At 41.2% G+C, this 144,179-nt stretch overlaps 1 protein-coding gene across 1 annotated transcript; it reads right to left on the bottom strand.

Moving 5' to 3' along the window:
* Positions 1–20,315: 20,315 nt before the first annotated feature.
* GUCY2F (guanylate cyclase 2F, retinal) lies at positions 20,316–112,974 on the bottom strand. Its single transcript, XM_019955606.2, has 18 exons — positions 112,172–112,974; positions 99,273–99,574; positions 85,945–86,299; positions 84,488–84,572; positions 80,520–80,616; positions 73,543–73,674; positions 67,131–67,220; positions 54,776–54,952; positions 52,067–52,223; positions 46,540–46,689; positions 43,261–43,409; positions 40,145–40,308; positions 39,166–39,358; positions 34,732–34,906; positions 30,702–30,800; positions 27,490–27,584; positions 21,178–21,266; positions 20,316–21,085 (listed from the first exon to the last, which is right to left on the bottom strand). The coding sequence occupies exons 1-18, from the start codon at positions 112,899–112,901 to the stop codon at positions 21,013–21,015; spliced, it is 3,312 nt and encodes a 1,103-aa protein (XP_019811165.2). The 5' UTR covers positions 112,902–112,974; the 3' UTR covers positions 20,316–21,012.
* Positions 112,975–144,179: the final 31,205 nt, after the last annotated feature.

Raw genomic sequence — 144,179 nt, forward strand, 5'->3', positions numbered from 1 at the left:
ATTGGATTTAATAATAGTGCCCGCCTCCCAAGACTGATGTGAGGATCGGAAAAGATCATGTATGCACAGTTTCTGCCACGTAGTAGGTACACAATGATAGTGCTTATGATGATGAGATTTTCTGCCAAAAGGAATAGATGAGCAATTTTCTGATCTGAACATGACATGTTATCTGGCTCATCAGAAATCTAATGATGCCTAGAATTAATAGCCACATTTGACGTTTACTCCAAGGATGATGAGCTAAAGCTTTGAAAATTCCTCAGTTATTTGATTTCTTGTAGACAACCCAGATCATTTCATCACCCCTACTGCAAACAAAAATCCACTTTGGGGATCTAGTTTGGCTGTTTCTGCAGACTTGATGAATAGGGAAGTTGCCCAGATCTCTTTGCCATATGTGTCATTCTTGCATTGATTCCTTGGTTCAGAGATGAGATTGGAAAAAGAAGCGGCAAAGAAACCCCATCTATTGCCCATTTGCCAGTACCTCTTTGACACTATGATTTTAAAATGACTGAAGAAACTGCCAAGCATATGCTCAAGATTGCCAGGCTGTATGAATATCCAGTTGATCTCACAGGATGCAGATTAACCAATGAATTAGTTACTTTACTGAGTAATGCCTTGGACAGAAGCTAGACAACAACCTATTCCAAATTGTTCTGTTGCTTTAGGGTAAGTGAATGGTGTATTAGACCTCTGTACTAGCCTATTTACTGGTTCACATTCAATATATTAAATCATCCTTCTGGAAGCTAAGTTTATATTCATAAAGGACAAGAAGGACAGGTCAGAACTACAGTTCCATTGAAGTTGTGTCCCCACTGCCTACAACTGACTTTGAATAAATTCAATTCTCTCTTAAGATAGATAATACCAGAGCCCCTGGCCTGACGCGCAGAGGGGCCGGGACGCATTTGCCATGGGTGACCGGAGCCACCGCCGCCCGGGCCCAAAAAAAAAAAAAAAAAAAAAAAAGATAGATAATACCACTCTGGTGAGTGCCTTAATTAAGTGAATTAGAACTCACTGGCATAAATACAAGATGGAATCTTACTATCAGTTAATGTAATATAATGAAAGCATTATTTTAACTAGTCTGAAGAACTGTTATGTGGGAGATCTGGCAGCTCTTAACATATTCTCGTTCTAGTTGTAATCTTTCACAGTCAGAAGATTTGGGTTAGTGGATTTGGAAACTAATTGGTTGATGTGATCCTAAACTGATCCATAGATTGGTAAATTCAAGCCTCTTTCCCATGGGGGAGGAGAGCACTGACTAAATACATTACTCACATAAGCATGATTTACTTCCTTGTAAGGTCTAAAGACTAAGTCCATTTAGAAAGTATAAGTCAGGAAATTCTTAAGAGTGTAGACTAAATAATCAAAAGTCGAGGTCTTTCCTTTCTACTGATGTGATGTAACTAACTGAGCTCATCCAAAAAAATAATTTGTGTAGCTTTTCCAATTGGTGCCAAAGATGAAGGGAGAAAATGCAAGATCATGGAGCAGGTTAGAAATGATAGTGCCACATGAAGATCTAATTAATTACTAAGGCTTCATCAGCTTCATAATGGAAAGGGGTCAGAATATATTGAAGCACAGGAGTTATGGAGGACAATTGGTGCCTTTTCAATAGTGGATACTCTGCCAATAGCCAGTGTTTGAATTTAACAGTAACCAGGAAAAGACTCTGATGCTGGGAGGGATTGGGGGCAGGAGGAGAAGGGGATGACAGAGGATGAGATGGCTGGATGGCATCACTGACTCGATGGACATGAGTCTCAGTGAACTCCGGGAGTTGGTGATGGACAGGGAGGCCTGGCGTGTTGCGATTCATGGGGTCACAAAGAGTCGGACACGACTGAGCGACTGAACTGAACTGACTGATGCACCTGAAACAAGGAAAAAGGAAGTACTAGTCCCAGTTCTGCCACTAACCAGCTGTGCAAACTTAGAGAGGGTACTTTCTTCTCTAGGAGTAGTTCCCCAGTCTTTCTTCTCTAGGGATAGTTTCCCAGTCTATCAAATAAGAAGTTGAACTAATTGATTTTTGAGGTGCCTTCCAGCTTTGAAATTCTATGAATCTAATTTCTGGCACTATAAAAAAAAAAAAAAAAAACAAGCAACAAAGTATGAAAACTGTATATGGAGGGGTCTGTAGGTGAGATATTTGGGTAGATGATTCAGGATGAATATCCTTTTCATCACCATTAAGCTTGACCTGCTTTTTTATTAATACATGCCAGAGCCTTTGCTAAGTGCTTTAGACATTGTGCCAACACTGGTATGAATCACTGAGTTATTCTCATGTATACATTTATGCAAACTACTATTTCCCATATCTATAATCAGAAGGCATATCTCATCTGCTATTGGCATCCCATGACTTACATGAAATAGTAAGTTTAGAAGGACCACAAAAATGATTTACAATCTTAATCTGGGTGGGATTTTGAAGAAATCTAGTCATACTGTATACTTCCTGGGTCTTTCTAAAATACACAGAAGTTGACATTTCTTTAACTCTGTAGCCAGTGTTTTAGAGCCATAAATGAGAGGATGAAGGTGTTTTCTCCACACCATTAAGGGGCTTTCAACTCAGTTTCTGTCTTTCAACCAGAATCTTTGCCAATAGATAAGAATGAATGGTGTGATCAGTTACCAAAATATTTATGTTTGGCTTTAGAATTTGGGGTTGGGTTTTTATTTGAAGAGGTATTCCTAAAGCTTGGGAATTTCATACCACAAGCCAAATATTGAGAAGCTACATTGCAAAGGGAAGACATAGGAAGCACTGAGAGGTTTAGTCCACTCTTCCTTGTTCCTTCTGCACACAAAAGATCATCTTTTAGAATGACGTGTACAACCAGTCCAGGAGGAACCCCTGCCTTTCCACCAGGCTTATTCCTTTACTCACCACATCCACAAGGAGGTTTTGTGATAATTAGCTATTGTTTCCAAGGGTTTTTGTTTCCAACTCTTGTGGGAAAATCTGTTTCTATAAGTTGGAGTGAAAAACAAGAGAAATTGAGTTAATAACAAAAGAGTGAAAGTGAGTTATTCTGATGATCCATCTGTCTATAATGAAGAATTGACTGAATTTCCACGTTGTGGCATGTAATGGGGTGAAAATTATTCATGTGTATATGTTAACAATCTTCTCCCTCTCCCAGTGCAGCAAGGAGAAGTTGAGTTTTATTTTCTCAGATTCTCAACATTACAATATCTCTCTCATATGTTTGACAAACTAATTTTTGGCCTTTTGTGATACACAACCAAGAAGAGACAGCAAGAATACATGAGAAGCAGAGGGAAAGGATTTAGGCTGCATTCTAAGCCAATACACATAATGAAGTACTTGGAGAGAGGGAAATATTGAGAAAAGAGAACTGTTCTGCCTGAAAGTCTTGGAAAAGTTGGAAGTGTGGGGGACAAATTAAGGAGAGAGACACTGGAGACCTGTAGAATGTGATGCAAAAAAACCACAGGAGACAAAGGGGTATTCAATGAGTTGTTCTGAATCCCCTTCATGGTTTTTGATTAGCGTGAGAATTTGAATTATTTTGAAATTACTTTTGGTTGCTAGCACATGTCTTTGACTAAGACCTACTCTGATACTGGACAATGAGAGTCCTTACTCTATCAAAGCTTCATTAATTTCTCAAAACCATCTTTCCATGAGGTTGGATGCCTTGCCCCTGTAGATGTGCAATGACACTTCATAGCAAACCTGACCAACTGACTTTTCCCAGTTGCTAACCACCAAAGCCCTGCCAGAGGCTTAGGCCCTGGTGAGATGCAGTCTGGTGGCAATAACATTATATCTCTCACCCTTGACATATGGTTCAGATATTGCAACCTTCTCTTACAGTGCTTTGACATGTATTTTCTCTTCTTCCATCCTCAGGGCATCTCTATTTGAGAGGTAGGACCAGGATGCATATCTCTATTGCCCTCTTCAAAGGTTGCTGCTTGGCAAAACTATGAGACGTGAATGACACCAGGATTCTATCTGGGGCCAGTGATGAGGCTTGATTGCTCAGAGCTTTTGTGCAATAAAGTTCTATTAAAGTATAAAAGAGATAGAGAAAGCTTCTGACATAGACATAGAGGGGGCCAAAAGAGTGCCCCCTTGCTAGTATTTAGCAAGAAGTTATATACCTATCAGCAAGCTGCTAATTAGAGAAAGGAAATGTCTCAAAACTCTGAGAGTGGCACCAGGCCACTCACCCACAACAAGCATTTTGAGATAACATTGGCACAAGGTGAGTCATCCCGGGCCATAAAACAATTGATGTGAATCTTGAAGAAAGGCAGATTTCCAAGTAAATACATAGTTTCATAAACATAGATTAAGAGAACATTTCCATGAGTAAAACATACTGGTTTGTTGAGCCATTATCGCTTCTGAGTCTTAGGCTGAACCAACTTGAAGAAAGACAGAGTCTAAGGTAAATACATAGTTCATTAACATAGCCTAAGAAAAACATTTCCATAAGAAAAACACATTGGTTAGCTCAAGGTTTGCAGAAAGTTAAGTTCAGGTGGAAGCAGGTGTTGTCATGGCAACATAGAATTGTAAAAGAAACCTCCTTTTAATTTTGTATAGAGAAAGAAAAAGAATGTCATCTGACACTTGCAGTCTATTTCCTCCTTTTCTGCCTCTTACCCTCTCACTTTGCCAGCAAGTAATTAGCAGGGAATATTTCATAAAAAGATGGGCACAATAAAGGACAGAAATGGTACAGATCTAACAGAAGCAGAAGATATTAAGAAGAGGTGGCAAGAATACACAGAAGAACTATATAAAAAAATCTTCATGACCCAGATAATCACGATGGTGTGATCCCTCACCTAGAGCCAGACATCCTGGAATGTGAAGTCAAGTGGGCCTTAGGAAGCATCACTATGAACAAAGCTAGTGGAGGTGATGGAACTCCAGTTGAGCTATTTCAAATCCTGAAAGATGATGCTGTGAAAGTGCTGCACTCAATATGCCAGCAAATATGGAAAACTCAGCAGTGGCCACAGGACTGGAAAAGGTCAGTTTTCATTCCAATCCCAAAGAAAGGCAATGCCAAAGAATGCTCAAACTACCGCACAATTGCACTCATCTCACACACTAGCAAAGTAATGCTCAAAATTCACCAAGTCAGGCCTCAACAGTACGTGAACCATGAACTTCCAGATATTCAAGCTGGATTTAGAAAAGGCACAGGAACCAGAGATCAAATTGCCAGCATCCATTGGATCATTGAGAAAGCAAGAGAATTCGAGAAAAACATATACTTTTGCTTTATTGACTACGCCAAAGCCTTTGACTGTGTGCATCACAACAAACTGTGGAAATTTCTTAAAGAGATGGGAATACCAGACCACCTGACCTGCCTCCTGAGAAATCTGTAAGCAGGTCAAGAAGCAACAGATAGAACCGGACATGGAACAAAAGACTGGTTCAAAACCTGGAAAGGAGTATGTCAAGGCTGTATATTGTCACCCTGCTTATTTAACTTATATGCAGAGTACATCATGCAAAATGCCAGGCTGGATGAAGCACAAGCTGGAATCAAGATTACTGGGAGAAATATCAATAATGTCAGATACACAGATAATACCACCCTTATGGCAGAAAGTGAAGAAGAACTAAAGAGCCTCTTGATAAAAATGAAAGAGGAGAGTGGAAAAAGTTGGCCTAAAACTCAACATTCAGAAAACAAAGATCATGGCATCTGGTCCCATCATTTCATAGCAAATAGATGGGAACAGTAAATAGATGACAAATAAATGGAAACAGTGACAGACTTTATTTTGGGGGGGCTCCCAAGTCACTGCAGATGGTGACTGCAACCATGAAATTAAAAGACACTTGCTCCTTGGAAGAAAAGCTATGACCAACCTAGACATCACAGTAAAAAGCACAGACATTGCTTTGCCGACAGAGGCAAAGGTATGGTTTTTACAGTAGTCATGTATGGATGTGAGAGTTGGACTATACAGAAAGCTGAGCACCGAAGAATTGATGCTTTTGGACTGTGGTGTTGGAGAAGACCCTTGAGAGTCCCTTGGACTGCAAGAAGATCAAACTAGTCAATCCTAAAGGAAATCAGTCCTGAATGTTCATTGGAAGGACTAATGTTGAAGCTGAAACTCCAATACTTTGGCCACCTGGTGTGAAGAGCTGAATCACTGGAAAAGACCCTGATGCTGGGAAAGATTGAAGGCAGGAGGAGAAGGGGATGACAGAGGATGAGATGGTTGGAAGGCATCACCAATTCAATGGACATGAGTCTGAGCAGGCTCCGAGGGTTGGTGAGGAACAGGGAAGCCTGGCATGCTACAGTCCATAGGGTCACAAAGAGTTGGACACGACTGAGTGACTGAACTGAACTGAATTAACAGAGGGGTCTCCCAGGTGGCCCTAGTGGTCAAGAACCTGCTCGCCAATACAGGAGATGTAAGAGACACAGATTTGAACCCTGGGTCAGGAGGACCATATGTGCACATTTATTTGTGCATGGAGGATGGCATGGCAACCCACTCCAGAGATTCCTGCCTGGAGAATCCCATGGACAGATGAGGCTGGCAGGCTATAGTCCATAGGGTTGCAAAGAGTCGGACACGACTGAAGTAATCTAGCACACACGCAAGATTGGCAGAGACCACACATCCTTAAGCTCCTAATCAATTTTCCTTAAGCAACCCCTCAGAGAATTCAACAATGAATTGTCTGTGATCCAAAGGATCACTTAATACAGGATATACTTGAGAGCAGATAAGGGTCATGTTAACTATTCATTCTGCTAGTTTTTCTGTACTGGGTCTCCATATTGAGGCAGATCAACAGAAAGCAACTTAACCATAATATCTTAGCTTTCTGAGAGGAAAAAGAGCCTTACTGGCTTAAGATTTGACTTTTTACACACACTGTCTTTTTTGAAGGGGAAGAAAAGACATTTCCATTTAAAGATTATATCTGTATCTTTTGTAAAACCACACTGTCCATGATAATAAATACTACAGTTAGAACTGGACATGGAATAACAGACTGGTTCCAAATAGGAAAAGGAGTTCGTCAAGGCTGTATATTGTCACCCTGTTTATTTAACTTATATGCAGAGTACATCATGAGAAACGCTGGGCTGGAAGAAACACAAACTGGAATCAAGATTGCCGGGAGAAATATCAATAACCTCAGATATGCAGATGACACCACCCTTATGGCAGAAAGTGAAGAGGAACTAAAAAGCCTCTTGATGAAAGTGAAAGTGGAGAGTGAAAAAGTTGGCTTAAAGCTCAACATTCAGAAAACGAAGATCATGGCATCTGGTACCATCACTTCATGGGAAATAGATGGGGAAACAGTGTCAGACTTTATTTTTCTGGCTCCAAAATCACTACAAATGGTGACTGCAGCCATGAAATTAAAAGACGCTTACTCCTTGGAAGGAAAGTTATGACCAACCCAGTTAGCATATTCAAAAGCAGAGACATTACTTTGCCAACAAAGGTTCGTCTAGCCAAGGCTATGGTTTTTCCTGTGGTCATGTATGGATTTGAGAGTTGGACTGTGAAGAAGGCTGAGCGCTGAAGAATTGATTCTTTTGAACTGTGGTGCTGGAGAAGACTCTTGAGAGTCCCTTGGACTGCAAGGAGATCCAACCAGTCCATTCTGAAGGAGATCAGCCCTGGGTGTTCTTTGGAAGGAATGATGCTAAAGCTGAAACTCCAGTACTTTGGTCACCTCATGTGAAGAGTTGACTCATTGGAAAAGACTCTGATGGTGGGAGGGATTGGGGGCAGGAGGAGAAGGGGACGACAGAGGATGAGATGGCATCACTGACTCGATGGACGTGAGTCTGAGTGAACTCCGGGAGTTGGTGATGGACAGGGAGGCCTGGCATGCTGCGATTCATGGGGTTGCAAGGAGTCGGACACAACTGAGCGACTGATCTGATCTGATCTGATACAAGGAATTGCATTTTAAATTCCTCCTAGAATTCAGTGACAGGAAAAAATATCTGTTTGGGCAGACGAACTCACAGGCATCTTTTTTTTTTTTTAACTTGATGTGACTCAATTTTGTTGATTTCTTCCATTTTTACTTTAACTACCAAGAAACTCAGAGTAAAATTTAGTGGTCAAAGACAGTAATTTATCATAATGCTGTCTTAACTTTCTAGTTCTGTTTCCTATAAACTTTTATTCTGTTTTCAATTTGAATTAATCTGTTCTTATATGTTCTTAAAACTTGAAAACTGCTTACGTCTATTTTAAGGAGGCATGTTAGTGAATCATAGACCCAAATACTCTCAGAGTGGGAAGAGATCTTAAAGATCATTTATAGCAACCCCCCATACAATCCTAGAAACAGCACCTACTTTCTCCCCACCACACAGTCATTCAGCCTCTATTTGAATACCCCTCATAACAGAGAACTATTTCTGATGCCCAAACATTCATTTTTACACTGCTCTGATTTCTAGAAAATTCTTCCTTATGTTGACCTTATGTCTCTAGCTTTTGTCATTTGATACAGATTCTATCTCCTGAGACCTCATAAAGCAAAGTGAAACTTTGCTCTCCATTGTATCTTTTCACATATATCAAGAGAATGACTGCACTTTGCTGGGGCAGCCGTGAAGAGATACCCCACGTCCAAGGTAAGAGAAACCCAAGTAAGACAGTAGGTGTTGCAAGAGTGCATCAGAGGGCAGACACACTGAAACCATACTCACAGAAAACTAGCCAATCTAATCACACTAAGACCACAGCCTTGTCTAACTCAGTGAAACTAAGCCATGCCCATGGGGCCACCCAAGACAGGTGGGTCATGGTGGAAAGGTCTGACAGAATGTGGTCCACTGGAGAAGGGAGTGGCAAACCACTTCAGTATTCTTGCCTTGAGAACCCCATGAACAGTATGTAAAGGCAAAATGATAGGATACTGGAAGAGGAACTCCCCAGGTCAGTAGGTGCCCAATATGCTACTGGAGATCACTGGAGAAATAACTTCAGAAAGAATGAAGGGATGGAGCCAAAGCAAAAACAATACCCAGTTGTGGATGTGACTGATGATAGAAGCAAGGTCTGATATTGTAAAGAGCAATATTGCATAGGAACCTGGAATGTCAGGTCCATGAATCAAGGCAAATTGGAAGTGGTCAAACAAGAGATGGCAAGAGTGAACATTGACATTCAAGGAATCAGTGAACTAAGATGGACTGGAATGGGTGGATTTAACTCAGATGACCATTATATCTACTACTGAGGGCAGGAATCCCTCAGAAGAAATGGAGTAGCCACCATGGTCAACAAAAGAGTCCGAAATGCAGTACTTGGATGCAATCTCAAAAACGACAGAATGATCTCTGTTCATTTCCAAGGCAAACCATTCAATATCACAGTAATCCAAGTCTATGACCCAATAAGTAATGCTGAAGAAGCTGAAGTTGAATGGTTCTATGAAGACCTACAAGACCTTTTAGAACTAACACCCAAAAAAGATGTCCTTTTCATTACAGGGGAATGGAATGCAAAAGTAGGAAGTCAAGAAACACCTGGAGTAACAGGCAAATCTGGCCTTGGAATATGGAATGAAACAGGGCAAAGACTAATAGAGTTTTGCCAAGTATATGCACTGGTCATAGCAAACATCCTCTTCCAACAACACAAGAGAAGACTCTACACATGGACATCGCCAGATGGTCAACACCGAAATCAGATTGATTATATTCTTTGCAGCCAAAGATGGAGAAGCTCTATACAGTCAACAAAAACAAGACCAGGAGCTGACTGTGGCTCAGATCATGAACTCCTTATTGCCAAATTCAGACTTAAATTGAAGAAAGTAGGGAAAACCACTAGACCATTCAGGTATGACATAAATCAAATCCCTTATGATTATACAGTGGAAGAGAGAAATAGATTTAAGGGCCTGGATCTGATAGATAGAGTGCCTGATGAACTATGGAATGAGGTTCGTGACATTGTATAGGAGACAGGGATCAAGACCATCCCCATGGAAAAGAAATGCAAAAAAGCAAAATGGCTGTCTGGGGAGGCCTTACAAATAGCTGTGAAAAAGAAGAGAAGTGAAAAGCAAAGCAGAAAAGGAAAGATATAAGCATCTGAATGCAGAGTTCCAAAGAATAGCAAGAAGAGATAAGAAAGCCTTCCTCAGCGATCAATGCAAAGAAACAGAGGAAAACAACAGAATGGGAAAGACTAGAGATCTCCTCAAGAAAATTAGAGATACCAAGGGAACATTTCATGCAAAGATGGGCTTGATAAAGGACAGAAATGGTATGGACCTAACAGAAGCAGAAGATATTAAGCAGAGGTGGCAAGAATACACAGAACTGTACAAAAAAGATCTTCACAACCAAGACAATCATGATGGTGTGATCACTGACCTAGAGCCAGACATCCTGGAATGCGAAGTCAAGTGGGCCTTAGAAAGCATCACTACGAACAAAGCTAGTGGAGGTGATGGAACTCCAGTTGAGCTATTTCAAATCCTGAAAGATGATGCTGTGAAAGTGCTGCACTCAATATGCCAGCAAATTTGGAAAACTCAGCAGTGGCCACAGGACTGGAAAAGGTCAGTTTTCATTCCAATCCCAAAGAAAGGCAATGCCAAAGAATGCTCAAACTACTGCACAATTGCACTCATCTCACACGCTAGTAAAGTAATGCTCAAAATTCTCCAAGCCAAGCTTCAGCAATATGTGAACCCTGAACTTCCTGATGTTCAAGCTGGTTTTAGAAAAGGCAGAGGAACCAGAGATCAAATTGCCAAGATCTGCTGGATCATCAAAAAAGCAAGAGAGTTCCAGAAAAACATCTATTTCTGCTTTATTGATTATACCAAAGCCTTTGACTGTGTGGATCACAATAAACTGTGGAAAATTCTGAAAGAGATGGGAACACCAGACCACCTGACCTGCCTCTTGAGAAGCCTGTATGCAGGTCAGGGAGCAACAGTTAGAACTGGACATGGAACAACAGACTGGTTCCAAATAGGAAAAGGAGTACGTCAAGGCTGTATATTGTCACCCTGCTTATTTAACTTCTATGCAGAGTACATCATGAGAAACACTGGGCTGGAAGAAGCCCAAGCTGGAATCAAGATTGCTGGGAGAAATATCAATAACCTCAGATATGCAGATCACACTGCCCTTATGGCAGAAAGTGAAGAGGAACTAAAAAGCCTCTTGAAGAAAGTGAAAGTGGAGAGTGAAAAAGTTGGCTTAAAGCTCAACATTCAGAAAACGAAGATCATGGCATCCGGTCCCATCACTTCATGAGAAATAGATGGGGAAACAGTGGAAACAGTGTCCGACTTTATTTTTCTGGGCTCCAAAATCACGGCAGATGGTGACTGCAGTCATGAAATTAAAAGACGCTTACTCCTTGGAAGGAAAGTTATGACCAACCTAGATAGCGTATTCAAAAGCAGAGACATTACTTTGCCAACACAGGTCCGTCTTGTCAAGGCTATGGTTTTTCCAGTGGTCATGTATGGATGTGAGAGTTGGACTGTAAAGAAGGCTGAGAGCCAAAGAATTGATGCCTTTGAACTGTGGTGTTGGAGAAGACTCTTGAGAGTCCCTTGGACTGCAAGGAGATCCAACCAGTCCATTCTGAAGATCAGCCCTGGGATTTCTTTGGAAGGAATGATGCTAAAGCTGAAACTCCAGTAATGTGGCCACCTCATGTGAAGAGTTGACTCATTGGAAAAGACTCTGATGCTGGGAGGGATTGGGGGCAGGAGGAGAAGGGGACGATAGAGGATGAGATGGCTGGATGGCATCACTGATTCCATGGACATGAGTCTGAGTGAACTCTGGGAGTTGGTGATGGACAGGGAGGCCTGGCGTGCTGTGATTCATGAGGTCATAAAGAGTTGGACACGACCGAGTGACTGAACTGAACTGAGCTGATCATGACCCCCATTTATTCTTTAGTCTTCTTGGCTAAGTATTATAATTCCTAAAACTGGCCCTTCTCAGTGCCTTAAGAGAAAACTGTAGTAAACAATAATTAGATTATTTTCAATGCATGAATGGGAAACAGTTTTGCTATCAAAGGTCAGTGGCCATCAAGAAAAAAAATGTTAACCAACAATGGCATAATGAAAATGTGGCTTAATTTATCTCTTGGAAATTTTATGACGGGAATATGAAAACACTACTACTTTTTAAATGAAAAGCAAGGTATTTAACCTTAACTTAATAAACACAACAAATACAAAATACATCTTGCTTTTTTATAATGGTTAATTAAATTATACATATATATATTTATATAGAGATACAGAGAGAGAAGTGTGGTAGGAGACAGAAAGATGGATAGGAATACCAGAAAAACATTAAATAAAAAAAGAAAAGAGATGAAAATGCATAGAGGGAAGATACACAGAGAGGCATAGAAACATTCATTTATTCATACAACAAATATTTATTGAGTGCCTTTTATATATGTCAAGCAGTGTGCAGAGTACAAAGATGAATTGAACATGGTTCCTGTCATCAAGAAGCTTGTAACATTTATTTTTTTCTCTTGAGATCCAAGTAAAGACAATAAGTATACAAATAGCTATAAAACAAGTTAATATTATATAGCCATTAAAGAAGTACAGGTAAAATTATTACAGGAATTGAGAAATAGGGACATATCACTATTGGGAGCAAGCAAGGCTTTTTGGAGGAAGTGATATTTGACTAGACATTGAAGGATCGGCCTCCTGTGGTGGTAGAAGGCCAGAGGAAATTTCAGGTAGAGGAAAACTTATGAATAAAGTCAAGGAATCAGAAAAGTTCAGGGGAAAGAGCAAGCAATAGGTTTGGGCTAGAGCATAAAATGGTAGAAGGAAGTTAAAGAAAATTATAAGATCTAAACTTTAATCCCAGAAAAGTACACTGAAATTTAGATGGAGATATACACAGAGAGGGAAAAAATTTACTTCTCTAGAGTAACATGACCATCATATGATACCCTTTTGGAATACTGTCACAACAAACCATCAGTTTTGCACTTTACAGACATAAATAAAGATATTTCATGTTAACGTTTGTCCTTTGGGGTCAGTGACCAAGTCAACTCAAATCTGATCAATGAGACAGATTCTGCAGACTCACAACCATCCCAATGAATTTAATCTGACCCTAGATTGCTCCTGGACCAAGGGATACCCAAAAGAACAAGCAGGTCTTGCTTCTTAATCATACCAAATATGTCCCAGTCAAGTTAATATACTGCCATTTATAAAGAACCTACCTCCATCAGCTAGTTCCCTAGAGGATTCTAAGCAATTGCTCAGGGCAATTGCTTTTCCTTTGATCTCTCGTTCCAGAAAAGCATGATCATGAGAAATTTACCTGGGACTACTGCCCATGATGGGGTCAATCTCCCTGAAGCAGCTGGAGCCAGTAAGTGCAGGGTCAAAGTCCCTCCCTGGCCAGTCTATTCTCACTGGGTACAGAATTGTACCCACAACGCAGATTTCACGACTCTGGAGGAGAAAGGTGGTGTCGACAGCAGTAATCAGAATTGAATCTTATCTTGCTTTGAAGTTTGCAGGCTTGGTTCTCCTCTGACTTCCCTCATTATATACTGGAGCTCTTAGTTGGATGATCGGCACAGTGAAAATGTTCCTAAGATGTCCTCTGAAGTCATGCCTCTTCTCAGGTATTTCTGAGACTTTAATTATATAAATAGAACTAAGACCATATGCTATCAACTACAAATAAATCCATGAGGCTGGACAGAATTGGAGGTTTGTCTTCTATCTACTCAGACCAAATCAACTTAGGAACACGTATGGCTCTGGATGAGATCCTATCTGTGTGATACAGGTGATTTAGTGACCAAGGAATCTGCTATTCTCTCTGTCTGAACTTTGATGTCAATACAGTCAACTAGCTCAAAAACACCCCAAACCAAAGTATTACTACCAAGCTTATGCTCATTTATACAGTTAAGGGTCTTACCCCAGGAATTCTAAGAGGTGTTCCTAAGGGTCAGGGGTTGTCCTTGATAACTCAGATCTCTTTTTGATTTTCTAAGAATAGCCCCTCTTTTCCTAACTAGATGGAGAATTTAGGAAGATGGCTTCTCCTCTCTGGACCCTAATACACTCTTCCACATTTCAACAGGGTTGATGGTCTCCAAGGCCCACCAGCTCTATAACTCTATGTGCACATTCATTTGTTTGGAATTAGGTCACCTTTGAAAAATCTTTAGTGGCATCTAATTTGCAGTGATCCAAAGTCAGAATATAGATTAATGGTCACCTCTGCTCTCAGTGCCTCTTTGAAAGAGATTCACTATTGCTTGGCCAGCTGCAAATCCAAACTGGAAAAGAGGTAAAATAGCAGGGTTTTTACAAACCACTCCAAAGAAACCCAAACAACTCACAAATAACAGATCTATGTTGTTAAAAGTTACCTTGTATCTATGTCTGTGATCTACCTATCAATCATCTTGACCTGAGAAGATGACATGGACCAGAGAAAGGGTAGGAGAGAATCATATTGCAGATTTCATTATTTTAATGGGCTAAAAATAACCAGCCAGGTGGGAAATGTGCTTGGTTAGGTCAGCCAGCTTTGGCTTTAGAGGAGGCTAAAATTAAAGGACAAATCCATTGTGGCCTTTTGTATAATTAACGCTTACCGAGTTTTCAAGTTACATTCAATTGCTTGATGTCACATAGATGTGACCGCCCAGTGTACAAAGTATTACCATTTGGCTGTTTGCCACCTCCCACTCCTTGCAAGTAGATTCCACTTGGATTAAGGACAAGAATGTGATGAGATGAGTAGCCGGGTAATAAAATCATTTATACTAAGACAATGTAGGCAGAATGGGAGTCCTTGGGACAACACTTTTTGGTTGAGTAGCTTTGTGTAGTAAACCGAGTTACAGATAAGGTAGATAGCCATCTGCTATCTCCTCCTGCTTAGCTACACCATGTGAAATAAGAAACAAGTGGATCACTGAAAGCTGCCCACAATCTAAACAGATTCACTTCTACTGTCGAAAATAAGAGTAACACTGCTAGCAATAAAAGTAAAATGGACTAATTTGAGAATCAGACTGACTTCAGGTGTTCTTTGGATGGATGAATGTTATGATAACATGCAATAATCTATTAAGTGAGCCCACACAGGAATGATAAAATAGAATAAAGGATCTAAAGGGATTTTAAACAATTTTAATTTCCTTTGTGCCTTTCTGTGTTTTCTAAATTTTCTACAATGAACACATATTGCTGTTGAGATCAGTAAGGAAAAGAAAAAAACCTGAATGGATTTAAATAATCCCCATGGGATGACCATTTTGTTACGTTACATTTGTAGAGTACAGTAAAACCTCAAGTAAGCAGAGCCCAACTTGTAGTTCATCAGCATTTGGCTTTCTTTTTCAAATAATCCATCTTGAGAAGAAGCAAATCATAAGAAAGCAAGCAGATATAGGAGATGTGATAAAAAACTAATTTAAATATCTATTTTAAAACCTTGTCTAAATTGTTTTCCAAGTTGTTTTGTACAAATGAATATAGGTTACTTAGAAAAACATCATTTTGAAAAAAATCATTTTGGTCCCTCTTAACCACCAACTCAACCTTCTGTGTTATTAGGAACAGACGAATAGAGAAATAATTGGTTGTCTACAAGAATCAGGCTATACTCCACTAAATAAATCAAATGGTACCTGAAAGTAGAATGTTTTTCTTCTCCATGAATAATTAAAAACACTAAGGCAAATTGAAGAAAGCTTAGTTTTGGTCAATGCAGAAGGCTTTAATGAAAAAGAATCCAAGAAAGGAGGGAGTGATTTTAGATAGAGGTTCATGATAGAATCAAGCAAAGGAAGATGTGATCACGACCAAGACAGGACTAGCAGGCTAGACAAGGTAGGCTTGGCTGGTATGCTGGACTACAGAAATACCAAGGAGGGAACTAAAGGGTAGATAGGATTAGATCCAGAGCTAGCAACCACACTCTTAATCTTATGGCTCAGTAAACACCATGGCTGGTCAGTCCTCACTTTACATGTTCAGCCCAGGGACTAGACAGTTCCTAGGGTTAAAGCACTAGACTATGTCTAGGAGAATCCTGATCCATAGTGCCTACAGGTGCAGTCTCATTGCCCCTCCCTTGCCCCCCCAATCTTTCCATATTCATAGAAGAGGGCAGTTGCACCTCCTCTAGAAGTCAAGTCATGTTTTGAGTTGATACTTTTCTTTGAAACTTCCCTTAGGCTCTGCCTCTTTCTAGAAGCCTTAAAAGTTCAGTTTTGGACTGACGCTTTTCATAGGTAGAGGATGATATGTCATGTCTCCTCCTCCTCTGCCATGTCTAGAAAAGGGGATTAGAAACTCAGTTCAAGGAGATTGAAAGGCAGCTTGAGCCTCTTCTGCATCCTCTTGAAGACCTTTAGCATAGTAAATAGACCACCCCGAGGCTGGGAGAAGTGAGCTTCTGTGAAGACAGAAATAGTCCAAGGGTGCTTTGACTGAAGACTAAGGGAAATCTGCTGGGAAGAGCTTTTGACTCTAACCTCAGATTTAGGGTGAGTTGATAATGGAAAAATTAAATATTAGTGAGAAAGGTATCAAATTATACCTTAGGCATTTCTTTCTTTAAAAAGGCTTGTTCTAAAAGAATTAACTGCTTTACTAGCTGATATGTTTGGGTTCAGCTGTTTTAATAAAGAGATTATTTTTTATAATAAAAGAGAGGAAAATCTTGCTTAACTATTTTAAACATGCCTGTGACTTAAGCCTTATTGCTTCAATCCATGTGACTGTGGCAAGCCACTGCCAACAACCCCTTGAAAGTAGACTCTGGAAAACTAAAAGCAGAAAGTAAAAACAAATGTTCAGAGGGATTTATTTTAAGGGCAGGGTGGGCTTGAAAGGCAGGGTGGGCAGGAAAAGGGAAGGAAAGTACCACACTTTAAGGGAATTGCTTGAGTCAGTCTATGACTTCTATATCTTTTACCCTGACAGTATCTCTTGCATCTCTCTGCTCTGTCAATGTTCAGAATGTGACCATGAGACCCAGTGAGCTACTTATCTAGCAAGGACAATTCAATTATGTTACCTAAATTCTCCTTACTTAGACAAGAAAAGAGACCATGACAGTTTTGGAAAGATTTTGAGTAATAAAGGATCAGAAAACAAAGGAACTTCTTTTTAGCCTCAGTTATCCAAACAACACAATTAACCAGATCCTTCTCTCCCCTCCTCCTGCCTATGCATTCCAGCCAACTGAGGTCACAGTGCACTGGGATTCAGATGTATGTTTGCTGGAAGATTTTTTTTTCCTGGCACTAATCTCATAGTATCTGAGTTATAAATTATGCTCATTAAATACTTTCTAGAGATTCAAATGAAATGAAAAAGAAAACAAAGTGCCTCCTACTTTTTTCTGTGAAAATAGAGACCTTCTTATCTTAGTCCAAGTAGGGCCTGCTATTCTGGAATAACTAAACTTGGAGGTGGTTCTCTGCCCTTCTTTAAGGTTCACATTCACTGTAGTATACATTCAAATGGCCTTTGGGGAATAGATGTATAGTGAGCAAAGCTTATTAAGGTTATTTCCCAGGGGCCCCCTTTCAGTAGAATTAGGCTTGAATAACCCTAGAGATTGGTCATCCTCAGAGGTAACATTGCTCACTAATTTCTTGCCCAGGCAGATCAGTTTGTTGAACTGGAGCAAGCTTTTCCATTGCCTCACCAAGAGAAGATTCCAATCATGGAGCCCTTCACTCCTGGGTGGGACAGAGAGGAAACAGTAAGTATACCTTCTCCATCCTAGGCCTTTCATAGGATTTCAATATGAATGTTTCCAACCCTGCAATACTATGCTACTCCACCAGCAGCTTGCAAATTGCTGAACTTGCCTGGATCGTTGAACAAATAAACATCATTACATTTGTCAGGACTGCATAATTACAGTTGCATAATGTTGCTATTAACAAGGTTGTTTTGTTTTGTTTTTACCAATTTTAACACAAAAGAGGAGGCATATTAATGTATAGGTAATTCTTAATTAACTAATGAGATGTGTCCTAAACATTTATAAGTCAATGATTTAGAGTTTGGAATGCCTTGCTGCATGGAAGCTGTTACATATGTGGTGGTCAGGTTTCTAGGCCAGTCCACAAAGGCTGATTTAACCCACATGAAGCAGAGTTGTATTAGCTCTCTGGCAGAGGTCCTAGGTCTTGAGAGCAGAAGGAAAAGCATGCTTTCTTTCCATTCTTTGGGTCCAAGGAAAACCCAAAGCATAAGTTTTGAAAGTAGGGGAATCTAAACAGACTTTCCCACCCTCATACTTGTTTTCACCCTTCTTCCATCTCCTAGGGATTCACTGCTTTTGTCTCGTCGCAAGACCTCAACTGTGATCCTTCATTCTTCAAAACTGCCAACTTCTTCATTTCTCCTAGTCCACATGAAAATGAAAGTTCCCAGTCCTCCTGAGCATGAGACTCAGTTCAACTTCACTATAATATTAGATGAATTGCCCCTTCCTCTCCAAAAGGCATGTCTATGGTTTATCTGGGTTTCCCTGGTGGCTCAGATGGTAAAGAATCTGCCAGCAATGCAGGAGACCTGGGTTTGATCCCTGGGTTGGGAAGATCCCCTGGAGGAGAGACTGGCTCCCCACCCTAGTATTTTTGCCTGGAGAATCCCAAGGACAGAGCAGCCTGGCAGGCTGCAGTCCATGGGGTTGCAAAGAGTTGGACAAGAATGAGCAACACTTAACTAATGGTATATCTAAGAGGAGGCTTGTCAATCCCACATGAACCACAGTTGATGAAATTTAAGGGAAAGTAAACAGATAAAGTAATAACCTCAAGGAATTTTTAGGAAATGGTAGATATTGGAGGACAAGAGGAAGGAGCTATAGTACAGAGCAGGGCACAGACTGAAAGGCAAGTCCTGTAGTCAGTTCACCAAAGTTATACCCCCTTTCTCAGGATCTTTCCTCCCACCGTGTCTGACACCACAGTGCTCTCTAAAGGTTTTCAAGTTTCTCCTCAATGGCTCCCATGGTCTTGCAGGTCTTTAATAAGTTGGGTCTATCTCACTAAGGGTCAACCTGAAAAGTCATAAAAAGTTAGAAACATTCTGGAATAAGTGGTGTTACTGGGTGATAGCAACATAGAACATTTAATGAGAGGTAAGTGAAATGTCTGGGAACCCTTGGATTTAGGTCAAGCCTTCTAAAATTTATTGGGGCTGCTCTTTTTGAGGATTTTGTGATTTGCACAACCTGACAAGGCCATTGTGGTCAATTAACATGCTAATTAAAGCCCAAGTGCTAATGAGTGTGTGCCTGCTCAGTCACTAAGTCGTGTCCGACTCTTTGCAACCCTGTGGACTGTATCCCACCAGGCTCCTCTGTTCATGGGATTCTCCAGGCAAGAATACTGGAGTGGGTAGACATACCCTTCTCCAAGGGATCTTCCCAACCCAGGGATCAAACTCGTATCTCCTGTATTGCAGGCAGATTCTTTACCACCGAGCCACCAGGGAAGCCCGTGCTAATGAGGCCAGTAGTCAAATTCACTTTTGAGCCAACTGGCTTCAATCTGTCCCATAGACTCACAGCCCACAGCATCTTCCCCTCTAGCAAGGGGACCCAGATGAGTGAGTGTAAATGACCTCAGTCACACCCAGCTGCAATGCTGGGAAAGCGCTACCCAGCACACAGCCAATGATGGTAAGCCTGCTGCAGTGTTTTCTGCTGCCAACTCCAACACATTCTTAGGAAGGCATAGGTTCTTGTACAGTACCTCCAATGCCCATGCCACCCTACCAAAGGGAAAAAAACCCTTCAAGAGCTTCCAAACCCTTTTCTGCTGTGAGAGAGAGTCAGAGAGACAGAGACCAGTTGCTTATCTGCTTGTACTGGTCATCAGAAAAGAACAGAGCCCAGGTCCACGTAGCAGGGTGGCAGAGGGTGGTGCAGGCTACAGGGCAGCCATGTGCTCAGTATAGAAGATTTCTGAAGCATAAACGTTATAACTCAGAGAGGGTACCTGTGATCATCACAGAAATGAGGATACCTTGGCTTTCTTAGGAGAAAAGCAGTTATCAATGGCGGACAAAGTCAACAGAGGCCACTGGGAATAGAGGAAGTGTATGGCCTTTGGTCGTTGTATAGCAGCTAGAATTGTGATTATTCTGGAACACGTTTAAAAAGATAAGGAAACAGGAGTGTGTGGAGACACTGTAACATTTACTTCAGAATCTTGTGATTTCCAAGGCTATGTGGAGGGAGCGATGGTCTGAGGGTCAGTGTCTCCATGAAAGAAGGAATAAGAAAGCAAGATAAGAGAAGAGACACTGACAGGAGCCCAATAAGGCACTGGAGTCCTCCGAGAGAGATACATGAGGGAGAATCCTTGATAATTGGTCTGTTGTTTTTTGCTTGGGAATGATACCCTTCTTGTCAGGGAGAAGAGATGAAGGAAATTGTCCTGAATTCAAGCCAGGCAGTTAAGAAGTTGCCAGTCTTATTTTGGTTGGCAAGACCAACCTCAGAAGCAATCAGGCAGGGCGCCAGAGGAAAGGACATAAGCGTCTTGCTGTGTGGCTTAGATAGAAGAGTATCTCTAAAGGCCTGAGGTGGCTCACCACGTGGCCCAGGTGCTGGACAATGAGAGAGATGGGTGCACCTGCCTGAGAACTGGATAACAAGGCCAGCCTTGTTAACATTCAAACACTGTATCAGCGCAGGAGGCGAGGATATCTCTCAGGCTGGGGCAGCCAACCTCCCTCTGAGGCAGCTCGCTCTGCAACAGGCCTCCTCACAAGGTTTTTGCACAACTCAGGGGAGCTTGGAATTTCGCCAGCTCCATCACACTCTGCCCACAGAGTGTAGGCTGACACTGGCACCCATGCCAAAGGGAGCCCCAGCTTTGAAAGTCTGGCCAGCTTCTGGGCTCTGTTTCCCTGCTGGCCATTACCTTATGGCTTGTTTCTCACCAGCTGCTTTTCTGCTTTCTTCTTTGGAAGGCTGCAATCTCTACTGATTGAAGGCCATGGCCCACTTGCCTGTGGAGCAGGAGCAACACAAAAATAGTTAGCGAAGAGGATGTGGCAGAGAGGGGCATGGGAAGATGCTAATTAAGGTGATCTCCACTTACCCATCTTTGCCCGCTGGTGGGGGCACAGGAAGGGGCTTCGTGAAGCCCTTTTTCCCAACCAGCCAGAAGGTCTCTTCTGTGCCTTTGCCCTTATTAGAGAAAAGATGGAAAATCTTAAAGGTACTATAACCAAGTTTTCTAAAGAAGTCTTTCTGCTCAATAGGAATGGAATGTCTACAAACATTCCATTTGGCTCAGAAACTGCCTCTGTTTTCCCCTTGTCCCCACTCCCTGGCATCTTCCTTCCAATACGGCTTCTTTGTCATATATACCCAAGGCTCAGACATGGAAATGGCAACCCAGTGTTCTTGCCTGGAGAATCCCATGGACAGGGGGAGGCGGGGGGTTGGAGAGCTGGTGGGCTGTGGTCTATGAGGTTGCAAAGAGTTGGACATGACTGAGCAACTAACACACACACACACACACACACACAGACAAGCTCCATAAGCTGCCACCGCAGCTAGATGAAAAGCGAACAGCATTTCAAGTTGTCATCCAGATGTTTGCCTACCCGCCGCCACACAGCTCCATCTTTGGGAATATGTGGCTGTTTTGCTTCACAGCTACCAAAGAACTGTATGTTCAATCAAAGATTTTGTCTGTCATTTTTGCCCTGATCTTTTGGCATTAGTCAACCCGTTGTCTTTTGTATCCAGAGTACATACATTCAGAGTCCACCTCCCCCCAACCCTCCACCATCCAATGGCTCTCACAAAAACCAAAAAGGGAATAAAAATGGAAAGCACACCATGCAACTTGGTTCTTAAGCCCAGGGCATCCTGGCTGCTTTGAGAAGTCTGCATTCTGCAGTGTTTCTTTTCTTCCTGCCAAGGGAGTCTTACAGTTAGAGAGAGACCCCAGGGAGGCCTCCACTTACAGCCCCACTAGTCGATTGTCAAGAACCACAGGTCTGAGAAGAGAAAGCAAATGTAAACTCAAGTTCATTGCCCCAGAGCCTGAGTGATGACTTCAAAAGAGCCACATTTTCTGCCCCTGCCCTACCATCCCTTCTTCTTCAATCAGTCCTCCTCAACAACATGGTTCTCTCTCCTCCTTTCAATTCTGTTTTGTCTGTCCTCCCAATTCCCCCAATCCATAAGGGGAAAATGTGTTTACTAAGACTGAGAAAAGTATGGGATATGTTTCCAACTCATTAATCTGAAATATGGTCTCACTCTCAGCAGATCTTATTTGGAATAGTTCTAAATTGCTTAACTTAGAAATTCCAATTAGGTTTGCCCCTTTAAATATCAAATCCATTATTCTCTATTTTGTATCACATGTATTCATCCCTTAACAATCATAACAACAACCATAATAATTATTAGCATATTTAATTGGAGAATCTCAAAACTTTTCACAAATATTTGGTTCAAGACTGAGCGAGCCCTCTATGAGGAAGAGAACACCACAACAGCCCAAACTCCCTGAACAGACAGCCAACCCACCCTAAGCTCACATAATTGAACTATTTGGGACCAGAAGAAGTGAGCAACTTGAAAATATGCTCATATCACTCATTCTTAAATTTATTTCACCCTCATAGTGCCTGGGCTGAAAATACAGAGATGGATCTGTCCTCAAGGAGCTCACAGTATAGTTAAATAAAAACAACTATCAGGCCACGTCTTGGGCCCTAAACAGAAGCCCAACTCTTCTGCCTTTTAAGCAGTTTCTTTTCCTCACAGAATCTAGCTCAGCATCTCATATAGAATAGGTGCTCAATAAACAGAGACTATTCCATTCGCTGGCACTCTAATCCCTCGGGTATTTGGAATACTCATGGTGTCATTGGACCTCGCTTTGGTAAAACATACTCTCAAAACTTGACCCCAAGCCCCAGCCATAGTCTACTGTTTTTCTTGAGCTCTAGAAGCTATCAGGACAGCATGCCAATACCCAAGGGAACTTTTGCAGATGCCAGGACTGTGCAGATATTTGGGTGAGTCCTGGGACATGCTGGGATGCCAAAACTAATGGTTGCAAAATAGAATGGGAGTGTTATGGACTCAGGCAAGCTTCCAAATCAAAGAATATGCTGGGGAGTTCCAAGGGTGCTCTGAGGTTTTGGAGGCCATCCAGGAGAATTCTTAGAATCCTAGCTCTCTGTTTACCCACCCTACTCTAAAATCCTGCTGAAAGGAGAGAGAGAGATTGGGGAAACAAGTAAGCAACAACTAAAGCCTAAAGCGAACTCTTTGACTCAGCATCAATCCCTAGGCAGTCCCAGAGATCTCCCAAATAATAGCACCTTCCTTTGGCCCGACACTTTAAAGACATCTCCTGTCTTATTTAATCCTCATAAAAACTCTGGAAAACAGGTTTATTATTAACTTCATTCTGCAAATGGGGCCCTTGTTTATGATTATAAAATGACTTGGCATAGGTGGGACTTTGATCCCAACTCTGCTAGACTATAAACTTTATTTATTTTTTACTATGATTTTCTATATTTTATTGAGGTGGAATTAACACATAACATAGTGAAGAACAGGGAAGCCAAATGTGCTGCAGTCCATGGGGTCACAAAGAGCGACTGAGCGACTGAACAACAAACAATTATGTTAGTTTCAGGATCACAACAATAAGTCTAGTTAACACGTAGACTCCAAAGTTTAAATGTTCTTCCCTCTCCACTGTATAGCTTTTCCCACACACTGGAGTCAAGGGGCAGGTCTAGCGACCAAAAAGCAACTGTTGGTAATTTTAAAGCTTGTGATTAATGAGCTTCCTGATAACCACAGGTCAGAAGAGGCCTCTATGTTGAGAAATGGAAGCACGGGGAAGATGAAGTTACTTGTTCAATGTCACACACTGAGTCATCGATGGGACAAGAATTACAGACCAGACCTTCTGACCATCATGACTCTGTCAGTGCAACTTCATTACTTCTTAGCTCAATTGCTGGTGTGTAAATGTCCACCTCTGGCAAAGACAACAGAAACCACCTGAGAACAACCATTTGGGAAAATCTTTTTAGAATGTAAATCTACCTGAGACACCCTGGCAAAAGCATGTGATAAGCCTAGACATATACAAAGTCTCAGCAAGGAGCTTCAAACTTGTCAGAAAAATGATAAGTGAAGCAGAACTCATTCATGTAAGAGAAGAGGTAATAAGATGATTTATCACCAGGCTACTTGGAGAAAAATACTGCAAAAAAACAGAAATAGCCAGTTAAGCACTGATGATTTTTGTGCCAGTGTGGTAGCTCAGCTGGTAAAGAATCTGCCTGCAAGGCAGGAGACCCTGGTTTGATTCCTGGGTCAGAAATATCCCCTGGAGAAGTGATAGGCTACCCACTCCAGTATTCCTAGGCTTCCCTGGTGGCTCAGACAATTAAGAATCTGCCTGCAATGTGGGAGACCTGGGTTCGATCTCTGAGTTGGGAGGATCCCCTGGAGGAGGGCATGGCAACCCACTCCAGTATTCTTGCCTGGAGAATCCCCATGGACAGAGGATCCTACAGTTCATGGGGTCGCAAAGAGTTGGACACAACTGAGCAACTAAGCACAATACAAGAGGGGGTTGGAGTGGACAGTGGGACAACTTCCTAGACAGCATGAGCTTCTCATCTCTCAATGTGTCTTCTAAGCTTCCTTATTTTGGTGTCTCTCTTTGTACCCCTCACCCACCCAATTACTCAACTGCTCTGTGTTTTCTTCTCTCAGCCAATCCAACCCACATCTTTGATCCCACTAAGAGAAACAACGTAAAGCGTCATCACTCCAATGGAGAGGGGATGGGGTTGGCGGGGGAGAGTGTTGTTGATGATGGATCCAAGCCTTGAGCTTAAGAGAAGAGGCTCTGATGGAGGAATTTTAAGCATCAGCCAGCTGGAAGGAGAGGATGTTTTTGGCCATCAACTTTGAAATCATACCTGGCTCCCCATCAAATGTGGTCCTTCTGAGCCATGTACTAGAGCAATTCATGCTTTCCAGCAGCACAGAGTGGATGAGGGGTGGAAATGTTGAAACAGAGTTTCTGAAGTATGCTGAAATATATTGCATATCCTCAAGGGACAAGGAATCCTCTGTCCCCCAGTCCCTACTAGGTGATAGTCAATATCTTTCCCTGGTGGGGAGGTGGAGGCTCAGAGACAGAAAATATCTCCCCTCTTCTTCCTTCCTTCCTTTGGGTCTTACTTCCCATCCTTATCTTTCTTCTCACTGGCCCTTCCTTTCCCCTGGGGCACTCTCACTTCTTCTCTCTCAGTATCTCCCTCTCAATCTCTCTTCCTCAGGAAGCCCCTGATAACCCAATAACCAAGGCCTGATGTGGCTGGCCTTAGGGGGCAGCCTCTCGCTGCCTCTTCCTCCACATTCCCTGGGATAGGGGAAACTATGAAGTTGCAAAGGGCCCTTTTGAAGTAGTCCTGCTTTTGTCTATGAACCACCCAAAGTTGTGATTACTCCTAACCAGTATGGGGGGAGGCGATAAAAATTGGCGGGGGGGAGGCGGTGAAGGCATATTTTCCTTTTCAGTTGCATAAAGTGGCACCTCTTCAGTCCTTAAGTTCTCTCTTAAATGAGGGAATTTGTGTCTAGTAACATAGGGAGGCAAGCACTTCAGGAAACCAAGCCACCTTTGTCCTCCTCTGCCGAGAAATGACCAAATATATAGAGGGATCACAAAAGCCTTGGGTGACTTGATTAATTTCCCATGTAATATCGCCACCCCATCATATCTTTGTGTTCTCTGCAGAGGTGGGAAAGAAACCTCTGTCCCCTAATAAGTGATCCATTCCCCCTGCTAGAAGACATTAAGGAAGGGACAATCTAGGATTAGCCATAGAAGGAACTAACTGATCAACTATAATCAGGCCTTTCAATCTTTGACTTCTGAAATTCCTTTATATGTAAATTGCAACTATCTAGGGAAGGCATACCACTGACAGAAACAAATTACGCATCACTCAGTGCCCAGATTTTGCTTTGCCGGAGATTTGGGCTTCCTTGATGGCTCAGACAGTAAAGAATCTGCCTGCAATGAGGGAGACCTGGGTTCGATCCCTGGGTTGGGAAGATCCCCTGGGAGGAAGGAATGGCAACCCACTCCAGTATTCTTGCCTGGAGAATCCCCATGGACAGAGGAGCCTGGTAGGCTATAGTCCCTGGGGTCACAAAGAGTCAGACATGACTGAGCAACTAAACACAGAGAATAATCACTGAGAAAACAATTTTCATGCACAATGGTAACATAGAAAGACTACTAGGGCTTCCCTGGTAGCTCAGTGGAAAAGAATTTGCCTGCCAGTGCAGGAGACATGGGTTCGATCTCTGGTCTGGGAAGATCCCACAAGCAGAAGGGCAACTAAGGCCATGTACCACAACTATTGAGCCTGTGTTCTAGAGCTGGGGAGCCTCAACTACTGACCCCACATGCCCTAGACCCCATGCTACACAAGAGGAGCCACTGAAATGAAAAGCCCACATGCTGCAATGAAGAGTAGCCCCAACTCGCCACAACTAGAGAAAGTGACAAAGACCTAGCACAGACAAAAATAAATAAATAAACATTGTTATTAATGAAGGAGAAGTCAGGCTTCCTGGGTTATGGCTTGACTCTGCCTATCAATTGACTATGTAACCCTGATCAAATTATTTTACCATTTTGGGCCTTGGCTCTTCGTCTGAAATTTGAAGGAGTTAAATGATCAAATCTCTAGAGTCTCTTACAGTTGGGACCACCTGGGGCCCTAGGGCCATCCAGAGGAAGATGAAAAGAATCCAGTGGAAATGGTGAAAAAGAAAAAGAGATATTAGTCTAATCCTGAATCCTAGATCAAGTGATAGTCCTCACAAAGAAAAGGTGCTGTTTGTCTTTCATCAGAACTGGCTTCATTCTTCTTGGTCCTTGGGGAAATAGATAAAGCTTCTCTGTACACAGGGGATCAATGTTGTGGATGAAAAATGCAAAAGGAGGGCCACCAAGCCAATGGACAGAAAATCCAAACTCTCCAGTAGTGTAGTTTATTGAACAACACCTGGCACTGCCAGATATTAAATGAGATGGAAGTTAGACAATGTAAATAATACTGCAAAATTCTGGGCAATTTTTTAAGAGAGAAAAATGCAACTCACAGTCTGAAAAATGCAGAGGGAATTTTAACGATACTTCTCACTGCAGCCATATTTTAAAGAGATGAAAACTGAGGCAAAGGGAATGATCTTTGCAGAACCACACATGGAATTGAGAATTCTGCCTGAATTACAGCTCTGACACCCAGATAAACTCTTTCAGCAGACCATGACCTCTCCAGAAGCAGGTGTGTCCAAGTGGTTTGACTCAGAAAACAAAAGGACATTATACCTTGAGCTCTGTTCTTCCTCGAAGCTCCACTTCATAGCCTTCACCCAGGGTTCGAAGAATTGTCACTGTGCTATGACTGACATGAATGCGATAAGCTGTAAAAGCAAGAGAGGCATGACTTTGGGTCCTTTCAGGTAAAATCAGTGAGAGGATATTAATGTCATAAATGCTCCCACTTCTAAATGGACGAGACCCTAAGCAAATTCCCTGAGAGAGAGTACGCTTTAGTTAGGGTTTCACAGGAGGAGGTAAGGGGAAGGAATGGTCTTCCTCACCAGGCCCAAATAAAGCATTAGCTATAGCACCTATCAGCCTCCTAGACACTATCTCAGATTAAAGACCATGCAATAGAAATGATTGAGATGAAGAAAACAGCAACCACTACTTGCCCTCAGCTGAAACGTTACCTCCTCTGAGGGGAGTTACAGTCTCACAGGCTGCTGCTGGGGCTGAACCCTCAAGGTTGGCATATCATACTTAAGAGACAAAAGGGTATCTTTTCCATACACATCCATCCAACTACCTTTCAACACTGCTGTACTTAAAATGAGACATCACTGAGAAATGTCCCAAGACCTCTGCCAACATTGTGTGGTGACTACATCCATAGCTGTCTTTTTGGCAGATGCCTCTAGCTGTGTACACACATGAATGAATGATTTTCCAACTAATACCAACTTAGGATAAGAGACTGGGGAACTATGACTACAACGTCTATTCAGAAATTAAGTGTAATTCTTTGGTGAAGAGCAATCATTTAACTGAGGTAGGATCCTTAACTGTCCTGAAAACTGTCTTCCCATGAAGTAAGATCTTGTTCAGGCTGAGTAGTCAATAAAAGTCCAAGACAGTTCAACACACACCTGAGATAAGTATTGAGGCTGGCCAAAAAGTTCGTTCAGGTCTTTGCATAAGATCTAGTGGAAAACTTTTCGGCTAACGTAATAATTCTTTTTCTTTCATTTATTATTTTTTGTTGGAATATAATTGATTTACAATGTTCCCAATAATTCTTTTATAATCTGAGTACAATCCGAGTAGCATGGCATGAGTGAAAAGAACCGCAAGAAATTTCTGCTGTCTTCTTCAATGACTTTCCTTCTCTTGACAGCTCAGTATTGTCATTTGTGTCTTCATCACTACTTCATGGCCATCCCCAAACCTCCACTCCAAATGGTTCTTAAAAGTCACCCAGTGTGTCCCTAGCTAGCACTATGTGTGACATTCCACTAGCATCTAGTCATGAGGGAATATCTCAATAGAATAATCCTACTGATGGGGAACACACAGTTCAACACAGAAAGATAGCTGATTCCAACCACCATCCAGTCATGTGGCAAGGAAGATCACTCCAGGGCTGGGTCACTACTCACTTCCATTTCAGAATCAGTAGATTCAACTGAGCATAAAAGAGGTGTTGATGAAACTGATTTTTTTTTTTTAAATAGACCTATGATGCGTCCTAATCTCATATCCAACACGAACTTAGAAGCTACCTCTTTACAGGTCTTCAGTCAGGAGTAGCACTTAATGTCATGTTTCAGTCACAGTCATTAGCTTCCAGAAAAGCACTCTAACCAGTTTCTGTAGTACAGGGACTACATATGTATACTTCTCTATATCCCTCACAATGCCTTCCTTACAGAGTCAGTGCTTCATATACATCTGCTGTGCATGATTCATTCCATTTTCTACTTCCCATCTCATCACTGGACAAGGTGCTGACTGAATCTGAAAATCTACTTTCCACTCTCAGCTCTGTATTTCCAACATGAAATGTGTGGAGCTTCCCTAGTGCAGACCAGAGTATGACTTCACTGTTCTACAGGCTTACATCAGTCCAGCGTACTGTGCCAGTTTCACTTCCTCCTGGGTTGCACTTCCAGAGCAAAGTTACATGCATGCAGCAGTTCCTGGATGACTACTCCCATGGCCTCTGCCATGTCTGCGACATTTGAAGACTTTGCCAGATGTCAGAAAATTTATTCTGACAACAGCTTCTAAGTTCCGTGCTGCCTCTTTTATCATGGCTGCACGGGCTAGATTGACTAAGACTGGACCTATTGTACAAGTCTGTTTCGGCACATGAGTGATGAGACGTGGGGTCAGACAGGGCACCACCCACTGTGATATAGGCTACCGTATCATCAGGGACTAGGTTGCATACACTGCTGAAGTTTGAGAAGAGCTTGTCTTGCTTAGTAGCTGTCAGAGCCAGGGCTGCTAAGGGCTTAAGTGATTTTTTCTAATATGTAATCCATGAAAACTGTATATAAAATCTATTGTTGTCTCTGTTTTTTTATACTAGCTTGAATAAATCACTTTGTCTAACTATGATATAGGTAAAGCACATTGTGATTCTGACATTGCCTTAGGAGTGATAGGAAATAAACAAGAAAGTGTTGCCAGCCACAGACAAATGGCATAATGGTTTGTATAGTTTTCTTCTCAAAGCAATGGGGGAGAAATGGCATCTTTGATACCGTACCTGGTTTGATAGAAGCTAAGAGTTTTATATACAGGCAAGTTGAAATTATTTCAGAATTCTAAGCTCCTCAGATTGAAGCATTATTGCTAGCTAAATTGAGGCTGCTTTGATGAAGCCAGAACTCCTGGGGTCCTAACTAGTTCAAAAGAGGACTAAAGCAGGAAACATCAGCTGGTTGGGAGGTAGTTGACTCTGGGTGTGTCTCTACAAACTAGTTGAAAAAACAATGTTGATGTATGGCAAAACCAATACAATATTGTAAAGTAATTAGCCTCCAATTAAAATAAATAAATTTAAATTAAAAATTAAAAAAAAAAAACTCAACATTCAGAAAACTAAAAAAAAAAAAAAATGTCATTGCCTTTCCTGTTTCTTTTTTCAATATGATGCCCACAAACCCACCAGGCTGGCCAATTTTTTCCTTTACCCAAAGGATTTTGTTGTTGTTGTTTTGATCAAATTTCTGGCTGTTTCAGTGTCACCTAGCTACAGCTTAATTTCTAAAACAAGAAAGGTACATGCTCAGTCCAACATCACCCCCTACTGGTTTGCCATTAGAGACAAAAACCTGTGTGTTACATCCCCTTAAGATTCTCAAATTACCTTTTAATAATTCTTTGAAACATTCAAACATCTCTCTGCTTTGTTTCCCCTCTCTTGAGGAAGAATCACTTTCCCAGTAGCAGGAGATTACCATCCCATTCATCCCTCTAGAGGTACTCACGTAACCCTGTTGATTCCATCCGAGAAGCTGTGTTCACAGTATCTCCAAACAAGCAGTATCTGGGCATAGTGAGGCCCACCACTCCAGCAACAACCGGCCCTATAGAGGAACACAGGTAATCAGGATTATAGTCAACAGGTATGACTCCAATGCTAATAGAGGGACACTGCCAAGGGAATGAATGTAGCTACATCAAAGAATAAAGTTGCCAGTAAATAGCTCTGGGACTCTGAAGGAAGTCTTTTGGTGAGTAATGCATTCTTTGCCCTACAAGAAAACAAATTTATGACAATGCAGAAATGATTACCCTTCTGATTGATGCCTTTGTTCCAAGTAACAGTTACACCCAAGATGCTTATATCTGTCAGTAGGGACAACCAAGCATTAAACCCAATCAGGAAAGCCTGGGCAGGGATTCAGGATCCAAGCATGTTTGTTTCAAGGGAAAAATGTGAGTCTTTATTGTGCCTTAGGGTTGGAAGGAGGTATCCAGGGGGCTATCTGTCTCCCAAATTGTGTCTATAAAGAGAATTATTGCTAAGACAGTTGGAAAATCTGAAAAGAAGTATAGTTGACATTCAATCATTTGTGTTAGGAGCATGGAAAGTGAAAAGTGAAGTCACTCAGTCGTGTCCGACTCTGCGACCCCGTGGACTGCAGCCTACCAAGCTCCTCCATCCATGGGATTCTTCAGGCAAGAATACTGGAGTGGGTTGCCATTTCCTTCTCCAGAAGGGTAGTATATACAGATAATCTGAGAATATTTTCTATTTGCCCTAAGAATGGTTTTTGCTTTTACATTTTAATACAACCATGCTAAGTGTTCAGAGAATGAACATTACTTGAAAGAAATTTCAGCAACCATACTGAAAATCTAGTTCAAAAAGATCTAGAAATGTCTCCAACTTCACCTTTCTGGTCTCTGTTCTAAGTGAAAATTGTTCAGCATTATCTTTTTGCTGTTTCCTGAGTTAGAGAAGGCTTCCCTGGTCGCTCAGATGGTAAAGAATCTGCTTGCAATTCGAGAGACCTGGGTTGGGAAGATCCCCTGGAGGAGGGCATGGCAACTCACTCCAGTATTCTTGCCTGGAGAATCCACATGGACAGAGGAGCCTGGTGGGCTAAGTCCATGGGGTCCCATAGAGTCGGACACAACTGAGCAACTAAGCATGCACACACAAAATAATTATTTTTGCTCTAAAAAATTCCTTCTGAACATTCATTTGTAAGAATAAAAGTTAAAAAGAAAACTACAAAAGTTATGTTTCGTATTATAATTCATGTCTCACCCATTAAGAAGCATTCACTGAGCACCGAACTAGGCACCAAGGGGAATAAAAAAGAAATGTATCATATAGCCTCAGTTCTGTAGGAATTTAGAGCTTAATTGAAGAGAGGAGACTACCAAACCAGAAGCAATTAAGCAACAATCCAAGACAATATATGGTTGAGGCAAGATAAATGGTACAGGCAGAAGTGCTCTAATAGTTTAGAATATAGGAGAGGGGTTGCTTATTAAGGCTTGGTTCAGTCCAAAAAGATCCAATGGAGAAGGTAGGATTTGATTTAGATCTTGATGAGTGAGTTGGATTTGAGTAGGAGAAAAGGGACAAAAATCAAAGGTTTGTGGTTGGGCTCGAGTTTGGAATTTTGGGAAGCTCTTATAGAAAGCAGTCTGCTTAGTTCAGGTGCCTGGGGAGAAACTAGAGACAAGATTGGCTATTGGGTTGTACAAGATGGTGGACCTTGAACCACTAGAGAATTTTGAGCAGGGAATTACATAATGAAATTTCTTTTTCTTTTTTTCTCGCATCAGTGTATAGAATGCACTGAAAGGGGAGAAAGTAAAACCAGGGAAAACAGTTAAGTGACTATTACAGTAACTCAAGCACAAAGTTGTAAGTACTGGAAAGGAGGTGATGATAGAGGGCAAAAAGGAGTAATAAAAGAGAGACATTAGGGAAGGAGAACCAACAGACATGTTGACTGGCTGATTGACAACCATGAGAAAATTAGCATGTGGGCCTGGGAACTTATGCTGGTTTGTGGGAAAAGATGACTTGAAGTTTTAGAAATGCAAGATTTGAAGTAATGGTAAATCATCCAAGAAGAGTTGTGCCAAGGGGAGTTGTTGATGTGAAACTGAAGCAGCAATGAGAGACGAAGGCTCCTGTTTAAAAGAAAAGTAATGAAAATCACCTATATGCTAAGCATTTGGGATATAAACATGAGTAAGATCTGGTGCCTGCCATCAAGGAGCTTATAGTATAATAAGCTAGCAAGCAAAGACAGATTGTGATGATAACTATGAAAAGGATGGACAGAAAGAAGCAAGAGTGGAAGCAAGAAGATACTATGGCAGTGATCCAGGCAAGAGATGCTGGTGGCCTAGACTTGAGTAGTGAGAGACAAGAAGAGACAAGACAGAATCAAGAAATATTGAAAAGGTAAAATGGAAATATTGAATGTAAATATTGAAAAGGTAAGACTTAGTAATTGGCTAAATGGTGAAGATCAGGGTGAGGGCAGAGTCAAGGAGGATGACTCTCAAGACGAACTGGAATAACTAGGTGAATGGTAGTGACACCAACTTAAATAGAAAATAAATACAGGAAGAAGAGATCATTTATATGGGTAGAAAGTCACTCTGTTTTGGATGTGTTGGTCTGATGTCTGTGTGGAACATTCAAATGGAAATGTCAGCAGTAAGTCTGATATACAGGGCTGAAGCTTAAGGAAGAAGACAGGTGTTGAAGTTGTAGAGTTGCAAGTCATCAGTACACAAGTGGTAGTTAAACCACAGATATGGATGAGATCACCCAGAAGAGCACAGTAGGGGAGAGAAACAGTGGATGAAGGACAGAACCCTGGAGCATATCAATATAGATAAAGACAGAAGGCTTTCCAGGTGGCACAGTGGTAAAGAATCTGCCTGCCAATGCAGAAGTACAAAGGATGCAGGTTGGATCCCTGGATGCAGAAGATCCCCTGGAGAAGGAAATGGCAACCCAGTCCAGTATTCTTGTCTGGAATATTCCATGGACAGAGGAGCCTGGCGGGCTACAGTCCTGGGGTTGCAAAGAGTCGGACACAACTGAGCATGCACACAGACAAAGACAGATGAGATTATCAGACAATGGTAGAAAATGAAAGCCAGTTTGGAGTGAGTTGAGAAATGAATTTGAGGTTAGGACATACAGAGAGCAAGGAGATCACAGCTCGGAGCTTTGCAGAAAATATGGGAGCAGTTAGAGAGCAGGGATTGCTAAGGGAGCCAGTAAATGAAATGGACAAGAAGCATTCAGAGAGTGAGGAGCAGGTCATAAAAGCTAATTGTGGTGGTGGGGGGGGGTGCTGAATTGTCAAGAATACCAAGTGCTGCAGAGATAGGGGCAGACTAGGACTGGGAAAAGTGATGAGGGCTGAAGCCAGATGGCAAAGGGGCTAAAGAGGGAGTGGACAGTGAAGAAATGGTGTGATAAACGTCAATCATCCTTCTACAAAATTTGGTAGGAAAGGGATGAAAATGATGGGAGAAAAGGGGGCTAGAAGAGCAAAGATAAACAGGAGGTGAGTAGAAGCTAGTAGATGAGAGACCTGAGTAGATACCTGGGAATGTATAAAGACAGATGGAAAGGGTACAATGAGGGGCATCCTGAAGATGTTCAAGCAAGTGAGGAGGAAGGTGGGAGAATAAATACTCCAGGAGTTGAGACTTCAACGAATTAAAGGAACGATCCTTTAAATACTACATATGCAGGCTGGTCTTGTATCATAAACACAGAGATGTTGGCTCTAACAAGAAAGGTGGACTGGAAGGGTTTGGCACTTAGAACAAGAGCTGTTGCCCACTGGGGTAGGGCAGGTGCTGGAAGGAGAGGAAATGGGGAGATGAAAAGGAATGATGCAGCACTAGACACCTAGATAATCCAGCTGCCAATAATCAGGGAAGAGCGACCCTCTTCCTTCTGTTTCCAGCCTTCCCTTGAAGTGCGTAATGTTTTCTCCCACTTTAGCTGCTGGTTGTTACCTGAGTGCAGGCCTATTCGAATCCGGACCGGCACCTCTGGCATGTGCCGCATCTTGAAGGTACCCACAGAGCTGAGGATGTCTAGGGACATGTTTGCAATCTCAGCTGCATGCCTCATACCATTCCTCTTTGGGAGGCCTGAGGCCACCATGTAAGCATCTCCAATAGTCTCTACCTGGAAATCAGGGGAAATAGAATTAGCACGTAAATAATGTGTGTGTCTCTGTGTGTGTGTGTGTGTGTGAGCATGCATATATGAGTGTACGTGTGACCTTTCATACAGTTAAAGGGTATGATGGACGCTAAGTGTTCTTCTTGTAAAGTGAGGAAGTCAGAAAGAGACTCTCAGTGTTTCACAGGCCTGGCTGCACAGTAGAATCACTTAAGAAACTTCATTTTAAAACATATTGATGTTTAAGTCTTACACCCATAGATTCTACAGTTACTTCTCAGGTTCCTGTCTGGCCCTAGTGAACTATCTGGCTCCAAATAATTCCTGGGGCAAGGGAAAGGGGAAATTTATGGGACTGTCCATGGATATTCATTGGGGAGCACCCTTGGAGAAGGTGCTTTCCCAGAAAGCATTTCTCTAGACCATTTGGGATCAAAGAGCTAGGGTAGCTTTAAGGCAAATATAGGGAAAAGGAAAGGAAGGAAGTGAAACAGTCTGTTCCTTCTGCTTTACCTTGCTAATATGACAGTTTTGCAGCTTCCTCGGGTGTGAGAACTGTCTTCTCCCACCAGCTCCCTGTCCTAGCACTACCTCTCTAAGGAACAGCAGTACTAGCCCTCCACTGCTTTGCAGGTGGCAGTTAGAGCTGGACACCCGTGAATAAAGGTGACTCTGTGATCCTCATCTTCCCCACAGAAGTGTATCCACTCTTTCTAGTGACTAGTAAGGTGAAGCTTTGCAAGTAAATCCAAAAGATAAGTAAGCTGAAGGGACGTCTATGAAATGTGCCAGTCAGACTCTGCTAGTACAAGTTTCCATTCAGTTAAAACTTTATATTCTCCTAGATTCCCTTAAAAACTAGGAATAAAACTACCATATGACCCAGCAATCCCACTACTAAGCATATACCCTGAGGAAAACAAAACTGAAAAAGACACATGTACCCCAGTGTTCACTGCAGCACTATTTACAATAGCTAGAACATGGAAGCAACCTAGATGCCCATCGACAGATGAGTGGATAAAGAAGCTATGGTACACATATACAATGGACTATTACTCAGTCATAAAAAGGAACACGTTTAAGTCAGTTCTAGTAAGGCGGATCAACCTAGAGCCTATTGCACAGAGTGAAGTAAGTCAGAAAGAAAAACAAATATCATATCTTGACATATATATCTATGGAATCTAGAAAGAAGGCACTGATGAGCCTATTTGCAGGGCAGCAATGGAGACGCAGGCATAGAGAACAGACTTGTGGACACACGGCGGGCAGGAGAGGGTGGGGCAAATGGAGAGAGCAACATGGAAACATACACACTAACATATGGCAAATAGATAGCCAATGGGAATTTGCTGTATGACTCAGGGAACTTAACCCAGGGTTCTTTAACAACCTAGAGGGGTGGGATGGGGTGGGAGGTGGGAGGGAGGTTCAAGAGGGAGGGGACATAAGTATACTTATGGCTGATTCATGTTGATGTGTGGCAGAAACCAACACAATATTGTAAAGCAATTATCCTGTAATTAAAATGAATAATTTTTCTTAAATGGCCCCAAAAATCTATGTTCTCCTAAATAACTGCACTCACAGGGCGCCATGGTTAAGAGCATGAAACTCTGAAGTCACACAGCCTTGTTTAGAATCCCACATGCACATTTTACAAACTGTGTGGCCGTAGTCACATAACTTTTCCACTCTGTGCTTTAGTATCCTTATCTGTAAAATAGGGATAATGAGAGCACCCACCTCATAGAGTGTTTTAAGGACAAAATAACTTAATAAATGTCAAAGCAATTAAAACCTGCCTGGGGGATGATAAGTGCCAGCCATTACCATCATCATCATCACCATCATCATCATCATAGCCAAACTGACATGTCTTGAAATAAACCATAGGACTGTGCCTATGACTCAGTTCCAGATAAAATTTAGTACTTGGCAATAGGCTCCACATTATGACTTTCTATAGTGATCTTTTGCACCTATGGGGCTTTGTACCTCAGGATACTTCCATTCAGGGCCTCTCTTACCTGATACAATTTGAGAAAAGGATTCCTGCTCTCAGATAAATAAGCATGCCTGTTCACACAGAAGAAGGCAATGGTACAATGCAAATACTATATGTACGGGAGGGAGAAACTCACTGGCTGGCTATTATCATTGACTGGTGGTTGATCCTTCAGCTTTACCGAGTCAGTCACCCAGGAGACCCCACGGATATGGATGAGAAAATTAGAAGGACAGGGAACATGGGTGCTTCTTGGCCTTGGTGTGACACTGATGTGGGGAATATGGGTTGCATAAACCAGAATAAGGACACAGAAAGGGTAGATGAGGCATAGAAAAGGTCTGGTTAAGATGGGGTGGTAGTAGGAACTGAAACTGAGAACAAATCACCAACTTCATGATTCTGCAGCAGCCTTCTCATTCCACTTCAGATTATCAAGTGCCAGGGGAGGTGATTCCAATTTTATAGGTAAAGAAAATGAAAACACAAACGGATTTGGTGATCCGCCACTGGTTCAATTTTTATTTCCTCTGTACTGTGTTGTTTTTATTAAAAAGGACTGAATACTTAGATGTAATTTTTGGATTCATATAGCCCTACCCTGTCCTGAAAACAGCCTGCTACCTTCGTATTGCAGCCATGAAGTATCAAAATACCTAACAGCCTCATTCCCAAGACCCCCAACAGTTGTCTGAACAATATCAGCTGGATTGATTAAACTCGTGGCTGTGTTACTGCCCACACTGAATCATCTTTGATTTTAATTTCAACTGAATTAGCTTTCAGTGATTTGTTTTTCTCTTCAAGCTGCTTGAATTCAACAAGACGGGTAGTCTGATTCCATGGATTTTTCCTGCACCATGGTTTCCATGTGTGCTTCTTGATTAGTTTGCAGCTTCTGCTGATTGACAGGCATGATGCCTGTTTCTGAGCCCTATTTAGGCAGCTTGGCCTAGCCCTGAGGCTCTCTACTTAACCTGAAAGAGCCCTGTCTAATCTGAGATAGACACACTGCCCTGTGTGTGATTTGAGAATTGGAACCTTTCAGGCTACTGTGAAGGATCCAATGAATGGAGCTACTCATTCTCCAGCTTCAGCTGGTTTCCTGGGACAGAGGAGCTGTCTAAAGTGTGGGATGCCTGGGGCATCTTTTTCCATCACTAAAACAAATTTCGATGTTGCAGACAACATGGACATGTTCCTACACTGCTATGAGATTTTTAGTCATTTTTCTGCCTAGAGACAGGGCAACACATACAATCAAGGGGAAAGAAGCATGGCACCGAAATGAGTGAATATAGTCATCTGTTCTCCACTCATCTTCTGCCACCTTTGATAGAAAGAGTGGAAAGTGACATGCTGGAGGGATCAGGGCAAGTGGGAGCAGCAGGTTGCTGCTGCTGATAAATCGCTTCAGTCGTGTCCAACTCTGTGTGACCCCAGAGACGGCAGCCCACCAGGCTCCACCGTCCCTGGGATTCTCCAGGCAAGAACACTGGAGTGGGTTGCCATTTCCTTCTCCAATGCATGAAAGTGAAAAGTGAAAGTGAAGTCGTTCAGTCTTGTCCGACTCTTAGCGACCTCATGGACTGTAGCCCACCAGGCTCCTCCTTCCATGGGATTTTCTAGGCAAGAGTACTGGAATGGGGTGCCATTGCCTTCTCTGGGGAGCAGCAGGTTACAACCTCACAATTAGTCACTTCTTGAGACCTCAGACCACTAGGTGGGCTTTAGGTTACTCTGTAGCAATCCCAGAGAGCCTCAGGTCCAAAGTCGAGTTTCCTCCTGTATAAAAACAGTACCTAAAGGAGGGAACCAAATTTTAACACCATGTATTATATACACACAAATTTTCCCAAGATGAACTTAGTCATCAACTATGGGCCAAACACTATCACTTCTGTATGCCCTTCCGTGCCTGCCCTGTGGGTACTTGGAAACTGAAGAACAATAATACTTTTTGGTCTCAACCTCTTCTTAGTCCCAGTTCTAGAAAACAGCTCAAAAGAAATCTGACCAGCAATCTCTTGCCATGTTGAGCTTGTTATTTTGAAAAATGTGACATTATATGAATTTTATTTGGCCTTCGTTTTCAAAGGGAGACCAATGGAAGTGGTATACTATTTAAATTTTAATTCCTAAATAACAGCATTTGATACAATTGCATCCTTCCTTCAATTTTGGAGTACACACAGGTGGGCCTCATATCAAAATTGCTCTCTGGAACATATTGTCTTGCTAAGTGACGTACCTTGTAGACATCATGACTGCCAATGATGGCATCAAAGAGGGTGTACAGGTCATTGAGAAGATCCACCACCTCAATGGGCTCACTCATGGCTGAGATGGTAGTGAAGCCCACAATGTCGCTGAAGTACAAGGTGACCAAGTCAAAGCCCTCCGGTTCGACTGTGCAGCCCTTTTTGAGAGATTCAGCAACTGATCTGAAAAGCAGACACAGACATTCCTCAGAGGACACAGGCTTCCCTCCAGGCCACATCTGCTAGAACACAATTTCTCCAAAATTCACTGCCATGTAGGTAAGAAGGAAGAAAATGTCACTGGGATGCAAACACTCATTCTTTTGTTTATTTTACAAACAGATATTGAGTGCTTACAATGTGCCAGGCAATGTGCCAGGTGCTGGAATACATCATTGAGCAGAGTCCTGGTTTGTTCCTTTGTGGACTTTTTCCAACTCTCTATCCTTCTTTCTCTGCTTCCCCCGACCCACCCACTCCACCCTACCTGGGGGCACAAAATGTTCCCAGGAGGTTGCCTTTGCAGGAAACTAACTTCCCTGATTATCTCCTAGCAGATCATGATAAGGGGACTTGAAAAATTTGGAAACGGTAGCAACACATAAGGCTCTCACTCTAAGGAAGGAAAAGCCTAGAAAAACAACCCAGCTACTTCCCTCTAGGAGCTCAAAAAAACTGTCTCCTTTTAATTGGTCAACTTCCAGGCAAAGTCATGAAGTGACAAATAGAAAAACCAAGGCATCAAAAATGTAAATGACTAGCATGATCCACAAGAAGTGGAAAATTAGGAAGTGTGCTCTGCTCCCTGGGTTTTCCAATTCTTTGATTTGAAGGTGTGACTCAAACCTACTGGGAGTAGAGAGGGTACAGGACACAGGGAGGGAGCAGTTAGCTGATGAGCACTTTTTTTTTCTATTTTTAATAGAACACAGTTACAAGCATTCACACTCCTCAGGTGTTCACACATACGGTGGGAGCATCTGTGTTAGGAGCTTTTCCGTTTTCTGTTTTTCAATTTCCAGCTCTTCAGTTCGCTCCTGGATCAAATCTTCCAAGTTGCTAGAATATTGCTCTAGCATCCGAAGCATAGAGTCAATAATATTAGTCTTCTTCCCTTTATTGAAAGTTTTAAACTGGAAGTAAAGCAGAAAGAGAGCCAGAGAATCCTTACTCCTTAAGCTTAGAGGTGGTGGAGCAAGACCCTTTATCACCCTTCCTCTAAAACGCCAGGGCAAGAGAGGTAAAGCCAGGTATAAATAGGGAAAGTCACTTCTCACTCTTTTCATCCTGGCCCATTCACAAGGCTCTTTTTCCCTGAGTAGTTCTTCCGCTACCCTTCTGGTTCTTTCAAGTCTAAGCAAAGGTGCTCTCTGGTCAGTATCCTTCAGTTCTGAGATGCTAACACTTTGAAGCAGTAGCCACTTCAAAAGCAAGAGGATTTGGTCTGGAGCTCAGGCTAGTCGTGAAGTGGGATAAGAGAAAGAGGAGGGCTCTTTCACTCTTCTAGATCATCAACCTACAAAACTATACTTGTCTTCTAATGCCACCATGTTACCAGTTCTTGGTCAGCTGGAGGTTCCCTGACCTCTTAAATGTGACCCAAGATATACATTTTTTTTTCTATATTTGTTAGTCGCCCAGTCATGTTTGACTCTTTGTGATCCCATGGATTGTAGCCCTGCAGGCTCCTCTGTCTATGGAATTCTCCAGGCAAGAAGGCTGGAGTGGGTTGCCATTTCCTTCTCGAGGGGATCTTCCCGACCCAGGGATCGATCCCAGGGCTCCTGCATTGCAGGCAGATTCCTTACCATCTGAGCCACCAGGAAAGCCTGGTAAGATCTACATGGTAAGATCTATCCTTATTTCTTACCATGGGGCCCAAGAATAACGGTGTCTCCTAACACTTGGCCTTCATGTCCGGGTCATGTAGAAATTCAACTGGTCTTGCCCCTGATCCTTTAGAGGTGGCTGCATGCCACAGATCTGCAATATGCCCTCCCTGGACCCTGTTCATCTACAGGGACAAGGAGCTTGTCATAACATTGGTTCAGTTCAGTCACTCAATCGTGTCTGACTCTTTGCAATCCCATGGACTGCAGCACATCAGGCTTCCCTGTCCATCACCAACTCCTGGAGCTTGCTCAAATTCACATCCATTGAGTGGGTGAGGCCATCCAACCATCTCATCCTCTGTCATCCCCTTCTCCTCCTGCCTTCAATCTTCATGAAGGGTAGCCCCTTCTTACTGCTATAAAAGCAGGCAAAAGGCTGGGTTGACACCAAGAGAAGACTGGTGGTAATTCTGCTCAACAAATACCTAGGAATCTGTCCCAATGAACCCTTTTATACACATAAGGGTTCACACGTGTTCTACATAGCACTCAATGCCCCAAGGCTAACACTGTGAGCTTCCTTCTGAGCCTGGTCTGCATCTACCTGTCCACCGAGGTCCTGTTGGTAATCACAGGAGCCAACTCAGATGCTTTGGTGCTCAGATGCTCAGTAGTGTCTGACTCCGTGTGACCCCATGGACTGTAGTGCGCCAGGCTCCTCTGTCCATGGGATTCTCCAGGCAGGAAGACTGGAGTGGGTTGCTGTGCCCCCCTACAGGGGATCTTTCCAAGTCCCCTATTGCCTAACCCAGGGAGCCTCCTCCTCTTCCCATTTCAGTTGGTTTAGCTGCAGGGATTGGGGAGGCATTTCAGTGAGGGCAGCCCCAAGCCATCCTGTTTGAAAGTCATATGATGTGCACTCCTTCTATCTATCATCGGCCTTTCTGCTGCCTTCTGAAATAACATCTCTAGCATCAACACCAGGGTGAATGCTTTTCTTCCTGCCTCATGGTAAGTTTTCAGAAATTTGACCTCCATAGTTCTGTGCCTTTTCCCTACTACTATTGAACACCTGTTTGAGTGTCCTCAAGAGACTCAGTCAGGCTAATGGAGGCATTCTGAGACGGGGACATGGATGACTTAATATTCAGAGCCCCCCAGGCTTTCAATCCAAGTCTTTCTGTTTTCCACCTCAGATACCTGCCACTCACTGAGCATCTCAGTGCGGTACACCACCCAGGTTCAAAAGCCTCTCCGCCGCTGCTGACACAGCACTCCCTCAGTTTCGGTATCCTTTCATTTGAACAAAGCCCTCAAGTGCATGCTCTGACATAGGAACCGCACCCTAGCAGGGCTCCCTTAGCAGGGCTCTCTCTCCGCTCCTCATTTTCCCTGTTGAATCCTGAATGCTAGGGAGTCAAGCTCTTTAGAAACTCAGTATCTTAAGGAGGGAACTTATCACTTTTCATGTACTTTATTGCCTCAAGTAGGGCTTCCCAGGTGGCTAAATGGTAAAGAATTCGCCTGCCAATGCAGGAGACACAGGCTTGATCCCTGCATAGGTCCCCTGGAGAAACAAATGGCAACCCACTCCAGTATTCTTGACTGGGAAATTCCATGGACAGAGGAGCCTGGCAGGTGACAGTCCATGGGGTCGCAAAGAGTCAGACATGACTGAGCACACAGGGCTTATTGCCTCAAGTAGTTCCCTAGGAACCAAAGGAATCTCCTGCTTTTGTACTCCATATTTGCACTTCCTTCCATCTTGAAAACCCTTTCAAACTCCTCATATTTTTCCATACCCTCCAAAAACAATCTGGCTTCACTTAAACGAGATACACATCAGAGTTCTCTGGAGTTTCCAAAGCAAACAGGGCTCTATGAGGGTCCCCATTTATTCCAGGATCCACCTACTCCTTCTACTAATGGTCTCAATGACATTGCCTTGCAAATGCTTAGTGGTTCAAGCTCATCTTTGAAAGGTCAGTTAGGTCAGATTGTGGATGGTATGGAGCAGAGGTTCAGATATAGGAGAGACCAAAACGAATCCTAATTCTCTTGGGGGATGTACTGGAGATGATCCAGCACCAAAGGGCCTTCAAATAGCCAGTTCCGTGCTTCATCCCCATGATGAATGCCTTCTTCTCTTGCGAGAGGGTCCTTCCACAGTATAATGAGAACCCAAGAAGTTCGTTTTGGTAGGCTGGCTTCAGGATGGCTTCTGGGCAGTGCTAAGCTTCACAGAGTCCTTACCTGGTTAAATATTTCATCAAATGTTGGTCGTTGTTCTGCAGCCTCAGCCCAGCACTGCTTCATCAGCTGGAGACATTCTGGGGGTGCATGCTCAGGAGGAACCACTGGTCTGTACACTGGAGGAGGCTTCTTAATTCTTTCTATGATTTCTGTTAGGAAGCAAAAAAAAAAATGGTCTACAAATTGGGAAAGTACCGAGATTTGGTAAAGATAATTGAGTTTTAAACAAGAATGACATTGGGCAAGAGAAACCACAAAAAGGCCATCTATTTCACTTTCTCCTTAGGTGGCCTGAATATAAATTATATCTGAGCAAAGGCTATATCAATCAGTTGAGAAAGGGAGTGAGAAACTATTAATAATTAACTGAGGTATTTGGTATCATTTAAGCAGGCTTCCCTGGTGGCTCAGTGATAAAGAATCTGCCTGCCAATGCAGGAGATGCAGGTTTGATCCCTGGGTCGGGAAGATCCCTTGGAGGAGGAAATGGCAACTCATTCCAGTATTTTTGCCTGGGATAGCCCATGGACATAGGGCCCTGGTGGCCTACATTCCATGGGGTCGCAAAGACATGACTTAATGACTAAACAACAACAAAAATCATTTAAGCACAGCTTTGTTCTGCTTCTGCTATATATTATTTATGTTTTTATTGAGATATACTTGATTTACAATGTTGTGTTAATTTCTGGTATATATCATAATTATATATGAAAGTGTTAGTCCCTCAGTTGTCTGACTCTTTGTGACCCCATGGACTGTAGCCCACCAGACTCCTCTGTCCATGGAATTCTTCAGGCAAGATACTGGAGTGGGTTGCCATTCCCTTCTCCAGGGTATCTTCCTGACACATGGATCAAATCCACAGAGATCAAATCTCCTGCACTGGCAGGCAGATTCTTTACCACTGAGCTGCCAGGGAAGCCTGTGCTATACAGTAGGACCTTGTTATTTATCCATTGCTTCAATGATCTGGCTCCTTTCACCCACCCCCAAATATCTAAGCCTTTCAATCCCCACAGTAGACCCAATGAGCCCCCACTGAAGGCCCAGGTTATGGGCCCTGCCTGGTCTCTAGGGGAAGGGAATTAAGATCACCATTAAATCATTCAGGGCCTCATTGGGATCCTCCTGGCTGCTAGCACTTGACTTCCACTCTGAGTGGAACATTTACTATGTATCAGACTTTGCATGGTCTCTCTGCTTCCAGCCTAGCCTTCTCCAAACCATTCTGAAAACATGAATTTGGCCATGTCGTTTTTTTGCTTGAAATCTCTTTATGGATTTTTATTACCCACAGAATAAAATCCAAGCCCTGACTATCTCTTCAGCTCATTTCTTATCCCTAGTCCCCTCTTCACACCCTTGACTCTCACATCCTCATCATGAACCAAACCTTGCTGGCACCACCAGCGTGTCTTTCCTACCTTTGCCTTGGCTAAAACCCTCCAGCAGTATGGCTTTATACTACATAAGAAGTATCACCTAGTCTTCATGAAAGAATTTCAGTTGTTGCCTCTGCTCCTTGTAACATGACACCTTCTGCTCTGCTAACTCAGGCTGGCCCATATGGTGATGGTTTCTCCTTCGTATCTCTCACCCTGGCCCCAGTGCAATAAATTCCACGGAAACTGACCCTATGAAGTGCAACTTCCCCACCCAACTCACTAGTACAGGGAGTCTCTTTCTCAGAATACCATCAAGTTCCCTTGTCCCTGTGTCAGAATACTGACAAGTGAACTAGGTCACCTCTGTCCTTAGGCCCAGATGGTTCATGTCCTTGAGGAGCTCACAGTTCAATTGGAAAGATAAACAAGGACCAGTGATATAAGTGCTCTAGCAGGCATACGTACAGGAGAGCACAGAAGGGACATCCATCCCACACTTAAAAGGTCAGAGAAGGTTTCCCAATGAAGGTGACGTGAGTTGAATGAGACAAGGTGGGGAGAAGGCACAGGCAACACATGTGGAGGCACCAAGGTGGGAGAGATGGTGGTGATTTCAAGGCACTGCCAGTCACATAGCTTAGCTGGAGTATGAAGAATGATAGAAGATAAGCCTAGAGACGCAGCTAGGGACCAGATTGTGCGTCTTATGTGAGGAGACTGGGCTTCATTTAACTTGTGATGAGGAACTGTTGGGGAGGGGGTTTAAGTAGAAATAAAGCTTTGAGTGGGGCAAAACACTACTAAGTATTTTAGGTTTGGTTTGATTTTGCATTTTAAAATCTTGTATTTTGAAATACATTTAGACTTCCAGAAAATTTGTAAAAAACTAAAAGTACAATAATTGCCTATATCTCCTTTACTCAGCCTCCCCCTAATGTTAGCAACTTATAAAATCACAGTACAGAGGAAGTTAATATCAGTACAATGCTTATTACTAATCTAGAGTCTTTATTTGAATTTCATTATTTTCCCCCTAATATCCTTTTTTTGGTTTCACAACCCAATTCAACATCCATATCATATTTCATTGTTCTGTCTCAGTCTCCTCCAGTTTGTGATGGTTCCCCATTCTTTCCTTGTCTTTCATGACTTTGACACTTCTGATGAGTACTGGCCAGTCAGAATGCCTCTCAGTTGGGCTATGTCTGATGTTTTCTCATGGTAAGACTGAGGTTATGCATTTGGGGGCAAGAAGACCACAAGGGTGGTACTGTGCCCTTCTCAGTGCATTATGGCAGGGGAGACATGATGTTGATATTCCTTGATCACTTGGTTAAAGCAGTGTCAGCAGGGTCCTCCACTAATAAACTTACTATTTTTCCATTCCTAATTACTTAATATCTAGTCAGTTCATACTTTTAGAATATGTCAGCATCCTGTTTCCCCTCAAACTTTTGCCTGGTAGCCAAAGATTCTGATGGGAGATAAGGATGAAAGACTATGGCAGGTCACAAGGAAACGGGAGGATTCTGACATCCAGGAGCATCATGGAGGGGGCACTGAAATCTCTGGCAGGGGGTATCTGAAAGGAATGGTAGGGGGCTGTTAAAAAAAAAAAAAAAAGCTAACATAAAAGTCCTGTGGGCTCTTGGCTTATGTCATAGTTCAGAAAAGGACCAGCTTCTCGGGTGGGGGGAATTCCTTCCAAATGCCTAAAGCATTCTGGCTCCAAGTGCCACCTGCGCACAGCACAGGCTGCTTGCAGACCAGCAGGCAGTTAGCACAGACACAGGATCGTGTTCACTCTTTTGGCAAATCACAACAGCCTAGGTTGGCCTGACGACCTGGATCATGGTGGGGTCCTGGTACCTTTTTCACATCTCCTGCTTACCTTTGGCAGGTAGATCCATCATGCAGAATGGGGTGTCCCGGACCATCACTTCCTGCATGATGATGGCAAAGCTATAGACGTCTCCTGCAAAAGAACGTAACCTGCTGCCCCTCGGGGCTCTCAACAGTTCAGGGGCTGTCCACAGCAACTCTGAAAAGAAAGCATTGTGTAATGAATCCAGGGAGAATTAACTGACAGCATTTGCAATGCCCTCAAGGGCTCCAAGGGTGCTGTTTTATTGACTGCTTTATATTTTTATTAAGACAGACTGGCATGCTAGTGCTGCCCTCCCGCCCCCAGGGTCTGAATCTATGAATCTAGGAATTACTCACAGCAAAAGCATACTACTTTCCCCACCCCAGGAGCATACAGGCAGACACAGCAGAGGTGTGGGGAAGGGCACAGAAGCTCGAAATAGAAAAACTATCTGGTGCTGGCTTTCTTGCTCTGTTGAGCCTGCAAGTAGCAGTTGGCCAGCTGCCAGGGAAAGGCGAATACACTGCCAGACTGGTTGCCATGGATTTGCTGTGTGCTGAGATCTACATGTGTCTGGTAATTTGAATGTGCTGGGGCTCGGGGATTCACAAGTTGATTTCTCCAGGTCTTAACTGAAGATTAGAAGATCCCCAAGCCTCCTCTGTTCCTTGCAGAGCAAAAGCGTGCAGCAATTCCTTCAGCTCAGTTCCACAATTCTTTACTGAGGACTTACTATGTATGAGGCACTGTGCTAGGGATGGGGCAGCGGCAGAGATGAATTGGACCTTGGCTTTGCCCTTGCAGAGTTCACAGACCAGTTGGCAAGACACACATGTGTACCCCTAACTACAATACAACAGAGATGGCGATGTGGGCCACTGTACAGTGTGTGCATAGTCACTCAGTCATATCTGACTCTTTGTGACCCCACGGGCTATAGCCCATCAGGCTCAGCTGTCCACAGGATTTCCCAGGCAAGAATACTGGAGTTGGTTGCCATTTCCTTTTCCAAGGGATCTTCCTAACCCAGGGATTGAACCCATGTCTCCTGTGGCTCCTGCATTGGCAGGCAGATTCTTTACCACTGAGCCACCTGGGAAGCTCTATAATGTAAGGAAGGAAATCTATTAAAAGCCAATATTAAGCACCCATTAAAAAAATATAATCTCTGCAGGTGATGCTAGTGGTAAAGAACCTGACTACCAATGCAGGAGTTATGAGACTCAGGTTTGATCCCTGGGTCAGAAAGATCCCTTGGATGGCATGGCAATCCACCTCCTATATTCTTACCTGGAGAATCCCATGGACCGAGGAGCCTGGCAAACTACAGACCATAGGGCTGCACAGAGTCGGACATGACTGAAGAGACCTAGCACATACACACATGCTGCTTTCAAAGAGTTATGGCAATCAGAGACTCAGAAATTTGGGGGCAAGTTTCCTTAAGCAATATATAAAGAAATACTGATTAAAATGGGAATGTTTTACATTGAACAATGTGAAATTGCTACTTCTGTAGCTCAAAAAATGGTTCAATATTGGCAATTCCATGAGATTCGAGCTAATAAAAAAAAAAAAAAAAACTGAGCGGATCAAATTATTCCAGGAAGGCTTCCTGGAAAAGTTAAATCTTAAAGGAGCTTGTTAAGAAGGTCAAGGATGCAGTTTCCTAGAGCTGAGAGGGTAAGGGCTTTGCAGGGAGAAAGAACAGTGCGTGCAAAAGAACAAGAGATAGAAAGGAGCAAATTGTGGATGGGAGTGATGATAAGCAGATTAGCTTGGCTGAAGAGAAGGGCTCTGTTAAGGAATAATGAGAAATGAGAAATGAGGTTGATGAAGTGGGGAGGGAGGGTGGCTGGAAGAATGAGGGCAGGAGGTGAGAGGCCCCGAGAGCCAAATGAAGGCATTTGGAGTGAATACAAAAGGCAGTAGGGGTGCTGGAGCTGGAGAGGGATTTGATGAAAGTTGTGTTCGCGAAGATTAATCTGGCAACCTGCACAAACTGGATTGAAGGAGGAGAGAGGCTGGAATCAGGGAAACCAGCTAGGAAATTATTACAGTAAGAGCCAGAGGTGAGGTGCAAGGGGTGACAGCAGCAGGATGAGGACCGAGCTATATACGAAGGTTAAAATGGACAAGGAAGGGACAGGGCGCTCCTCCGCGGGAGAGAGGTGGAATAAACAACAGGTTGACAACCAGACAGGGAGGCTGGAGAAGACTGTCTGTTGAGGGTGGGGGTGGCGGGGAAAAACACTGGCTAACTTTTCAGCTTGTCAAATTTGGGGTATTGGGAAGAGAGCCCAAAGGACAAGGCCCTAGGAAGCAGGGAGGAGGATAAAAGATCAGATTATTTTGGTTTGTTGCTGAAACCCAGGAAAGAGAAACTCACCCTGGAAATTCTTATTTGGAGCCCATTCTGATCTAAATGGTGGTCCAGGAAATTCTAGCCTTACCCCAAGCACATACTCATCTCATTTTGTCTTCCAGGTGTCCCCAGCCTTTGTCCCCCAATTCCCCTGCCCACTCCTGGAGTGTTTTGCCCATCAGTCACCTTGCCTAGGTGAACTGATGCTTGCAAATAAAACTGAAAAGACCGAATAATACTTTAGTCAAAGGAATACATTACTGACCATGGGATTTCAGGCATGTTTGTTGGGGGGGGGGGGGCAGGGAAAATGGTATGCAGCTGCTTGTTCCTGGCATCCTCTCCCTCTGCACACTTAACAGCACAAGAAGGGAAAAGAGGACACAACTCTCGGTTAAAAAGCTGGGTGATTAAATATAATCATTACCAAACTATTTTCAGAGAGCACTTACATGTATGTTGCTAATGGCTAAAATGCTTTTTCTGCACTATACTTATGTAATTGAGAGTAGGCAGTAATGAATACACTTACAACATGCCCCCATCTCCCCCTTCCCATTCCAGAGCCCAGTAAGAGCCACTGCCTACCATTAGACTTGAACTCTCAGGAAAAAAAAAAAATCATTTTGGCTTGTTTTGTGTTTACTGGAACCAGGGCTAACTCTTAGCCCTGCTATGATGATAAAATCAACCTTGGAGAGCCAGTGATGCGATACAAGAGAACACAGAGCAAAAGTCAAGAATCCTGGGTTCACAATTTCAACTGGGTCACTAATCAGCTCACCTTCCTAAACCTTGGCTTCCCCATCTGTAAAACAGAAATTGAGCCAGACGATCTACAAGACCTTCCAATCGTAAGATTCGATTAGCCCTGTCATCTAAGGTAGAGCGCAGCAAGTTTCTTTATTTCTTTCATTCATTGATTCAACAAACATTTATTCCACCAGGTACGGTGAAAGGCACTGTGGGAGGCAAACTTATTTCTTGCCTTCGCAAGACATAGTTTAGGGAGGGAGAGAAGACAGCTAATTAAACATGTATTACCAACAAAGTGTGGTATTAAAACAAAGTTCAATGCCTTAAAGGATCATAAAGAGGATAATTTCACCAAGCCTAAGGAATCATAAGAAGCCTCTTGAATCAATTGAGCCTTCTGGAAGGAGTAGAATTTAGCCAGACTCAGATGAGTGGGTAACAGTGGGAAGGGAAGAGTGTTCCAAGCAATGAACAAGGTATATGTAAAGTTCTGGAAGTAAGAGAGAACCTAGTGCAAATAAACAACTGGAAGGCAGTCAGCACTGCTGGAATATAGGGACAGTGGTTAAGCATGAGAGGTCCTCATGCCAAACCACGAAGGACTTGTAAGCCATGTAAAGGAGTTTGAACTTTATCCTAAGAGCAATGGGAAGCCATTCAATGAGTTTTGGCACAACTGTAACATGATCAGATTTGCAGTTTAGGAAACTCCCTCTGGCTTCAGTGTGTGGAGAATGGATTGAGCATCCAGATTGCCCTTGCAATTTGGAGAATGGAATGAAAGTGTAAGAGGGAGAAACAGGGAAAGAGACAGACACAGTACACCAAAAAAACAAAAACAAACAAACAAAAAAAACCACTGCAGGTACCCTGTCCTTACTCTAAAACTAGAGTTTCTTAAGTTTGAAAGTTGTCAACCTGTGAGTTGAATGGAATTCTAGGAAGCTGGACATTGTGTTTCATTTTATAGGTGAGTAATTTTGACAGGAAGATAAGTACTTCCCACTCAGCAGCTGTCATCCAAACATCCTAGTCCTAACACCGGGCAACTACTCCAAGATTTCAAATTAGGATTAGCCAGATAATAACCATAGGATTCAGTTGTCAACAAGAACAGGTCCACAGAGAGAAAGAGAGGGAAGAAGAGACAGAGACAGAGAGAGACATAAAGAAAGACAATAGCACATGTTTCTATTGTGATTACCAAGAGCTTCAAGTCCTTTAAAGCACTGATGGTCAGAGAAAGAGGAAATTGTTATTCAATGTTTTCATTTAGCTGGGTATAGGAGCTAGTCTTCAGAAGATCTGAACTGATATTGCTAAGTAGGTGCACGATTTGAGCAAATCTTAAGACTCAGTTATCTCATTTGTAAAATGGGTGAGTTGGACCAGATGACTCCCTAAAGGTTCATATTCCACTGGCTTTATTAAGCACAAAAATGATGTCACTGATGACTGGACTGTGTCTCTATCTGTGCATGTGTCACTGTGTGTCCTTCAGTCTTCATTTCTCCTATAAAGTCAGCAATTTTAAAAGTTTTAACACCAAAGATTCTTTTAAGAATACGAGCATATGTTGTCATTTTGAATCTCTCTCTGTCTCTTTTGGGTTGTCTGCTTTTCCATTTTTGTGTCATTATTTCCCCTCTTCCCCCTTGCAATACTGCTTAAAACATTTAATGTGCTACTTTCCTATATTTATTTAACCCTATTCATTTTCTCTCCTTACGTCTTTCTCTTCCTTCCTTTTTCCTTTCCATCAGTTCATTCCCACCTAGCTCTCACTCACTCACTCCCAAGCCCTGAAGTCTCAGATTTCTCCTGTTTGTTTGATCTGTTATGACCCCTACAGGCATTGTCTGGTGCTGCCAAGGGTGCACCAAATAGAAGACAAAAACACAATATGGGCATTACAGCCATGCCTACTGATTTCCTAGAAGGCCATAGTTCCGTCTGACGCCATCCCACACAACCCATGGAGCATTTACTTGCTGGGGGGCCCCCTCCTTGCTTCTTCTCTCTAAACAGAGACAGCGAGGGTAGGCTTTAGTGACATCCCATTCCAGAACGGGCTTTGTGGGAGTCCAACTACCAAATTACCTTCCATTCAATCTGACAAGTATTTATTGAGCACCTACTGTGTGCCTAGCACTCAGCAAGTTCCTCCAGGGACACCTGGGGTCTCCAGACAATATAACCTAATCCTGCCCCAGCAGGAATTCAACATTATTGCACTGGCTTTGTTCAGAAGGTTGGGCTGTGTGGAGATTACGGCCTGCAGATTTCATTCAACTCCTTTGGCTTGGAAATGAGGCTGATTTTCAACAAAAGTGAGGAGTTGAATCAGCCTGAGGCTTTAATCCAAGGCATGCTCTCATGTGAACTTCGGAGTACCTTGTGCGCGTCACAAGGGTACAATACATTGCTTACCTTCTGCAGAAGGTTCCTCTTGGGAGAGTCTTAGCGTTTCCAAGATGTCATTAAAGCCATAATCTGTCACTTTGAGTACAAAACGCCCATCCACCACACAGTTCCGAGACTTCAGCCTCCCATGAGCAAACTCTCTGTGGTGTAAGTACTTCATGCCCTGCAGATGATACAAACAAGATTTATTTAGCAGCTTATTTAACTGTTTTGTGCTTTTGGAGCCACTTTCTGAGATTGTTCACAGCTACTATGTTCTGGAATTCAGCTTTTTTCTCTTATATGCAGGCAAAGCAAAACTTTTGACAGCAAGAATTGTTTCCAGGTCCCTTTTAGTGCTAAAATTTTACACTTTGATGAAGAATCATATTTTGTGGATGTAAAGAACTGTATGTTATGGCAAGATTTATTGACATTTCAAACACAGGATGGCTCTATACACATATAATTGCCAAGAAATGGAAGATTCTGATTGTCCCCCCAAAGGTCTAGCCCAACTCTCATCCACTACTGGTAGGAATGGAAACTGACACAGCCTTTTGAGTGGGTAATTTGGAAACAGCAATCAAAATTGAAAGTATATGCATACATACCCTGTGACCTGGGAATTTTACTTCGTCAAATGCTTGCACATGTACACAAGGAGACACACACAAGAATGTTCTTTGCATCTCTGCTTTATATTATATAATTGGATATACAATCAACAGCTATCAAGAAGGGATGTCCAAACTGTGGTACATCCAAACTATGAAATATTTTGCAACAGCTAAAAAAATAATAAGACAAACCTGTATGTACTAATAGGGAACCATATCTAAGTCACAAAGTAAGTGAAAAAAGAGGAAGTTGCAGAACTATGTGACAGTATGTATTTTAAAGAGCAAACAAAATCTATAATGTATGTGAATACACACAAAATGAATTGCAAGCCTAATCACCAAACTGTGATCAGCAGTGATGAAGTTGGAGGGAGGATATGAAAGAGGGTTGAGTAATTGTCAATACTTTTCCCATATATATTTATATCATTTGACTTTCAAATTTAATTGAATACATTATTTTTATAAATAGAATTGTTTTATGTTCATAACATATAAAATATATAACTTTCATAAAAAATATAAGTATATAAAATATATGCAATTTATTTTATATGTCTTTATAATTTAAAATAGACAATAAAAAAGAAAGCCGAAAACTACGCAGTTTGTTTGGCAATCTTATATGACATTCAAATGTGATGTACTGGGACTTTTTCAGATGACTTTAATCATTCAAATACAAATTCACCCATATTCTAGAGCAGTAATCTCAGGATTGTTTATGCTGAGTCCTTTTCAATATCTGTCTCTATTTTGCAACTTGACACTCCTTTGCATTTGTACACTTTACATCTTGCACCCTGGAAATTCTGTAGTCCCCAGTACTTCCAAGCAGAGTCTACAGTAGGTGAGATTTCTCCCAAGACGCTTGGGTTTCATTCATCATGGGCCTCAGAGGACTCATTTAGAGGACTCTCCCTTAACTCATGGGACTTTGCTTACGGAGTGAGTGGACAAAGTATTAGAATAGGAATTAGGAGATTTAAATTATATTATCAGCTCTGTCACTTAATAGGTGGTTGATAAATATTTACTGAGAACCTACTATGTGTGGTAGACACTATATTAAAAAAAACCCTCATTTTGCTTCTCAGAGCCTCCATAAAAGGAGGCTAATCACAATTCTTTTATGCAAAACTGAAACAAGATAATGTCTATAAAGCTACCTTAAAAAGGGTTAGGCCACAATACAAGGGTCAAGACTCTGATTAACATACAGAAAGCTCAACCAGTCATTGATTATCCAGATCAGCTCACTACAGGTGCACATAGACACGATTTTCATATCATTCCAGGGATTTCATGGATTCCACTGAATTGCACACATGGACCCATTTGTGAACCCCACTGGCTGTTAACAGTCCTGGCCTCTGAGAATGGAAGTGATGCCTGAGAGAATCAATGGTCTTTTTGGCTCTCTGGTCATGCTGAGTTCCACATCTATAACTATGTCATAGACCAATGTAAAGACCTATCACCTATTTCTAACCTGAACCACCTTTTAGAAGGTGAAAGCCAGGAAATGGGACTAAGTAGAACTAAAGAGCCCGGGAATGAGCCTATCCCCACATCCAGAAAGCAGACAAATGGGATGGAAGAGGAGTGCTTAAGGCAGAAGAGTGCGCAATGGCTACAGGCGTGCATGCTCAGTCGCTTCAGTCATATCTGACTCTTTGCGACCCCATGGACTGTAACCCACCAGGCTCCTCTGTCCGGTTCTCCCAGTAAGAATACTGAAATGGAATGCCATGCCCTTCTCCGGGGATACTCTCCACCCATGGGTCAAACTCACATCTCTTGCGTCTCCTGTACTGGAGGCAGATTCTTTACCCACTGAGCCACCTGAGAAGCCCAATGGCTATAGGAAGTACAGATAAATCTGGCCCTCAAATTGGTAGTGGGGGGAACAAACAAATTTTTTCTTTATCAGGACCTTATAACAGATATATAAAACAAATAACAAAGGTGCTGTGAGAAGAGGTGGGGGCCAACACGGGGAAGGAAGGTGGAGGGTGATCCAAGGAAAATGACCGAAGGAAAATAAAACATCCCCAAATATTGAAGCTTTAATCTATGGGGAAAATCTTGGATTTTCAGTCTTTCCATTAACCTTGATGAGATCCAGCAGGAGTGATGATTTAAACATCCAATCTAGTTTCACATCCTGATTCATCAGTATGTCTTCCAGGCTCCTTCGGGAACAGAATTCTGTCACAATGGCAAATACCCCCGAATCATAGAAGAAGCCCACCAAAGGGTTAATATTCTCATGACGCAGGTCCTTCATCTGGAAACAGAGGGAGAGAAGAGAGTCACAGCTGTTCTGTCTCAGTTGGAGTTGGGGCCTTCTTCCTGTTTCTTTAGGGACTCTGACAGAGTGGAGCTCAGTGACCTAGGAATACTAAAAAGGTTAGTACAGTAAGAAGTGGAATAGATTGTCTTTCTGTGAATATTCATCTAGGCAGCATCTATTAAAATAAATAGCTTCTATAAACATCAAGCCAAAGCTCATAAAATTTGTTTCAGAAGAAATATTTAGAATTTGGACAACATTTTGCCTTCGCATCCGTTCATTTTTTTCACTAACATGAGAAACATTTAGGGTGTCCCAACAATGTCCAAGGCATTGGACTGCATGCTAGTGATGCAAAGATAAACAAACTGAAATCAGTGCCCTGACAGGGCTCACGTTCGAAGAGAGGTGATAGACACACAAACTGACTGACGCATTTCCATGTGAAAGGAGGTCCTATCAAAGGGAGAGCAGGATGCTAGTGGAGCTCAGATGGGAAGTGTTTAATTCAGCCTTGGCGGTCAGAGAAGGCTTGCCTGAGGAGGTAACATCTGAACCATCATGAAACGGAAGTAAGAGCTGACCGCATGAAGGTAACATGGTGGCAGGGGGCAGGGCACCCAAGAGGAAGAGCGTGTTATGCTGAGGAAACTGCAACAGGTTTAGGGTAGCCAGAACACAGTGTAAGGGAAAGAATATGAGGCACAAGGCTGGAAAGATAGACAGGAGCCACATCCTGTGCAGCTTTGAGAACTCTACTATAGAATTTAAAATTAATATTATGGGCACTAAACAATTGTTATCTATTATTATTACTATTTAATGGGGGATGAGAGAGAAAAGCGTTACATGATTACTTCTAGATTTCTTCTTGGATTCCTGGATAGATGGCTGTGATATACCTCAATATAAGGAATTCAGGAGGTTTAGTAGTGAATATGTTAGTACCCCACCCATATTCCCTTTACCGTGCATCTCCCAGCTGCTGTAAATGTTAGCTGATCATTCACAGTTGCTCCATTCTCTTGAAAATTGTCCTAGAGCCCAACTCAAAGGGGAGCTATCTTACTTGAAATGTTAGAGCCCACCCACAGATCCCAGGTAATGACTGACTGACTGGGAGTGGTACAAAAGTTCAACTCCCTAGCCTCAAAGGGGAACTCATGGTATAACTTGTGTGGCAGTATTTCTCCCATAGGATCATAGTGAAGCTAGTCTCAAGCTGAGATCACATACTTGCCGAGCTTTGACTTCTGCCTTATCCTGCATGCCTCTCCCTTTAACTGCCTTATTCTGCATTCCACTCCCTTTCTCTTGAGAGCATTCTTTCAATGAGTAATTTGAACAAGAATTCCCATCTCAGGCTCAGCTTTTAGAGAATCTGACCTAAGAAAGTGGGAAAACAAATTTTGGGTTATGACAAGACTGATTAATTCAGTTTGAGACATGTTAAGAATGAAGGGCCTGTGGAACATCAAGTTGGAAATATTTCAAAGACGGCTGGAGATAATCCGAGTTTGAAGCTCAGAAAAAAAGTGTATTCTGGATAAATAGACCTGGGAATTGTAAACATGTAAATGGTAAATGAAATTAATGGGAGTGAATGAGATAACCCAAGGAAGTATATAGAATAAAAAGAAAAGGAGGGAATTTCAACATTTAAAGGATGGGGAAGGGAAGAACATCCCACATAAACACTTAGAAATGAGACTAAAGAGAAAGGCTTATTTAGAACATTATGAACACCACAAGAAGAGTTTCAGGAAGGTGAGATAAATGCTGGAAGGAATTTCAGGAAAATGCGATAAATACCAGAGAGGTCAAGTAAGATGAGAACAACTACACCTAGACACATCATCGGAGAAGGCAAAGGCACCCCACTCCAGTACTCTTGCCTGGAAAATCCCATGGATGGAGGAGCCTGGTGGGCTACAGTCCATGGGGTCGCTAAGAGATGGACACAACTGAGTGACTTCCCTTTCACGTTTTACTTTCATGCATTGGAGAAGGAAATGGCAACCCACTCCAGTGTTCTTGCCTGGAGAATCCCAGGGACGGGGGAGCCTGGTAGGCTGCCGTCTATGGGGTCGCACAGAGTCAGACACGACTGAGCGACTTCCCTTTCACTTTTCACTTTCACGCATTGGAGAAGGAAATGGCAACCCACTCCAGTGTTCTTGCCTGGAGAATCCGAAGGACGGGGGAGCCTGGTAGGCTGCCGTCTATGGGGTCGCACAGAGTCAGACACGACTGAGCGACTTCCCTTTCACTTTTCACTTTCACGCATTGGAGAAGGAAATGGCAACCCACTCCAGTGTTCTTGCCTGGAGAATCCCAGGGACGGCGGAGCCTGGTGGGCTGCCAACTATGGGGTCACACAAAGTCGGACACAACTGACGCGACTTAGCAGCAGCAGCAGCAGCAGACACATCATAATCAAACTCCTAAAATCTAAACTTTTGCAGGCAGTCAGAGAAAATACAAAAACCTCATCATTAAAAAAAAAAAAGAGTCAAAGGGACATGTGTGAAAAAACCTTCGGGTAATATCAAATCCAATAGTAAAACATTAAATTCTTTCCCTCCAGAGTCAAGAGTAAGACAAGGATGTCTTCCTTCACCATTTCTACTCAATATTGTATAATAGTATCAAAACATTGGTGAGAAAATTTAAAGAAAACTTAAACAAAGATCTGTACCACATTAATGGACTGGAAGACTCAATATTGTTAAGATATCCATTTTCCCTAAATTGATTTATAAATTCATATAACCCCCCATGAAAAATTCCAGAAGGGTTTATTAAAGTAATAGACTAGTAGATTTAAGAACTTATTGAAAATTAAAAGGAACTACCCTAACAAAAACAATCTTGCAAAAGAACAATTTGCAGAGCTTACACAACTTAACTACAGGACTTACTCTAGAGCTATGATAATCAAGACAGTGTGATATTGGCAGTAGGATACACTGATGAGTTAATGAAACAGAGTAGAAAGTCCAAAAACATACCCACACATATATAGTCAGTTAATTTTTCATCAAGTTGAAAAGTTAAGTGGAGACAGGAAAGCCTTTTGTAAACAATTGTTACTGGAACACTGGATATCTCTATGGAAAAAAATTAACTGTGACCACTACTCTCAGTCCATATATAAAAATGAATTCAAAATGGATCATAACTCTATATCTAAAATCTTGGAATAGGCAAAGATTTCTGAGCCACAAAATACAATAAAATAATAAATTGGATTTCCTCAAAATTAAAGTTTGCTCATCAAAAGATACCATTAAATAAACAGGTCACAGATTGATAAAAAATATTGTAAAACATATATCTGACCAAAAGCAGGATATATAAAAGAATATCTACATGTCAACAATTAAAAGACAAAACTCTCAATTTTTTAAAAATGGGCAAAAACATAAAAATACAAATAAAAAAGAAGATATAGAAATGAATTATAAGCACTTAAAAAGGTGCTCAATAACTTTAGTTATCATGAAAATTAAAATCACAATAATAAAACATTTTCTACACACTGGAAAGTTTTGCAGTATCAGAAATCTGTATCAAAAAGACAAATGTTACTGAGAATTTAAAGCAACTGGAACATTTGTACATTTCTAACAGGAGAATAAAATTTTATAACCAATTTGGAGAACTGTTTGTATGTTTCATGTAAGTTATACTTACATCTACTCTATGACTCAAACTATTAAGTACTTACCCAAGAGAAGTGAAAATATATGTTCACAAAAATACTTGTGCAAAAATGTTTACAGTTGCTTATGAAAAGACAACCCAATACACTAATCATCAGAAAAATGCAAATCTCCCACCCACTAGGATGGCTACTATACAATTTTTAAAAAATAGATAATAAGTGTCAGCAAGGATGTGGAGAAATTAGAACTCATGTGCACTGTTGGTAGGATTGTAAAATGGTGCAACTGCTATGGAAAACAGTATGGAGGTTACTCAAAAAATTAAAATTAGAACTACCATATGATCCAGAAATTCCACTCCCCAGTATACACAAAGAATTGAAAGGAGGATTTCAGAGAGATATTTGCATATACATATTCATAGCAACCCAAATGCCCATCAAGAAATGAATGAATAACATAAAATGGAATATTATTCAGCCTTTAAAAGGAAAACTGTTCACACGCTACCACATGGATGAATCTTGAAGACATTATGCTAAGTGAAATACACCAGTCACAAAAAGACAAATACCATATTATTCCACTTATATAAGGTGTCTAAAGTAGTCAAATCCATGGAAACAGAAAGTAGAATAATGGCTATCCAGAAATACAAGGAGGGGAAAAAGGTGAGTTGCTATATAATGGGAACAGAGTTTTATATTTGCAAGATGAAAAAGTTCTAGAGATGTGTTTCACAGCAATTCGAGTATATTTAACACTGCTGAACTGTACATTTAAAAATTGTTAAGATGGTAAAATTTACATAACATGCTTTTCATAATTAAACAAATATGTATAGTTGCCTTAATCATAATGCCAAAAAAACTAGAAACAAGCCCAATTTTCATCAACAAGAAAATTATAAACAAACTGTGATATATTCATAAAATGAAATACTACTCAGCATTTCTTAAAAATGAACTGATACCGATACATGTAAAAACATGCATTTATCTTAAAACGTGCTATATTGAGAGAAAAAAGGAGTGTACACTCTATCATTCCATTTACATGAAATTCAAAAACAGAAATAAAACACTAATTCATGGTGATAGATATCAGAACAATTGTTGCCTCCAGGGTAAAACAAAATTGACTGATAAGGGAAACAGGGGATTTTCTGGGGTGATAAACATATTCTGTATCTTGTTTTGAGGAATGGTTACATAGATAAATGCAATTATCAAAATTCATTGTACAGACCATCTAATTATACCTAAATAAAAAATATGTTGGAAAAGACCCTGATGCTGGGAAAAATTGAAGGCAAAAGGAGAAGGGGGCGGCAGAGGATTAGACTGTTAGTATCACCAACCGACTCAATGGACATGAATTTGAGCAAACTCCAGGAGATAGTGGAGAACAGGAAAGCCTGGCATGCTGCAGGTCATGGAGTCACAAAGAGTCAGACACACTTTAGCAACTGAACAACAACAAAAAAATGTATTTTCAAAACACAATGAGACATTACAGGAAGTGAAATAAGCCAGTGACACAAAGACAAATGCTGTATGATTCTGCTTCTGTATAGTATCTAAAGTAGTCATATTCATAGAGACAGAACATGGACTGGTGGCTACCAGGTATTGAGGGTGAGTGGGGAAAAGAAAAGTTTTGTTTAGTGGGTATAGAGTTTCAGTTTTACAAGATGTAAAGCTGTGATGATCTGTTGTAAAATAATGTGAATATACTTAACACCTAGAGATGGTAATTTTTGTTGTTTCTATCTAATTAAAATAAAAATTTTGAAAAACACAATGGGATACCCATAGAAACCAATTATGCCTAAAACCAGAAAAACTGACAATATGAAACATTGGTGATGAGGTAGAGTAAAAGGGAGCTCTCATAACTTGTGTGCAGGAAATGAAAATAGTAAAGGTTTGGTAGTGCCTTATAAAGTTAAACATGTACTATATTATAACATCCTTAGAGGAGGGCACGGTAACCCACTCCATTATTCTTGCCTGGAGAATCCCATGGACAGAGGAGCCTGGCAGTTTACAGTCCATAGGGTCACACAGAGTCGGACACGACTGAAGCAACTTAGCACACACACACATATTTTAACATAGAAATCCCACTCCTAGGTATTTACCCAAGAGAAATTAAAATATGTGTCCATAAAAAGACTTATCAAAAGCACGTTCATATCAGTTTTATTCACAATAGCCCAAATTGGAACCAGCCTAAATGCCCATCAGTAGGAAAAATACATACATTGTGTTATATCCATACAATTGACTACTACTCAGCAATGATGAGAACAAGCTACTTATATATATCACATGAATGAATCAGTCAGTACACTGTATGATTCCACTTACATAAGGTCATAGGATAAGCAAAATGAATTCAAGATAGGCCCAAAACCCAGAACAGTGGTTTCCTTTGTGGTGTCGCAAGGATGGGAGGGAGCATGAAATACTTTATTGATGAACACAAGGGAACTTACTTGAGAAAAAGAAATGTTTTCTATCAGAGGTCAGTGATCTTCTTCTGTAAACGTAAATACAGTAAATATTTTAGGCTTTGCAGATTATATATGATTTCTGCTGCAATAATCTTTGTTTTCATTTTTTACAACCCTTAAAAATGTAAAACACATTCTTAGCTCCCAGGATGTAAAAAACAGGCCAGGGGCCCTATTCTATATCATAATAGATGTCTAGATTATATGGGCATATCCCTTCATCAAAATTATATATCTATGATATGAGCATTTCAATGTATGTAATTTTACCTCAAAGATACAGAACTAAAAAATAACAACAATAATAATAACCAAGTCAGAGATGTGGGAAGTGAGTGGAGGTATAGATGAAATAATAATTGTAGAGTGTTGATAATTGTTTAAGGTGTGTGATGGGCATATGGAATTTAGTTATATTAATCTGTTTACTTTGTATGTGTTTGTTATTTTCCATAATAAACATCTTTAAAGAGAAACACTTCTAGGATGTAGCTGAAGCAGTACTTAAATGGAAATTTCTAGCTTTAAGTGACTGTATTAGAAATTAAGAATCAATTATAAAAACTTCCAGCTCAAAAAAAACTAGAAGAAAACAACAAATTAAAAACAAAGAAACTAAGGGAAATAAACAATCACAATACAAATCAATGAAATAGAAAGCAGACATACAAAAGAGAAAAATCAACAAAGCCAAGTTTATATCTGGGAAAGATTAATAAAATTGATAATCTTCTCGCAAAACTGATCAAGAAAGAGAAAATACAAATTATCAGTATCAGAAATGAAAATGGGAGTATCACTACAGATCCTAAAGCTATTTAAAAGATTGCATGAACATATTATATACAATTTTATGCCGGTAAATTTGACAAAATATATGAAATGGACAGTTTCCTTATAAGCTGTAACTTACTAAAACAGGTATGGGAAGAAATAGAAAGTTTGAATAGTCCAATATCTATTTAAGAAATTGAACCTGTAATTTAAAATCTCCACACAAAAAGAAGAACAATAGGAATATTGTTCTTATATTTAAAGAGATTTAAACAGAGAACTGACAAAATCAGGTTCTATTTTGATTCAGACTGCAGTGTGGAGAAAAGATATCACCAGTGAGTGGTGAAAATGGATGTGCTTAGCATTAAAAAAAAAGAAAAACTGCCAGTGGTTGCCAGTGGTTAGGGGGAGAAAGATGTGAATAGACAGAACATAGAGGATTTTTAGGGCACTGAAACTATCCTATATGTTACTGTCAATATAATGGTAGATATGTCATGATGCATTTGTCAAAACTCATAGGGTATACTACCTTATATGAACCCTAATGTAAGCTGTGGACTTGGAGTGATAATGATGTGTCAATGCATGCTCATGGGTTATAATAAATGTACCATTCTGGTTCAGGATACTGAACAGTGTGGGAAACTGTGTGTGTGAGTGGGGGCAGGGGGTGATGGAAACTCTCTCTACTCTGCTCAGTTTTGTTGTGAACCTAAAACTGTTCCCCCAAAATTCTCTCTTTAAAAAGAAAGACAGTAGCAGTAGCTCTAGTGGGTGATGAAGGGGGCTTGGACCAGGATGATAACAGTAAAAATAAAGGAAGAGAAGAACATAGGAGGTTTAAGGAAAATGGAGAAGCTTTGAAATATGGGTTGTAGAAACCAATGAAGTACTGTAATGGACTTAAAGGACAATGTTAAGGTGCATTTTAAGATGAGAGACATGAATTTATAGTGGAAACAATATACTTTGCATGACTTTCTGCCATAATGCTTGGTTGTTCAAGTGCAGGCACAAAGAAAGTCAAGAGCTAGGGTCATCCAGAATATGAGTTTTACAAATTTACCTGACCAAAAAGACAGAAATAATGTTTTCAAATGATCAATTATGTAATCTAAGGTGGACCTGGAAGAAGATGAAAGAAGGGCTTATGCGGTGGGTGACAGTAGAGGTCTGGAAGACCCAATGAAAGTATAGGTACAGTTCAAAGAAGAGAAGGCTATAGTCAGAGAGTGTGATGTCTGAATCTATGATTTTGGAAGTAAAGCATTTTCAGTAGCAATTATAGATAATGACAAAGCCCAAGGCATAATGATAGCAGTGGGTGGCTAAAGAGAAATGGAAGAGAAGATGATCAGAGATTACATGGCAAGGAACTAAGTAGCCAAGGTATTAGATGATACAGGGCGTATGCTACTCAGTTCCACATGATGGGAAAGAACATGAGACTGAGAGACAGATAGAGCTTGATTTTCCTACATACACCTTTGCAGAAGTTGGGACCCTAAAAGATGTTGGAAGTCATCAGTCCTTTGGCTCCTGACTCCAGCTGTTTCTCTTTCAGGAACATTGATCTGACTGTACAGGACTCCCTTCTGTAGCTGGCTCACCAAGATGTGTTTTCCAGTCTGGCACCTGGTACCCAGACCTCAACCTTTCAAGGTCATGAAAGCATAGAAGTAGTCAAAGCAGTGTTGGACTCACAGTGATAGCATCGTCAGATCACCTTCCTGTTTCATAGAAGTACTGCTGCTGCTAAGACACTTCAGTCGTGTCTGACTCTGCGCAACCCCATAGATGGCAGCCCACCAGGCTCCTCCATCCCTGGGATTCCCCAGGCAAGAATACTGGAGTGGGTTGCCATTTCCTTCTCCACATAGAAGTACTAGACAGGAATTAAGACTTTTTACAAGGTAAATTCTGAAAAACTGTTCTACACCCTCAGTTCAGTTCAGTCACTCAGTCATGTCCGACTCTTTGAGACCCCATGAATCACAGCATGCCAGGCCTCCCTGTCCATCACCATCTCCCGGAGTTCACTCAAACTCACGTCCATCGAGTCAGTGATGCCATCCAGCCATCTCATCCTCTGTCGTCCTCTTTTCCTCCTGCCCCCAATCCCTCCCAGCATCAGAGTCTTTTCCAATGAGTCGACTCTTCACATGACATGGCCCAAGTATTGGAGTTTCAGCTTTAGCATCATTCCTTCCAAAGAACACCCAGGGCTGATCTCCTTCAAAATGGACTGGTTGGATCTCCTTGCAGTCCAAGGGACTCTCAAGAGTCTTCTCCAACACCACAGTTCAAAAGCATCAATTCTTCAGCGCTCAGCTTTCTTCACAGTCCAACTCTCACATCCATACATGACCACAGGAAAAACCATAGCCTTGACTAGACGGACCTTTGTTGGCAAAGCAATGTCTCTGCTTTTGAATACGCTGTCTAGGTTGGTCATAACTTTTCTTCCAAGGAGTAAGTGTCTTTTAATTTCATGGATGGAGTCACCATCTGCAGTGATTTTGGAGCCCCCCAAAATAAAGTCTGACACTGTTTCCACTGTTTCCCCATCTATTTCCCATGAAGTGATGGGACCAGATGCCATGATCTTCATTTTCTGAATGTTGAGCTTTAAGCCAACTTTTTCACTCTCCACTTTCACTTTCATCAAGAGGCTTTTTAGTTCCTCTTCAGTTTCTGCCATAAGGGTGGTGTCATCTGCATATCTGAGGTTATTGATATTTCTCCCGGCAATCTTGATTCCAGCTTGTGCTTCTTCCAGTCCAGCGTTTCTCATGATGTACTCTGCATAGAAGTTAAATACACCCTCGGACTGAGTTAATACCTGCACCTGACATGGCAACACAAGTTAGTAAGGGGGCACAAAAAGATGTCATAAGGATAATAGGAGCCAGTTTTCTAACTGTTGGAGAAAGGAGTTACAAATATGAAAAGGAAAAGAATAGAATGAACTCTGTGGCATTCATTTATAATGGGAGGTATTAGATATGATAGATACATAGACATATACATAGATAAATAGATCTATAGATAGATTGAATGAAACTAAAACCACTGATATAAACGTATGAATAAATGGTAAAGAAGGTAAGGCTCTTTCTTACTGTACAATCCCAACAAATAAACATAGAAAGAATGCTAGAGTTAGAGGGTCATTAATGGATGATAAAATTAGTAGTAAAAATTTGATGAAAAACAGGATATTTATACAGACCCAAAGTATTAATTACAATGGAGAAAAATAACAGTAGCCTTACAGTGGCAAAACCTGGTAGACACCACCTAAACCAAGTGATCAAAATTAATATCATGCACATCCAAATAAGAATATCTTTGTTTTCAGGAAATAAACACTGACATATTTAGAGGTAAAAGGGTATGATGTCTACACCTCACAGTCAAATGGTTCAGAAAAAATGAGTATATAGTCATCCCTCGGTATCCACTGGGGATTGATTCCAGAACCTGTGAGGATACCAAAACCCATGGATGTTGAAGTCCCTTATATAAAATAGTATAGTGGGACCTCCATATCTTTGGGTTTTACACCTGCATATTCAACCAATTCAAGGTTGGTTAAACTGGGGTTGTGGAACCTGTGGATTCTGAAGGCCAACGGTACATAAATTTATAAACAGACAATGAAAAGCACTAGGCAAAATGTAAACAACCCGGGTGGGGTATACATGAGTTCCTTAAATTATTTTTGTAGCTTCTCTGTAAGTTTGAAATTACATCAGAATTTTAAACTACCCAAAAAAAAGATATCATGGATGCACTCTACCTTGGGCCTTCTTATTTCCATATTTCTAGCTTAGTAGTTCTCCTAGGTCTGGCCGTTTTGGCTCCATACTTCGGATCTAGCTCTTTGTTTGGCATGCCAGATCATCAAACCGGTGTGGAATTACCTATTCTAGCTCTGATCTTGGTCTCCCTTCTGGATTCATCCTCATTATTTTTCCTTCAGCTCCAGGCATCAAAACCACATGCAGGGCTTCCCTGGTGGCTCAGTGGTAAAAAATATGCCTGCCAATGCAGGAGACACAGTTTTGATCCCTGATCCCAGAAGATCCCACATGCTGAGGAGCAACTAAGCCCATACACCACAACTATTGAACCTGTGCTGTAGAGCCCACAAGCCACAACTACTGAAGCCCGCATACCCTAGAGTCCATACTCCATGACAGGAGAAGCCACTGTAATGAGAAGCCTGAGCACTGCAACTAGAGAGTAGCCCCTACCTGTCCCAACTAGAGAAAAGCCCAAGCAGCAACAAAGACCCAGAACAGTGAAAAATGAATAAATAATTAAAAAAAAAAAAAAACTACTACATGTAAGGGAAATACCAAATCATAACATCTCATTGGGATCCATGGGTCACAGCTGGTCTCCCACAGGCCACACCTCTTCCATGTCCCCATTTCCTTTGCTTTCTCACTAGTTCTGAATATAGCATGTGCCTCGTTCAAACCTATTGGATTGATTTGAACTTGCCTGATTCAGAATGTGAAGGAATCCATCATTATCTTCTAGGAATCCCCTTTTCATGAGTCTGAAGGAACCAGACGGTCTCCACAAATCTTTTATGAACTCAAAGTTCAAGGATCTGATCTTAAATGGTTTGAGAGGGAGCATCATCATCTCTGCCTCATCTATAGGCTGCTTCCTTAACCCATCCAAGGACTTTCTGAATATAATTGGTGGGATTGGGAAGTCACCATTTGTCTTATATAAACAGAAATTACCAGATGACTTTTCTAGGTATAGCAGCTAGAGATTATGAAAGATTATGGGATATGTACTTAATAATAATCATAGTAGCTACCATTTTACAAAGAAGCTATATGTCAGGAAATGTGCAAGACGCTATATATGTATCATCTTAACCCTGGGAAGCAGACATTAATATACTCCTTTCACAACTGAGGAAAGTAAAGCTCAGAGTTTAGGTGATTTGCTCAAGTTAATATACCTCTTAAGTGGCGGAGCTGGGATTGAATCCTTCATGTCTTTTTGACTCCGGAGCCCATACTTTTGCCATTTCATCATATAGTCATAACAAGTCAGTCACCTCCCTGTAGTTTCCCTGTACTGATTTGTTAAAAGATCTTCCTAACAGTTGGTATTTGTTACTTTGGAGAAATGATTGGTTTCAGCGGGAATATGTTTAAGACAGAGTTTCTCATACCATTTCAAATATGTCACTTGCACTTGATTCGATGGATTTAATGTCTCCAAAATTTCCTGAGGGGAATTTTTTCAGCCATACCCAATCACCCTAGAAAGAAAAGATAAAGAGTGTTGAGGAGCCTTAGTTGCCAACAGCTTTAGAGCAACTCTTCCCTTCCACACTAAGAGTTTATAGTTAGACCATCAACACACACAAGCTCTGCTCCTCTTTCTCACCCTCTACCCCATGGATATTTCGTATTCCAAGCTAAAAAGGATGTCATACAGAGAAGTTGCAGTTTAAAATTCCAATTAACTAAAGATAGGGAAGCAATTGCAGGAATGCAGACCCCAGAAAAGGAATGATAAAACTACCTGAACTCACTGCAGGAAGTGCTGGGTCATTTCACTCATTCATAGCTAAGTGATGTAGCACCAGGTTTCCTGCGATTAATGGTTATGGTTAGTGGTTGCAATTCTGACTGCCTTGAGGCGTCTGTGGTGAGAGATGTAGGGCAGGAGATGCAGTGCAGCAAATGTTGCCTGCATTCACCTTGATCCATTTTTCTCTCATAGGACAGGCCATTTGGGGGCCTTTTATGCTTTAATCATAAACCAATTGGCTTCAACACCAATTAAACATTTTTCATTTGGATGTACAAGTGTACGACCACAGTAATATGAGTAATCTAGACTTTCAGAAGTCTATTTCTGACTTTTTAAGCACAAAACAGTGATTTTCAAAGGCTGCCTGTCAAGTCAAAAACAACAGTTATTTTATTGTCTTCACTTTAACACAGGTGCCTGCTAGATAATTTTCTCCTACATGCACAGCCTCAAGGATTCATCAGTCACCAAGCCCTATTTAGTTTCTGTCCAACCTAAATTTGAAAAAAAGCAATACATATATAGATACCTTTTTCTCTGTAATAATAATAATGCCTGACATTTGCACAGCGCTCTCTCCTCTTCCAAGTGCTTTCACATCTATTACCTATAGCCTGGAGCTTCCATTTCAGGCTGCACCAATTTGTCATCAAGTAGAGATAATAAAGCAGAGAGCTCTATACAGTCAAATTCCAAGAATAAGAGAGTGTAGCCAGTCTCTTATTAAGGAATATATCCAGCTGTGGCATTACATCTGGAGACCAGCCGGAGGCGAAGGCTAATAACAGGAGCTGCGGGCATCTGAGTTACTTGCCTCTACTGTGTGTCAGAGGGCATCTTCTAACCAAGGAACTCAAAACCCTTTAACTAGGAACTTGCTTTCAGGGGCCTTCAGCAGCTGAACAGAACTAGGCCAATCAGGCTCATGCTCACAAAGTTCAGAAAGGTAGTCTAGGAACAGTGCCTGTCTGCACTAGAATGGTCAAAGTACCAATTCCTGGTCTCTTGCCTAGCAACTCCCTGTATGTGGCCCCATACCAGCTACATCACAGTCACCAAGGAACTGGTTAGACAAAAGACATAGACTGGCTGGGCGGATGAAAACATATTCACGTATGCACTTACCACATCACTGTACTTAACCCTCCGAATTGTATGCAATTATTTTATATTGTTAGGTTAATCATGTTTCATTATGGCTTACAATTATAATGATCTTTTATTTAAAAAAATAAAAGGTACTGGTTACAAAGGCCCATTCTAAGGCCCCACACTTACTCACTTAGTCATGGGAGTCATGAGGGCCTGACACCTCAAAGCTTTAGCCTTCAGAGGACTTTGTATTTTGTGCATTTGTGCTCAGTCGCTCAGTTCTGTTCAAAACTTTGCGGCCCCATGGGCTGTAGCCCTCCAGGCTCCTCTGTCCATGGGATCTTCCAGGAAAGAATACTGGTCTGGGGTGCCATTTCTTCCTCCAGGGGATCTTCCTGGCCCAGGGATCAAACCCATGTCTTCTGTGTCTCCTGCATTGGCAGAAGGATTCTTTACCACTGAGCTACCTGCTCCTTTTCAGAGGACTCTGCCCAGGATCAAAGGCTGAAGTTTAAACTGAAAGAATAAACTCTAACAGGAATTTACAAACTCAGCCCATGTGTGGGTTATACACTGATGGTCATTAATGCCTTCCAGCACCTTTGCGATTCTATTACTTGGATCATGATCACTGCTAGCATCTATGGCACCTTTGTGTTAACTAGCAAAGGGTGCTTTCCTCAAGTTAAAATAATAATTGTGTGAGACTATTTATTATTTTGCAGCCTATGGAAGCCCGGTGATGCTGGGTAGCAGCCCCAGCTGTATGTATCTATGCATATACCACATTCTCATTGACTCATACATCCTCCAGATGCCAGAAAACACACTCCCCCAGCAGCTTCAATACTGTGGATACCAACAAACACTGCCTGCCAGGTAAGGCCTCTTTGCAGGTTTGGAGTCAGGCTGTAGAGGTGCTGGTGAGAAGCTGAAATCGGGTCTATAAAAATATTAGGCAGGAGAAAGAAGTAATCTCAAGAAACTCCAGGGGTATTGTCAAGGTAGCACAAAGTCAGGTGCATATTTGTTTACCAGTGACTATGTATGTGCATAGTCAGGTATGCTGGTATATATGTAGATACGTATGCAAGTTGCCCCCACCACCTCATTCCAGAACTAGGCTGGGAGGCCAGAATGTCTCTGCTCACTCCTGCACCACTCTCACTTAAGTTAGTATATGTCTACAATGTGAACAGTACCCTCTTAGATGTGGCCCCCTTGTGCAGTGTACACCTGAGCATCAGTACTGGCAGCTCTGACTCTGCCTATAGCCAGTGCCTGCTACCTTCTTCCTGGAATCAGCCCTATTACAGACATGGCTTAGCTGTCTCTCTTGCTTATTAACTTTTAATAAGTAGTTAAGCAGAGCTTTTTTCCTGCCAAATCACCAAATTTGAGAGCTTCATAGTTAAAGAAATTAAAGCCTGAAGAGATTAAATGACTGGCCCAAGGTCAGAAGGCTAGGTAGTAACAGAAGCAAGGTCTTCCATCTCCCACTTTGTTGTTCTTTCTTCCCATGGGCTTTCTTTAGTTTGGGGGCTTTGTGTGTTTGTTTTAAGATTTAAAGACTTCTCACGAACTTTATAAGCAAAATTTTATTGAGTCTGTGTGTGTCCTACTTTATTAATAATGAGGAAAAGGGAGGATATGGGCAGGTTTTATTTTTACCACACATGCACCATTTGTTTTGTTTTGTTCTTTTAAGAGAAAGAATGATAAAATATCAATACTTCACTCATCATGCATTTTTTAATTAAGAGGAAGAAACATCAAACTCTATTCACTGAAGTTTTTAAAGTCCATAAATTTTGCATTAAGGCCATGTTGTTTTAACTAAGAGCCAAGAGAACTAGGTTCTACACCTGGCTTTGTCTCAAATTCAAGGGTGGCCTTAGGGTAGCTGGGCTTCCCTGGTGGTGCTAGTGGTAAAGAACCTGCCTACCAAAGCAGGAGACATAAGAGGCACAGTTTCAATCCCTGGGTCAGGAAGGTTCCCCTGGAGGAGGGCATGGCAACCCGCTCCAGTACTCTTGCCTGGAGAATCCCATGGACAAAGGAGCCTGGCAGGCCACAGACCATGGGGTTGCAAAGAGTCGGACACAACTGACGTGACTTAGCATGCAGGCACGCATGCTTAGGGTAATCACCTCATTGGCCTGAGTCTCAGTTTCCACACCAATAGAGCTGGACCACTTAGATGATTTCTAAGCTCCTTTTCAGCTTTGATGATCTGATTCTGTGATGAGAGAGAGAAGATGGCTGTGGAAAGGAAAGGGGTGGAGAGAGAGCTACCTGGGATCTAGAAGGTGGGAAGATAGAAAAAAAGGCTCTGGGAAAGAGAGATGGATGTGGAGGATGTGTGAGGGAGAGACAGAAATGGGACAAAGAGAAAAACACAGGGAGAAGTGGAGAGGCAGAAGGAGTCAGAGAATGAAGAGGAAGAAACAGTTCAGTGGGTTCTCTCTGAGGGTGTCAGGGTGGCACTACTGCTCGCCTCACCCTTCCCTATACAGTGGCTATCAGAACAGATCCTGACATGTTCCCTTTGCATCTGCCATTCACAGCTCTTTCTCCCAAGCAGCCTGCTTAGCTAGCTTTTATTTTACATCTCTGAGTGTATCTCTGAGATAAGGGCTGAGTTTCCTGGACAGTTCCGGAGGATGTGCACCCGTGTGTCCCATCAATCTGTGAATCTGTGTCAGTGTATTACAACGACTAGAAAGGCAGCTCCTAGAGAAGCCTGTCCTTTGTTATTCGGTATCTGCTTCTCCAGGTACATCATCTGGAGCTTCCATATATTCCAATAAAAAATCTTATGAAAATTCTCTTTAAACAGAAACTAGATAATGAATCTTCTTTAAAACACGCCTAATAGAGGGCCCTTTCAGAAGGCATACTGGACCTCTTTGTTTGGTCTGTTGATTTGATTGACTTCTGCTCTTTCCCAAAGTCCTCCTCAACTCTAGCTAGACAGTTTTCTAGCTTCAGCTGTCTTCCTTTGCATGCTGACCTTGTGGTGTGGTATGATTCTCACTAATACCCTCCTTTTGTGCAGATAAACTTCCCCTATGGACTATGCAGTTCAGAAATACCCATGATCTGAATGACCAACAATGGTCATTATGGCAACTAACTCAACTGTCTGCCTCCTTCCAAAATGAGGAAATATCTGACAGATTCTTAAAGGCCAATTATATACAGATGTTTATTTTTTTCTCCTTCTTCATTCTATACTAAAACCTTCCAGCCCCACCAAATAAAACATACCACAATTCAACACATAAACTCTTCTGCAGAATCAGAGAATCATAGAACATTTGAGCCAGAAGAGGCCCCAGAGTTCTCTCAGTTCAGCACTTCCCAACCCTGGCTGCACATATAGGGGAACTTAAAAAAAAAAAATAACACTGCCTGGGCCCACCCCAAACCAACTGAACCAGAGTTACTAGGGGTGGAGCCTCATAGGTAGTTTTTTGTTTCCCACAGGGCTTCCCAGGTGGTACTAGAGGTAAAGAACCTGCCTGCCAATGCAGGAGACATAAGACACACAGGTTCCATCCCTGCGTCCGAAAGATCCCCTGGAGAAAGGGATGGCTACCCACTCCAGTATTCCTGCCTGGAGAATCCCATGGACAGAGGAGCCTGGTGGGCTACAGTCCATGGGGTCGCAAAGAGTCAGACACAACTGAAGTGACTGAGCACATGTACACACAACAGATTCTAACGAGCAGCCAAGATTAAGAATTTAGTTCAACCCCTCAATTTACAGATGAAAAACCAAGAGACTGCCTTAAAGATATACCATACTAACCTTGGTGTTTTAAGTAGCTATAAATTATTTATCAAATGGATGAAAGCATTCAACTTGGATAATCCAATGATGGAGAACCTAAAAATTCATTCTGACCTGTTTTGGACTTTCTTTGTAGTTACTATTAAAGTTGCGAGTGTTTGCTGCTTTGGGGAGTATCTTCAAACAAAACAAGGAAACTACACTGGAAAGGCCTCACTTTGGAGGGACAGAAAGGCAGTCTGGTTTCCCTTTTATCCACTGCTTAACTCTTTCCTGGGTTTCCCTGATAGCTCAGTTGGTAAAGAATCCGCCTGCAATGCAGGACCCTGGTTCGATTCCTGGGTCAGGAAGATCCCCTGGAGAAGGGATAGGCTACCCAGTCTCGTATTCTGACCTAGAGAATTCCATATGGACTGTATAGTCCATGGGGTTGCAAAGAGTTGGACACAACTGAGCAACGTTCACATTAACTCTTTACTGCTGAGAAAAAAAACAGTTCATCTCTCCAACCAATGCGAGATTTGTTCTGGTCACCAAATGCCAGTATTTTAGATCAAGGGGTTGGATATGGTCTTTCAAAGCTTGAAAGACAGAAATGTAAGTGAAATAAAAAGGATTTCTATTTTAGACAGCAGAAGGTAACCTGTTACTCCAAGAGTCAGTACAGACTAAGAAAAGAAATGAATAATTTTTAAAAGATTTCCATAATATCAGAGGATAACAGGTATAGGAAGAAGAACCAGAATATGAAGAGACGAGCTTGTCCCAACCCTTACTCTATATAAAGCATATCTCTAGACATCACATCACAAACAGTTCATTCAGGAAATCATTTCTTCTATTATTATACCTATGTCTTCTGGAATGAGTGACATGGTTAAGTGTTAAGTCTGAGTCTCACAGACTTTTTTCCACATTCCTAGTAAATAAACAGTGTGGAAAGATCAGTGAAGCTGTAAATTAAGTAGATTAGTTGCCAAAGAAAATCTTGGTCAGCTGAATGAGTCTGTAAGGGGATAATGGACAAAAAACTTACCAAAAGGAAAGACTTACCAAAGCCTCAACATTTTTTCACAGAGACTAAGCAAGTTCTAAGTCACTCCCTCATTTTAAAACCCAAGAAAGCAGCAGATTAGATAGCTGTTGGATATCCTACCTCATAAATCGCTATGTTGGAGTTTTCACAGGTAGCTGGAGTTAGACTCCCTGAAGAAAAGGAGAGTCTTGGGGACCTTCCACTCTGGACCTCCGACGTGATCTGGAAACTTACACTGGCATGACTTCCTCTCTGTGAAAGGATTAGGAAAGAAAGTTTATGAACAAAATTAACACGATTAAGGACGGAGCACACAGCTATGATATAGGTACTATGTTTATCTGGTATTTTTTTCTTTTTTTATTCCTAAGAAAGTAACTCTTTGAGTTGAGCTCTATAAACATGACATTTATTAATTTTTCCTATTGCCATCATTTTTTTATGCTAGAATTGGTTCTTGCTTCACCTCCATATGCCATAAAAGAAAGGCAAAGCTTTGCAGATATTTTCATCTCCTAGAGAAGTTAGAGTGATTCAGGGGGATAAGAAAGAACACCAGTCATAATTCAGTGTGGCACCCTCATTTACAGACAAAAATGAGAAAAAGATGAAAATCTAATATTTTGAAAAAATCAGGCACAGAACTAGGACAGAATCCCACCTTCTGGCTGTTAGGCCTAGCTCTTTATGTTACACCATCTTGCATGCATGCTCAGTCACTCAGTCGTGTCCAGCTCTTTGTGACCTCATGGACTGTAGGCTGCCAGGTTCCTCTGTCCATGGAATTTTCCAGGCAAAAATACTGGAGTGGGTTGCCATTTCCTTCTCCAGGGGATCTTACCAACCCAGGGATCAAACCCACATCTCCTGCATTGGCAGGCAGATTCTTTAACACTGAACCACCTGGGAAGCCCATACCATCTTGAATGACATCCTTTTTCTATGCAGGCAAGCTTCATGACACAAGGCATCTCAGAAAGCAATAAGATGGTAGAGAGTAGATCATCTGCCCATGATTTATAAGTCTGATGCTTTGTAAGTCCAGGTGGTGCTAGTGTTAAAGAACCTGCTTGCTAATACAGGAGATGTAAGAGATGCAGGTTCAGTCCCTGGGTTGGGAAGATGCCCTGAAGGAGGGCTTGGCAACCCACTCCAGTATTCTTGCCTGGAGAATCCCACCAGGGAAGTCTGGTGGGCTACAGTCCATAGGGTCACAAAGAGTCAGACACAACTGATGCAACTTAGCACACACATAAGTCTGATAAAAGAGGGCTAGGAAGTGCAGTTAAATGACAAAAGGAAGGATTGTCTGAAATCTTTGTTAACTTTTAAAATTGAACATCTTCAACTGAACTTAATATTTTCACCTGAACCAGCAGACTTATTTTATATGAAGAAATATCTTAAAAAACAAATATCTTCTGACCCAGGGATTGAACCCTTGTCTCTTACATCTCCTGCATTGGTAGGCAGGTTCTTTACCACTAGTGCCACCTGGGAAGCCCAATAAATCAACAGGTTCCTCATATTCTTCTCCATGTCTCCAAATATGCCTTTTTAGAATTATAGCAATGCAGACTTAGTAGTCACATTGGGTATTGTCTAGGCTATTCCCCACCCCCAACTCCAACACTCTCATTTTATAGTGAAGAAACAGAGATCTAGGGACTGGAAGAAGAATGTGGATGTTATATTTCTGGTCCTGTGTGTTCTTTCTACCACATCATGCTTTGTTTCACTCTTGTTTGCCAATAAAAATTAATCTTAAGTACTGTCCCATACTCTGCCCTTAATAGTCTTTGATAAACTAAAAATTACCAGTTGATTTAGCCCCAAGCTCAGTTCATCCTACCAAGACAAGACTATCACAAAGCTCCAAGGCAATGGTAAACTACACCCAGCCCTTAATGTGTTGATATCCCAACAGCTCAAGATTCAGACAGGATGGAAAACTTGACTCTTCACATAACCCTTGCATCAACCTGAACCCTCCTCAAGAGAGCAAGGCCAGAGAAGAATCTACTTCTCTTTCAGTCTTTGTTTGCCTATCTCAGCAGGAGCACTTAGATTAGTATATTGAGTTATAGACCTCTTCACAAAGGCCAAAGGAGAAAGCAAGAGAATCTGCCAAAATCCACATACATTTGGACTTCAGCTTCACTTTCTTCTAAAAATTTCCTTTCCTGACCTGACTTCTCCTGACCTGCAATATTTCTAGACTGAATTGATTTTATATTCACCAAGAGTTTATACTTTCAGACATTCCATTTGGATGGAATTCTTGACTTGGCTTTGACCAATTAGACCCAGCCAGCTGCAAGTTTGTGACTACACAACATTTAAGGAAAATGTATGCTTCCCCATCTTTTCCCATCAGAACCCCTGATTCAAGCCAAGTGCCAAAAAGGATGTGGAGGTTAAGAGCTATGTTCTCCTATGGTAACACCATCCCTTTCTACCTGGACCAATATAGTCAAGAAGAAGAAGAACACTCCCTCTGAGACTATCTATTTCTGTTGCTATTCATTTTTATTAAGCCTATGGTGAAAAGTGATGATTATTGTTTTAACTCTCATTATGTCAAAATTTATGCACAAGTGAAAGAAAAGATCTATTATCATGAACAAGATTTTAAAACCTTAGGTACTTTGTTCATCTGGAGGTAGCACTATTCTGCTATTTATGGTGGTTTTCTGGGGACTAGTATGAAAGCCAAACATGTTTTGTGTCTTAGCAGGAAAGAGAGAATGGGCTTCCAGGGGACTCAATGGTAAAGAATCCACCTGCAATGCAGGAGACCCAGGAGATGAAAGTTTGATCCCTGGATCAGGAAGATCCCCTGGAAGAGGAAATGGCAACCCACTTCAGTACCCTTGCTTGGGAAATCCCATGGACAGAGGAGCCTGTCAGGCTATAGTCCATGGTGTTGCAAAAGGTTGGACATGACTGAGCATAAATGCATGCACAGGAAAGAAAGGAGGCATAGTTGAAGGAGGTTTTATATTTACTGGACCATCGCAAGGCCTATACAAAGGAAAGGATAATTCAGTTCAAAATTGTTTATTGTTTTGATACTTTAGGCCCAAAATGTCTAGGCAATTGACATGAATTGTCATTTTGACATTTCAAATGTCAAATGAACATGGAACAATAGACTGGTTCCAAGTTGGGAAAGGAGTATGTCAAGGCTGTATATTGTCACCCTGCTTACTTAACTTATATGTAGAGTTCATGTGAAAGGCCAGGCTGGATGAAGTACAAGCTGGAATCAAGATTGCCGGGAGAAATATCAACAACCTCAGATATGCAGATGACACACCCTTTTGGCAGAAAGCAAAGAGGAATTAAAGAGTCTCTTGATGAAAATGAAAGAGGAGAGTGGAAAAGCTGGCTTAAAACTCAACATTCTAAAAACAAAGATCATGGGATCCGGTCCCATCACTTCATGGTAAATAGATGGGGAAACAAGGGAAACAGTGACAGACTTTATTTGGGGGGGCTCCAAAATCACTGCAGATAGTGACTGCAGCCATGAAATTAAAAGATGCTTGCTCCTTTGAAGAAAAGCTATGACAAACCTAGACAGCGTATTAAAAAGCAGAGCTATTACTTTACTGACAAAGGTCTATCTAATCTAAGCTGCAGTTTTTCTAATAATTAGAGTTGGACCATAAGAAAGCTGAGAGCCAAAGAATTGATGCTTTTGAACTGTGGTGTTGGAGAAGACTCTTGAGAATTCCTTGGACTGCAAGGAGATCAAACCAGTCAATCCTAAGGGAAATCAGTCCTGAATATTCATTGGAAGGACTGATGCTGAAGCTGAAGCTCCAATACTTTGGCCACCTGATGTGAAGAACTGACTCATTGGAAAAGACTTTGATGCTGGGAAAAATTGAAGGCAGGAAGAGAAGGGGATGACAGAGAATGAGATGCTTGGATAACATCACTGACTCAATGGATGCAAGTTTGAGCAAGCTCATGGGAGTTGGTGAAGGGCAGGGAAGCCTGGAGTACTGCAGTCCATGGGGTCACAAAGAGTCTGACATGACTGAGCAACTGAACTGACTGACCAATAAACAAGTACGGATTTTTAAAATAAGTTTATTTCCTTTGACCAAAACTTTACTATATATTGCTTCATTTGGACAATGACTACTAGCCATCTGCTCTTATTATTGACCACCCGTTTCAGGATAAAATACTTTGTCACAGAATTGAATCCTTGTTCTCTTAGTACTAGGTTATCTAGTTGGCTTGGTTTAGAGCTTGTACTTCAGTATCTACCCTTTGTAATTGAGGTAGGAAATTTCCTACAAGCTATATTGAATATGACAAATCTAGACAAGTTACACCACGTGTGTTCCAGGGTCCTTTAGTGGCTTCAAAATTAGAAACTAACATCAATATGCTTTGATGGCATAAGAATAGAATGTACCTTTCAGCCACTGTGATCACTTTAGCATTCAGCAATACATTTCCAGGAACATGATGTCAACCTTACAAAAGGATCCGGTGATTTACACACGTAATGGTTAGGATTGTAATTGAGACTTAAAGCAAACAGCTGAACATTTCATTTGATTCCAGATGCACAAGGTATTATCCTGTAAATCCATTCTCACCCAGACAACTAGTTAAAGCATGCTTTTTAGTGTCGCATTTAAGCAAATGATCAGTTCTGTCAGAGATAATTATTTCTCAGATCTTGTATGCTGGTGTAGCAAAAATAGCACATGGGGGCAATGTGAGGTGTGTGCATCCTCTCCGGACACCATGCCACCACCATACTAGAATTTGCAAAGACTACTGTCTTTATTTCAACCACACAGACTGGGCACAAAGAGGCACGTGCGTGCTTATGTGCTAAGTCACTTCAGTGACTGACTCTTTGTGACCCCATGGACTGTAGCCTGCCAGGATCCTCTGTCCATCAGATTCTCCAGGCAAGAATACTAGAGTGGGTTGTCATGCCCTCCTTCCCAATCCAGGGATCAAACTTGTGTCTCTTAGGTCTCCTGCTTTGGCAGGTGGGTTCTTTACCACTAGCACCACTTGGGAAGCCCTACAAAGAGGCACACTCTCCCACTACTAGCTAAATTCAACAAAACTCTTTCCTACACATTCTCTTTCACAAACTCTTTTTTATGCTGTTTTCTCTGCCTAGGATGCCTATCGGAGCCAGGCAGGTAATATAAATTAATGAAATAAGCTGAGTGCATGCATGCTTAATGGCTCAGTCATGTCTGACTCTTTGTGACCCTATGGACCGTAGTCTGTGAGGCTCCTCTGTTCATGGGATTCTCCAGGCAAGAATACTGGAGTGGGTTGCCATTTCCTCCTCCAGGGGGTCTTGCTGACCCAGGGATTGAACCCACACCTCCTGTGTCTCCTGCATCACAGATGGACTCTACCCGCTGAGCCATCGGGGAAGCCCCAATAAGCTGAGCAGAAGACAATGGAGAGCGATGCAAACTGTGCCAAACGGCAGACACTGTTTTTATAAATTTTTCCAAAATGGCAAACTACTGCAGAGTTCCAGCCAATTGCCACAATGATACCCAAAGTTGATAGATCTTCCAACTTGTAAGGAATACCCAGAAATCCAAGGTTTTATGTGTAACCTCATGATTCCAAAATTCTGGCTACAATTTTTATAACCATAAAGATCAAACAAAAGTGGTTACCAATTTGTGACCTGGGACCTAGACAAAGCCCATCCTTTCTTAAGACCCAGATTTGGTTCTGGGTCTCTGAGAAGTCTTCCTCCAGTAATCTATCTCCTCTGAAGTTCTACTGTATGTCTGGTGTCCTTTGTGCAACATGGCATGTACTGACTCTTCTGTATGGTATAACTTGTCTCTCTGACTGTAATCTCCATGAAGCCAGGGACTATGTGCCATCTCTTACAAAACCTAGCCCAAGGCCAGGACATAGTAGCAGGCATTAAATGCAAATAGCCAATACAACACAATCACAATCAGAACACCATCCTGTGTTAAATCTCTTTCACTAGTTGATTGATCCACCAAGCTTTTCACCTATTACACTATCAGCACCACATCAGGTGCTATGGCTGACATTAAAAACAAAAGATGTACCTCCGCCCTTGGGGAATAAGCAATCACGTGTTGAGTCCAAATGTACTCAATATACAAATGTATATAAAGTCATTGCTACCCTATTGTTCAAAGTACTTCACTTTCTCAAAACTGTTCTAAGCCAGCACTATCCAACAGAAATGTAATATGAACCACATGTGTACTTTTAAGTTTTCTAGTAGTCACATTTAAAAAACCTAAAAAGAAACAGATGAGATTAATTTCAGTAATGTTGTTGTTGAGTTGGTTGCTCAGTCATATCTGACTCTTTGAGACCCCATGCAGCATTCCACGCTTCCCTGTCCTTCACTATCTCCCAGAGTTTGCTCAAACTCACGTCCATTGAGTTGGTGATGCCATCCAACCATCTCGTCCTCTGTCACCCTCTTCTCCTCCTTCTCTCAATCTTTCCCAGCATCAGGGTCTTTTCCAATGAGTTGGCTCTTTGCATCAGGTGGCCAAAGTATTGCAGCTTAAGCTTTAGCAATAGTCCTTCCAAGGAGTATTCAGGGTTGATTTCCTCTAGATTAACTGTTTTGATCTCTTTACAGCCTAAGGGACTCTCAAGAGTCTTCTCCAGCACCACAATTTGAAAGCATCAGTTCTTTTGTACCCAGCCTTCTTTATGGTCCAACTCTCACATCAGTACATTACTGGAAAAACCATAGCTTTGACTATTTGGACGTTTGTCGGCAAAGTGATTCTCTGCTTTTTAACACTCTGTTCAGGTTTGTTATAGCTTTCCTTCCAAGTAATATAGTAATACACTTTATTTAACCCAATATATCCAAAGTATTATCATTTTGACATGTCATTAATATTTTTAAATATTAGAATTAAATACTTTACATGTTTCTGTACTATCCTCTAAATCCAACATGTATTTTACTCTTACAGCACATTTCAATTCAGCTAGCCACATGCAAAGTGCCTGAAAGTCACCTGTGGCTTATGGATACCACCAGGGGCCACACAGTAAGAGAAAGGGATGTTCCTTACCTTACTGCCAAAGTGGGGATTGATAAATGTCACATCCTCCAAAGTCAGTAGAATTCTGTTGGGTCCTTTAATCAACTGGATTTTATTTATACGATGTCTGAAACAAGCATAAAGTCAGAAGGTCATGGGGGTTGGATATTTTGCAAACCATGGGGTAAATTTGCCCTATGATAGAAGTTAAAAAAATATACAAGATAATTGACAGAGTAAACACACAGGGATGTTTACCACACTATCCACAGCAAAGAGAGAGAGCAAGTCTGGGCCTCATAACTTTCAATATTATGAAGACCGAAAGAGAAAAGTGCAAATGCTATTAAAGAAGTATCAGAAGGGAGGGTGCTGCATAGGGATGGGTATCTCAGACGATTAAAACAGTGATTCCATATCAAGGGCACATTCAAAACAACACCTCTGAATACTTTTAAAGAATACAACACCTTTTCTCATTTGCCATATATTCTATATTTCTCTATTTGCCATATATTCTAATGATACCAGGGCCAAGAATCATTAATCTCAATTTTACAAATACAAAAAAATATTAAAGAAACAAAACAAAATTAAGCAAATTGTGTGAGATACCATTGCCTGAGGCAGAGCTGGAGCCTGAATCCTGGGTGTCTGGCTGTGGGCCCAGATTCCTGCCCACAAGACCACTTGTCTTGCAAAGTTGCCAAAGCAACAGGTTGAAAAGTGGAAAAATTCAATCAGTTGGCTGCTTTGTCTACATGATTCCAAACAAATGGGCTGACTGGTTTTTTTTTTTCCTTTGACTGAATTGGTCTCTTGTCTGAGCATTACATAGACACAGTTTAAACCTGATTCTCTCCAAACATGCCCATTAATTTGTGGAGAATGCAATTATTTCTAACAAATCAATTAGTAGACACAGAAGTTTATGATGTCTACCCACACAGTCAGGTAGGTCCTCAGCTGAGCTAACTGGGCAACCTGAGGATCTCGAGGGAATCTTGGGATTAGTTCGTGTGGTTGTTTTGTTCTGTTTTATCTTGGGGGCTCTGATAGCTAGTTTGGATTCACTTTTCCCATAATCCCTTAACGGTCACCCTGTGGAATGCATTAAAGCAGACAGCCAGAATGGGGGGAATCAAAATGCTTTGTCAGAAAAAAAGAATGCTTTGTCAGGTTTCCCTAAGAAGTCTGAGGTGTCACTGTAGCTTTAAGTACCAACAACCCAGACAGTTTTTCTCAGTGATTCCACTGATTTGTAAACAAACAATTAATGTGTTTCTAATTGTCTGCCAACAAATATGTCCCTTACCATTGTGGAAGCTGCTGCCCTGCAGAGAAAATTAAAAGAGCCCTGTAGTGAATTCTTGGGTAGAGCACATGAATCTTTTGGCAAAGTAAAGCATCACTCCCTAACTTATCTATTTCATATGTGCAATGAATTGTCTTAAGGCAGGCACACCTGTAAAAATAATCATGCTACAGAATACACTCTAGTAGAAAGACAACTGGACCCCCCAATCCAGAGATCTGAGATGCAGTGCAGATTCTGTCATTAATTAACCAGATAACCTTGGATAAATAATTTAACCTCTTCATGCACCAGTGTCCTCATCTCTTCAGCAGGATAATAGTCCTTGCATTACTCGCTTTACAGAGTTGTTTTGAAAACCAAATGAGATAATATATGTGAAAGTGCTCTGAAAAGCATGAAGCACTATGAAAGTATAAGAGCTCATTATTACCATTATCATCATTAGTATTACAAAGCACGGGAGAGCTTTATAGAAAGGCGAGGCAATCTGGTTCGGAGTAAAGAGAAAGGAGGAGTTCAAAGAATCCTTTGTTTTGGGGTGGTTGGGTTCTTTGCACGTCTTTCTTTTTGAAAAGAAAAAAAAAAACTTAAACAATCAAAACACAGAGAAAAGGAAGGAACAGAGAGCCACTCTCCTGCAAGTAATCACCATCTATTACCGAAACTCATCAGCCGCTCAGCTCTTCTGATTGCAGCCGTGGTGGGCAGAGAGAGGGAGGAAGGCAGTGAAGAGAGGGCATCTTTTGTGCTTTGTTAGCTGAAGAACCAAGACCCAAGTGACTCTGGGAAATGATGTGCCTCTCTCCCATCTCTGAGTTTTCTGTGACCACTTGAAGTACCAATTGTCTCAAACTCATTTTCCTCTCCAATCATTTTCCTCTCTAATCATCTCCCTCTCCAATCATCTCCCTCTCCAGTCTTCTTTGCCCTTCAGCCTACAAGCTCCAAACAAATCCCCCCCTCCATGACTTTTTTTTTTCTTTTTTTCTTCCCTCCCTAAGAATTACAGGTCAGGCTCCCTCTGAGCCCAAAGAACAGTCCATTTCATGGGAAAGACCAGTCAGATCAGTCATTTGCTGGGGGTGGGGGGCAGTTGTCAAATAACATAAGCAGCTGAGTGACTCCATTTTCCACCCTGCCATGCCATCTTTTGCCATTGGGGAGCTAGAGCCTACTCCTTTTCAAATCTCTCTAGAGGAGGAAGATTTTGATTGGAGGGTATTTATATTCACTAAAAGTAGCTCATGATGTTAATTAAATACTTTATTCCTTGGCAGCAGCTAAACATTAAATTTCTGTTCTGAGTAGGGGTATGTCACCGTCACAGAAATCAAAAGAAAAACTTTAAACTATCATCTTTATCCAGTGTGCTTTAACAATTCATAAGCTACCTACAACTTTGTTTGGCTTTATCAAGTCTCTAATACTGCGGAGACTGGATAATAGTAGTTTTTCACAGTGATGCTAACATACTAAACACTAGGAATAACACCTGTCAGTTTCAATCCAGGATTTTACATACTTGTTAGAATATCAGCGCTGGAAGGGCTCTTAAAGATCATCTAATCCAATTCCTTCATTATACAAATGAGAAAATTCTGGCCAAGAGAAATAGTGTCTTGTCCAAATTTACACAGATACTTAAGACACTCTATAGACACTTTTTTCCTTGAAATTTATGCAAACAGCTCCACCCCATTCCCCACCAAGTTCTTGTCATATTGTTGTTAGGACCACCCTTACAAAGAGATAACAAAGGTGCGGCTTGCAGAGTAGAAAGGGTAACGTGGGAGAGTTGTGGTTGATTTAATTTTTCCAAAATCATCCTACTGTGGGGAGGAATCAACTGTTGAAGTGTGAAGATTATAAGAAAGGGGTGTCATATTATAAAGCCAGCTTAAGCCATTTATCCCTGATCCTGAATTAGTTCATCAGAGTAGTTGGTCATGAACTTAAGGATCTGAAGAAGAAAGATAAAGACCTGATGGTAATGATGATGGTGATGATTAGCTAGGACAGATTTTGTCCAAGCAAGAATGATAGTAAAAATCTGCAATAGGATACCCTGGGCAAAAGTGATGACTCTCAAAGCAAGGATTCTGGGTTCCTAACAATCAGCAGGAGAGTTCCATGTGCTTGAGAAGGAGTTGAGATTTACCATTTCTTGGGCACCTACTGTGAGGCAGGTATTGTTCTAGGTACTTTATTGGCTTTGGTTTATTTAATCCCCTTTACAGTCCTGTGAATTTATGCCATTATTCCTAAATCTTAGATTCTAGCCAAAGTTTGCCTAATTCTTTGAACTTGTTAAAATATCCCAGTCCATACCATTTGCGGAGGGAAGTGTTTCTAGGAGACTCTGCCAGTGGAAAAGGGAGCACAGATTGGGGTAAGCAGTCCCTAAAGTACTAGCCCTCTTATTTCACGATACCGTTGAGAGCCAGATCAACTCATAGGCAACAACACTGACAATCACAGCTGAGGAAGTTATTCTTGGCATCATGAAAACACTTCACTCTAAATGGAGCCGGTAGGGATGGTAAATCACTATGGAAAAAAGAAAATCAGTGGGTCATGTAATGAGGCAATTGTACTGAAACATGACTTCCCGGAAATCAATATTAACAAGGCTATTATGGGCTTGTAGTTTTATATACAAAAAGAAAAAAAAAAAGAGTACCTTATAAAGTAAGCAAATCCATTAATAGACAGCAGGGCTATAAGCAAAGCAAGGCAGACCATCAAAGCAAAAGTAGGGTTGATGCCTGCAGAGAGGAAAAGGAAGGGAAAGAATGGCATCAGAAAGAGGCTGTAAATAAAGGGCACCACGGAGTGACTCCTCATGCTTTCTGGTGACTCTAAAATCAAGCTACATCTACCTAACTTATTTCTATTCTTTTCCAATACAGTCTGTCTTGTTGACTTTATGAACACAGAAAGCAATTTCACTGTTCTGAAGCAAAACTACTCACCACTCTGACAATAACAAATCACATGAATGAAGGCTGACCCAGGTGTTTCTTTGGAGAAAAAAGTTCATGAATGGAAAACTTTGAGTACCTTAATTTAAGTTGAACAGTGATATAGTTCTTGAGAATAAATATGTTATTTCATCTGTGAAAGGTATTATGTTGCCTTCATAAAATAAAATATCTTTTTAATCCACCCAAGCCCACAGACCTTGTGAGTTATAGATGAAAAATGTAGCACTTGTCCTTCAAGGTTGAGCCTGGTTTTGATAATTATTGTTTTCACTAGGATGTAAATTGTCCTCTGCAAAAGCTAAGTGTTTGGATGGATTACTAAGATTTCAGAGGGAAATGATGCAAGTGAAGAGGTAGCGAGGTGCTAAAGCAAAAGAGAAGTTGAAGTCTAATTCAAATAGATGCATTTGGTTTTAGAAAGGTGTGGGGTATACCTGCATAGGAATAATATAGATCCTTCCAAATTTCTCCTCTGGCTCTTGGAGATTTGATGGAGTGTCCCCACTTCCACAAACCAGAGGGTTTCCATCAGTCAATCAAACTGCCAGTATTATGGGATGCCGACCGTGTTGGGTGGTTGAGGGTGGGGCATAAGAATTATTAGCTCTGGTCCCTGCCCTCCAGGAGCAGTCCATTTGGGAGGAAGAGACACAATCAATACACAAGAAACAATTGGAGAGCAATTTTGTACTAAGCTGTGAGGTACAGACTTTTAGTTAAATGGGAGTTCAGAGAGGAGAGGATGGAGAAATTGTATTTCCGTGGTGGAACCTGATTGACAGGATTTGGATACATCAAGGGAAGGACAGGTAAATTTTCTAGCAAGGGAAACAACTGCAGATCATAGCATACAAAAGACCAAGATAAAGCATCATGCCTTCCTCTTACTAGAAAAATCTCTTTGGGAGTGGAATCCTTTTAAAAATGACTGCGAGCAGCTTTTAAATTGTGGATGGTTATTCAAGGCTGCAAAGTACCTCTCATTGTCCTTATTATTTTAAATTAACTACATAGAGTTCCAAGCTGTTTACGTCACCTGACTGCAAATGATTGATTTTGTAGTGTCCCAACATTAAAACATGCCTTCCCCTAAACAGGTTCCCTGTAACCCAAGCTGAGCCAAATTGACTAACTGTGATTTTCCATTCCTTACCTCCTTGGCAGATCTTCCCATCTGCAAACCAGCATTGTGCATCTGCTCGAGGGGGCCTGCCACCAGGAAAGTGAATAGGGGTCTCTCCGAATCGTAGCAGCTCCGTTTCCATGTCCACAGTGTAGGTACTATGGAGTTCCCATTCTTTCCAGTTGGTGTCCAGGATTACATATTCTGAAATTCCATTTCCATTTGAATCTGTCCTTATCAACTGGTTGAATCCATAGAACTGCATGTTTCTGGAATGCTGAACCAGGCTGGCAGCACTAGCCCATCCATTTTCTTTCATAGCATTATTCATGGCTTGTGCGATAAAGTAAATTGAATTGTAGATGGTTCCAAACAACGGCGAAACCTATTTTTAAAAATTACAATTATCTTGAGCCCTAGTTGCCCTAGAGCAATCTCAGAGTATATTCCAAGCCTGTGTTCATTATTATGGGCTGCACGTCTGAGTGGAGGTGAGCTATGAAGACCCAGAGGGGGAAAAAAAAACAACAATTGTTTCTCAGGACTTGCTTGGTTTCTCCCCTGATTTTTTCTGTTTTTCTCCCCCAGGCCTTCACATCTTTAAATATATTAAATATGACAATTTTATGAGCAAACCAAGTCATACACAATATATTTTTATGCTTCTAAACTAAGAAAGTGATTTAGAGTTATAAAGTGGCTAAAAAAAGTATGAAATAGACAAGAGGCACTCAAAAGAAATTTACCAGGTTAATTACTGGGGCATTATGCATGGTAAAATCATTTGGTTGGGACTACTAGAGTGGCTGGTATATGTGGTAAGACTGTAAATAATGTGTCTCCATAGTCCATGTCTCTGTCCCGACTTTATTCAAAATGGTTATTCTCTTAGATACATGCACTCCAGAGAAAGTTAACACTACAATACAGTTTTAAACACGTACCCCCACACGTACACATGCAGACATACATATTGACACATACACACCCACAAATACAGAGCCGAATGTTGTTGTGTTTGGCGAAGGTAGCTTTTAATCAAAAAACCCCATAATCTATTGCTGTGTAAAGTGGCAAAGCTTTGGTGAGAAGCCCTTGTAAAGCAGTAAGGCTGCTACAGTGAACAACATGATTCTTCCTCCTACATAAATATGATTTTTTAAAAAAGCATTTGTTTATTGTGTCTGATACCTCACTCATTAACCTTGAAAGTTTATTTTTGGAACAAACCTTGTATCCATTTTCCAAAAAGGTGGATAAGAAAAGTGAATGATCCCCCCCACCCGCCTTGCCCCAACACTGGCTTCATGGTTTCTCATAACATTTCACTTCTAGGATGGAGTTCAAGAAAGCTATGGTCATGCCATTTTACTGAGCTTCAGGGAAAGCCAATACTTGCTGCTTCAGTTTCACAAAGTCTAGAAAGCTATCCTCCTGTAACAATCTTCATCTGAATAAAAGGGTTTAAAATTGAGTGAATTAGTTTTTTTTTGTTAGAAATACAAATGAAGATGCAGAGAGGTGTAGCAGCTAGCAAAACACTGTCATGTCTTGAAAATGAAGAGCAGGGGGTTTTCAACCCTGGCTGCACATTAGCATTACCCAAGGAATGTCAAAAATACTGATGCCAAACCCAACCCAGCTAACAAAATGAAACACTTTAGGTTAGGAACCCAGTAATCAGAATTATGAAAAGCTCCCCAGAAATTTTAATATTCACACAGGATTCAAGACCAACAGTATAGAAGAAGACACACTGGCCTGTGGGTCTTTTCCTAATGCCATATGTTGCACAAGTCACTATTCCCCTCTCTGGGCTTCAATTTCTTCCTCTCTAAATTGAGGATACATAATCATGAATGGAGTCATCCAGTCTATCTTACTTCCTAGATATGAAAAGGAGTCCCAAAAATGTTAAGTGATTGGTCAAGGTCGACTAGCAAACATTTGGTTTGCTGTTCAAAACAGTCATATGGGCTTCCCAGGTGGCTCAGTGGTAAAGATTGAACCCAGGGTTCAATCCCTAGGTCAGGTAGATCCCCTGGAGAAAGAAATGGCAACCCACTCCAGTATTCTTGCCTGGGAAATCCCATAGACAGAGGAGCCTGGCTGGCTACAGTCCATGGGGTTGCCAAGAGTCAGACACGACTTAGTAACTAAAACAACAAACAAACAGCAAAACAGCCATAAGATTTTGGTCCACATCAAAAGCTCTTTGATATTTGCAGGACCATTTGTTCCTGTCCAAAATGTCCATGAGCATATTCTGTCCATGTCAAATGGTTCTGGAGAAGACCAAATACCAAGGACGTTTGGCATGGACCAAACATCTTATGGCTGTTTTGAACATGACTATATGGTCCTGCAAATATCAAGGACCATTTGGCAAGGACCAAATGTATTATGAACCAAATGTAGATAGGTGTTTTGGTCATGACCAAATATCAAGGACATTTTGGTGTGGACCAAATTTCTTACGGATATTTGGGACAGGATCAAATGTCCTGCAAGGGTCATGGTCACTCACCTAGGCGTAAAATCAGGACTAGAACCCAAGTCTGTTGATTCTGTTCATTTTAGCATTCTTGATTGAAATACATATTCTCTATGGTCTCTTCTAGTTCTGAACTCCTGTGAAACTTCCCAAATCATGATCTAGTTCAGGGAGCAATTTGGCTTGCAGACTTTTTTGTTTGGCTTGTTTATAGGTTCTTCTTAATTCCTCTGACCTTCTATCATTGATGTGCCTACAGCTCAGTCCTTGGTCCTTGGTCTTCTCTATCTAAACTAACTCCCTTGGTGATCTCTTCTGCTCTCCTGGCTTTAAATACCACTCTATGCCATAAATCCCAGATGTACACTTCCAGTTAAGACCTGTTTCCTAAATTCTAGACTCATACAGTCAACTGCTTACTTGGTATCTCTCCCAAATCAAGCTCCTGATCTTTATCTCAAATCTTTGTGCTCCATTTACAACAAGGCTTTCCTATTTTTGTTAAAAGCCACTCCATTCTTCCAGTTGTTCAAGCCAAAGACCTTGCCCCAGCAACAGAGCTAACTAATAGCAGAGAAGAAACCAACATCTCAATTTTCTGAGCTTTATTCCAATGATCCCCCTTCACCACCCTACCTTAACACACACTATAGAAATAAGCATGGTGAATGGATGACATGTGCTGCCACTAAGGCATCCACACTTAGTTGCCTAGCACACACTGAGGTCCCTTTAGGGGGCTGCACTAACTCTCCCTCCTGACATTCTCAGATGCTCCAGTTAATTGTATTTAGGATTTCTGCAAGAGTCTGCCTGTTCCCTGGGGCTTGGTAGGTTATGACAATAAGTGAAGGCTGGAAGGTAGAGGATAAAATCAATACTAGTAAAACAAATGAGTAAAAACCCACAGGGCAGCAAGTCCCTGAAAGCAGGGAGAATGCTAGTATTCTGTTTCGAAAGGTACAAAGCCTTCTGGGAAAGGGACTGCATCTAACCTACCACCAAAAGCAAAGATTTGAACTCTTAAAAACAATATCCTCACCTCAAGGCTGACCCATCCCATGGGATTTTCAGCTGACCAGCCCTCGCTGCCCTCAGATCTCTCGGATTGACCCCTGTTAAAACTCACTGACAGCAACTTCCCAAGATGAATGAAACCTGAAGCTTATCCTGCAGGATTCTCTAGCTTCCACCACATATCACACACATATACACACACATGCACATACTCACACACAAAGAGCCACAAAAAGTATGGTAGGGGGACTTGAAGCTAAGGGAAAGAACACAGCTGTGGCAATAGCATTCATTTGCAAAAGAGGGGCTGTCACTATGACCCACTCTCGCTGTGAGGGCTTAGATTTGTGTTCTAGCTGGTTTTGCCATTTTACCTGCTGTGCCTTCAACAATGGTAACTGCCCCTTCCCATAAGCCAAAGGCATACTCTGTTAGCATTAGTAGCAAAAGCTCTGTAGTTGCAGCTGTTGCACATAATGAGGAAAAGAAAAAGTAAAGGATGGGACAAGGGAAGTAAGAACATTCTTTACAACCCTCTGTGTTGGCTTCTGACTATAGTTCCAAAGAAGCAAGACAGGATTAGCAGGACCTACTTGTCAGGCAGATGACCTTGTTATATCACAGATCAGAATGGTGAAACCACTCAGCCTATTGGTTTTGACTACTGTATAGACCTGAATCAGAATGAATGAACTGTGAATAAATGAATGATAATTGAGATTTAATCTTTCACTGTTACTCAGATATTTTGGTCTTCCCTTGTGGCTCAGCTGGTAATCCGCCTGCAATGTGGGAGACCTGGGTTCGATCCCCGGGTTGGGAAGATCCCCTGGAGAAGGGAAAGGCTACTCACTCCAGTATTCTGGCCTAGAGAATTCCATGGACTGTATAGTCCATGGGGTCGCAAAGAGTTGGACACAACTGAGTGACTTTCAGTGATTTTAGCTACCCTAGGCCTTCTGGAGCTTGTGTCCAGGAAATCAAGGTCTGGGTCAGGAGCAGTGATATTTGAATTTGTTCAGTGTAATGATTTTTGCTGTCATTAAGTTGACTATTATCAGTTCAGATTTACTGTGCTTAAAAGACACAAAATGCTTCCAAAGAATTTTGACTTTGGAAGTACATTAAAATACACACACACACATATATATATATATATACACCTGGCTTGGAAAGCACCATTTGAAGGACAAAATGGCAACATTACCTTTGAACAAAAAGCCAGGTGCATACAGAGATCAAGAAACCAAAAGGTAACTGAATTCTTGTAATTAAAGGTGGTACCGCCAATAATGAATTTCCTGAACTTAGCCAAGAAATGGCTAATAGCCTAATCTGTTTGGCATGATACTCATGAACATCACACTCTTATTTTATATAGAATAAAGCACAAAGACAATTGTAGCCACTATGAGCGGCAGGCAACCTTTTCGGACAACCTGTCTGGTAGGCCCCCATCCTGGAAAGCTCTAGTCTTAACCACATCCCCATCAGCCTAGCAGCCCCCTGCTAACCACCCATATCTATAGTAATGGAAAACAATACGTGTAGGAGCTTCAGGTCCCCCAGGCTTGCTGAGAAATCCAGAGGACTTCTTTTGCTTAGCCAAATAAGGTCACATTTGGAAAAAATATTCAAAATATGTGTTCTAGAAACATGCATTTGTAGCCAATAGAATTTCATTGAAAACAAGGATTGGGAATACAATGAAAGTGAAGAAGGCAGGAACCAAAACCTTATTTCAGAAGTCTTTTTGTGCCAATATATAAAGGTACAAAGTGTAATCCTTGTCCAGTCATGCTGAGACCAAATTAGAAAGTTTGTCACTGATATCCCACCCCCCAATCTCTCCATTCAGATTTATTTTTCTATTTTTACATGTTTCCATAATGTCCTATCACCTCTTCTATTAGAGGAAAACAATCTAATGTGTGTGTGTCTGTGTGCGTGTGTGTGCTTAGTCGTGTCCAACTCCATCGACCCTATGGACCGCGACCCCACCAGGCTCCGCTGTCCATGGGATTTTCCCAGCAAGAATCAAGAGTGGATTGCCATTTTCTCCTCCAGGGGGGTCTTCCCAACCCATTGATCAAACCCATGTCTCCTGCGTCTCCTGCATTGCAGGCAGATTCTTTACCAGTGAGCCACCAGAGGAGCCCCAAACGATCCAATAAATCCATTCAAATCAAAGTATTAGTCTCTTAGTAATGTTACTTTGAGTAAAGTACTAGACATGGGAAATTATCTAATTTTTTAAAAGGCTATTGTGTGGTTGAATGGTCAGGTTCTGGTACTTCTGGTATTAGACTTGGGTTGGAATCCTAGCTCTGCCACTTGCCAGCTGTATGACGGTGGACAAGTTACCTTGAGCCTCAGTTTCATCACCCATATATGGATTTCAATCAGTTTACTCGCTTAGTCATGACAACTCGTTGCGACCCCATACACTTGATAATACCTCATTTATAGGCTTGGACTGAAGATTCAATGAGACCATTTATGTAAATTACCCGGTACAAAATAAGCGTGGACTACATGATAGCTGCTATTGCTTGTATTTCAGAAGAGGAGCACAGGGCTCTGGTAATATCATCCTAGAAGTTAGTATTCAAGATCCTTGTTCCAGTCTTGATTTCATCACCAATAAATAACAGAGTCCCAGTTTTAGACCCAGTGTCCTTAGCATCCTGAAATGGTAAACCTGTTCACCTTATTGGGGGAAAGATCTTGTTTCTATTTTGCTTTCCATTACATTACCTGCAGAATGCCTAGGCCATCATCATAATAAAAATAACAACATTAATAATAACAATCAACATTTATTGAGGAGTCATTAGGTGCCAGCCAAGCTCTTTTATGTGTATTAACTCATTTAATCTTCACAATAATTGTATGAGGTAGGTACTGTTATTATTCCCAATTTAAAATTAGTGAAGATATGGTGAGCTTAAGTAAATTTGCAGTACTTTTCCCTCAGAGCCCATGCTCTTACTTACCATGTTATAACTGAGCTTAATAAATACATGCTAAATTAATTAATGGATGGTAAACTAACCAATAAAAGAGTATCATGTATACCTTTTGTAACTTCTATTTTCCTTTCATGGCTTCCTTATTAAAGACAGAAAAATCAAATTTTTTTCTTCACTCTCTTCCCCTTCTCAAACATCACTCCCAAACACCAAGGAGAACAAGAAGCAGAAACAGTGAAACTCAACATCTAATGGTATTGCTGCTGCTACTGCTTCAGTTGCTTCAGTCGTGTCCGACTCTGTGTGACCCCATAGATGGCAGCCCACGAGGCTCCCCCATCCCTGGGATTCTCCAGGCAAGAATACTGGAGTGGGTTGCCATTTCCTTCTCCAGTGCATGAAACTGAAAAGTGAAAGTGAAGTCGCTGAGTCTTGTCTGACTCTTAGCGACCCCACAGACTGCGGCCCACCAGGCTCCTCTGTCTATGGGATTTTCCAGGCAAGAGTGCTGGAGTAGGGTGCCATTGCCTTCTCCACTAATGGTATTAGGAGACATCTATAATCTTGAACCACAGAATATGAAGATAGAAACCTGCTTAGCAGACTGGAGGGAGATTAAATTTAAGTACCTGAAGAGGGGAATATTGGTAAGCAACAAGGAGATTTGCCCCTGTGAAACCTGGAAGGGCTTAGGAGTTAGAGGCGCTATGCACAGAAGTGGGGGTTAGGCAGAGCACTAAAAGAGGGGTAGCTTTGAATGTGTGTGTACAGAACAGTTAGATTTCTGCCATCTACCTCTACCAAGGAGAGCCGAATCTCTGCAGGAAACAGGTTAAACTGATTCAGAGCAGCTCCAGAGCTGGAACACTTGACCCAAAGGACAGTGAAAATGAGGTGAGCCATAGAAAAATGAATTATGAAGCTAAAGTGTTCATACTTAATGATGAAAATCCCAGTCTACTTCTCCCAACATGGCTCCTAGAACAGTGACAACCAGGATTACAACTCCCAGAAGGAGATCGAAGCATTCTTCTCTGAAGAAAGTGACTAGCCCAAGAGGCAAGATCTACAGATATTGACATGCACACAAAAAAAACAGCTGGCAAGTCAATTCCCTGATACTTAAACCTACAGGTCAACATGCCCTCCATGGACATAAACCTTCAAATCCTTCTTTTAAAGCTTCATTGTTAAATATAACCAGACAGCCAGGATCATCACTTAAGGAAAGCTTCCAAGATTAAATAGAGAGACCAAAACAAAGAAATATGAAAAATTAGGAACTGAGAGAGACACAAAGAGCAAAGGAAAACCTCAAAGAAACTATAATGAGTATCTTCAGAGAAATAAGAGAAAATTATATATTCTTGAAACAAAAGCAGGATGCTATAACAAAATAGAATGAAACAAGAATTAATTCTTGGAAATTAAAAACATGATGGCAAAAAAACTTAATCAGTAAAAGAGTCAGAACACAAAATTGAGGAACTCTTTCAGGAAAAACCACTAAAAACAAAGATACGAGTGATACAAGGGAACTAATAAGACAATTTAAAAATTCAACCCAGAAAAAAAAATCAACCCAGGCAATCTTATATCAACTAGTGGTATTTCCAGAAAGTACAAAGACAATGTTGTTGAGGAAATTATCAAAAAAAAAGAAAGAAAATTTTCTAGGCAGAAGGAACTTCTAGATTGAAAGGCCCTACCAAATGTACAGCACAATACATGTCAAAAATCCAGGCATAATCATGAAATTTCATTACATAAGGAATAAAGAGATAACCTTAAAAGTTTCCAGGGAAGATAAGGAGGAGTAAAAACACATTACATAAAAGGATCAGGAATAAGAATGACACTGGAGTTCTCAACACCAATGATGGAAATAAGAAAAAGTGCCGTGTCTTCAAAGTGCTAATAGAAAATAATTTTTAATCTATATTTATGCTATGCTGTGCTAAGTCACTGGGAGAAGGCAATGGCACCCCACTCCAGTACTCTTGCCTGGAAAATCCCATGGACAGAGGAGCCTGGTGGGCTGCAGTCCATGGGGTCGCTAAGAGTCGGGCACGACTGAGTAACTTCACTTTCACTTTTCACTTTCATGCATTGGAGGAGGAAATGGCAACCTACTCCAGTGTTCTTGCCTGGAGAATCCCAGGGACGGCGGGGCCTGGTGGGCTGCCGTCTATGGGGTCGCACAGAGTCGGACATGACTGAAGTGCTAAGTCACTTAGCTGTGTCTGACTCTTTGCAACCCTATGGACTGTAGCCCACCAGGCCCCTCTGTTCATGGGGATTCTCCAGGCAAGAATAATGGAGTGGTTTACTTCCAGGGGATCTTCCCATCCCAGTGACTGAACCCGTGTCTCTTAAGTCTCCTGCACTGGCATGTAGATTCTTTACCACTAGCATCACCTGGGAAGCCAACCTATATTTATGACAAGCTTAGTCAAACTATCAATCAATAGTGAAGCTAGAATAAAAGTTCACAGTGTAAAATTTTGAAAGTTTAACTCCCGTTTATCTTTCTCGTAATCTGCTAAAGGATGTGCTCCACCAAAATGAGACCGTAAACAAGAAAATGGGAGTCATGAGAGTCATGAATAGTGAATCCAACACAGAAGAAAGAGAAAAAGGAATTTCCAAAGTGGCAAAAAGGAAGATCCTATCATAATAGTTGTACAGCAACCTTAGGGAGCAACAAGTTTAGATTGGAATAGGAGGACAGAGAGCCTTGGGAAAAACAAATGAAATTGATAAGGGATTTAACAGATTTTGCCATGTATAAAATTGTTTTGAAAGGATTCTATAGTTTTATCAGACAGTGCAGAAAGACTTGGAAATCTAAATTAAGGGAAAAAAATAAAAATAAAACAATTATTAACTCCAGTAAAAATCAAAAGTTATAACTGAAATGAATTCTTACTATAGTATACCACATGGATTATATATGAGTGATATTTAGACAGGTAAAATATTAAAAACATAAAATATGAATTTAACTAAAAGGTGTGACATAATTGTATTGAGAGTCTGAAGGAGGGTAAGAAAGTATATAAGAGCTAACAATCTTTAACTATAATAGGAAATGAGCAAATAATATCCAAAGTAGAGTAATCAAGAAACCAGTAGCAGTGTGATATTTAGAAATATAAATACCACAAGAGAGAACTAAAAGACATGAAAGTAGTTGTTTCTGATGAAGAGTGAGAGGAAGGCCTAGGGACTTCCTTGTTGATACAAAACATTTTAGTATTTCTTGACTTTTAAAACTATGTGCATGCATTGCTTTGATAATTTTGTTTGTTTGTTTTTAATTTTTTGGAGATGCAATTGTATAAACTAAAAGGATGCAAACCATTGCTTTAAGCAATATAGCCTCTATATTTTGAATTTTCAACTCCACTGGGGAAGTTATTGGGCAAGGGAAAAATATAGCCACCTTTCTCATATATTTGTTTACTCATTTACAATTTCTCTTTCATTAGAATTTAAGCCCCATAAGATTGGAAACAATTAATGTGCTAGTAAATATTAGCAATAGCTCTAAGAGAAGGGGAAAAACCTCTTATTTGTAGCATTTACCTCTTACTTGTAGCATTTACCAATTTATGTGGCATAAATATTCTCAACGCCTGATTCAATCTACCAATATGATGCCAGTGAACACAGTGTTGGGAAAAGAGGCACACAATTGGCTTTTATGAACTGGCTCCAATTCTACTGACAAAAATCCTGTCTTGTTTACTCTTATCTGAAGTTCAGCATAGTGCATGGCACATGGTATGTGCGTAATAAATAGCTGTTGATCTGTTGATTGAACAAGAAAAAAAAAAACAGGAGTCCAGGGGTAAGCAAAGGAACTATTGAGCAATTCTTTGCCAATAATCATAAAACTTCAAGAGAGTAGGAAGCTGAAGTCAGACTGTAACTTAGAGGCTAGGTCACCATCAACCAATAAGGTCATTAACCAAAAACAAAAGGTGAAAAGGAAGTAGCTGTAAGTCAAGCACTCTGCTAGTCACTTTACCCATATTGCTTTGTTTAATCTTCCCAACAATCCTAACAGCTGTAGATTACTAACCCACTTTACAGATGGTAAAATTGAGACTCAAAAATCTAAGTAATTTCCCCAAGGGTAGACAGCTAGCAAAAGGAAAAGCTGAGATTTAAACCAAGTTTGTCTAACTCTTTACCATATGCTCTTTCTGCTATACTAGCTGCCTTTAAAAATACCTTTTAGCAAGGTAATTTAGGGGAAAGGGGGTTTTTGTTTATCAGAGATGCGAAAATAATTATCTTACACTTCTATCACTCTTTGGTTATGAAGGCAAAGCCAAGGCACCTGCAAAGTGGGGGCAGAAATGCATCTAAACAAGCTTTCTTTATATATAAGCTTTAGAGTCTTTGTTTTCGCTCTATTTCCTTGTCTAAAGCACAGTACAGGCTGCCTAGCAACCAAACTAATGGTGTCTTTTTTTACCTTAATTACCTTATGTTTTCCACAGCTCAAAGAGATTGGATCAACTATTAAGAGCAAAAGGTCTGAAATTTTTGTATCAAAATATCTGCTCACATACACGTATTACACACACAGATACACACACCCATGTGCCCGTGCACACACACACACACTTCTTTCTATGTCCCTCAATCCTGTGATTAAAGTAAAAAAAAAATGATTTAGTCTTGTATCTATATGATACCATATCATTGGATAAAAAGTACAAAAATTCACCATCTGGTTGCTTGCCTGTGAATACACCAAACAACTGGCTTGAGCAACCATTCTTGGCAGTCTGCAGGATTCTTGCCACTCTTTACCAAATCAATGAATTGTTTTTAATAAATATATGTGTGTCTCCTAAAAGAAAGATTTATTATAAACTTATCAGTGGCAATAAAGTTCAAATCCAAAACTGTTAATATCTGTGCTAGTTACTTTTTTTATTAGAACAAGAATCAGCAAAATCTTTGCTATCAATACTCAGGACAGAAAGAGATAAGAAAACCTAGGGTTGACCTTTCTATCCATTCAGATAGAAAGGCAGTGCACAGAATAAAGGAATAAATAATATACACAAAGGAGAAGATCATGGAGAATGTGTTAGGCACAATCAATTGCCTACACGACAGCCTTCTTCCTTGCTAATGGAATCTCAATTTTAATTGTGCATACTTTTTCAGCAACCATAGGGTCAGTCACAATGGTCTCATTCTTCTTTCTAAATTATTCAATTTAGCATGAGTATGGGACATGACTGATCAGGAAAGTATGGCGAGAAGTCTGCTTGAAGAGATTCTTGGCAAGATTTCCTCACTTTTAAAAAGAGACACAAGAAAGGGACATTTCTCACTTCCGTTTGTAGACAGTTCCACTTGGATGTGCTGTCTGGAACTGTAGCAGTCATCTTGGGACCAGGAGAGTAACCAGCATGAGAGCAAGCCAGCATACGATGGTTGTAAAGTGAAAAAGTGAAAATAACCTGGTTCACTGATAATGTCATTGAACAGCTGAATTAACTGACCCTAAAGTCCCCATATCTTCCAGTTTTGGAAAAAAAAATTACTTGGGTTATCTTGTGTTGAGCTTTCTGTTAGTTACAGCCAGAGCATTATAACTAATACACTATGCTAGCAAATGCTAGAACTTTTCAACTTATTTATGTGCCATTCTAAATACTTCTAAAAATGAGTGCCTTCTATGTCTGGCCTCTAAGCTACAAACAAAAACTCCCTCTATATTTTTTCTGATGTAACTATCTTTGGCCTCCCCATCTTTGTTTCATATTCCTTGTCTTCTTTTTATTTCTCCCTCTTTGTTTTTGTCTTTTGTCCATTTTTTGATCCATTTTGTTTTTGTCCATTCATTTCTCTGCTTTCTTCCTGTCTCCACTATTTTTTCTTCCACTAGTCCCTCTGGCTGTGATTTGAATCTGAAATATGTTTATATATATACTCAACTATACATATATATCTATATATATTATTTCTTATATATTATTAGGGAGGAATTCTTCCCCATTCCCAAAGATTCCTTTCATATACAGACAGCCCTACTAGCAAAACAAACACTGAACTTCTTCACCACCTTACTCATTCCTTCCCACAAAGGAGGAGTGACTTTGACTGATCCATTTGGAAACAGAATTAAACATGTGGATCCCAGGCCATCCTAACTTCTTTCTCTTAAGAGTGAGCTCCCTATAGGGAGTACATACTCCACTATGCTCTTTTAGGTTACACATTTAAATGAAAGGCATGCCCTCATGGGGCAGGAATATAGAGGTCTGGTAATGCTGGTGACTAGATGGAGAAGGCTGATCAATCTTCAGATTCAATAGTGGGAAACTCAAATACACATAGACAGAAGCTGTATTCCCCAATACCAGCTTTATCAATAATGAAGCCAGTATCTTCTTACATACCAGCTGTTATTGTTGAATTGATCAGAACTTGGGTCAGAAATAGGATTCATTTTTACTAGGCTCCTTTGAACAGCACTTATATGTATGTGTGTGTGTATATGTGTATATATATATATGTATATATATATATATATAAAATATGTATTTTAGCACTAGTATATATTAAAGTTTTGTGTCCCTATTCTTAAACACATTTTGTTTCTTTTTCATGGTTGTATGCTGTCATTATGGGTAGCTTGAAGATAAAAAATAAAAATAAAAACTCCAATAATGTGTCTTTGTTTTACAAAAGTTTTTTGCAAACAAAAGGTGTTTTTAACTTGTGTGCAGTTGCCTATTATTGACTGAGTTTCCTCAGGAATAGAGGCACTTGATAGGAAAAATATTTACCTTCCTGATTTTTGAGTTTTTCTGATCATGATTAATTTGTGAATCTGCACTTACTTGATCTGACTCCAGCTTCTCAGGAATTTCACCTCTAGCTGCTGCCTCCTCAAAGGCTTGATAGAAGGTCTTTTCTTGGGACTCTACTGTGATGGTCAACACAGCATCATAGGCTTCCCGGAGTTTTGGGTTGTTCCTTAAAACCTGGTAGGGGGTATGCTTATAAGGTAAACTGTAGAGCAGGGTGTCATAGGGAACAAAGACATAGGTGCCATCAGTCATTTGCAGATCGTGAGCCCATTCCAAGAGATGCGTCTGAGTCTCTCCCCCAATCAAAGTCGAATGCATACACATGATGATTACTGAAACCAACAAAGCAGGGAGGTTATGGCGGCAAAATGTTAGTAAGATACAGAACTAAACACTACAGATTGGGAGAAACAAATAAATGTACTATAACCAATTTGTAAATGATATCTATCTTATGTCTTCAAGATGAGCAAGATATTGAAACCTTGAGCTGAGGCTGAGGTATTTTCAGGGACTCTGATTAGGCAATAGGGAAAAATCAGACGTGTTTACAGGTTGCAGTGTCGAACACTAGACGGGAATAAGAACAAAGTTACCAAGTGGGAGGTAGCATAATGAAAGGCTTTGGAGTTAGAAGACCTAGGTTTATATCCTAATGTCACCACTTACTAGCTGTATGCCCACCCTTAGGTAAGTTACTTAACCTCTCTCTGCCTAAATATTTACTTCAGGGGATGGTAGTGATGACTGAAGGAGGAATCCATATAATGGGCTTAACACACAGTGCTTGATAAATGGTGTATGTGTGTGTTAATTTCTCAGTCATGTCCAACTCTTTGCGATCCCATGGGTTGTAGCCAACCAGGCTCCTCTGTCCACAGGAATTCTCCAGGCAAGAATACTGGAGTGGGTAGCCATTCCCTTCTCCAGGGGATCTTCCCAACCCAAGGATCGAAACGGAGTCTCCTGATTGCAAGCAGATTCTTTAGTGGCTGAGCCACAAGGGAAGCCCTCAATAAATGGTAACTATTATTATACCTAAGAATAAAACACCTAGAAGAAGATGGGAGATTTTCCCATAGCCACTGTTGCTTTTTATTGCCTACCTCCAACAAACATACATTCTAACAGATGTTGACCAAGTGTTCCCACACTTACCAAGGCCATTATAGAACATGAATGGCACTAACTCATACTCTGCTATAATATTACAGGTGATCTGTTCAATTTTTGAAAATCCCACTTCCTTATAATTGGAGTTACTCTGCATTCACTCCAATTCTTCCTAGACTTATGAAACTATGTTGTTTGGCAAGGCTATGCTAGAATAGAGTGGATTGGCCACGGTTGAAGAATGGCAGCTAGATAATGAGACTGAAAGTCTTATATCCAATTTCGCCCTTGGCACGCTAAATGAGTTTAGTTTAAGTCCACTTGTGCTTCAGCGCCCACATCTTTAAAATGTAGATTCCAATGCATTTCACAGGTACATTGAGTGGTTTAATTAGATAATGCCTGGCAAGTACTCTGAGCTCCTTGAAGAAAGGCAAAGACCCTACTGCCATTGGTAAATATTAATTATACATGCTTACATGGAAACTTTAATCTCAGGAACTGAGTATGCTTAAACTACGTTCAATGACTGATGTTGGGCATTTACATATTGCTTCCTATATTTTCAAAAATCTTTGCAGTTGTTAAATACCCCCAGAAAATTTCTTCTTTGAGGTAGAGCTAGTATCCTTCATTTTTTAAGGCATACCTAGTAAGTTATGAAGTTGATTTAAACACCAAACACACACACCCACCCACACATACACCATAACTTGAATTTTCAAATGACCTTTTAGCTCCTTCAGTATTATTATCCTGAGAGGTTCTACATATATTCTGATGCACAAACTTTCCACTGAAGACTCTAGGGATATCTTGGGAGCTAGTTCATGAACCACACAAGGAATTCAACCTCCCTGATTCATAATCACACATTGTATAGTGGGGAAATTGAGTGGCAGGGAGGTCTGACAAGGCAATGATTGGATTTAGAAGAAAAAATAGGACCGAAGGTCCAGAGTTCCCTAAATTTGGCTATACCATTAAATACGAATCACTGTGGTCAAGTTGGTACAGTCACATGTCCATTGAGGGGGAAATTGAGTTTTGTCAGGTGCTTCAGGTAGCTGGCCAGTTCTTCCAACAGTACCTCTGGCAAGTAGGTTAGTATTGGCATCTTTCTTCTACAAAGACAGATTAATTGATGAGACCAAGGTTACCCAAGAGAGATAAAATTCATTTAATTAACTTGTGCATGCATGCTGAGCTAAGTCACTTCAGTCGTGTCTGACTCTTTGTGACACTATGGACAGTAGCCCGCCAGGCTCCTCTGTCCATGGGAATCTCCAGGCAAGAATACTGGAGTGGGTTGCCATTTCCTTCTCCAGGGGATCTTCCCAGTCCAGGGATTGAACTGAGGTCTGTTATGTCTACCTGCATTGGCAGGCGGGTCCTTTACTACTAGCGCCACCTGGGAAAGGAATATTAAAATTACTTCACTGAATGGAAAACATATAAAACTAAGTGCTTTGTGTTGGTTGAAATACAACAAATATTTTAACATACACTATGTGTACCGGGTGCTGCAGTGTGCCAGCCAGATGCAACCTTCAGTAATGAAACATTCTTTCTCCTAGCTTTTGGGATTGTTTGGAGATAATAGCTGATACCTCCCTCGGAACTGGTCTCAGGTGAGGAGAACCACCTTTCCCAAGATTGTATCCCCTCAGTAGTGTACTGGAGCCGGCTCATGCTGGTTCACAAGAGCCAATGGTTATATTTTCAGGGATTTTCTGAGCTAGTTAATGTCATGTTGGTAGCTTGAAATTGGCCATGGTGGGCATTACAAAACCATGGGAATCAGCAAATGCTACAAATCAGGGCTTTTCCCTCCTCCCCCATAAACTGGCTGTTAAACAATTATTATCACACTGTGAAATGAAAATATCTCCTGCCATATTAATCAGCAAGAAATGTCACAGCCATCAGCGATTTCTGGCCTCCAAATGTGAATGAGGGTTCCCAAAACTGCAATCCACCGGATGCTGCCGCCCCCCACCATGATTGCTGAGGAGCTGGGGATGCAAGAAGCAAGGTGAACAAGGACACAGGATTGCCCCCAAAGGCTGAGCTGCATGTGAAGGGAGTGAATCCAGCGAGCCCAGAGGCTTGCATCTGCCCTTACACAGAATGCTAAATTCCTTAACTTGATACCTGATCTTTGATGATCAGACTGCCTGCTCCCCTTGTCACAAACTTGCATATAGCCTGACTTCCCCTCCTGCCTCCTTGGAGCAGTTTTCTCAGAGCTACTGAGATGCTGTCTCCCAGGCTCAGAGTCCTGAACATTCCCACCAAATAAAATAACTCTCTACTTTCAGGTTGTGACTGTATTTTTTAAGTCAACAACACTGCATGCCTTTCTCTGCATCAGCCTATGCCCAGTGACTGGTCAATATGGAGGCATAAAGGCCAACACTCCTTAATTCTGGACAATTCTGAAAGGCCATCCCAGCTGCAGAGTTCCCCCTGGGACTGGCTGGGACCTTTGTTGTGGCTGCATGACAGTTTAATTTCTCTCTTTCCAACCCTACTGCTGTCTCTCCTTCACAGACGTTGTCCTTGAAAGCAATCCCCCAATAAGCTTCCTGCAGACAAATCTCCATCTGCCATACTTTTTTTCCAGGGTACCAACTTATGACACTGGTTTAGATCCCCACTGTACACTGAACTGACATCCATCATGGCACTTACAAGATGTATTGCCCTTATTTATTTATGTCAGCCTCTACTATGAAACCATGAGTTCCCTGAAGCAAAAAAACAAAAAACAAAAAACTGTATTTTATTTATTTCTGTATCCTGGTACATAATTATGCACCAAGTATACAATGAATATTTGAAAATTTCAGAAACAGAAGTTATGAACTGGGTATCTTTTGTGGGTTCCTTGAGATGTGAGACATGGGCATTTCAGATTGTTAGTGTGGAGGAACAATTCAAAGGGATATTTGCTGGGCAGGTAGATACTAACATGCCTGTCTTTAATGCTTGTGCCATTAACTATGCTCAAGACCTTACCCTCAACCTGAACCTCTATTTTTAATTTTCCTTTCATTGGCCCACACGGAGGTCATTTCAGGCAAAGAGTCAGAATTTTTATGACTGGAAAGACTCTTTGAGACCATCTACCTCCTCTTACTCCCTCATCATTTTACAGATGATGAAATGGAAGACTCAAGAGGGAACAATCACAGTATACTCTATTTTTTGCAAGGTAAGACTTTGCTATTGAACATGATTAAAACAGAAAGCATAAATACTGAATTCAAACAACACCAGCTTAATTTAATAGATTGTGTGCTTCGTGAATAAGGATTTATGGATGCACCTGTTCTACATGATTATTTTACTAAATAGCTTTATTATCTCAAAATGACATTCATTAAAATGGGATTTTACCTGTAAGTTGTCAGGAAAGGATTAGTAGACAGAAACCTTAAATCCTTGGCAAGGTCTAGGTCAACAGGTAATCATTGAATAATATTAATCTGTAAGTTTCCGTCCTGATTGTTAACTGTCAGGCCACTCTATGGCCTAAACAAGGACCAGGAAACACATCCTCCTGAGCTCCCATCTCACCAGGATATGATACTAGCACTTTCTCTGAGCCACCTGAGCCCCACTTGAGTTGTCTAACAGCTATGTCTTCATACTGTGGTACACACTATGGCAGGGTGCTCAGAACCCTTCAATGCTAGCAGCAGGAAATGTCATGAAACTCTAGAAGCTAATTCCCAAGTCACTCAACTCCTACTTCTCTTCCTATATTAAAATACTCTATCTAATACTTCCTTGAGATATAGAAACTGTGTTTCTCCAAAAGCAAAGTTTATTTCTCCCAGATTCCTGGCTATAGAGTGCTTAGTGGAGAAATCTGAGCCCAGTCTCACATCTTGTGAGATGAAAATGTTTTCACTAGCTAGTGCTGAAGAAGTTCTTTAGAAGTCCTATTCACACTGTGAATAACCTACAACACTGAGCCTACAACACTGCTCCCAATCCACAGAAACCCTCCATTCTACTGTCCTTGATTTTCATTTTAACCTTTTGTGACATTTCCTACCACTGCTACTGCTAAGTCGCTTCAGTTGTGTCCGACTCTATGCGACCCCATAGACGGCAGCCCACCAGGCTCCCCCGTCCCTGGGATTCTCCAGGCAAGAACACTAGAGTGGGTTGCCATTTCCTTCTCCAATACATGAAAGTGAAAAGTGAAAGTGAAGTCACTCAGTCCTGTCTGACTCTTAGCGACCCCATGGACTGCAGCCCACCAGGCTCCTCCATCCATGGGATTTTCCAGGCAAGAGTACTGGAGTGAGGTGCCATTGCCTTCTCCATTCCTACCACTAGCATTCATCTTAACCTATTTCATGTTAACGGATATTGAGAGAGATGGGAGAGAATAAGCAGTCCAGAGTGGGAAGGGGGTATCCAGTGTGATTTATCCCAGGTCTCACATTCCCCCAGGATTCACACCCATGAGGCCACAGCCTGATAGAAGCAGATTCACACCATTCTCCTCTCAGCTCTCCCCCACCCACTCTATAAAAAGGATACATAACTAGAATCTGCATGTTTCCCAACCACCACCCCAAAGTGTGATTCAGTGCAGGATGCCCCCAAAAACCATACTTTTAGAACACCACAGTACATGATGTGTGGTTATTTCTATCAATTAAGGACACCACACGCATTTTTAGCCTTAAGTCCTGAGACCACCACTTACGTACCTGCCACCAGTGTTGAACTGGTTCAAGTAGCTCAGCATGCTGTCAGACACATATTACATTCAATGGCCATTCTGTCTGTATTAGATCATGCTTTTTCATACCCAGTAAAACTGATATTACAAGTACTTTTACTGCCTTCACATTACTGCGCAGCTTACATTTTTAATATTCCTTTATATCTTGCAACATATGTTTTGTTCAACTTTTCCTAAACCGCTATGCAGATCTGTGTGTGTGTGTGTGTGTATGTTCAAACACACACAAGAGTTGTGTCCGACTCTTTTTAACCCCATGGACTATAGGCCGCCAGGCTCCTCTGTCCATTGGATTTTCCAGGCAAGAATACTGGAGTGGGTTGCCGTTTCCTTCTCCAGGGGATCTTCCTGACCCAGGCATCAAACCCGTGTCTCCTGCATTGGAAGGCAGATTCTTTACCACTGAGCCACCAAGGAAGCCCAGATGAGGGCTTTAAATGCAGGAAGCCTAGATGTTTATAGATTTTCTCTTGGGCTGGGTCTTCAATAATTATATCATCACTGATAGTGGACCCATTCATGAGAGCAAGTTGTCCTTTCACCATTCACATTGATTTACATTAACTATACCAAATTCCCTATCAGCACTAAGGTTCTTGGTCATAGTATTATACTATCACTATTGTTACTACTGTAGGAAAAATGGGATAATGTTTATCACTTGGAGGCACTTAAAAGAATTTCATCAGTGGGCCCAGAGAGAAAAATGGAAGGGCTGCATTATACACCATGGAACACAGGATCTGAAGTGAGTATGCCTTAGGGGCATTCCTCAAGTACATAAGAGGCAGTAGAGCTTAAGTCTTTCATTAAACCAGTGATTCTCAAAGTATGATCCTGGAACCATCAGCATCAGCACTACCTTGAGCTGGTTAGAAATGCAAATTCTAGGGCTCTATTCCAGCACTTCCCCACCCCCACCCCCAACCCCCAACCCCCCCCCCACCCCGCCCAGTCAGAAACTCTGGAGGAGGGATGTAAGCCTTCCAGGGGATTCTGCCCACACTTAGGTTTAAGAGGCACTACTTTAGATCAACCTGAATACGTAGCCTAGCCCTCCTACTCACTAGTTACGTGATATTGGGCAACCATTTAACCTCTCTTAGCCTCCAAATCAGAGAAGGCAATGGCACCCCACTCCAGTACTCTTGCCTGGAAAATTCCACAGAGGGAGGAGCCTGGTAGGCTGCAGTCCATGGGATCGCTGAGGGTCAGACACAACTGAGCGACTTCACTTTCACTTTTAACTTTCATGCACTGGAGAAGGAAATGGCAACCCACTCCAGTATTCTTGCCTGGAGAATCCCAGGGACAGAGGAGCCTGGTGGGCTGCTGTCTATGGGATCGCACAGAGTCGGACACAACTGAAGCGACTTAGCAGCAGCAGCAGCCTCCAAATCTCATCCATGAAAGTGAAAGTGTTAGTCACTAAGTCCTGTCCAACTCTTTGCAACCCCATGAACTGTAGCCCATCAGGCTCCTCTGTCCATGGGATTCTCCAGGCAAGAATATTGGAGTGGGTAGCCATTCCCTTCTTCATGGGATCTTTCCGACCCAGGGTTCAAACCTGAGTCTCCTGCATTGCAGGCAGATTCTTTACCAGCCTTTGTCCACTCACTAGTTATGTGGTATTGGGCAAGTATTTAATCTCTCTTAGACTCCAAAGTCTCACCCATAAAGTGCATTTAATAGTAATTGGCCTTAGTTTACAGGGCTGTTGCAAAAATTGAATGAGATGGCCCATATAAAACCCTTGCAAAATGACTAACATATAGTAAATACTCAATAAATATTAGCTTTTATCATGTTGTCATTATTACTGGTGTTTTTTTTTTTTTTTTTTTTTGGTGTGTGTGTGGTACGGGGAGGGAGGTGGGAGGGGGGTTTGGGATGGGGAACACGTGTATACCTGTGGCGGATTCATGTTGATGTATGGCAAAACCAATACAATATTGTAAAGTAATTAACCTCCAATTAAAATAAATAAATTTATATTAAAAAAAAAAAAGAATCTTCAACAGATGGCAGAGGCTGGCCAGATCCCTGACAATGAGGTAGTAATAAGGTATCTGATTTTGAAGAACAAGAGAAAGACATTCTGACAGTGTCCTAGTTACTGAACATCATATTGTAACTAAGCATTCCCAATTTGGAAGGATTTAAAGGAATCCCCAAATGGTTCAACAGCCTGGTAAACCCAAATTGAAAGGATTTCACAATCAGCCAAGCATTGATAGGCAAAAAGGTGAGGAGAAGGGAGGAGGGATTGAAATAGCCATTTGAAAAGTTCTCTAAAGAGCTTTTCAGTGGGGCCTCCTGCTAGTCTTTGTGAGAATTAGCAAAAGAACTTCTGGGTAATTGCAATTCCACAGGTGCTCAGCCTGTGAGAGATGCTTTTTCCTGCCACTGGATCAAAACCTCCAACAGAACTCATGGTTTAAGAAGTGGAGAGTGAACGAATTTTGGCCCTCATGTCCACTCAGCTAGGTTCCCTTGTGTAGGGCCAACTTCCATAACCACACACAGCAGCCCTGACCATAAGTTGAGGCCTTTGTCTTTGATCAATATCTCTCCTTTATGAGTTTTTCAGAAACAAAGATAATTGGTAATTGCCTCTGAAGCTTAAAGGAAATGAGCTGACAATCTGGGAGAAACGGAATACCGACTTCTCTGGGACTTCATTTACCCCATTCTTTGATTTAGTGATGTCTGTATCTACCTACTTGTTATGTGAGAGCCACAGGTGTTGTAAAACTTAAAAGAGAATACCTTTCTCCTGGATAACCCAGAGGATTAAATGACATTATCTATATGCAAATACCTTGTAAACTGTAGAGTTTTCATTGTCTCAGTGGCAGCCTCTAATAACGCCCCCGCTGTTTCCCCTTCCGAAAGCCCACAACCATTATTATTGTTATGATCATCTTTACAATTAAATTTTATCATTGTCTTGCTGTCGTATAAGCACAATTTAGACCGGTTTCTAAGAAATATATTCCTTCTGACTCCAGTAAGGTGCCAGTGAGCACTCATGCTTATGCTCATATTCAGTCACTCAGTTGTGTCTGACTCTTTGCAACCCTATGGACTGCAGCCCACCAGGCTCCTCTGTCCATGGGATTCTCCAGGCAAGAATACTGGAGTGGGTTGCCATTTCCTTCTCCAGGGGCTCTTCCCGACCCAGGGATTGAACCCATGTCTCCTGCCTTAGCAGGCAGATTCTTTACAACTGAGCCACCCAGAAGCCCAGTGAGCACCAGAAACATAAATTTATGTGAAAGAGAAGTGGCATACCAGCCAGTAATAAGCTAACTTTCTCTACCCTCGCTCCCCACCACTACGTCTCATGCCACCACCACTGCCACTGTCACGTGGGGCTGTGGTCACTGTTATTGTGAGTAGGTCAGACGAAATCAGTCTTCCAACTATTTCCATTACTTCCAAACATTGCCAGTCCTCTCCAAAGGAAGGGATCCCTTTCTACTATATTTTGTACATCCCAAAAGGTCCTACCCTGAAGGTTTGTTTGCGGGTCCATAGTGTTAAGAAGTAGCTTCATATCCAGCAGAATAAGGAAGAGGCCAGGTCCTGCCTTGCTCAGTCCTTCTCAGCTGAGGTCACCACAAAAACCTTAGTGCTTTTTCAGTTATGATAGTTAACAGCTAGGAATACTATTACCATATTATACTATACTGTATAAATACTATATACAGTATTATCATATTTCTAGTCCCAGTCAAAAGGTGCTAGAAAATCAGCTAGAAATGTCAACCACAAATTGGCACTTGTCATGGGTGCTTGCCATCTACCTCTACAAGGATTGAATCATGTGCCGCTCCAGCTGCTGACCTTCAACACCCCTTGAAGGAGTTCAGGGTGGAAAGCAGAGATGAGGCACTCTGTGCTCCAGCAAACTGGCAGGACAGGTCCTCAGACAGTTAGATATTTTCAGGAGCTAACTTTATGACCCCAATTCTTGTATCTCCTTGTATCTAGAAAAGCACTAAAATCATTCATGGTGATGGCTGTTTCTTAAGACTAGCACAGGCTTCCCAAGACCAGCAGAAACTTTCTACAAAAAAATATGTGCTTGATTGCATGTACTCCTCCTTCACCAAAATCACATATATACTGTCCTTTCCCCTTGCCTCTTTGGAGCAGTTTCTCAGAGATATCTGAGGTGCTGTCTCCCGGGCTGCTGTCCTCATATTGCCCCAGATAAAACTTACTCACAACTCTCACATTGTGTGTGTGTGTGTGTGTGTTTTTAGTCAACAGAGATTTGATCTAGTATGTGCTGAATCTGGTGTACTGTAACTGTCCTCACTTGTTCTGTTGGCCCAATCCATACTCATTGGGGCTTCCTTCATAGCTCAGTCAGTAAAGAATCTGCCTGCAATGCAGGAGACCCAGGTTCCACGGAACCTGGCAGGCTACAGTCCATGGGGTTGCAAGAGTCAGACATGACTTAGTGACAAAATCACCACCATACTCCTTAGCTTCCAACTTAGTTTCTCACCAGATCTCCCATTCTCTGATGGGACCAGAGATGTGCCCTGAACCTCAGGCTTCGTGGCTAAAGTCCTGATACTCAATTTACATTCATACTCTGAATCCTGCTTCTCATGCTCCTAATGGCTGGTACACTACTGTCAATGATCAAGTGGACACTAAGTTTACCTTAAGACTCACTCCTCTTCTGCAAATCCTTCTACCATATCCCACGAACCACTTGGGGTGCCCTCAGATACCAACAACTAGCTGTGCCAAGTGTGAGTACCACACACTCTTGGATACTGCACACTGAACTGCCAGAGGTCATACTCAGACCACAGATCAACCAATGGCTCAGTTTCCCTGCATCCACCCCCAACCTACCCACATTCTGATTCATGTTGCTGAGGTCCCAGCATGCCTCATCTGAGTCTGCCTATGTTTTGTCAGAAACCCAGGGTAAAATCCTTGCAAGCACAGCTTTGTCTTCACTCACTTTGTCTTTCTGAGTCCTTATTGCACTTTCTGTTGCTTCTCTCCCTATTCAGGGTCTTCCTTTGTTCCATAACCACATACCGTCCTCTCTAGGTTTCCAGGATCCCACCTCCATTCTGCCCCCATCTACTCTCTCACCCCCATCTTAAAATTTTCATTCCCTTAGTAAGCTGATTCACACTGTTATACAGAAAACAATCTGATTAAACAAAGTCATATTAAGAAAAAATATCTGGTAACTTAAAGTAGGGAAAGTTTATTTGCATTTTCATGAACTTGAAGCAATGGTTCTTGACTCTAGCTTTATTTTGCAAGCACCTGGGAAGCTACTTAAAGTACCTTTGCTGGGCCCTCACCACCAGAACATCAGGATATCCGGAGGTGGCACTCTGGCTCCAATCATTTTGAATAGATGTCCAGGTATTTCCAGTGTGCAGGTGGAGTGAGAACCATTGACCTAAGGGAACGAATCTCTAATAGTAGGGCGATAATAAGTGTATTTGCTACCTCCCTGCCTCAAAAGAGTTGTGGGTGCTGAGCACTCAATCCTAACTTCTCTCAGTCTGAAAACCCAAAGAGCTTTGGGGCCTGGATTTATTTAACATTTCATGGTAGGGAACAAAATGTCATTTTAAAGAGTATACTATTTAGAATGGGTGGGATGTGAAATGCTCATGGAATGTAAACTTGCAGGAGACACTGGGCTTCATGAAGATTTGTAACATATTATAAAGTTATGATATTAAATATGTTAGCTTGTTTCTGGCATGACTCTTCCCTGGAAATGGCTTTATATCTTTGAAAATAATTTTGTGCTCTGCTTTGAAAGTATCAGGGTCTATTATGAAGTAATCAGAGCCATACTGATTGCTTAACATTTATAGGATCTTGTAGACTGCAGCTAGAAGCAGACTACTGTAGTTCCTGGAATTAAATATTCTTGCCCTCATCCTCCCAAAATGATCATAATTAAGGTCCAATACTGGAGACACTCAAAACTTAAACTGAGCTTCTAGGTACAGGCCAGCCCCAAGCTGGACCATTCTCTAACAAGTGCATTGTTATGTTAAGGAAATGACTGGGACCAAGACTAATCCTAGAAGTAATCAGTTTGACAAGTAGTTTCTGAGCTATCTGTCTTAAAGTGATGGAATGACTGCAATAGCGGATGAGCAGTGTTCCCACAAATCACTGCTACTTTCCAGAAAAAGGTAAGGTGGAGATTAAACAATTAGAATAGAAAAAAAAATCAAGACCCAGTGTCACAAGGGCTTGCAGTAAGTATATGTAGAACACATCCATCTGATTTAAGAAGATCAGGAAGAGTCCTCCCCTTCCCCAAAATGCACCCAACTTGCCCTCAGTCAGTGGGTCAGTTGGCTGCTTCACAGTTGCTCCATGGTCTCTGCAAGAATCATCTTTGAACAGAAAACTTCTCTTGGAAGGGGAATGGTTACAATTTGGGTAGGTTTCTCATTTTAATATGCTTTCTTTTATCAGCTATGTCCCTCCATATCAGCCCATTGTATGCTGCAGAGAGAGAAAAACCCTGTTTTCAAGGACTGGAAAGCAAGAAGGGGTGGGTGTGCATTTTGGAGTCCAGAGAAGACACGTTCTAAGTGAGAGGTGATGAACCAGGGGCACCGGGCACCTATGAGGGAAAGTACCCAGAAGGGAATCAAAAGGAAATCTCACTTCAGTGACTAGACTGGACAAAAATAAAGCTCTAAGAACACCCCTTCTCGGCTGATCTGAAACTGCCGAGGTCCTAAGAGCATGGAGGGTGTGTGGCCACAGCTGCTCTTGATGCTAATCTTCCCCACTGAGGTGCTGAAAGCAGGCACTGGCACCCAAGGGCATTTGAACCACAGAGGTCTTTGTACTTGTACTCAGTTCATAAAATAGGCTCTGTTGAAGCAGGACAGTCTTGGGGCCTGAGTGTGATTGAAAGGGGGCAAATGCATGAAGAACTGGGGAGTAATGTGCTATCCTAGGCTGTGAGGGTTAGAAACCTTTCACTGAAGCCACATTGAAAGCTGAGCCCCGAGAAAGCACTCACTGCGAATTCTATCTGCCTGGCGAATCTGCTGGAGAGCTTTCTGGATGCTTTGGCTGTCTTGTCCTGTGGTCAGGACGACCCCTACTGGTAGGCCGCGGCTCCGAAGAGCACTTGCAACTCGATAGGCTGTGTGCACCCAAATGTCTTCATCTGAGGAAATGACTCCAGCGTGAGCCCACTGGAAATATTTCATGACAGTTAGCAGCACCCGGATGGGAGAAGGGAGGGTCCGAGAAAAAGTCGGGTGGCTATTTTTACTGTCTAATTCATAATTCACGCAAGCCCAGGAGAAAATCCCTTTGTCCCAGCTGTTTCCCAGGAGCGAGGCTGCCTCGCAGTAGCCAGGGTTGGCAGGTCCAATAAACCCTGAGGCCATCTGGTGGTGGGAAATGAAACTGGAGAGAGCCCTGGAAGCCTGGCAGTCTTCATTGAAAATCACATATTCAAGAGAGTGACCCAGGTCCAAGGCTGGGTCCTTGTTGATCCGCTCAGTGGCTAACTGAGCAGCAATCTCAGGCAGGGCCTTTGAGAACAATGGATCACAAGTCCAAGGGCCAACCACCCCTATCTTGTAGGGTGGCGCCCACACCTGTAGTGGGAGAGACATAAGGACCAAGAGCCACAAACACCACAGGAGCTTGAAAGATGCAAGGCCATGTTGTCCTCGCTGTCTTCCCAGAGTCACGAACCAGAGCATAAGGTGGGAGAAAGGCCAGGGTGCCAAGAACATAGCCCTCCTGCTTCCAGCAGGCTAATGAAGAAATACTGCAAGGTGATTCTGTTGTTCCGAGACTGACAGTGGGGTGTCCAAGTGCCTGTCAATCAGAAGAAAAGGTATATTACTCCCATTATTCCTGAAGCTTCTGGAAATAAAAATTATGAAAGGAATGTGTGTGTTAGTTGCTCAGTTGTGTCCAACCTTTTGCGACCCATGGACTGGAGCCCGCTAGGCTCCTCTATCCATGGTATTTTTCAGGCAAGAATACTGGAGTGGGTTGCCATTTCCTCCTCCAGGGCATCTTCCCAACCCAGGAATCGATCCCGTGTCTCCTGTGTTGCTTGCATTGCAGGCTGATTCTTTACCCACTGAGCCATGAAAAGAATGGCAGTCCCTAAACTGTAAGTTTCTCTCCCCGACCCTGATCAAACTCTTCCTGTTCCTCTAGTTCTTGTAATCCTTATCTCAGGAGATGACACCTCCATCTATACTTGCTCTGGTCAGAAACCTAGCAATCAGCTGAGATTCTTTCTTCTGCCTCTCACTCAATCCATCCCCAATTACTGTTGATTCAACTTCAGCAATAGCTGCTCATCTCATAGGATTACATAAGGATTACATGGATTAAAACATACAGCAAATGCTTTTAACATTTAATATTTTAACATAATAACATAATTAATGTTATTTTAGTGATATTATTATTATTATAGTTTCAAATATGTCCAATTTTCTTGACCACACTGCCCTCTTGGGGCCAGATGCAGATGTTAATAGATAATGGCAAAGCAGAGTAAAACGTGCTATGATTGAAGTAGCCCAGACAGAGGAAGATAGAGAGGGTCATCCAAGCCCAAATTTCAGGGGAGTAGAAGAGGGACTGCCATTCCTTTCATGGCTCAGTGGGTAAAGAATCCTCCTGCAATGCAAGAGACACAGGAGACATGGGCTCAATCCCTGGGTTGGGAAGATCCCCTGGAAAAGGAAATGGTAACCCACTCCAGTATTCTTGCCTGAAGAATCCCATGGACAGAGGAGCCTGGTTGGCTCCAGTCCATGGGTCGCAAAGGGTTGGACATGACTGAGCAACTAACACACACAGAAGAGGGAAGAGGAGGGAGGTCTCTCTGAGTTCAGCTTCAAAGAAAAGTTAGCCAGGTGAATGGGGTTGCCAGGGGGTGGCCTTCCAGGCAAAAGGAACAATATGAAGTAAAGACCAGAGGTGGAAAAAGGAAAAGGATATATTGATATTAGATTCTCAGAATTCCAAGACATTTGTTCTGCTCAGGTCTGTGGTGTCAACCAAGGCAGGGGCCAGATCACCAAGAGTCTTATATATCATTTATAAGCTTTTAGATTTAATCATGTAGATAATAGATTTAAGCAGAGAAATGGTATTATAAGATTGCTATTTTTTTAAAGATTACTCAAATAACAGGGCAGAGAATGGGTTGAAAGATGGCAGGGAGACCAGTTTTGAGGCTATTGTAGTAATCCATATGAGAAATGGTGGATTTCCCTGGTGGTCCAGTGGTTAAGAATCTGCTTGCCAATGCAGGGGATGCACATTTGATTCCTGGTTGGGGAACTAAGATCGCACATTCCTTAAGGCTATGGAGCCCACATGCCACAACTAGAGACTAGCTGGTATGCCACAATGAAGATCCCACATGCCTCAATTAAGACCCAGTGCAGCCAAATAAATAACTATTTTTTAAGCCTTAAAAAATATCACTCACCTAGAGCCAGACATTCTGGAATGCGAAGTCAAATGGGCCTTAGGAAGCATCACTACAAACAAAGCTAGTGGAGGTGAAGGAATTCCAGTTGAGCTAGTTCAAATCCTAAAAGATGATGCTGTGAAAGTGCTGCACTCAATATGCCAGCAAATTTGGAAAACTCAGCACTGGCCACAGGACTGGAAAAGGTCAGTTTTCATTCCAGTCCCAAAGAAAGGCAATGCCAAAGAATGTTCAAACTACCGTACTATTGCACTCATCTCACACGCTAGCAAAATAATGCTCAAAATTCTCCAAGCCAGACTTCAATAATACTTGAGCCATGAATTTCCAGATGTTCAAGCTGGTTTTAGAAAAGGCAGAGGAACCAGAGATCAAATTGCCAACATCCGCTGGATCATTGAAAGAGCAAGAGAGTTCCAGAAAAATATCTATTTCTGCTTTATTGACTATGCCAAAGCCTTTGACTGTGTGGATCACAATAAACTGTGGAAAATTCTGAAAGAGATGGGAATACCAGACCACCTGACCTGCCTCTTGAGAAATCTGTATGCCAGTTAGGAAGCGACAGTTAGAACTGGACTGGAACAGCAGACTGGTTCCAAATAGGAAAAGGAGTATGTCAAGGCTGTATATTGTCACCCTGCTTATTTAGCTTCTTTGCAGAGTACATCATGAGAAACGCTGGGCTGTATGAAGCACAAGCTGGAATCAAGATTGCAGGGAGAAATATCAATAACCTCAGATATGCAGATGACACCACCCTTATGACAGAAAGTGAAGAAGAACTAAAGAGCCTCTTGATGAAAGTGAAAGAGGAGAGTGAAAAAGTTGGCTTAAGCTCAACATTCAGAAATCTAAGATCATGGCATCTGGTCCCATCACTTCATGGGAAATAGATGGGGAAACAATAGAAACAGTGAAAGACTTTATTTTGGGGGGCTCCAAAATCACTGCAGACGGTGATTGTAGCCATGAAATTAAAAGACGCTTACTCCTTGGAAGTAAAGTTATGACCAACCTAGACAGCATATTAAAAAGCAGAGATGTTACTTTGCCAACAAAGGTCCATCTAGTCAAGGCTATGGTTTTTCCAGTGGTCATGTATGGATGTGAGAGTTAGACTATAAAGAAAGCTAAGCACCAAAGAATTGATGCTTTTGAACTGTGGTGTTGGAGAAAACTCTTAAGAGTCCCTTGGGCTACAAGGAGATCAAATCAGTCCATCCTAAAGGAAATCAGTCCTGAATATTCATTGGAAGGACTGATGCTGAAGCTGAAACTCCAATACTTTGGCCACCTGATGCAAAGAACTGACTCATTAGAAAAGACCCTGATGCTGGGAAAGATTGAAGGCAGGAGGAGAAGGGGACGACAGAAGATGAGATGGTTGGATGGCATCACCAACTCAATGGGCATGAGTTTGAGTAAACTCTGGGAGTTGGTAATGGACAGGGAGGCCTGGTGTGCTGCAATTTATGGGGTTGCAAAAAGAGTCAGACATGACTGAGCGACTGACCTGAACTGAACTAAAAATTAAAAAAGGAAAGGAGGCACACCAAGAGAGTAGTAAGGATTAAAAATATAAATGAGATTAAGAAGGTAAAACCAATAATACCTTAGTGACTGATAAGATGTAGAAGGTAATGGGAGGAAAAAGGAGGACTCCAAGATGATTTTGAGCTATGCAACTGGTTGGAAAATGATACAAATCTCCAAGATAGAGAACACTAAAGGAAGGGGTGGGAAGTATATCGTATTCAATTAGACATGTCGAACTGATATTGTCTGTAGACTAACCAAGTAGCAAGTTCCAAGTAGCAAGTCAACAATTTGATGTACTGGATCTCATAACAGAAAGCTGAGCTAGATATATAAATTTGAGTGCAATCAATTGATAGAGGGCAACTGAAGACATGGCATATTGTCACCCTGCTTATTTAACTTATATGCAGAGTACATCATGAGAAACGCTGGGCTGTATGAAGCACAAGCTGGAATCAAGATTGCCAGGAGAAATATCAATAACTTCAGATATGCAGATGACACCACCCTTATGGCAGAAAGTGAAGAGGAACTAAAAAACCTCTTGATGAAAGTGAAAGAGGAGAGTGAAAAAAGTTGGCTTAAAGCTCAACATTCAGAAAATGAAGATCATGGCATCTGGTCCCATCACTTCATGGCAAATAGATGGGGAAACAGTGGAAACAGTGACAGACTTTATTTTTTGGGCTCCAAAATCACTGCAGATGGTGACTGCAGCCATGAAATTAAAAGACGCTCCTTGAAAAAAAAAAAAAAAAAGACGCTCCTTGGAAGGAAAGTCATGACCAACCTAGATAGCACATTCAAAAGCAGAGACATTACTTTGCCAACAAAGGTCTGTCTAGTCAAGGCCATGGTTTTCCCAGTGGTCATGTATGGATGTGAAAGTTGGACTGTGAAGAAAGCTGAGCACCGAAGAATTGATGCTTTTGAACTGTGGTGTTGGAGAAGACTCTTGAGAGTCTCTTGGACTGCAAGGAGATCCAACCAGTCCATTCTAAAGGAGATCAGCCCTGGGTGTTCTTTGGAGGGACTGATGCTAAAGCTGAAATTCCAGTACTTTGGCCACCTCATGTGAAGAGTTGACTCATTGGAAAAGACTCTGATGCTGGGAGGGGTTGGGGGCAGGAGGAGAAGGGGATGACAGAGGATGAGATGGCTGGATGGCATCACTGACTCGATGGACATGAGTTTGGGTGAACTCCAGGAGTTGGTGATGGACAGGGAGGCCTGGCGTGCTGCAATTCGTGGGGTTGCAAAGAGTAGGAGACATGACTGAGCAACTGAACTGAACTGAAGACATGGCAGTGTATAAGATCAACAAAAGAGAGTTGCAGAGTAAAGTAAGTCAGAAGACAAAGCCCTGAGAACCCACAACACAAAGTTCAGACAGAGAAAAGGGAGGTCATAATCAAAACTTCCATGAACAGTATGGAAAAACAGCAAAGTCCAGGAGCTAGTGGTGTCTTACAATCCAAGGAAGATGACGCTTTCAGGATGAAAAGTGTTTATCACATCTCACATTCTGTTGAGAAGTCAGGTAAGCTAAAGATAGAAAGGTATCTGTCCATCAGATTCGGATTCAGAGAGTAAGGCTGCAAGTGGAAGGACCCACAATGAGTCAAAAATGAATGGGAATTTTTTATAATGTATTTTAAATTATTTATTTACTTTTGTTTATTTGGCTGCTCCAGGCCTTAGCGTTGGCCCCAGGGATCTTTGATCTTCATTATGGCATGTGGAATCTTTTAGTTGCAGCACATAGGATCTTTTTAGTTGTGGCATGTGCAATCCAGTTTCTTGACCAGGGATCAAACCTGGGCACCCTGCATTGGGAGCTTTGGAGTCTTAGCCACTGGACCACCAGGGAAGTCCCACTGAATGGGAATTAATGAAGTGGAGTCAGTATATGTGGAGAACTCTTTCAACACAACGCATGCAAAGCCTTTCTGCATTTGACCCTTGTTTTTCTCTATACTCCATCTCCCTATTCTCATCTGATGCTATAGTAAAATTTTTACAGTTCTACAGACATGTATCACATAGTTTGTCAAGCATAGGATTTGGAAAATGCCATTCCTTCTGCCTGGAATGTCCTCCTCCTTCCTCCCATACTCCACTTTCAGATTCTCCTGATGAACCTTCTACCAGCAAAACCCAAATGAAGTGTTCACCACTCTGTTCAGCCTTAGTTAACACCCCCAGATTGAGTTCATTGTTTTTCCACCTGTGCCTCATACTTACACCCATTAGGTAAGGTGTTCCTTCGATTTATAAACAGTCCCTATTTCTGGTCTATGTTGTGACAAGAATACTGAAATGTTTGATATCTCTGTATTTACAAGACCTCACACTTTCAACTATAAGGGGTGGGCAATGAGGGCAACTTTCTATGGGGAGCAGAGCCCCCTGTAAAGGGATTTCCTAGCGATCTTCTTCATCTCCTTAATGCCTAGCCAACATGTAGTAGATACCAGATAAATGTTTGTGAAATCAATGAATAAAACATTAAATTTGGTCTAAGGTCAAGAATAGCTTCACTAGATATAAAAAGAAAAAGAATTACTTGCTTGGGAGTGATGCTAATGAGGAAAATCCTTAGTGAATTGTTAATTCCAAAGATCAAAATAATGGTATGACACTGTTCATGGCTAATAATCAGCACTGGTATGAACTGGGCAAACACAACTGGTTGCTTATTGCCAGCAACAATTCTGCCTGTGCTAGGTCTGTTGGTTATTATCTTGACTTTCATCCCTCATTTTATGAGAAAATTTGACTCTTCAAGAAACCAGCCAGAGGAACATCTGCTGGATCTTACAGACATATCACAATAGTATGCTCCATCATCTGTGAGCAGGTGAAAGCTCACGGAAAGGACGGTCAAGAATGACAGTTGAGGAGACAGCTCGAAAAACAGCATGAACTGGGGGTATGTAGGTTTGAAGGGGAAACTTCCAACTTTGCTTTGGAGGTGTTGAAAGGTAGTTCTACACTGCTTATATGCATAAAGACATCAAATTTATTCCTAGACTTTCAAAAATGATCTAATGCAACCTTCCTCCCCTGAAATAGATGCATTCTGTGTGCTCTGGTGAAAGCATCTGGGTGAGATTTATAATGGACAAGGTGTTGAGATGGGGACTCAGCCTCCAAAGAGCTCTCAGTCTAGCACTACAAGGTGAGCTCTAGTCAGGAGCCACACACTTCTCTCTCCATCCTCTGGCCCTGATCCCTTATTTTGCATGATAAAACTTGGGAGCCAGGTCAGTCTAGGAGCAGACCCTTCTCTGGAGTAGCATGGGAGAGGTCCCTATTTTTGTACTGGGACAATGACACTGAGCTGTATGATCTGTCTTTTTAGGACCTCACTCTTTCAACCACCAGGATTCGGCAGAATGAAGGCCATTCTATATGGGGAGCAGAGCTCTGTTGACAGCAGCAGAGCCAGGAGGCCAATTAACTGCCTCTTCTTCCCCAAACATACCTAGTTTGATGGGTTATCTCCCAGAAGTTGTACATTTAAATCAGAAATTAGCACTAGGAGATAAAAGGCTAAGACTTACTGAGTTCTTGCTATGTATCAAACACTGGGTAAATTCTGCATGTATTACTTTATTTTTAAAACTCAATATCCATCAACAGATGAATGGATAAAGAAGATGTAGTGTGTGTGTGTGACATATATACACACACATATATGTGTGTATATATATGTATACACACACACACACACACACACACACACACATATATATATATATAATGGAATACTGCTGCTAAGTCGCTTCAGTCGTGTCCAACTCTGTGCGACCCCATAGACAGCAGCCCACCAGGCTCCTTTGTCCCTGGGATTCTCCAGGCAAGAATACTGGAGTGGGTTGCCATTTCCTTCTCCAATGCATGAAAGTGAAAAATGAAAGTGAGGTCGCTCAGTCGTGCCCGACTCTTAGCGACCCCATGGACTGTAGCCTACCAGGCTCCTCCGTCCATGGGATTTTCCAGGCAAGAGTACTGGAGTGGGGTGCCATTGCCTTCTCCAAATACTGCTCAGCCATAAAAAAGAATGAAATAATTTCATTTGCAGCAATATGGGTGCAACTGGCTGGAGGAGGAAATGGCAACACACTCCAGTATTCTTGCCTGGGAAATCCCATAGACAGAGGAGCCTGGTGGGTTATATATAGTTCATGGGGTCACAAAAGAGCCAGATACAATTGAGTGACTAAGCACTCATGCACGGGAACAACTAGAGATTATCGTACTAAGAAAAGAAAGAAAGAAAGACAAACACCATATGGTATCACTTATATGTGGAATCTAAAGTATGGCAAAAATGAACCTATCTACAAAACAGAAACAGACTCACAGACATAGAGAACAGACTTGTAGTTGTCAAGAGGGTGGGTGGGGAGGAAAGGACTGGGAGTTTGGGGTTAGCAGACTTAAAACTATTTTATATAGGATGGACAGGCAACAAGGTCCTAACACATAGCACATGGAACTATATTTAATATTCTGTGATAAACCATAATGGAAAAGAATATAAAAAATAATGTATATATGTATACAACTGAGTCTATACATGTATACAAGTGACTCTATATGAGTCACTTTGCTGTACAACAGGCATTGGTACAGCATTGTAAATAAACTATTCTTCAATGAAAAATAAAATTATGATAGTGATAACTAAGTAAAAACAAACAAAAAATAAAATCAACTCATCACAACCTTTTGAGGTAGGTACTATTATTACCCTCATTTACAGATGATGAAACTAAGGCTCAGAAAGGGTAACTTTCCTAAGAGCACATAGTAGCAGGATGGGGATTTGTACCCCAATTGATCAAGCACTGCCTGCCAACAGCCCCTAATCTATGAAATCACTGAGACCATCCTTATTGTACCTTCTGTGCTACCCAGATGGAACCTGAATGATTCACTGGTGGTTTTTTTTAAAATCTCTTGTTCCCCTTGAAATAATAAAATAGGTAATTAGAGGGACGGATGGAGTAAACTGGGAGGGATGAACAGAAATTTATCATCCAACTGGAAGAAATTTGCCACCGGTGTTCCAGCCAAACCTGGGTACCCCTCACTCAGGGTGCAGTATTGCACAACTAGGGGAATGGGTCTCCAATCACATTGTACTCTATATGAAGCTAATCCTAGTCTTTGAGAGTGGAAGTCTTGGGAGTATGACCTTTGGCACATTAGTTTTCCTTCTTAACTGCCTCATCTACAAAATAAGAGGTAAATTTAATGCCTTTGAGGTAAGGGATTAAATAAGATAGAATGTTGAGCACGCAGCTGTCCTTCAGTAAATACTAGTTCTTCCTTGCTGTTTGGGAAGAGGACTGCATTAGGAATTGGAAGACGTGGATCTTAACCCAGGACTGCCACTGACTCACCATATGACATTGAAGATATCATTACCCCTTCTAGGTTTCTCTTTTACTCCCTCAGTTGAACTAAAGGATCTTCAAGTCGTTTTCTCCTCTGACCTACATTGATCCTGGGATTCTGTATTTCTTCCAAGCAGTACTTGTAAGAGGTTTTCTAAACCTCTGCACTATTAAACTGCTTTCTGAATTCATTAACATTCCCTAGGCTTTGCTGTTCTAATTAGATTTTGCTGAAGTGTTTAGCACTTGCTTCTATCTGGCAGATCCAGTTCCTGATCATTTTAAATTTTGGTCTAGAATCTTCTATCAAGTACTTACAATGTGAAGTTCCCCCCACCCTTGCTTGAGTTATGCCACACTGAAAATCTAGACTCCTTGAACTATTCACTATCACATCATCATTATGAGGAAGGATACATTGAGAACCTGGTTTGTCCTAGGCGTGTGTGAGTGCTCAGTGGCTCAGTAGTGTCTGACTCTTTGTGACTTAATGGACTGTAGCCTCCCAGGCTCCTTTGTCCATGGACTTTTCCAGGCAAGAATAGTGGAGAAGGTTTGCCATTTTCTCCTCCAGGGGATCTTCCCAACCCAGGGATTGAATCCATGTCTCTTGAGTCTCCTGCATTAGCAGGAGGATTCTATATCACTGTGCCACCTAGTAAGCCAGGCATGTAGCTCCAGGAAAAAAAAAAAAGTGGGGGCATATAAGGCTTGGCCAAGAAATTTTACCAGGAAAAGAAACTATACACACATCAGGAGGAAAGGGGCAATAATGTCCATCAACATGCTGCTGCTGCTGCTGCTAAGTCGCTTCAGTTGTGTCCGACCCTGTGCGACCCCATAGATGGCAGCCCACCAGGCTCCCCCATCCCTGGGATTCTCCAGGCAAGAACACTGGAGTGGGTTGCCATTTCCTTCTCCAGTGCATGAAAGTGAAAAGTGAAAGTGAAGTCGTTCAGTCGTGTCCAACTCTGTGCGACCCCATGGACTGCAGCCCACCAGGCTCCTCCATCCATGGGATTTTCCAGGCAAGAGTACTGGAGTGGGGTGCCATTGATAAAGTCAAATTTGTAAGTTCCCTGCTTGTTTTTGCTCACTATGCTATCTCCAGGGCCATGCCCAGCCTGAAACATTATAGGTATTCAGAAAATATTTGTTGAATAAAATAGTGAAAAGGAGACATGGAGTACAAATAAAATGTTTTATATTACCATGTTCTTGAAAAGGCTCTATTATAGGCCTTGGTTAGAAACCACCTTTGGCAAATTATCCAGCAGGCAAAGTTTGTGTTCAAACTTCTAGTTGGGTTTTCTTTGCTCCCTCTATGAATGGACAGGAAAAGCAACTCTACAGAAAGAAACTCTTTAAGTGATTTCCACTGATATGTAAAATAATATTTGATACTTTCCCCTTCTCCTCCCCAACAAATGGTGTTTGTTTTTAAACATGGGGTGGGGAGAAGTTTATGATGAAGGAATTAATCTATAATATTATCATTTCAAGCATCAGTAGCAGGTAGGCAAAGGGGGATGGGCCACTTTTTGAGGAGAAAAATAAAGGGAGTTTTGGCACTTCTCAGATCAAAGTGATCAGCTGTCTGTTCCAGTTGTACGGTTGGCATTTTTAAGTTATAAATCAGGGCATTCCACCTAAGCAGAATGCTTACCCAGTCCAAGTTCTAAAAAGTTTGTTTTTCAAAAGCACTTTAAGGATTTATATATCATGATCAAATTGGATTTATCCCTGGGATGTAAGGATGGTTCAAAATCATAAATAAATAAATATGATACTGCATGAACAAAATGAAGAATTAAAATCACATTATCATTTCAATAAAAGCAGAAAAAGCATTAGGCAAAATTCAACACCCTTTCATGATAAAAACTCTCAACAAAATAGGTAGAGAAGGAATGTACCTCAAAACAATAAAGGCCATATATAATAAGCTCACAGTTCACATCATACTCAAGGGTAAAACACTAAAAGCTTTTCCTCTAGATCACAAACAGGACAGGGATGCCCTTTCTTACCACTCCTATTCAACTTAGTACTGGAAGTCCTAGCCAGAGGAATTAGGCAAAAAAAAGAAATAAAAGACGTCAAAATTGGAAATGAAGAAGTAAAGTTATCCCCGTTCCTAGGTTACTTGACCTTATACACAGAAAACCCTAATTACTCAAAACAAAACAAAAACCCCACCTGCTGCTGCTGCTGCTAAGTTGCTTCGGTCGTGTCCAATTCTGTGTGACCCCATAGACGGCAGCCCACCAGGCTCCCCCGTCCCAAGGATTCTCCAGGCAAGAACACTGGAGTGGGTTGCCATTTCCTCCTCCAATGCATGAAAGTGAAAAGTGAAGTCGCTTAGTCGTGTCGGACTCTTAGCGACCCCATGGACTGCAGCCTACCAGGCTCCTCCATCCATGGGATTTTCCAGGCAAGAGTAATGGAGTGGGGTGCCATTGCCTTCTCCAAAAACCCCACCTATTAGAACTTAAAGGTGAACTTATTAAAGTTGCAGGAATAAAATCAACATACAAAAATTAGTCACATTTCTATATACTAACAATGAACTATACAAAAAAGTAAATTTAAAATGCAATCTTATTTACAATAGCATCAAAAAATAATAAACTACTTAGGAATAAATTTGGCAAAGGAGGTGAAAGACTTTCACACTGAAAACTATAAGACAATGATGAAAGAAATTAAGGAATACTCTCAAGTAAATGGAAAGATATCCCAGAAAATGGATTGGAAGAATTAGTATTCTAAAGATGTCCTTACTACACAAAACAATCTATAGATTCAGTATTATTCACATGAAAATTACAATATTTTTTATAGAAACAGAAAAATAATCCTAAAATTCATATTGAACCACAAAAAAACCTGAATAGCCAAAGCAATCCTGATAAAGCTGGAAGTATCACACTCCTGATATCAAAATACATTACAAAGCTACAGTAATCAAAACAGTGTGGTGTTGACATAATGACAGACATATAAACCAATGGAGCAGAATAGAGAACATAGAAATAAACCCATGCATATAGAGTCAATTGAGCTTTAGTAAGGGAGCCAAGAATACACTGTCCTCACTGTCCTGTGAGGAAAGGACAGTTTTTTCAACATATGATAATGGGAAAACTGAAAAGGGATGAGTTGGACTCTTGCTTTATACTATATACAAAAATTAACTTGAATGGATCAAAAATCTAAATATGTAAGAGCTAGAACTATTAAACTCCTAGAAGAAAACAAGCGGAAATCTTCCTGGCATTAGTCTTGGCAATGACTTCTTGGATTTGATGCCAAAAGCACAGTAAACAAAAGCAAAAACAAAAAAGTAGGACTACATGAAATGAAAAGCTCTGCACAGCAAAGGAAATAATCAACAGGATGAAAAGGCAACCTACAGAGTGGGAGAAAATATTTTCAAATTCTAAATCTGATAAGTGGTTTATATTCAAAATATACAAGGAACTCCTACAACTCAACAGCAAATAATAATAATGTGATTTAAAAATGGGCAAGGGACATTAATAGATGTTTCTCTGAAGAAGACATACAAATGCTATGTCTATGAATATAGACAGATGGTAGATGAAGAGGTGCTCAATATTACTAATCATCAGGGAAATGCAACTCAAAACCATAATGAGATACCCCTCACTTGTCAAGATGGTTATTTTTTTTAAAAAAGTGATATCAAATGTTGATAAGCAAGCAGAAAAATTGGAATTCTTATATACTGTTGGTCGGAATGTAAAAATGGTGTAGCAGCTGTGGAAGACAGTATGGACATTCCTCAAAATATTAAAAATAGATCTACCATATAACCTAGTAGTCCACCTTCTGGATATATATCTAATGAATTGAAACTAGGTTCTCAAAGAGATATCTGAACTCCCATGTTAATTTCAGCATTATTCAAAAGAGCCAAGATACAGAAACAACCTAAATGTACATTGGTGGATAAATAGAAAAGAAAATGTGGTATATACATAAAATGAAATATTATTAAGCCTTTAAAAACAAGGAAATCCTGCCGTATGCAATTACATGGATTAACCTGGAGGATATTATGCTAAGTGAAATAAGCCATGACAAATATTGCATAATTCTACTTATATGAGCTATCTAACATAGTCAAATGCATTAAAGCAGAGAATAGAATAGTCGTTGCTGAGGGCTATGGAGAGAGGGAAATGGTGAGTTGTTGTTCAATGAATATAAAGTTTCAGTTAATCAAGTTGAAAAAGATCTAGTGATTTACTGTACAACACAGTGCCTATAGTTAACAGTATATATTTTGCACTTAAAATTTTGTTAAGAGAGTAGATCTCATGTTAAGTGTTCTTATAATAAAAATTTAAATTAAAATTTTGCTCTTTTTGTGTAGCATTTTTCAATTTTACACATTTACAACATAGATCCTTCCTCAAGGCACATGTCAGAAAATACCTTTCTATTTGTATTTGTCTAGGTGTTGCCCTTTGTTAAACAACTTCCAAGCTGAAGATTTGTCCCTCCATTCTTCCTGGGCTCTATTTCATGCCTTGGGTGGTATTTCTAACTCTTCCAGGACTCCCTTGGAGACCAGAAAGTTCTGTGTTGCTCTAGAATTTAGTCTTAATCCCTGATCCCAAAATTTTTCAGAAGCAAACTTAGTCTGAGAAAACATGTGGGAAGACAGAAAAGAGAGGAAGACAAGGAAGAAAGGAGGGAAGGGAAAAAAAGGAAGAGGGAGGGAGGGGTGAGAGAGGATACCCTAAGCCTTCTTCATTGGGTTTAAAAACAAAAGTTCTCATGTGAAAAACACCACCTTCACAACAAGCCTGCTGAAGCCTTCCTTCAGGTTAAAAGGAAATATGGATATAACTGAAAGTTTGAAGGTATGAAATTTTAAAAGTTGAATACTACTGACCCACAGCTCTTCTGGGGCTATTGCCCAGATAACTTAGGTTTGAAGTCCTGCATGGAATCGGGCTTCCATGGAAAGTAACTAGAGCATAGGGATGCAACATTTTATTTCTGGTAGCTTTCATAATGTGACGGGAAGCCTGATTTCACAAGGGAAATGTCTGTTCTTTAAACCTGTACAAAGAAAGACTATGACAAATAGCTCTGAGGAAAATGGTTCTTCATCCTAGCTTGTCAAGCTGAAGACATCTATGGATGATTGATCTTTGCAGTTACAGCCTGAGTCAAGTTAACAGCTTGTGTCAGACAACATCAGGAAGAAATAAAAAAGAATCATGAGAGTAACTAAATGAAAACTTGGATGAGAGCCTTTGAGCCCAAATCTTGATTTAAAGTGTCCTGAAAGCGCCTTTTCCAACCCTTTTCTCTCATTCTTTCTCCTCTTTCATTCTTTATTTTGTTTCTTTTTTTCCCCCACTACATATTGCCGTAAAACTGATGTATCTCAGTCAGAAGTCTGAGCTGCCAAGTGGGCTGTGTTATTTCCCCACTACAATCTTTCTAATAAACAAGAGCTGTCAACTACTCACCATGTAATTCACTGCTCAAATGTCTTCAATTTACCATCTGCACAGGCAAATCTCTGGCATGGCTACTCAGTGTGTCCATTTTGGTGCATCCTCTATGCATTCATAATCCTGCCAAGGACTCCAGTCTGTTGATAAATTCCATTAATGGGGTAAATAATTGAGAGGGATAGTAAACCGTTTTTAAAATTACTCTTCAGCATCCCTAGCCCAAGACTAGGATTAGGATTTAGAGACACTTCTAATCCTTTAAATTGATCCTACCTGTAGCAGAGTTGGTGCTGACCTAAATGCATTGACCCAGAGATTAACAAACAGTCCTCTGGATAAATTCGTCCTCAACAGATTACTTACTGCCTTCTTCTACCTTTCAAAGTTGGATTCATATACCCTCGGATTTTGCCTCTGAGTTCTTTGTTCTTCCTTTTTCCATTCTAATAACACATATCACCCTTTTTGCAGGATGGCTTTAAATGCCAGAACATTCATCAGTTGTGATTCCAGTCCACGATATGAAAGGTTGCAGGCTGACTCCCTGCAAAATTCAAAGTAGGTGAAGTTTGTCTCCTTCTTCTGTTCTCCTTGAATGCCTTCACTGCCTTTCCTTCCAAAAGAAACCCCCAACTCCCTCCCCTCAACTCTGCACATACTCTCACCCTTTAAATCTATCCATTTTCCCTTAGCAATCTTCCTTGTCATGAGTGTCATTCATTCAGGGAACTGTTCTGGAATCCTAAAGTAAGAGCTGAGGTGTTGGTGGCTAAAAATGACTTCTGTTAAATGATGACTACCACATGGCAGACATTAAAAAAACTAACAGGTTTATTGAGACACAATTCACATACCATAAAATTCACTCCTTAAAAGCATACAATCTGGTGGCTTTGATATATATAACCACACAGTTGTATAACCATCACCACTGTCCAATTCCAGAGCATTTTTACCACCCCCCACAAAGAAATCTTGTATCCATTTAGCAGTCATTCTCTATTGTTCCCCTCCTCCCAGCCATTGTCAACCACCAATCTACTTTCTGTGGATTTGCCTATTCTGGAAATTTCATATAAATGCACACATACAATATTCTGTCATTTGTGACTCGGCACAATGTTTTCAAAGGTCATACATATGGTAGCATGGATCAGTACTTCATTCGCTTTTATTAATATGACTGAATAATTTTCTACTTTATTGAATATATTACATTTTGTTCCCTCATTTATGAATGGACAGACATTTGGGTAATTTCCACTTTTTAGCTAGTATGAATAATGCTTCTACCAACATGTGTACAAGTTTTTGTGTGGACATATTTTTTCAATTCTTTTGTGTATATACCTAAACATAAAATTGCTGGGTCATGTGATGATAACTCTGTTTAGCTTTCTGAGAAACTGTCAAATTGTTTTCCAAAGAGGCTATACCTGAGATTTCCCTGGTGATCCAGTGGTTGGGACTCTACGCTTCCACTGTCGGGGGCCCAGGTTCCATCCCTAGTCAGGAAACTAAGATCCCACAAGTTGCACATGGAGGCCAAACAAATTTTTAAAAAGCTAAGAAAACAAAGAAGCTATACCATTTTACATTCCCACCATAAATACATAAGAGTTCTTGTTTCTCCACCTGTTCTTGCCAATACTCATTATTTGTCTGCCTTTTTTTTTAGTATAGTAAACATTTTTATATGTATATGATCTCATTTTACATTCACAATAACCATGAAAGTAGCTATTATTCCCCCCATTCTGTAAAGGAAGATACCAAGACTCAGATAAGTTAGACAATAATAATATTTATTGAGTACTTTGATATGGCCAGCATCCCTATCTTGGAATCCCTAGTTCCTTTAATCTGCACAGTGATCCCATAACGTAGATACTGTTTGAATTGCAGACATAAAGATAGGAGGTTAAAGTAACTTACCCAAAGTCACACAGCCACTAATCAGTGGAGCCAGAATTTAAACCCAGACAGTCTGATTCTGAATAAGTGATGTAGTTAAAATTCAAACCCAAGGCCATTTGGCTCCAACAAAGCCCATTCTTATCCTTGCTACATTCCACTAATGCATCTCTTGTGCTATGCCTCCAAGGCTGCTTGCATCTTAACAGGGGCTCCAAGAAAACCTGGTGACTACCCAAAGGAAACAATCCCTAATTGTGGAATGCTGGGTAACCTGATGGAAATATTCATGCAAGTGAGGGCCTTCTAGATCTCCCTACAGTGCTAGCAGATACTTCACAGGAGTGTTCTGATGAGGGCTAGGATGGATACTCAAGGAGCCATATTCAAGAAAAGCTCGAAAATCCTGAATAGACATGAGATTCCAAATTTCTAGGTAGGAGTAGCTGAGAAATACATGAATAAAATTATAAAAATAAAATTTACATAAAATATATAAACTTCTAAAGAGATATTTTTACTGAGTTCCATAAACACTTGTCTCTCTTTTGTTAATAATGATAATTAACAGTTACTACAAATTGAAGAAAGTAGGGAAAACCAATAGACCATTCAGGTATGACCTAAATCAAATCCCTTATGATTATACAGTGGAAGTGAGAAATAGATTTAAGGGACTAGATCTGATATATAGAGTGCCTGATGAACTATGGAATGAGGTTCATGACATTGTACAGGAGACAGGGATCAAGACCATCCCCATGGAAAAGAAATGCAAAAAAATAAAATGGCTGTCTGAGGAGGCCTTACAAATAGCTGTGAAAAGAAGAGAAGCAAAAAGCAAAGGAGAAAAGGAAAGATATAAGCATCTGAATGCAGAGTTCCAAAGAATAGCAAGAAGAGATAAGAAAACCTTCCTCAGCAATCAACGCAAAAAATTGAGGAAAACAACAGAATGGGAAAGACTAGAGATCTCTTCAAGAAAATTAGAGATATCAGGGGAACATTTCATGCAAAGATGGGCTCAATAAAGGACAGAAGTGGTATGGACCTAACAGAAGCAGAAGATATTAAGAAGAGGTGGCAAGAATACACAGAAGAACTGTACAAAAATATCTTCATGACCCAGATAATCACGATGGTGTGATCACTGACCTAGAGCCAGACATCCTGGAATGTGAAGTCAAGTGGGCCTTAGAAAGCATCACTACAAACAAAGCTAGTGGAGGGGATGGAATTCCAGTTGAGCTGTTTCAAATCCTGAAAGATGATGCTGTGAAAGTGCTGCAGTCAATATGCCAGCAAATTTGGAAAACTCAGCACTGGCCACAGGACTGGAAAAGGTCAGTTTTCATTCCAATCCCAAAGAAAGGCAATGCCAAAGAATGCGTAAACTACCGCACAATTGCACTCATCTCACATGCTAGTAAAATAATGCTCAAAATTCTCCAAGCCAGGCTTCAGCAATACGTGACCCGTGAACTTCCTGATGTTCAAGCTGGTTTTAGAAAAGGCAGAGGAACAAGAGAGCAAATTGCCAACATCAGATCATGGAAAAAGCAAGAGAGTTCCAAAAAAACATCTATTTCTGCTCTATTGACTATGCCAAAGCCTTTGACTGTGTGGATCACAATAAACTGGAAAATTCTGAAAGAGATGGGAATACCAGACCACCTGACCTGCCTCCTGAGAAATCTGTATGCAGGTCAGGAAGCAACAGTTAGAACTGGACATGGAACAACAGCCTGGTTCCAAATAGGAAAAGGAGTATGTCAAGGCTGTATATTGTCACCCTGCTTATTTAACTTATATGCAGAGTACATCATGAGAAATGCTGGACTGGAAGAAACACAAGCTGGAATCTAGATTGCCAGGAGAAATATCAATAACCTCAGATATGCAGATGACACCACCCTTATGGCAGAAAGTGAAGAGGAACTCAAAAGCCTCTTGATGAAGGTGAAAGAGGAGAGTGAAAAAGTTGGCTTAAAGCTCAGCATTCAGAAAACGAAGATCATGGCATCCAGTCCCATCACTTCATGGGAAATAGATGGGGAAACAGTGGAAACAGTGTCAGACTTTATTTTTGGGGGCTCCAAAATCACTGCAGATGGTGACTGCAGCCATGAAATTAAAAGACGCTTACTCCTTGGAAGGAAAGTTATGACCAACCTAGACAGCATATTGAAAAGCAGAGACATTACTTTGCCAACAAAGGTCTGTCTAGTCAAGGCTATGGTTTTTCCTGTGGTCATGTATGGATGTGAGAGTTGGACTGTGAAGAAGGCTGAGCGCTGAAGAATTGATGCTTTTGAACTGTGGTGTTGGAGAAGACTCTTGAGAGTCCCTTGGACTGCAAGGAGATCCAACCAGTCCATTCTGAAGGAGATCAGCCCTGGGATTTCTTTGGAAGAAATGATGCTAAAGCTGAAACTCCAGTACTTTGGCCACCTCATGTGAAGAGTTGACTCATTGGAAAAGATTCTGATGCTGGGAGGATTGGGGGCAGGAGGAGAAGGGGACGACAGAGGATGAGATGGCTGGATGGCGTCACTGACTCGATGGACGTGAGTCTGAGTGAACTCGGGGAGTTGGTGATAGACAGGGAGGCCTGGCGTGCTGCAATTCATGGGGTCGCAAAGAGTCAGACACGACTGAGCGACTGAACTGAACAGGTTCACTATGTACTAGGCACTGTTCTATGGGCTTTACATGTACTAAACCACTGAATCATCACAATAGTCCTATAGGATTTGTAGTATTACTATCACCCACTTTTTATAGATGAGGAAACTGAAGCACAGAGAGGTCAAGTAACTTGCCCAAGGATGCACAACTACTATGTGGTGGAGCCAGATTGTGAAAACAAATGGTCTAGCTTTAGAGTCAAGGTGTCTTAAAAGGCATCATAGGGTGAGACCGCTGGATTTATCCATAAGCTCAAAAATATCCATTGGATCTCTAGACCTCCCTCAGTGACAGTATAATTAGTGATGATAAATGACAATGATTCAAAACCACTTGGGTTCCTTGTGAGTCTAAAAATTGCAAAAATTTTACATTCATTTATGAGTACAGTCTTAGGGATCATTCCTATGGACCTTTTAGAATCACTGTATCAGAAACATCAGCTACATTGTCTGATTAAATGTTGTCCCTCAGGGGTCTTGTTGAAAAACGTTCATGGGATTCTACTGGATTTTATTGAAGCTTATATCAGTTCCCATTCTATGTTCCCTGTATTGAAGCCTAGTGATTTACAGAATTCAGGCATCTCTGGATGATTTTTATTTCCTAAGGAGCCATGGAACAAAAGGATCCAAAGGGATCCAACCCTCTCTCCCCACAAGACTGATTGTGAAGCCAGACACGTATTTCTAGATTCCTTCTTAACTTTAGCTGCAAAAGCAGAAACACAATCCCTTAATATTTAATCATTCTTTTTTGTACTGCTAAACACTACAGGAAACCTCCAATTATATACATCATGGGAAAGTGGCCAAGGCTTTCCATGACATTACCCTGGGATCTATGCATTCTTTTCAAGACACAGTATGAATAGTTCTGCAGGGCTGGGCCCTCAATTATAAAAATAGGTCCAGAATGATGTGTTCCTAGTTAATCATCCAGAACAAGGCTTGGACAAGTAGCTCTTTGCAGTCGGGAAGTCATGTGAGAGCCTAAGAAGCAAGGGAGGTAGGGGAAGATGACTGAGAATGGGAGAGGAAAACTACAAGAAATGATATTAGACAATCATACACATTTTGCCACAAGGGCTGCCATGTCATATGTAACCCCACTGAGGATAAGGAAGACAACAAAATTTAACAGTTGCTGTGAGCTCTACATGTGCTACAAGCATGAAAGGCACTCTCACTTTTCAATTATCACAAAAACTCTATGACGCACATACTATTATTTTCTCTATCTTTGACAAATGAGGCATAGACAGATCAGGTAACTTGCTTGGGCTCAAGCCAGATGTTCCTGATTCCAGTACAGGCTCTGAACGGCAATTTTCAACTTCTCTTTAAATGTTTCATATAAACCTGATCCCACTGAAAGTTCCTTTGTGAATTTAGTAATAGTGACAAAGTTCTCTTTGCTTATAATGCTCAACAAGTTATACACTGATTCTTAAAGGAAGGTTAGTTTTGGGAAGCAGGCAATATAATAATTACCAATCATTAAGCACCCCCCAAATGACACTGTAAGTGTATTATTTCATTTCTTTCTCACAAAACCCTAAGACGGGACAATTCTTATCCTCACTTTAGAGATGGAGAAAAAGATAAAGTACAGAGGGGTTGTGTGAGTTGGCCAAGATCACAAAGCTAGGAAATGCTCGAGTCACATTCAGGCAACATGGATCCAGGGCTGGGAGCGTAATGACTGCTATATTGCTTCAGGATGCAGAGAAGCTATTAGAGAGTATTTTATTCACCTATTTATCTGTCTATTTATTTATCTATGAGTCAGTGGCAGCTCCGCTTCTTGTGGTCTTCTCTTCAGGACCTAGCTAGTGGAGTAGCCTGTCTAGAATACACTCAATCAAGGCATTAGTGAACTTTTCCTGCTGTGGATTCCTGGCAATTTTGTGAAACTTACAGACCCTTCCCAGAACAATATTTTAAATATAATAAAATCACATTAAACTCTACTTAATTGCCAAAAAAAATGACATTATAAATTTTCTTCTCCAATTTTGAGAGAAAAAGTGGAATCCTGACCAAGTTTTCTGCCACATTCAGCCCAGAAATCTTGACCAACATAAAGCTCAGCGCTGCCTTCAAGCAGTCAGCTCCCCAACTGAAATTAAAGCTAAGACTGCAATGACCCATATATCCACAGGATGTCACTGTTGCGCAAGTATGCCCCAACTCAATTTTTTTTAAGTGTTGCATGACTTGTAAAAATATTTTAGAAAATGCAGAACAGTAAAAATCAGAAAAATTTTGTTCTTAATGAATACTGTACTTTTTCTAAAGTCACAATCAAACCGCATATACAATTGTGTAAGCTCCTTTAAAAAAAATAACACTATAACATACATAAACTTAAAGGTTCAGGATGTGGAGTCAAGCCAACCTGCCTTCGAATTCCAGCTTCACCTTTCCTAGCCATGTGATCTTGAGATACTTGCATAATTCCTCTTATGAAAGAAATGATGATTAAACAGAGCTACAAACCAGTACTGTTGTGAGGATTAAAGATGATGCATATAAAGAGCTTGGCACACACTAGGTACTAAAAACATGGCATTTCTTAGGCAGAGCATTTTAAGACCATACTAAACCCCATGTACTCTTACTTTTGGAGGGCTACTCTATATATTTCAATTTATACTTTTAACATGTACTCACATCCTACATTAAATATATTTTTTGCTAAATTGAAGTAACTTTTAAAATTCTGCTTTTGAAATTTAGAACTTATGACTTCTTAGCAGAGATCATGTATACTCAGGAGTTCTTACAAACTGATATAATCTAACCATCAATTTTTTTCTGATATAATGTTTCTGAATACAAAAAGAAATAATTTATAAAATTAATGTGTTACATTTTTGTACATTTACTTAGACATTTATTGGCTTTAATTTTGCAGTTACCTACATAATTTGAAGCCAATAATTTTCATCAAGTGTAAAGCACATTTGCAGGTCCTTGAAAAGGTCAGTCAGTAAGTTCACTTTCTCAGTACTGTCTGACTCTTTGTGACGCCATGGACTGCAATACACCAGGCTTCCCTGTCCATCACCTTGCTCAAACTCATGTCCACTGAGTCAGTGATGCCATCCAACCATCTCATCCTCTGTCATCCCCTTCTCCTCCTGCCTGCAATCTTTCCCAGCATCAGGGTCTTTTCAAACGAGTCAGTTCTTCGAATTAGGTTACCAAAGTATTGCAGCTTCAGCTTCAGCATCAGTCCTTCCAATGAATATTCAGGACTGATTTCCTTTAGGATTGATTGGTTTGATCTCCTTGCCGTCCAAGGGGCTCTCAAGAGTCTTCTCCAGCACCACAGTTCAAAAACATCAATTTTTCAGCTCTCAGCTTTCTTTATGGTCCAACTCTCACATCCATACATGACCACTGGAAAAACCAATACAATATTGTAAACTAATTAGCCTCCAATTAAAATATATAAATTTAAATTAACAGAAAAAAACCATAGCCTTGACTAGACAGACCTTTGTTGGCAAAGTAGTGTCTCTGCTTTTGAATATGCTATCTAGGTTGGTCATAACTTTCCTTCCAAGGAGTAAGCGTCTTTTAATTTCATGGCTGCAGTCACCATCTGCAGTGATTTTGGAGCCCCCAAAAATAAAGTCTATCACTGTTTCCATTGTTTCCCCATCTATTTGCCATGAGGTGATGGAACCAGATGCCATGATCTTTGTTTTTTGAATGTTGAGTTTTAAGCCAGCTTTTTCACTCTCCTCTTTCACTTTCATCAAGAGGCTCTTTAAATACTTCTTTAAAGAAGTCTTCGTTTTCTGTCATAAGGGTGGTGTCATCTGTATATCTGAGGTTATTGATATTTCTTCTGGCAATCTTGATTCCAGCTTGTGCTTCATCCAACCGAGCATTTTGCATGAGGTACTCTGCATATAAGTTAAATAAACAGGGTGACACTATACAACCTTGATGTACTTTCCCAATTTGGAACCAGTCCATTGTTCCATGTCCAGTTCTAACTGTTGCTTCTTGACCTGCATATAGATTTCTCAGGAAGCAGGTAAGATGGTCTGGTATTCCCATCTCTTAAGAATTTTTCACAGTTTGTTATGACCCACACAGTCAAAGGCTTTAGCATAGTCAATAAAGCAAAAGTAGATGTTCTTCTAGAACTCTCTTGCTTTTTTGATGATCCAACGGATGTTGGCAATTTGATCTCTGGTTCCTCTGCCTTTTCTAAATCCAGCTTGAACACCTGAAAGTTCTCAGTTCACATACTGTTGAAGCCTAGCTTGGAGAATTTTGAGCATTACTTGGCTAGCATGTGAGATGAGTGCAAATGTGCGGTAGTTAGAACATTCTTTGGCATTGCCTTTCTTTGGGATTGGAATGAAAATTGACCTTTTCCAGTCCTGTGGCCACTGCTATGTTTTCCAAATTTGCTGGCATATTGAGTGCAGCACTTTAACAGCATCATCTTTTAGGTCATAGACCTAAAAGGTCATAGATCTTAGATACTATGCCTTTAGTATTTAATGGATTAAAATGAAAGTTTCTGGCTAACATCATTATCATTTCACTTATGCATTATTTTATGGCAGTGGAATATTTAATTTTGTGTATGATCCAAAATTCACTCAACCATTCCCCTATTATTATAAACTTAGATTGCTTCCATTTTTCTATTATAAGTGATGCTACAATGAATATCTTTTAATATAAACTTCTTTTCAGTATATCAGGATTATTACCTTTGAATAGATTCCCAGAAGTGAAATTACTGGGTTAGAGTATACAAACATCAATAATGATTTTAACACACATGGTCTATTTATTTTCCAAAATATTTGGGCCAATTTATGCTCTAACAGTGAATAAAATGAAAGTGTCCATTTTATTGCCCTGTCATCAGCTCTATCTTGTCTCAAATTTATATTTGTTAATTTCACAGGTCCTTCCCCCAAAATGGTATCTGATTTTAATATGCATTTTTGGATTACTGGTGAGTTGTTCAAACATTCTTTTGCCTTAATTCTTTAAGTGATATGAATTTCCTGTTTTGTAAAGAGTCTCTCTGTCTCTTCTCCCACTTCTAAGGTCCAGTGGTATCAAGAGAATAGCCCCTAATTAATGTCTTGCCCAGCATTATGTAAAATTGGGTAGTTAGTTATATAATAATGTATAATAACTATAGAATGTAGCTAGCAGTATGGATTGGTTTACTCCATGTCCATTCCACCACAGAGTCCCACCCAGCTAGGGTTTTGCATGTAAATTAGATATCACCTACCTAGATTCACTTATGTAAAAGTCTGGCAGATAGAAATAGGCTGTTGTTGTTTTTTAGACACTAAGTATTGTCTAACTCTTTTGCGACCCTATGGGCTGTGGCCTGCCAGGCTCCTCTGTCTGTGGGATTTCCCAAGCAAAAATACTGGAGCAGGTTGCCATTTCCTTCTCCAGGGGATCTTCCTGACCCAGGGATCAAGCCCATATCTCTTATGTCTCCTGCACTGGCAGGTGGAATCTTTACCACCAAACTACCAGGGAAGTCCCTGGAAGTGGGTTGACAAGCTAGAAATTGTAGCCCTGCTTATAGATATGAGGATTTTCTGCAGTGTTTCTTTTCCAGCTTCCTGGGTATCAAGAGGAACAGAGGAGTTACCCCCAGCAAAGGCAGCAAGAGCAGTTTCTCAATGTAATTTCTAATCACTGGTTCGCAGTTATTGATGCTCTTCATCCACCTCCCTGGGTACTCAGAGAGAGCTGTACCAGATACCGAGGTGACAATGGCAGGCCCTTGATTCTGGCAGGGCTCTAGAGGTGACATCAAAATGAGGAGGTCCCTTGAGGTTTCAGTTCAGTATTTTTTAGAACTATTCTTTTAAATCTAGACTCCACTCTCCTCCTTTAGACCTTCTAGCAACTTTGTAAGTATTCATTTCTCTGTTTTAAATTCATTCCTGTAAATTGTTATAAACTTTCTAGAGTGCAGTCTAACTGTATCTATTACAGCTTTAAAATACGTATACCCTTTGACCCAGCAGTCTTACTTAGAAAATTCTATTGTACAGAAATAAGAGCATCAGGATTCACTGCCACAAAGACATTTATTGCAGTGTTATTTTCATTGGCAAGAAAAATAAAACCCTGGAGACTACCTGAATTTCCATAAATAGAAGGATGGCTAAATTCATTACAGTACATCTACACTATGAGATATTTTAGATCAAACTAAAAAAAATGCTGTGTATATATGTCATGATATATGCTGTATTTAATAAAACAGGTTACATAATTCCATTTTTGTAATAAAGAGGTAAAGACATCCATTCCTGCTTAAAGTTCTTAGAGTGGCTTCTCTTTCCTACACTAAAATCTGACTGATACACACATTGTCACACTGGCACCATCATCATTAAACATTACGTATTTAAGGAATTGCAAACATCTGGTTTCCAATTCAGTTATGGGTACATAAATTAGAGAAATATACAAGAAAATTCCAGGCCCAATACTTATGAAAACATTGTACCATACAAGGGACTTCTGATTCAGGATGGAACAACTTGTAGCAGATCAATGTTGTTGCTGAGAGTAACTTTAAAAATCAGGTAAAATTCCAAAAACCAAAATCCTTTTTGAAAGTATCAGGGAGCCAGGACTTGGGAAGGGAGATTCCAGAAAGGAGGGAAACTCATCAAAGTAAGCCCAACTTCCTACATGTTGTTTTTTCCCTTAGGATATGTTAATTCTTGGCCCAGACACTGAGTAGAGGATGACTCTGAAGAGGCAGAGAGGCCATCAGAGCTTTAGGTAATATCACAAGACTGGAGGGATAAAAACTGGAGTTTATGTTGTGCCAAAGTCTTAAGTGGCCACCATCTGGAGATAGGAGAAACACAGAAAAGTGAGCATGACATGCAGCCCAGGTTTTTTTCCTTTCAGAAAATTGCCAATTAAGTTGCATGGGGCAACAAATTAGAGAAGTTAAGCAGAGTGGCTAAAAAGTAGAGTGGAGTTTGGGAAAGTTTCAGAGAGCTGAGAAAAAAAAAGTTGGAGTCTAGAACTTCTCAAGGAGGAAGGTCCTTATGAAACATTCCCCCTCTGGCTCTCATTTGGGACCCCAAGGCAATGGCACCCCACTCCAGTACTCTTGCCTGGAAAATCCCATGGACGGAGGAGCCTGGAAGGCTGCAGTCGATGGGGTCGCTGAGGGTCGGACACAACTGAGCGACTTCACTTTCACTTTTCGCTTTCATGCATTGGAGAAGGGAATGGCAACCCGCTCCAGTGTTCTTGCCTGGAGAATCCCAGGGATGGGGCAGCCTGGTGGGCTGCCGTCTATGGGGTTGCACAGAGTCGGACACAACTGAAGTGACTTAGCAGCAGCAGAGAGCTACATCATTGGAATGGGGCAAACTAGAGGCAGACTGAGTCTAGCAAACCCTGTAAAACAGCTTCAAGTCACTTCAGTGGTTGATTGGATTAAGGTAATCTGCCCTTCTGCTGCCTTGCAGAAAATAAGGTGAAACCTCTTTGGAGTGACATGTGATCATCTAAAGCATGTATGGCTTTCCAGGCACAAAGTCTGGAAGTTAGTAAAAAGTTAGTGAAAGTTAAAGTGTTAATCACTGTCATGTCCAACTTTTTGCAACTCCATGGACTGTAGCCTACCAGGCTCCTCTGTCCATGGGATTCTCTAGGCAAGAATACTGGAATGGGTTGCCATGCCCTCCTCCAGGGGATCTTTCCAACCCAGGGATCAAACCCATGTCTGCACTGCAGGCAGGTTCTTTAAAAAATTAACTGACATACAAATAATTGAACCCAAGAAGGAAAAAAAAACAATAGAAACAGACTCATGGTGATCCAGTTATTGCAGTTGTATGACAGGGACTATAAATACTCAAGAAAATAAATGACAACATAGTACATGTCACCTGAAAGCTAGAATATATTTTTTAAAAAATCATGTGAAAAATCTAAACTTGAAAAATAAAATAAATGAAATTAAGAATTCTACATGGACCACATAAAGCATACTGTTTACTGCTACTTTTCAGACATTCCAGTGCCAGCTTGGAATTCCCTTTGGATTACTCCCCTTCCCCACTGTATGTAACACTTGAAGTGAAGTAAAGCGAAGTGAAGTGAAGTCGCTCAGTCGTGTCAGACTCTTTGTGGCCCCATGGACTGTAGCCTACCAGGCTCCTCTGTCCATGGGATTTTCCAGGCAAGAACACTGGAGTGGGTTGCCATTCCCTTCTCCAGGGGATCTTCCCGACTCAGGGATCAAAGCTGGGTCTCCTGAATTGTAGGCAGGCTCTTTACCCTCTGAGCCACCATCCTCCACAGATTCTCTGGTCACCAAGTGGGCATGAGGTCCAAGCCAACTGGACTTGGCTCCCCCCAGGAATTTGAATTTTGAGCTGAGCAATGCAAAGACAGGAAAGAGTTGGAGCTGATTCATAGTGCCAAAGGTGCCTGGAAAAGTGGTCCATTAGTTCCTTTTATCTAGATTCCAGACGATGCCTTGTTTATAAGACCTGGTTGTTTAGTTTTTCCTTCTGTGAGCTAAACCATTGCATTTCAAGTGTATTCCTTGATTAGCCGGTATATTCATTTAATAAACAAACTCCTAAATCTTTGTAGCTTTAAAGAATGTTTATTTTTCATTCATATCAATCTAAAGTCAGTCAGCAGGAAGACGACACTCCATGTTACTCAGGGACCTAGGCTCTTTCCATTCTTTGGTTCTGCTCTCCTCTAGGTCTTAAGAGTTGCTATGACTGAATAATTGTGTCTCCCCTCAGAATCATGTATTGAAGCCCTAATCCTCAATGTGATGGTATTTAGAGGTGGGGCCTTTGGGAGGTAATTAGTTCATGACAGTGGAGCCCTCAAGAATGGGATTAGCGCCCTTATAAAAACAGACATAAAAGAGATGATCTGGGGGCCTGCCCCGCCCCCGCCGGTCAGAGTGCTCTAGGTGCAGCGTGGAGACCCTCTGCACCCGTGCAAACATGGCGCTGCGAGGGGTGCAGAGCGTGCGGGCGGCGGTCGGCAGCCTGTGCGCCATCTTGGCACCCAGCGTGCCCTGCTCGCCGCGGCCCTGGGGACCGCGGGCGGGTGCCGTCCAGGCACTGAGCACCGGCCCCGCTGTGCTGTCAGTGCGGAAATTCACAGGAAAACACGAATGGGTAACAACAGAAGATGGTATTGAAAGAGTGGGAATCAGCAATTTTGCACAGAAAGCTTTGGGAGATGTTTACTGTAGTCTGCCTGAAGTTGAGACAAAGTTAAACAAACAAGAGGAGTTTGGTGCTTTGAAAAGTGTGAAAGCTGCTGCTAAGTCACTTCAGTCGTGTCCGATTCTGCGCGACCCCATAGACAGGAGCCCACCAGGCTCCCCCGTCCCTGGAATTCTCCGGGCAAGAACACTGGAGTGGGTTGCCATTTCCTTCTCCAATGCATGAAAGTGAAAAGTGAAAGTGAAGTCGCTCAGTCGTGTCCGACTCTTAGCGACCCCATGGACTACAGCCCACCAGGCTCCTCTGTCCATGGGATTTTCCAGGCAAGAGTACTGGAGTGGGGTGCCATTGCCTTCTCCAATCTAGCATAGTTGTCTTAAATTAGTGGTGGATAATTATTTTAAAAGCAACTTTTAGCAAAAGAAACTACTTGTAACATTTTTTCCTGAAGAAAATACCCCTTAACTTTCTAATGACTTCAGATAAACACTGTGCATGTTTTCCATAGCATCCTGTGATTTTTAGTCTAGGCTCCAGTTATAATATTCAGAATTCCTGAAACTATCTCTGGAAAACTAATTACAAAAATTATGTAATTCAAGGATAACATGGTTATCTTAAACCTTATATGACATTGTAACTTGCTTATAACTATCCTTGGATTTTGGTCAAAATGATCTTCCCACTAGAAATAACTGCCAGTGGAGAAAAGTTTGTTAGTTGTATAGTGTCCAGTGAAGAATATTACTATCTTAATTTTGCAATATACTGTTTTTGCTGGTGCTATTTTTATACAGTGAAGCAACAGCCTTGCAGGAGAATAAACAATGTAATAATCAAATATTCAACTTCTTTAAAAAAGAGAGATGATCTCGCTACCATGTGAGAATACAGCAAGATGGCCATCTGCAGACAGAGAAGAGGGACCTCATCAGGAACTGAATCAGTCAGCATCTTGATTTTGAACTTCCCAGCTCCAGAACTGTGAGAAGTAAATTTCTGTTGTTTATATCACTCGGTTTATGGTATTTTGTTATAGCAGCTTGAATTGACTAAAACAGGCATCCTCCACATTCAGCTGGTAGGATCAAAGGTGGGAGGTTTTGATGGAAAATAGCACATGTCACTTCTGTTCATATTCCACTGGCCAAAACTCAATTACATGGCTACACTTTACTGAAAGGTGGGTTGGGAAATGTAATCTAGATGGGCATCCAGAAAGAAAAAGACATCTAAATGGGCATCCAGAAAGAAAAAGACATCTAAATGGGCATCCAAAAAGAAAATATTGATGGGTTTCTGCAGTCTGTACCACAGCCAAAGTTAGCTCTGTTGCTTGCAAAGTAACCTAATCAATACAGATACACAGGACTTCAACAGACAGAGCTTGAAGAGGAGGGCAATTAAGATAGAGGAACTAGGGTAAACAAAGAGAACAGAGCATCATCTGGTTTGGTTGGAGTGTTCAATGGATGATTGGTATTGGAGGACATGACCACCAGTTGACCTGCAATCTAGACTTGAGCAACTGGAGGCTCCTCCCTATCCTTGGAATGTGCATTCCACTTGTCTTCCCCAGGCCACATGCTATCCCCAGAATACAGCCTTTAGACAGTAATGTGGTGGTGAGGCCATGTTACTAAACCCAGTTAAGGCCTCAATATAAACTTTGAAGATTCTGGAGGAATCTATGCATCTTGCAGACCTCCCCCCATACACAAAGATAAGCCTAGTATATAAGCTCCCTTGCTCATTAAATCTGCCATCTACCAATCTAGAGTGCTTTGTCTGTTTTTTGATGTCTCTTTACCTCTGTGTACAGGGGCCAATCTGTGAACCAGTAGTTGAGAGCAAGTGGAAGGCAAGGTTGTAAGAAGCAGGTAGGGTCCTGAATGCCAAATTAATTCTGTAGGCCAAGGGTTGACAAACTCTGGCCTGTAGCAACCCGCCCCCCACCTCCATCCTCGGTTGGTTTCGTAAATACACTTTTATTGGAATGCATCCACACACATTGTATTATGTACTTTCTATGAATGCTTTTACTATACAATGGCAGGGATAAGTAGTGGCAATGGAGAACAAATAAGCTCACAAAGCCTAAGAATACTATGTGGCCTCTTACCAAAAAAAATTTAAAAAAAAATTAGCCTACTCCTGCTTGTAGGCAATTGGTAACCATTGAAGGATTTTGAGCAGGTGAGCAGTATGTAAGATAACAATGGAAACCCTGCATTGATGTAAATGGGAATATGTAAGCTGGTGGCTCAGATGGTAAAGCATCTGCCTACAATGTGGGAGACCCAGGTTCAATCCCTGGGTCAGGAAGATCTTCTCGAGAAGGAAATGGCAACCCACTCCAGTATTCTTGCCTGGAGAATCCCATGAATGGAAGAGCCTAGTAGGCTACAGTCCATGGGGTCGCAAAGAGTCTGGACATGACTGAGAGACTTCACTTTCACTTTCTTTCAAGCTGGTTGTGTGGTTTGGGGGGAAGGTACAGCTGGAGAGAGGAGTCAGGTAGGTGAGTTAGGAAGCTATTACAACAGTCTGCAAGATAATAATAGTAAGTGCCATCTATCAAGTTATCACTGTGATATGATACAAGTATGTATCACTGTGATACATACTTTGCATGCATTATAAGATTTTATCTCCACAACATCCTTGTGCAGCACAATATTATTTCCATATTACAAATGAGAAAACTGAAACTCATGGAGTTGATACTACTTCTCAATCTCTTTTACAGCTTCTTCCTTCTCTCTCCTCTTGGCTAGGTGGCTTAGGAGGGGACAGTATTCTTCAAGGAAGTTAAGAACATGGGTTACAAAACAAGACTGTCTAAGTCCAAATCCCAGTTTTACCATTTGCCTCCTATATGACCTTAGGCAAGTTACTTAACCTCTCTGTGCCTCAGTTTAATCTTTAGTAAAATGATGGTAAGATAAAAATGATACCCTCTGGGGTTCTGGCCAGAGAAGGCGATGGAAGAGCCTGGTAGGCTGCAGTCCATGGGGTCACGAAGAGTCGGACACGACTGAGCGACTTCACTTTCACCTTTCACTTTCATACATTGGAGAGGAAAATGGCAACCCACTCTGGTGTTCTTGCCTGGAGAATCCCAGGGATGGGGGAGCCTGGTGGGCTGCCGTCTATGGGGTCCCACAGAGTTGGACACGACTGAAGCGACTTAGCAGCAGCAGCAACAGGAGTCTGGCAAGGATTGAATGAATTACTGCATGTAATGT

This window comes from Bos indicus, chromosome X (assembly GCF_029378745.1).
Source record: "Bos indicus isolate NIAB-ARS_2022 breed Sahiwal x Tharparkar chromosome X, NIAB-ARS_B.indTharparkar_mat_pri_1.0, whole genome shotgun sequence".
In the NCBI taxonomy this organism is placed as follows: domain Eukaryota; kingdom Metazoa; phylum Chordata; class Mammalia; order Artiodactyla; family Bovidae; genus Bos; species Bos indicus.

Excerpts from the sequence above, each read along its gene's own strand:
- GUCY2F (XM_019955606.2), bottom strand. The coding sequence starts at position 112,901 with ATGTTCTTGGCACCCTGGCCTTTCTCCCACCTTATGCTCTGGTTCGTG. Across the intron at positions 52,224-54,775 it reads TCCTGCTGGATCTCATCAAG|GGCATGAAGTACTTACACCA; the intron begins GTTAATGGAAAG and ends TATCATCTGCAG. Across the intron at positions 21,086-21,177 it reads CCACCAGCGGGCAAAGATGG|GCAAGTGGGCCATGGCCTTC; the intron begins GTAAGTGGAGAT and ends CCTGCTCCACAG.